The sequence below is a fragment of the Canis lupus genome, chromosome 25, assembly GCF_003254725.2.
Source record: "Canis lupus dingo isolate Sandy chromosome 25, ASM325472v2, whole genome shotgun sequence".
In the NCBI taxonomy this organism is placed as follows: Eukaryota; Metazoa; Chordata; class Mammalia; order Carnivora; family Canidae; genus Canis; species Canis lupus.
This window is the reverse complement of record NC_064267.1, coordinates 9224480-9368495: the sequence shown is the minus strand read 5'-3', so window position 1 is coordinate 9368495 and position 144016 is coordinate 9224480. Positions and strand designations below refer to the sequence as shown.

The following is a 144016-nucleotide window of genomic DNA, read 5'->3' as shown; positions in this document are numbered from 1 at the left end:
AACTTTCTTCTGCGAATATTCTGGGGGAGAGGATCCTTAGTTTCCCATTCAGATTTCCACAGGGCTCTGTGGACCCCTAAAGTAGTCTCTTAGGAAGTTTACCTTAAGTAAATGAACTTTAACTTAAAATGAAATGAAACTTAAAAAAAAAAATGAAGGTTGAGTCTAGGACTATATTTTAGATGAACTCCAAGGTGAAGAATCAGCCACAAGTAAGGTAAGCTAAAAGTATGGGCAATTGATAATTTCTCTAATTTCAAGACTTCTTTAAGACCCCTCCAAATTCGCAGTATCAAGCAACACCACTATCCCCATTTCCTGGGGGTACCCAGGCTCTAAATGTAGGCATCACCCTTCCTACTTCCTTCCTGTTTCAGTCCCTAAAACTTACCCAATCTTCCATGGAATTATGTCCTTCTTTTCTAGGAGGATGATATTTCCTTTGAAATATAACTGCCTCTTATCTGTTCTCTGATCTCTTATTTCTCCTATTCTGTTGCCAGACCAACCATCTAAAATAAATTTCTTTATGTCCTAAAACAGAAACCTTGAACGATTACTCCCTTGCTATATAGGGTAAAGTCTATCCTCATCCCTTGGTCTTCAGGGCCCTTCCACAAGCTAAGAACATTTTCAGTGCACTCTATTTAAGTACATTTGTTCTATATTCTGGTTATGCTCATCTACCCACCCCCATTTTGCCTCCAAATTTTGCCAGCTTTAAATAGCCCTCCCCTGCCTTCTGGCCTATCCAGATCTTTCCAGGTTCTTTCAGATCCTCCGTGAAGAGACAATCCAGCCTATGTTGACTTCTTCCTTTACTACCTGGAAACATTGTGTGGCCCTTGTACTGACACTTCATCATATGCATCTTTATCTGACTGTCCATCTGTTAATCACAGACTCCGAGAAGACAGAGAATGTTTCTGTCCTGAGCATGTGCTATGTTACAGGCCTGTGCTATATGAGCAAACAATGTAATTAAGACGTAGTCACTACACTCCAGGGGTTTGTAAGCTAGTAAGTGTAGGTGACAAGTAACTCCCTGGTTTCAGGGTCTTGTAATGGATACATAGAGAAGGGGCACCTACATCAGAGGCAGCGTCAGGGGAGGCTTCCCTGAGAAGCTAACTCCTCAGCAGATGTTACCAGGTAAGTACAGAGGAGGTGGGCAAAGGTAAAGACATCTGGGGGTACAAGGCAGCATGGGCCATTAAAGCTCCTGGTAAATGTATATAACTTACTAGAAGGTTTCAAGCAGGAACATGGTAGGGGAAAGGCCTTGTGTGCTAAGCTTAAGAAAAATTGAACTGCATCTTAAGGAAATAGTTTGGAACCTAAAGTGGTCATTAATAACAGAAAATGGTCTCTTCCCTCAAGGAGCTTACAACCTAGTATAAATACGCTCAGCTTAAAGTGGAGGGTTGTGCTTCCTAAGTCCCCATAATTTAAGTACTAGAGATATTATGCCTTCTTCATCTTGAAATGTTAGACTAGATTTGAGCAGTTTATAAATGATCTTGTGACCTAATTTTCTCTCTTTTCATGTTTCCACTGTAAGCTATCCTTAAGTAGGAGTGGAAAGTTTAGAATTTTCAGCATCAGAGAGGCCCCTACCTAAGATATTTTCCTGGGCTACCCTTTACTCTGTCTAAAATTCTACAACTGCAAAAATTAAAATAAAATAATAAATAAAATAAAATAAAATAAAATAAAATAAAATAAAATAAAATAAATAAAATAAAAAAATAAAATTCTACAACTGCAACACTGTGTCTCTCTCTCCTTTTTTTTTTTTTTTTTTTTTTTTTTTTTTAGGGCTCCTAACTAGGCAACAGAGGACATTTTATTATCAACAATTATTTGATGAATATTTACCAGCCAGCATTTGCCAAGGCATTCCCTAAAGGACAGCAGAGTGAGGCAGTTTCACTATTCCCTCCTCCAGGTCTCTAAATTCTACCCATGAAAAGTACATCCCAGAGACAAAGCACGCACCCCCTAACCTCAATCTTGGCAGAAAGGAATTCTATCATCACGCTATCGTGTTATATCACGTGATTCTCTATCTTTATAGAAAGTCTCATGTGAACCATCTGCTTGAAAAATATCTGTGTCTTCTGTGAGACTAGAGTTGAAACTACATTCAAAAACCCCTTTAACAGGAACCCATACAAACAATTTCTAACCGAGTTTAATTTCAGGGAAAATTCTGTCAGCGAGGCTAAAGCAAACATGAACACCTTCGTCTGGGTTCAAGTCCATTGTCCAGGAGCCGTAACAGGGCTTCATTCAGCGGACAGCTGCCCAGGCTGATTTTGCCTCCACATGCTTTTAGGTGACTCCCCTTCCATATTCTCATGGAACAGCTCCTCCGCTCCTTTGGGTAGTAGGTAAGGCAACATCGAGGGACACTGGCTTTCTGACGGCGTCAGATTCTCCGGGAAGAAACCAGGGGCACTTAGTCACTCACTTGTCAAGGGGCAGTTTCTTCCCCTTCCATTACAATTAGCGCTGTTGAAGCAGGAGCTTTGGGCAGGCCTGTCTCCCCACGGTGCGCGCACTCCGGGGCACACGGTGGAGCCGAGGTCCCAGGGACAGGGACAGGGACCCCCCCCCCCCCCCCCCCCCCGGGCCGGCCCGGAAGCGGAGTCGCTCTTCGCCCCACTCCCGCTGAGCAACAACTACCGAGAGGACGCGGTCGCCTCCGTCCCAGAAGGACAGCGGCGTTGCACTCCCATGGAAAATCTCACGGTTGCTGTTCTAAAACGAATCCGTCTCAGGAAAATGAGGCCGCCGTCCCTGGGTGGGCTCGAACCACCAACCTTTCGGTTAACAGCCGAACGCGCTAACCGATTGCGCCACAGAGACCCGGCTGCTCGCCCTGCCGCGCGGTGTATACAGATTTCCGCGGCCGCCCAGGGCGCCGCGCGCCGGCTCTGCGGAGGAGCGCGCGGGGGCGCGCGCGGGGGCGGCGGCGGCAGCCGCGGCGGCGGGAGGGGCCCAGCGCCTTGACGTGGCCCGCGGGGGTCAGGCCGAGTCCGCGGCCGCGCGGGGCGCCGGGGCCGTGTCGCGGGGACGCTGGGGCGCGAGCCGGTCGCCTTCCCGCGCCGGGCCTTGGGGCGCCGAGGGGGCGCACCGTGCGCGCGTGCGCGGGCCGCGTGGGGGCACCGCCGCGCGTCGGACCCCGGCGGGCAGCCCGGCGCCCCGGAGGCGGTCGGGTCAGGCCTGGGAGCACGAGCCGAGGGCCGGGCGGCTTGGGGGTGGGGCTCGGAGCGCGCGTCGGGGCCCAAACGGTGGGCTTGTTTCTCCACGTTCGTGTGGGCCCCCCGCCCTCAACCCCTCACTGCCAGATTTTAATTCCACAGACCTACCGTGTCTCGGAATTTGCCGAACGTGCACTTGTGCCTGGCCCTGAAAGAAAAAGGTGAGATTCTGCCCCCTCCGAAGAAACCAGCTTCCGCCCGCCCTGAGGGAACGTGGCCTCGGTTGGTAACGCGGGGTTTAGGGGGCCTCAGAAGGGGCTTCGTGCCTTTGAGTTCGATCTGGCCCCCGAAGGCGGCCCCCCGCCCCGACTTGTGAATTGAGCCCCTGGAGTCCGGGGTGCGGTGGCCGCAGTACTCCAGCAGGAGGCGGCAGGGGCCGCGGCGGCTGCCACACCCCCCGGGCCACCCCGGGTCACCCCACCGGGGCGACGGGGCCGGGAAAGCACGTCCCGGCCTCACGTGTTCTCCTGGACAGCCCCGTCGCCGCGCTCCTCCTCCTCGCCCTGAGAATGGGACACTCGCTCTAGCTGTCCACGTGGGAGACCCCGGCCTTGTGCTCCGTGTGTCGTCGGATGTGACCCCGGACCCAGCCCTCCTCCTAGTTCTTCCTCTTACCCCCTATTTAAAAGCGCGCAGTTCCCTGTCATTAAGGACCTCTAAATTGCTGTGCAGCCATCTCCACCCTCCATCTGCAGAACCCGGTCGTCTTCCACAAGGAGGCTCTGTACCCACCAAACACTAAGCCCATGGTCCCCTCTTCCCCCAGACCCTTCTGCTTCCTGGCTCTGTGAATTGGACTGTTCCAGGTATCTCATGGGAGTGGAATCAGATGGCGGGCGTTTGGCGTTTGTCCTTTTGTGACTGGCTTATTTCACTCAGCATGATGTCTTTGGAGCTCATCCGTGTTGTAGCACGTGTCAGAATCTCATTCTTTTCTCAAAGATTGTATTTATTTATTGAGACGCAGAGAGTCAGAGACACAAGCAGAGGGAGAAGCAGGCTCCACACAGTGAGCCCGACGTGGGACTCGATCCTCGGTCTCCAGGGTCACGCCCTGGACCGAAGGTGGCGCTAAACCGCTGGGCCACCCGGGCTGCCCAGAATCGCATTCTTTTCTAAGGCTGAATCGTATTCCATTGTACGACTACCCCACATTTTCTTTACCCATTCATGTGTCAGTGGACACTTGGGTGGCTTCCACATTTCAGTTGTAAATAATGCCGCAGTGATCACGGATGTGCAAATATCTCTTTGAGACCTTACCCTCGGTTCTTTTGAGTGTATCCCCAGAAGTATAACTAAGATAATCCTGTTTTAAAATTTTCTGAGGAGCCACCATACCTTTTTCCACAACAACCGCCCCATTTTACACTCACACTAGCAAGGGTTTCTATTTCTCCACATCCTCACCAACCTTCCTTCCTTTTTTTGTTTTTTAATATTCTCATGGGGTGTGAAGTGGTATCTCCTTGTGGTTTTGATTTGCAGTTCCCGAATGATTGAACATCTTTTCTGAACCCTTCTTTCGAATCTGGGTTCCATGACCAATGTTTTACTTATTTCCTCCGAGCAAGAGCTAGCTCTGCTTCATGGAGGAGGACAGCTGAGTATCATCACCAAAAGGGGCAAATGGGAGCCCGCGGCTGAGCCTGAGCAAGGAGGTGAGGTGAGGGAGGAATCTTCTGAGGAGGACCATCTGGAGATGCTGTTGTCAGGAGATTCACCTGTGCTGGGCAACTTTCCGCGTCCATGACGTTTATCCTGACTCTGTAGGACTATTTATGTATGTGTTCCTTGTGCGTGGCCAATAGTGAGGAAGAAATTGATGACCTTCACCTTGTACATCTTGGAACGTTTTTTTTTTCTTTTTTCTTTTTTCTTTTTTTTTCCGGAACTGCATTTGTAAAAATTAAACTAAAATTATGGTCCTTTAGCAGAATTTTCCATTTGCATTTTCAGTTTAAGAACTGTGGGAATTCTTATTTAAGTGTTTAAATAATGATCTCTTCTGTGGGAATTCTTATTTAAGTGTTTAAATAATGATCTCTTCTTTTGTGATTCCTCTTAAAAACAGAGTGAGATCTTTAAGATGTATAAGAAATAGAACTTTCTATAATTCCAGTCAGTTCTTATTTTCATTCCTATTCTGCTGCTGCCAAAACCATAATCTCAGTTAATTCAGGATTCTCTCTGTCTTGTCTGTCTGCTTTCCTGGAGGTGTTTCCAAGGGCTAACACTTCAGAGGGTGGTCATTCATCTGGTCCTTGAGTCACCTGGGCACAGAGATTGCTGACGAGGCAATTTTGCTCCCATTGCAGGTCCCATAGCTCTCCTGTGCATCCGTTAAGGGATGAGGATCTCTGAACGGTGGTGGCACATCTATAAAGGCATTCCTGGCACAGTGCCCTCTACATATGGAACTTGTTCATGTTCCCTACAGATTCACAGTTTCAAATCTAATCTCCAGTGTGATGGTGTTTGGAGGGGAGGCCTTTGGGAGGCATTTGGATGAGCCCTTATGAATAATAAGATTAGTGCCCTTTTAAGAAGAGGCCAGAGAGCTGGCTCAGTCTTTTCCCACCATCTGAAGATATAAGAGGTCAGTGGTCTACAATTCAGAAGAAGGCTCTCACCCAAACCTGATCATATTAGCACCCTGATCTGAGACCTCCAGCCTCTGGAACTGTGAGAAATAAGTCATTACTGTGTATAAGCTACCCAGTCTGTGGTACTTTTGTTATGACAGCCTGAGCCATCTCAGGACCCCAGACTACTCTCTTCTCATCCCCCTCACTCACGCTCCTCTGCTTCTCTTGCCCCCAACTATGCAATGTACAAGTGAGGTACCTGTGCGAAAGGAAAAAAAAAAGAAAGAACCACCAGGTGTGCTGTTGATGCCCCAAGTCCCATTTGAAAGTCCATGGGTGCCATTTCAGTCATACTTGTTTGAAAATACTATCTAATTTTCTCTATCAGGCTAAGCGCCGGGGGGTCCTCTCTTCCTCTGTATTCATGTGGGTATAATGGTTTTCTGAAAGGAAGGCGACATTAATAGGCTAATTATGTCTAAGAAATAGGTACTTATAAAACTGTAAGACAGGCATTCCAGGAATTAGATGGTTCTGTTGACTGCAATTACACTCTCAACTAGAAGCCCCCACTAACATGTAAGCTCTCCAAGGACAGAGATTTTGGTCGACTTTGCTCCCTGCTGAAACCCTAGCACCGACAACAGTGCCTGGCACATAGCAGGCTCTCAGTAACCATGTGCTGAGTTAATGAGAAAATGAAAACCATAAGCCATAAAGTAAACTGGAAAAAAATAAAATGTGACAGAAAAATTAAATTCTTAATATATAAAGAGCACTTTAAAATTAATATGAAAAAACCCTCTATAATTCAGCCAAAAAAAAAAAAAAAAACACCCAAACATAACACCAGAAAATTGGGACATGAATAGAATATTCCCAAAAGAAGAAATACACGTGTCCAATAATAATCATTGAAGTTTGGCTACATTAGTAATGAGAATCAAGATTAAATTAAATAAAAATATTCTTTTTCCTGAATAGCAAAAAAAGGAAAAAAAGAGGTAACACTAAAACACTATCACAGACATAGAGGCCACACACACAGGACTGGCAGGAGTAAACTTGGAATGTCTTTTTTGGATAGCAGTTTGATAATGTAAACATTAAACAACGTTTATACCCTATCGTTCTAGAAATTCTATGTTAGAATTCCATCCGTAAGAAAGCAGAGATTGTGTGACTGAAGTTTTAAGAATATTGTCACAATATTATATAAATAATAGAGATAAATAGGAAATAACCTGGATGTCCCACAACAGGAGAAAATGGTAGATTGTAGTATATTTAGAAAAGAGTATTAGTTATAAAAGACATCAGAAATAATTTTTAAAAGAATATTAAAAACATACAAGCATGATAAAATGTTAAGTAAAAAGTAGGCTAGAGAAACATATAATTGTAAAAACAATATTTTCCAAGAAGCTTTCTACTCGTCTTGCTGGTGGAAGCACCGCATGACTATCACCTCACTTAAGCCCATGGGCACCCTGTGAGATGGATACTATGATTCTCACTTTACAGGTGAGAGAATGTGTGCAGGGAGCAATTTGTTCAGGTTACAGAGCCGAGCCAGTGAGTGGTGGGGCTGGGTTTCAGACCTGGACTCAGGCTCCTTGCGGCCACGCTGCTAACCTTGACCCACACAGCCGCCCACTGCAGGGTGGTGTGCCCGCGTCCGTGTGTGCGTAGTATCCGGCAAGTTCTCCACAACAGTGTTAGTGGTCATCCCTGGGTGGTGAGTTTTCTTTTCTTCTTTACCCCTTTTCACTCTTTTCTTAAGCATTTACAGCAAGCAGTACTTTTAAGGAGCCAGTGGATGAAAGGTGGCAAGTGGTAGTTTCCCTAAATTATAGATAGAGGGTGGTGGGCAAAGTTATTCTCAGCCCCACCTTCTGGGGCTAGGACCCGAGCAGTGTGAGCAGGTGACTCTGACAGTCCAGTCTGCATACTTAGGAGTCTCTGCCAAGCACCGTGTTACTGTTACGTTGGCCTCCCTTCTCCAAGTCTTCATCCTCTTGAGGAAAGGGTGTCTGAGGAACAGGTAAATCACTTCTGTAGGGAAGTTTTACAACGTGTGATTCTTCAGGGATGAATATGCTTTCACTTAAAAAGAACAGGAAGGAGACAGCCCGGGTGACTCAGCGGTTTAGCGCTGCCTTGAGCCCAAGGCCTGATCCTGGAGACCCAGGGTGGAGTCCCACGTGGAGCCTGCTTCTCCCTCTGCCTGTGTCTCTGCCTCTCTCTCTCTCTCTCTCTGTGTCTCTCATGAATAAATAAAATCTTTGTCTCTCATGAATAAGTAAAATCTTTAAAAAAAAAAAAGAACGGGAGGGACTGAGATTTTAGGTGGCTTATATTTCTTCTGAATGTCTAAAAACACCACTTTGCATTAATTTTATTTACTCCTTTATGATGAGTTGTTTTCATTTGGGAAATATAACCCAACCTACAGGAGGATATTAAGAGTTTTTTGTGACATTGATAAATATACTAGGAGATAGTTAATATATTGTGGGCTAAATGGCAGTCTGCAGATACGTTGGGAACTGGGCTAGATGCCTCAGGGACCACCCTTCTGCCCAAGACTCTCTGACACGTCATCCCTGCCCACAGATCACTTTCATCTACTTTGGGAACCAGGAGATCTATAAAAACATCTTGAGGCAGTAAGTGCTAACTGCATGGCTCAGATGGTAAGTGTTTCAGGTGGGAATAATCACTAAGCAGTCAGTAAAGAACCTATGGAGGATGTGAGTCTTGGGCTGTCCTTGGAAGGATCCTTTAGTTGAGGAGGACAAGGAACAGAGGCAGAGGGCAGATCATCAGCCCAGAGGAAGCAGAGGATTTACATAGGATATGATGGGACATAAGCTAATGGGTGACCAAGTACCTGGCTAGACAATTCACATTATGAACGGTACTGTCCACAATTTGGACAATTTTTAGTGACTTAAATGTTCATCAAAGGGACCATGTCTACATTTCTTTTTCTTTTTCTTTTCTTTTTTTTTTTTTTTTTAAAGATTTTATTCATCTATTCATGAGACACAGATTGAGAGGCAGAGACAGGCAGAGGGGGAAGCAGGCTCCCTGCAGGGAGCTTGATGCAGAACTCAATCCCAGGACGCTGGGGTCACGACCCAAGCCAAAGGCAGATGTTCAACCACTGAGCCACCCAGATGTCCCTATGTCTACATTTCTATGGCATATTTATATAATGTGCAGTGAAGATGCACTGAAAATTTTGAGAAGGGAGACTTGATAGCAGCCAAATTTGGGGGAAGCTTCCTCTAGCACAGGAGGATGGGAGAGCGGCTGGAAGAACAGTTAGGTGACCGTTTCAACTAAACCAGATGTGAAGACAAGAGGCCTCATTAGGATGGGGCCATGGGGAATGGAGAGGAGATGAAAGACAAAGGCTTAAGAAGAGAAGCAATAGGATGTCGTTGATAAACACGTGTGTTGGAGCTATTGACTTGGTGCTACCCATGGCAATAACTCTGGCATTGAGAATTTTATTGTGTCATCACATCTAATGATTGCTTACATTATTGGTTTTTGTTTTTGTTTGATGAACATTTAAGTCACTAAGAAAGAAGTTCCACAACTCTCCTTACAGGCCTGCCATCATTGAGGCTTAATAAAATTTTTGACTCCATGGGCTGTTCCTGGAGGAACAGGCTCCATGCTCTGTTCTATTGCTATAGCCCTTACTAACAAGATTGTCTTTCTAATTTCTAATCTAAATATTGCTATATATTAAAACTCCCTTTCTCAAGTGTATCTTTTGTGAAGAAGAATAATTAGTTATTTCTGCCGATTATACACTTTCATATGTGTAAAGCAAGGCATCCTTCAGCTTGGTTTCATTATGATAAATGGCAGCAACCCCGGTAACATTTGTCTTTAAGTCCGATTTTGCAATACAAATTTGCCTATATGAGCAAGGTGCTTGTACAAAATGAAAATTGGATTTGTGTAATGTCCTGGAGACCAATAACCTGGAAAGAATTTTATTTATTCATATATTTATTTATATATTAACTGAGGCATTACTTTGTGCCCCGAGGAAGACAGAACAATAACATAGTAAGAGGGAATTTTGTAAACACAAAATAAGTATAAATGTAAATGAAAGGGTTGATGTATTTGATTAAATTTAAAATGTAGTAAAACTTATATTGAATAAATAAGCAAAAAGTAAATTTAATAAGTGAATCATAGACTGACAGAAGAATTTTCTTTAAGATTTTGTTTTTGTTTATTCATGAGAGACACAGAGCGAGAGAGGCAGAGACCCTGATGCACTCGATCCCAGGACCCCAGGATCACGACCCAAGGCAAAGACAGATGCTCAACCACGGAGCCACCAAGGCATTGAGAGAAGAATTTTCGACACATGTATCCAACAAAGCCTTAGTATCCGATTTCATAAAAAATGCCTACCAATTAGTGGAAGACAAAAACCAGAAAAACAGGCCATCAATGAAGAGAAAATCCATATTGCCAATAAGCTCATGAGAAGGTGCTCAAGTTTTCTAATAATCTGGGAACCAGAATCATAATGAGATGTCATTTCACACCCATTAGATTGGCAAAATTTAAGAAACTTGACAAAGTCAGTTGGTGAGGATGTGGAGCCCTAGAACTTTCATCTATTATGGATAGAATTGGTGCAGCAGTTTCCTGGTGTTAAAGAGACTCATTTCTTCCAGTGCAGTTTCCTTCCCAGAGATAGGTATACAAGGACATATACAGGACTCTTTGATCCAATATTGTTCCTAACATTGAAACATTTTAAATGACTCAGATGCTCATCTTAAAGGAAGGTAGATAAATAAACTCAGTATATTTAGATACTGCAATACTATATAGCAGTTTCAATAATGGATTGGTCCTTTATTTACTGATGTGTATAAATCATAATGTTGTAAAAATGTGTAAAAATATAATGTTGCAGAAAGCATAGGTATGCTTAGTCCATGTGCATGGCAACAGATCAAATAATACAGAGCAGGTTACAGTGGAAAGTCATGGTCTTCTAGTTTCCTCCCCTCTTTGAATCCACAACTCAGGGGAAATGTTTTCTTTCCCTTTCTTTTCCTTCCTTCTTTCCTACAAAACAGTTTCTTTACTAAGTTTTTCTTGTGGCTATCTTCACAACTCTAGATATATGTTGTTACTTCTATTATTTAGCCTCTGCCTATTTAGAAGACGTTGACATTATATTTTTAACTCTTGAATATGAAGATTTTACTGTGCACTGTCCCAGTCTACCACCCTCTTCCCAGTATTAATATTTATATTTGTGGCAGGCAGAATTTTTGAATGTGTAAACACTCTTTTGTGGTTCTCTGAATGTTCCATTTTCATAGCAACCTGTTCTTGTTGCATGGCTACAACAGGTTAGGAGGCCTATGGTTCAGCCTGTAGGATTTTCACTTAATGCTCAGCTCTGGGTGTGGCATCATCTGCAAGAACATCATCTGCAATTGTGCCCGATCCTGCAGTGGAGCCCCTCATTTGCCTGGTAAGACAAACAGTTTGCACATATAAGGCAGAGAGACTGTGTAGCTGATGTGGGTTTCCAGAGCTGGTGTCTATTTTCAGGCAAAGATTTCTACTGCATAGCATTTGGATTCAGAGCTCTGGTAAGGTGGGCAAGAAGTCAGCTGTCAGGCTGCAGGGGCCTCCAAATAAAGGCCACAATAGGGCTTAAATATTTTGTTCAGTATCTTTAGGTTTTGTTTTGTTTCGCATGGGAGTAAATGCTGATGGCTGACTCTCTGGGCGGTGATGGGTAAGATAGGGTTAAGGGTAGTTCATATAATATGTTCATGTGTTCTCTCTTTTTAGCTCACTTCTTGCTTCCACCCTCTAACCCAGCTGCTGACTCTGAGCCCAGAAACATGTCAGGGTGTTCTATTAGGTAGATCAGTTTCCAGCATCTCTGCAACAACCACAGAAGATTCTAGATTGTGGTTTCTCTTTGAGTTTCATCAGTCAACTTGCTTCATTCTGTCTTGCAGCTTCCAAAAACCTATAGCTGTTTCTCTTTTGTTGGAGTGGCAGAAACTGCTAGCTGAGCACCTGATATTCATATTACCTTCCTTACTAACAAAACCTCTCTATTCTTGGGAGTGGTGGCTGAATAACATACCCCAGCTTTCCTTGCAGAGAGAAGTGGCCAATGAAAAGTAAGTGGAAATCATTAAGAGAGACTGCCCGCCCCCCAAAAAAGGAAAGAAAAGAACAACACAATTTTTTAAGGAGATACACTTGTGGTACCTGGCTGGCTTAGTCAGTAGAGCATGAGACTCTTGATCTTGGGGTTGTGAGTTTGAGCCCCATGCTGGGTGTGGAGATCGCTTAAAAATAAAAATCTTGGAAAAAAAAAAAAAAAAAAAAGGAGACAGACTCAGCCAGCAATTCATCCTGTTTATCTTTCCCCCCCTTTCCCCCTTTCTTTTCCTTCCTGTGTGGAATTAGGGTTGTGTTTCCTGGAGCTGCAGCTGCCATCTTGGCACAACATAGGAAAGGCCAAGAACTCGCAGAGACCGCAGGCCTGGCATTTTTGTATATTTTCAAATATTTGCTCTTCCAAAGGAGGATTATATATTCTGCTTGATGCCTTGGGACTGTGGCAGGGATATAGTTCCCTGCCTCATTGTCAGGTTTGGCCACTGGCCTTGCTTTGGCTAGTAAAATGTGAGTGGGAGAAGCCTGAAGCACATTGCATGTTTCCCCCAGCATTTTTACTCTCTCCCCTTTGCCTTTAGAAAGATACAACCAGGATAGAGGCTTCCTTTAGCCTGGATTCTGTTATGAGAAGACATCTAGAGGAGACTGGTAACATATATACTGAGTTAGAAACAAACCTTTATTGGGGTGCCCAGCTGGCTCAGTCAGCAGAGCATGTGACTCTTGATCTTGGGGTTGTGAGTTCAAGCCCTGTACTATATGTAGAGGTTACTTAGAAATAAAGTCTTTAAAAAATATAAATAAACTGCTGTTGTAAGCCACAGAGATTTTAAGTTTTGTTACTACACTGTTATCTAGTTTTAAGTTTTGTTACTACACTGTTATCTATTCATTTATACAATCTGTAATAGGATATTAGGTGTTGGTGTTCCAGAGCAGAGGGAAAAGGGTGAAAATTGCTCACACATTCTGGGAGAAATGCTAGCTCAACCTTCTGTCATTTACCACTATTTAGGAAACCAGTTCCGAAATTCTCAAATTGTGAGTTTGGTTCCTCTTGGGAGCAGACACAGAGCTGGAGTTATGAGTGCAAGGGGTTTATTGGGGACCAATAGCTGTAAAATATGATGGAGGAAACCGGGTTGGACAGAGAGAAACCGCAGACGATGGTGGAAATCTGAGACAGTGTTGGCCAATCCAGCGGGGACCTCTGGACCAGCAACCAACCACTAGAGGTGTACCACATGGGGCAAAATAGGCAGGCCCTAGTGTTCCACAGTGACCCCTCTGCTGGCAAGTCTGTGCATGTCTACCCCTCCAAGTGGGTGATCTTTCTCCAGGTGACCTTCCATCGCTTGGCTTGGTCCCTGTCCCCAGAACCAGGACAGTTCTAGCCTGTCTCCTTAGGTTTCTTGATGGCAGGCATCTTAACTTCACCATCTTAACAACTTTTAAATGTCCAGATCAGTAGAGTTAACTATACTCACATTGTTGTGCAATAGGAGACCTGTGCATCTTCTGTCCACAAATTTCAGGAATCCAGGCTGCTCCGACTATTGCCCTCATCCCATGTTCCTGGCACCAGGGTCTGTGCCTCCCAAACTCAAGAGACACAAATCAGGCTCTTGCAGCACCGGGCACAGGTCCTTCTGCGTGTGAGGAGGCTTCCCACTTTCTTCTAACTGCTTCCTTAAATCTCTTTTCACTTCTCACTTGATTTGGGGAGGAAAGCACCCAGTTCCTGTCTCAGGGAAGGAGAAGAAGGGAAAATGTGTTAGAACTTTAGGCTAACATTGCTCCTCAAAGAAATCTCCATTCCTGGATCCCTAGAAGTAGATGATTGCTGCAGCCTTGCAGGTACCCCAGATTCTCTCTACAAGAAAGAACTTGCGGCCAGAGGGGAGAGGTAGGAGAGAGGAGTGAAATAAATGAAGGGGATTAAGAGATACACACTCCACTTATCAAATCAATAAGTCACAGGGATGAAAAGAATTAGTTAATAATATTGTAATAACGTTGACAGATAGTAACTACATTCATGGTGGTGAGCATTACGTATTGTACGGAATTGTCAATTCACTACATTGAAAACCTGAAACTAATATAACATTGTATGTCAACTAAGCTCCAACTAAAAAAGAAAAGAAATGAATGAACTTGCCATCCCACCCAGAAGAGTTCAGTGGGCTTCTGGCCTCCAGCCGTGGCACCTCCAGCATCTGCTACAATATTTGAACCAAGGCCATGTGTTTGTGGGAAGTTCCCAATGGAGGGATCACAGTGGAACCTCCAAAACTGACTCAGATGAAAAGTAGGTGGCATTTGGATGATGCGTGCTGCTGTGACAGCAGGCACTGGACAGCAGAGAGAGTAGCAAACAGTACCAGCCAAGTAAGAAAACAACACAAGGATTTCCTTCCCATCCCCATCCCCCCCATCTCTCTTTCCCTCTGATCCTGGGAGCAAGCTGGGGAGGAAGCAGTGTGGGGGATGTCATCCACACACTCGCTGCTGGCCTTGGCCTGGGGGTCCCCCACGGACAGCCTCTGAGTCTCTGCTCTTGGGTTTCGCTGCACATGCTCCCTGCCAGGGAGGAGAGGATGGCTACCTGGTTCTCACACGGAGTGCTGGTGTTTGGTGATGCCTCCCAGGGAATGACTGGTTTCACCCTGGAGGGCTTGGTGAAGTTTCTGATAGGGGGAACATGAACAAAGTGTCAGGATTTACCTGATACTGGAGAAGCCACCTGGAGGGCAGACGGTTAAAGTCTAGCTCAGGGAGCAATCTCCTTCTACTTTGGAGCAAAGTGAGGATGGGCTCTTGGTAACGGAGTTGAGGACAGAGTGGCAGAAGGAAGTCTGCAGCCAGGGGAGATGCACAGAGAGAAGATGAGAGAGTTTAAGGGGAGACAGAGAGACAGAGAGACACAGAGAGAAAAGCAGCAAGGAAAGGAGAATGGAGAATGGAGAAGTGTTAGGATGCCCCGATGCCAGGTCTGACACTCACTTCCTCGATTAAAAGGCATGGGGCTCTTCATACTTCCTCTGAGATGTCAGCAGGGAGTGTTCAAGAGTCTTGAACCAAATGACAAGCCCCTCTCCAATGCCGTGTAAAGACACTCTTTTCCATAATCACTCCTGCATAGCATTTTTTCATTTTTATTGATTTGTCTTAATTTAATACACGTATAAGAATATCTTCCATTTTTTAAAATTTGCATTTCTTTAATTGCTTTGGAGGCAGTGCACTTTATTCACTGGTGATTTACTCTGCCAATAAACATGTAATTCTATGGTGAGCATGTTTTATTTGGGTAATAAACCAAAATAAAAAATAAACAAGACACATCGACTATGAATGGGACACATTAATAGAGAGTAGGGTTACAGAGGTGAACAAGGTGCAGTCCACGTTTCAGAGCAACTTGCAGTTTGGTTGGGGAGACTGGGCACGTACTTCAAAAGGCGTACTTAAAGTGATGAAAAGCAGAGTCTATTGGATGCTGGGCTTGTGCTACAGAACGTAAATGCTTAAGGAGTTTCATGTAGGGAAGGTCAAGACCATGATAAGTGATAAGAATGGATACATTTATGACATTCATTTAAAGACTCACCCCAGGGATCCCTGGGTGGTGCAGCGGTTTGGCGCCTGCCTTTGGCCCAGGGCGCGATCCTGGAGACTGGGATCGAATTCCACGTCAGGCTCCCAGTGCATGGAGCCTGCTTCTTCCTCTGCCTATGTCTCTGCCTCTCTCTCTCTCTCTCTCTCTGTGACTAAATAAATAAAAATTGAAATAAAATAAAGACTCACCCCTTGCATAGAGGGACGTGCCTTTTGGGGTGGGGATGGAAGTTCTGCCGGCCTTGCAATTCAGGATTCTCAGGGAGACAGAGAGGTGGTGAGGACACAAAAGTGGGATTGTGGGAGTGAATGGACGAATGACCACATGGAGGAGGGTTATGCCGGCTGCATGCCTGGGTCACCTTAGCAGCCTGCTCAGCTTTATAAGCCCTTCCAACAAGTGTGTTCCGTCAGGGTTCTTTCAGGAGCTCCTTCAGCAGAATGAAGGCAGGAGCAAGTTTCCAGCAGAAAGATCCAAAGGGGGATGTATCTTACCTGCATAAGGCTGCTATCCTATCTTTCTGTATGGAGTGTACCTAGAAAGCCCATCTCTCTGACAAGGTGCTAAAAGGGGGGAGTATCCTGTGCAGGATCATTCATTCTCCCATTTATCCACAGCGCTGATAGTGTACCAGTGTCAGACTCTGTCACTTGCTGCCGTCTGGAGGTTGCTTGCTTCTGTCTTGCAACAAGCATGCTTAACTCTCTCTTTCTTGAAGTCTAAACCATGATTATTATTATTTCCTTTTTAGAAGAAGGCAGTTTCCTCAATCTGGCTCTGCTGGCCTTTCAGAGATTCTAAATTCCCTTTTGTGAGTGAGACTGGGCTTGATGGCTCTTTCTTGCAGCCACTGAGAAATCTGAGGGCTCTCCTGCAAGTCCTGAGCACACAGTTTGAAATCCCTACTTCCTGTGTCTCTGTGTGTGTGGTGCGGGGTGGGGTGGGGTCCCCACTGAAAGCTGTGGGCAGAAGGAAAGAAGGAGGGGCACCTGGGTGGCTCAGTGGTTGAGCATCTGCCTTTGGGTCAGGTTGTGATCCTGGGTCCTGGGAATGAGTCCCGCACTGGGCTCCCTGCAGGGAGCCTATTTCTCCCTCTGCCTGTGTCTCTGCCTCTCTCTGTGTGTCTCTCATGAATAAATAAGTAAAATCTTAAAACAGAAACAAAAAAAAAAAAAAAAAAGGAAGGAAGGGGAACTGAGAAGAGCCGGCCCCAGAGTAACAGCAGCATGGACTGCTTCCCCCAGTAAAGCCCAGGCAGGGAAAAGAAAAACCACAGTTTTGAGAAAGAATGAATGAAGGGGATGCAGAAAAAGAGCCCAAGCAGGGTGGGGGGAGGAGAGGGAGAAAGAGCTCTTTTGTTACGGAGAGTGACGGGCAGATGGCCTTCCGGAAGTGGGAAGCAGCCCTATCTTACTGCAAGAGAAAGATATGCTCAAGGACAGCAGGAAGGAAACAACACAGCTGTCACGACTGGGCTGGCAAGGCCCAGCCTTCTCATTTTACAGATGAGGAAACTGAGGCCCAGAGAGGGGGAAGTGGTTTGCTCAAGAGCAGATTCTTGAAAGAATCATCTGCTTTCCTCCTTCCCCTCCACTTCTTCAGCTCCCCTGTTGTCCTGAGTCAGAACTGCAGGATGGGCAGGCTGGAATCCCTCCTCAGATGGGCCCCCGGGGGGTGGGTTAGCATGAAGCTGAGGTCCTCGGGTGCGTCTGATTCTTCATTCCAGGTCGAGGAGGGGAAGATCTTTAAGATCGTTTCTCCATGCCCTTCTGGTAATCTCCCTCAGAACCCTGCACCTCTGGACAGAATCCTGAGGAGCCGAGGGCTGGCTGTGTGAGCTGGAATGGAGTCGAGAGTGTGGTCGTGTGCAGAGCTCGGGCTCCTGCAGTCAAACAAGTGGGTGCTGAGACTGTCAGTCAACCCTTTCTCCCTCCTCCATGAAGACATCTCTATAGAGCATTCTCACAGGAGACTTCAGAGATAAGAAAGCCAGGCCCCTGCCCTTCTGCTCAGTTACTGCCTCCTCCAGGAAGCACTTTTAGGCCTTAGCCCACTCAGCCTGGATTTCAGTTCTATGGGCTTTTGTCTGCTTCCTTCTCTGGACTGGAAGTTGTCGGAAGCCAGGAGGACCCAGTCTTGTTCATATCTGTACCGTGTCTACCAATGTCCTTGCAGTAACGTGCTCCGTGCTTTGGAGTTTTGAACCAGCATTAATGGAGGCACATTACACATCTTCAGTGAGCTCCCCAAGAGGTCTGAAGGGTGGACAGAAGAGGGATTTGGGTACAGGAATGGAAGGTTATTCTACGAATGAGTGTGGAAGAAATGATAAATGTAGCTGGTACAGTGGAGGGTAAGTGCGAAGAAAGAAAGTGGAAGTCAGAAGGGAAGGGCAGAGAGGAAGAACAGAAGCATCACAAGAGGAGGAGGGGAGGGGAAGGAAGGGCAGACCTCGCCCATAGGGCCCTCCTCCCTGCACCCCCCTACCCCCATCCCAGGGTGTGCTTGCCTGCTGCTCACAGACAGACCTTCCTGGTCTTTTGTCTGCCATTCTAAATCTGGGTCATTTAAAAAGACCTTTTCTTTCCACCGATACTCTGACTTTGGACATTTGGGGAAAAAAATGAAAGCCCATGACTCCTTGCATGCCACTCTACTGAGATTAGAATAAATATATCAATTGAAATCATTTTTCCCTTAATAGTTATTTGTGGATTTAAAATTTTCCATGATCTTTGAGGCTCTAAACATCATTTTTGGCTTTTTCAGGATAGTTTGCATCTGATGCAAAATAACCATGAGGCATATGTGCCTGTAGGTGCAGGTAATGGGATTTTTTTTTTTTTTTTTTTATCATTACAGCTTCTGCCCTGTGCTTCTACATTTCCATCTTTTAACTCTGCTGCTGTTTGGCAACCATAGCATGGGTCTCAGGATTTTTTTTGTTGTTGATAGGAACAAATCATCGATGGGCTCCTGGCTCTGTGACAGGGTCTTGGGCTAGCTTATTGGGAAAATGTTGCTATAAGTCCTGGGCCAGAGGTGCCTGTGGCATAAACTACCCATTGGCTCTTTCCTCTGCTCGAATCCCATTTAGAAACCTGAATATTTCCTTTGACGTTTTATAGTCGTCAATCTTCTTTTGTCAAAATGTGTCCTGAGGAAGTTATTTTGAAAGTGAAAAAAAGTCCATAACCTCTTCTCAAGGACCTACATAAAGCATGTGGCCACCCACCACCAGCATGGGCCACCGCTCTCCTGAGCCATCAGATGTGCTGGTTGGTCCTTGCTTGTATAGTAAGAGTTGTCTTAAGGACAGGCCAGGTGCCTAGACATCAAGATATGCACAGTTTTCTGTGCCCCCTGGATGCTTCATGGAGACCTCAGAGCCTGCCACCTGCTCTGGCTGGCAATTCTGGTTTTCCAGCAACCGGTTTCAGAAGAGCTCCTCCTCCTTGTGGATGGTCAGTGGCTTCTGCCTCTCTGGAGAGCCCTGTCACAGAAGGATCCAGCTCATCACTGAGACACAATCTGGACCCTGCCTCCTAATAATAAGGGCATCACTTTCCTGTGCAAAGGCTTCCTGCCAGTCCACCAGTTACCAAGATATCCCAGCTCCTCCTCCAAGCCAGTGTCATGAAGATGTGCTGGGTAAGCTAATCTAGGAAGCTCAGTGGCAAGTTCTCTTCCCTAATTCCTTGCATTGGGCCTCCCAAATGACATTGGCTGAGGGTGGTGGGGGCTGGTGAGGAAGAGGCCCGAGTTCAGAATCTTTGATTTTACAATCCATTGTCACACTGGAGAGTGGTGTGAACGCTTACTCTTGGTTTGCTGTTGACTTTTTCAGGAACTGAAGTATTTGACTTTTTTCCATTAAGGTGATTTTGAGGAGAAGAACTGAAGGAAATGAATTCTCCAAAATAATTATCTGTAATCAGTTATTGGAAGAGAGCATGTTAAAGACGAACCTAGAGAAACATTGGCTTGAATGCCCCGTTCAAATCCAGCATAGCTTACTTTCGTGGGCATGGAGACCTTATTGAATTGTAGTGTAGCAGATTCTGTGAGCCGACATACAGAGGTAAATGAGCCACATTGCTAAACATTAGTTTTCTTGTTTACTCCATGACTGTGGCGGTCCACATGACTTGTTTACACATGACTGTGGTTGTTCATGTGTCTTGGTGAAGGAAAGCACGATGCTCTCATTACTTGCAAAGAGATGAGTGTTGGGCAGAAGGGTGGAGTATTCAGAAAGCTTTGGGGGTCCTTGTTTTCTTTATGATTTATTTATTTTAGAGAGAGAGAGAGACAGAGAGAGTGCAGGAGCGGGGAGGGGAGGTAGGGAGGAGGGTGAGAGGGGAAATGACTCCTGGCTGAGCACTGGCTCCATCTTATAACCTGAGACCACTACCTGAGCCACAACCAAGAGTCTGAGGCTTAATCGACTGTCACCCAGGCACCAAAAGGTGGGGGCTAATTTTTAGAGACTTCTCACACTAGTGAACATTGATCTTACCTTTTTATAGGAGACAGGACACAGTCACTGAGCCATTGGGACATCAAAAGAGTGACCATGAAAGGAAAGGTTGGCTACAGAGCCTGACACAAATAGATCATCTGTACAGACCCTCCTGCCTCTCCTCCCATCCTTCCACACTCCTTAGCCTCCTCTAAGTGTATCTCTCCTGGTTCTGTCTCCAAACTTACCTCTACATAGGAGTAGAGAAGACAGTGGAGAAATTTGGTTTGCATACACATTTCATTTTATGGTCATTTTGTCCCAATATTCTGTACAACGAAGGGCCTCTGTATGGTGTAGTAATTTAAAGTGTGGGCTCTAGAGGCAGATTGTCTAGGTTTCTATTCCGGCTCAACTACTTATTATCTGTGTGTCCTTGAGCAAGCTCCCTCACTGAGGCTTGTTATCCCATTTGTGAAATGATAATAGTAATATTTACCATATAAGGTTGTGGTGAGGATCCGTCAGATAATATATGTAAAGTGCTTAGAGCAGTGTCTGGCACATAATAAGTGCTCAGAAAATATTAACTCTTATTAATAACAAACTGACATATATTTCTTGAGCAGGGTGGTGGGTACATGGTGTTCATTTTATTAAGTTTTAAACTGTGCATTTGTCTTATAAATCCTTTTTATGTGTATGATATATTTTGCATGCATTAAAATAAATGCATTAAAAATAAATGAGCATTTATGAGGTTTCTTTTAGCAATCATATGTCCCTGGGTTCCAAGAAAACAATGAAATAAAATATTCCATCCATTATTAGATCCACATACCAAACAATGGGACTGCCCAGGTATTCTTATGCATGAATCAGAAAAATATGGTAACTATAGAAATAGTACTGATTTTCTAGGAATTAATATGTGAGCATGTTTTTAATTTTTTCCTTTCTTAGATGATCAGCAAGTTCCAGATTCATAGAGTCACAAATAACTGAATCATCAGTATGCCTGTGCTGTCCAGACTGGTCTCCCAGGTTCAGAGTGGGGAAGGACAGTGCTGGGCAGTCTGGGGTGAGAGCTGATCCATTTTCCAGAGAAGGAATGCTGCCAAGAATTCTCACCTGCTGAGCTTCAATTTTGCCATTGAGACTAGGAATCCTGTTCCCATTTCCTTTCTTGGCTCTCAATTCCCTGCATAGAAAGAGGGAAAAATTGGCAGGGAGGTTTTGTTCTGGGGACCAGGGGAAGGTGTCCAGATCTTTCTGGACAAAAAAGACATAGCTGTTTAGCTCTGATGTAGTTTGTGGTGGTTACTCTTGCTCTCAGCAGCTTCTAGAGCAAAAGAGGGGTGGCTCTGCCCCTCATTCTGCAGGCTGAGAAGCATGTCCTGAATTGCTGTTGGAATATGGGGCTGTTATGCTAGTCTGTTTTCTTTGCCAGCAGTTGTGTTATAGTCTTTTGTGTACCTCTTTTTCTCTTCCACTGGATTTCAAAGGTCTTAGAAGGAAAAACTTCATCTTGTTTATCTTCGAATATCCACAGTGACTTGCTCAGTGAGTGTTTTCTGAGTATGTGAATGGATAAGTAGGTAGGCAAATGAATAGGAACCATCATAAAAAGGTTGAGAATAAAGTGGAAAGATTGAGCCACAAAATTTTCTAGGTAAAATAGTTTTCAAATATTAGGAATATTCTGGAATATTCTGATTTTCTCAGTTGACAGAGTAGAGAATTTTAAATGTGGCTTCATTTATCTCATCATTTATGAGAATTTACAAATGTCTCACTAGGCTGAAATACTATGTCAGCAAGGACCACATTTATCCCCAGCACCTAGCACATAGCAAGTACATAGTATGATGATAAATAAAATATTCTCTTCTCTTTTAGGATTTAGCCCAACCAGTAACCCCGACAGGAAGGAAGACACATTCAGTTCAATAAACTTGCACACAGCATCTTCTCCTGTAAGCACTTTGCAACGTACTGAATGAGCATGAGAATAAGTCATGGGTTCTCTCTTTCAGGAGTCTTTGGAGGTGGATACATTTGTACCCAACTATAATACAAGGCAGAATGTGATAAGTACTATAATAGAAGTTGAAATGCTAAATGGACAGGAGAAGAGGAATTTATTACAGCTTATGGGATCTGGGAGGCTTCACAGCAGAGTGAGTTCTGGTGGGATAGGTAGGATTTTGTTAGGCAGAAGTGGGAAGAGAATCATTTGTGTGACTACAATGCAAGTGCACAGGATGAGAGGGTGAGGGTCAAGGTAGGAAATGGCCTCCAAGATGGCACCCAATAATCCCCTCCTTCTGGTACTCATGTTCTTTTGTAGTCCTCCCAGCTCTTTATCAGGTTTGGTCTGTGTGACCAATGGGATATGGTGGAAGTGATGGTGTGTGGCTTCTAAGACTGTGTCACAGAAGAAGTCACCACTTCCCTGCTGCATTCTGGATTACCTACTCTGCGGGAAGCCAGCTGCCTTGGCATGAGCACACACAGTGGCCTAGGTAGAGACTTGTGTGGGGAAGGAACGGAAGTCTCCTGCCAGGAGCCAGCACCAACCTGTGGGTCCGTGTGAATGAGCAGTCTTAGAAGTTGATTTCCTGGCACTGGGCCAGGGCTTCAGGTGACTGCAGTCCAGATGACACCATGACTGAAAGTGATGGGAGATCTTGAGCCAAAACTGCTCAGCTAGGACAGTCCTGAATTCTGACCCACAGTAACTTTGAGGTAACAAGTGTTTTATTGATGCTTTAAGCCTCTAGTTTTGAGGGCACTTTGTTAGGCATCAATAGACACACTATGCAGAAATGAAGACTTGGGGAGAAGTCTGGGAGAAGCCTTAATTTTTAAAGGGCTGTACTTCTGTGCAGCGGGGTTATCGTTTTTTTTTTTTTTTTTTAAACTGTAAAGGATGATAATTCTGGTGCTGTGCATGATCTAAGTTGGCAAAAGAAGTGCTGGAGCAGGAAGATAATTTAAGAGGCTGCTGCAGTAGTCCAGATCAGAGGTGATGAGGGAGCCTAAGTGGAGGTACCTTGGGGAGGGAGGAATAGAAAGAAGTGCATCAATGTGGGGAGTGAGAGCCAACAAGCAGGGAACGTGACTCCTTGGTTTTGAGCACAGAAAGACGGGGGAGTCAGGGGAGTCGTTATCTCATTTACCCAAAGAGGAAACACAGAAGTGAGCACCTGTTTGGGTGCCTGGATGGGTAGGAATAAGGAAGTGGGGGCGCCCATCTCCCAGCGAGCAGGGCTCCCTGAGTGCAGAGCTCCGAGGAGGGCTACCACCAGGCTCGTTCACAGATCAGGCTGGTTGAAAAATCTCTTCCTAAAGGACAAGGCTGTTCCATTTCACAGCACATCTTCCTCACTGCCGGGTGTTCCCTGGTGACAGCCTCTGCCACAGATATTTTTAGCATGTGGCCTTTCCGAGCCTGAAGAGCAGCATCTACTTCCTGGAACTCCTTCTCCAGCTGACAGCCAGTGACCCACGGAGGAGGGAGCTTCAGCTGGCCTGATGAGCCACAGCCCCGTTGCAGTGCCAATTTGCTGGCGGGGGGTAGGGGGAGGAAGTCAGACCCCAAGTTTTACAAAAAGCCTCCATCTCATTCCCTTCTGGTCTGCTGCCGAGGCTTACCAGCTCCAGTGCCAATCAGAAGCTGGGAAATAAGAAAGCCTGCTCATGAATCCCAAGTGGAGGGAAGCGTCTCATGCAATTTACTTATTTGACAGTTATATCAAGTCTGAAGGTAATACCTGGCCAGGTAATGGTAGAAAACCACCAGGACATAAATATTGCTTTTATAGATCCTAGAACAGGCCTGAGTGAAATCCCTTTGGGATTTATAACATGTTCCATCTCATCAAATGGAGCCAGATTTGGAGCAAAGCAAGAAAGCACTGGGGGTGCATGGGTGGGGGTGGGGTGGGGTGGCTCCTGGGTGGCTCAGTCAGTAACTCATCTGCCTTCAGCTCAGGTCATGATCTCAGGGCGCTGGCATGAGCCCTGTGTCAGGCTCCCTGTTCAGTGGGGAGTCTGCTTGTCCCTCTTCTTCTGCCTCTCTCCCCTGCTCATACACACACACTCTCTCTTTCTCTTGCTCAAAATAAATAAAGTCTTTAAAAAAAAAAAAAAGGAAAACACTGAGGGAAACTTGAAAAGGGTGAAGGTTTCTCAGATGGAATCTGTAGTCCATGGCCAAGGCTGAGGGTACGAGAACACACCTGACAACCCCAGAATTATGAGTTCTCTGCGAAAGTTCTAAAATTGTTTATTTCCTTTTCTGGTAATCTACACTGATTGGGATCCACATGTTCTGTGCTGTCTGACTGCCCTCTTTATGTAGCAGTACTACCTGGCCACCTCAGGACCCACAGCCACAAATGAGTTTATGATCATTTTGATGCCAAGTGGCATTTTTAAAGATGGTTGCAGAGTAATGGAAAAGATGAAAGATGGATTTAGTACAGAACAAAGCATTTGTGTCAAGTGGAGACCAAGTGACATCTCTGAGCCCTGTCCGAACAAAGGTGTAGCAGCAGCTCGAAGCAAAGCTGCCAGGGTCAGGTGGGGCCACCTTCTCAGTTTGAGGATTAGGGTTCAGCAGAAACAGTATCATTTGTCACTCTGAACTAATGTGGTCCCTGATATTTGGGTTTTTGAAGAAAAAGAGCCTCTCTTTGGGGGAATATAATCACTGCAGTAATCACTGACCTCATCACCACCATCACCATCGAAGTATTTCCCTGGTGTGTGCTCCAGGGGTGGCAGTATGGGTATATAGTATATTATAGGTATAGTATAGGTGTATAGTATAAGCATAGGTGTAGAGGTATGTAAGTATAGGCAGTAAGATGTTCTTGCTTTTCCATGAGAACTGCATGGATGGGGAGAATGTGTTGGGATCAGAAGACAATGGTCTATTGCTAATGATGTGAAAGCATCACAGAAGTCTAGCCCGGATGGTGTGGTGCAGATGGACGACTGTAGGATTTTCTTCCTGGAGGCTCAGGTGGGCTGACCTGGGCTGGAGGAGGGGGGAGATAGAAGAGGATTTGGGGTGATCACCTGCCCTGGAACCAGAGGACCACACTTTATATATTGGGTAGTAATAAACGGGCAAGGGAAGAGATCCTTCACAGGAGGGTCCCATACTACTGTGAACACTGCCCTGAGCTGAAACCAAACCCCAGCATAGGTGGATATGTTGGATGCAGGATAGGGGCAGAAGCACCAGGGGAACCTCAGAAGGAGTCAAAGCACCCTGGATAACCCCTCCTTCTCCCTTAACAAATCCAACTCTTATTTTAGTTTGAGCCTCTTGGAATTTCAAAGCTTTGGGTACATTTGATTACACACCAGTCTCCTGGCTGTGAATTTCTAAAGCTGATCCCAGGATACCTGGAATGTCAGGTAGCTTACCTTCTCTTGGGCCTCAGTCTCCCTGAAGGAAGACTGTGTCCTATTTCCATGCAACGTGACTTGTGCACAGAGCTCACCCACCTACACAAAAAAATCCTTTAAACCATGTGATTAATGGAATGAATGGTATGTACTTCTGAAGATTTAAGGACTTGTGGATGGAGGTGTTGCTGTATACCACACTGCCTGCTATTGATTCTTCATTTTCCCATTATTATCTTTATGTTTTTACTCTCATTTTTCCTTCCTGAATCTGGATAAATTGCATTTGGCCACATTAACAGAAACCTGACTGTAGGGGCTTAACCAAATAAGGTATGTATTTTTTTTATGAGGTGTTGTTTGGGAGTGTAAATCCACGCATTTTAAGTTTATGGATCAATGGGTTTTGACAAAGATAGTGTAGCTCATAATACCACCCCATCAATATACAAGACATTTTTATCACCCTAGAAAATGAGCTTGTGTCCCTTTCTTGTGAATCCTGACCCCTTTCCCCCATACAACCACTGTTCTGATTTCTCTTACCCTAGTTTAGTTTTGCCTGTTTCTAGAATTTCATATAAACAGAACAATACAGAATGTATTCTTTTGCTTTTTGTGTCTGACTTCTTTTGTTCAACATAATATTCATGGGATTCATCCATGTTGTTGAAAGTTTCAATAGTTCTTCCCTTTTTATTGCTGAGTAGTATTCCATTGAATAATATACCACAATTTGTGTATCCGTTCACAAATAAATATTCAGAATGTTTCCATTTTTTGCCCATTGTGAATAAAGCAGTTAAAAACATTCTTGTATAAGTCTTGTATAAGTTTTTATTTCCCTGGGGTAAGTAACCAGAAGTAAAATTGTTGGGTAATATATAGGTACATATTTAATATTTTAAGAAACTGCCCATCAGTCTTTCAAAATGCCTATGCTCATTGACACTCCCAAAATGGCAACGTATGAGAATCCTGTTGTTCCACATGCACAATGATAGTTAGTTTTTGCCAGTTTTAAATATTTTAGCCATTCTGGTGGTTGTGAAATGCTGCGTGGTTGTTATTATATTTCTCTGATAACTGATAATATTGAATATCTTTTCATGTGCTTATCGGCCATTTCTACAGCTTCCTCTGTGACATGCCCATTGAACTATTTTGTTCATTCTTTGAAAACATTGTGTTGTATTTCTCTTTGTTATCTTTTATTTTTAATGTATAGCTGTATAAGTATTCTGAATACAAGATATTTGTCAGATAAATGTATTGTGAATATTTCCTCTCAGTGTGCGGTTTGCCTGTTCATATTCTTAATGTCTTTGATGAGTGGAAACTTTAAATTTTGATGAAGACCAGTAGATCAGGTTTTAATTTTATGGCCAGCATGGATCTATTTCTGAGCTCTCCGTTTCCTTCTATTGATCTACTGATTTACTCTTGCTTATGCCAATTTCTACCTTCGTGATTCAGATAGGACTCTTATTTTGTTTCCAGAGGTAGGTGGGCTGGGGCTGGTGAAGCTGCTCCAGGGAGTTGTCTGCTCAGAGCCGGGTTCCTTGTAACTCTCTGCTCCACCATTTTCAGCAAGTGGTTTTGGTTTTCTAGGGTAGCAAGATGGCCGCTTCCTCATTGGCATCACATGCTAGCTTCTGATAAGAAGAAAACAAATGAGTTCACAGTTCTGCTGAGTCTGCCTCTTTTTATCAGAAGAAAAAGAAATCCCCAAGTCCCAAAAGCCAAACAATCAAGCTTCCTGAGGCCCCAACTAGAATTCTGTTTATAGCTTAGAGCTGGTCACATGGCCAACCCCTGGCAGCAGTGGAAACTGAGGAGAGGAATATTTGCATGCTGTGCCCTGACTGTATTAGTGTGTTGGCCACTGAGGCAAAAGGGGAGGGATTTGCACCTATTAGATTGGGCAGGTCAGAACCCACCCTTGGAGCTGGAGGTGGGTCAATCTCACAAACCATGAGGATGCTACAGAATGTCTTGGGGTGACAGTGAAAAGTGAGGACAAAGAGAAACATCCAGAATATATATATATATATATATATATATATATATATATATATATATATTTAAATTGAGTTTTGCTTCTTCAGTTAATTTTATATCAGGGCTTCTCAACCTAGTAAGGGTACACAAGAGGGCAGAAGACTCATGAACAGAGTTTTGCAAAAGTTGCAACCTTCCTTCCACAAGCCTACCCCTACTCACTGCAATACAAGCACCAATATCTTCTTCAGATCATTAATTAAATTAGCAAAATTTGAATCTTGAAAAGGTGACTGCCCAGGTAATATCTTAAATGATCCAATGTCTTACAAACTCAAAACCAGAGAAAGCATTATGGCAAATGTTTGGGTCCCAGAGGCATTTGTGAGCACAGCCACTTCTGTTCAGAACCTACTTTTCATTCACTGAGTAACAGAGTGAAGAGGGCCCTTACAGATTGACTGTCTTACCGTCCCCAGCAGGTACTGCTCAAGTTCCCTGTGTGGATATTGTACTATTTCCTGCCTATAGCTCCATTTACACTGCCTGCTATTGAGTCATTTGTTTAGCCTTTAATATTACCCCATCCTAGTTCCTGGAAGAAATTAATTGAGTGACAGTAACCAGGCAAGAGCCTTGCAAGCCTGAATCCAAACAGTTTTCCATTTGGTTGGGTGACTTGAGATACAAGCATCTTCTATCACGGTGATAGTTAGTGGTCTTTAAAAATCTATCTGAGCTGGCACAACCCAGGTTTCCTGCTGTATTTGTTCCCCAGAGCTGTTGTAACAAAGCACCAGAAACTGGGAGGGCTTACACAGCAGAAATTTATTCTCTGGCCATTCTGGAGGCTAGAAGTCCAAAATCTCTGAAGGCCCCAGGAGAGAATCTGTTCCATGCCTTTCTCTTAGCTTCTGGTGCTGCCAGCCATCCTTGGCTTGTAGATCCATTGCTCAGTTCTCTGTCTCTGTTGTCACATGGTGTTCTCCCCCAAGTGTCTGTCTCTGTATCTCTTGTACTCCTTCTTATAAAGGATAATAGCCCATCTCGCTTCAGTATGAGTTCACTTTAACTTAAATAATTACATCTGCAATGACCCGATTTGCAAATAAGATCACATTCTGGGGTCCCAGGCAACAGAGCTTGAGCATATGGTTTTGGAGGACACAGTTCAACTGGTAACAGCTGCTAAGACATACCACAGAGCTTGCGAGGTGAGCCAGAACCAAGATGCCAGGATTATCATTCTGCAAGGTCCAGGAACAAGTCATGTTAACAGGAAGAACATGTTTTCCTCATGTCAGGCCAGACTGGGTTGCTACTCTAGATTGTAACAGAGGTGGTCTGCCACAACTCTCACTGCTGGGGAGTCTGGACTGGAATGACACCCCCTCCACCTCCTTCGCTCTTGCATTAGAGCCTGGCTGCAGCCAGAGAGGAAGAAACTGGCCCGCAAAGATGCAGAGCTGAAGGTAGAGAGCATTCTGAGGACTTGGGGGTCCTGGTTCTGGAGGTGCCTACGGTTGACTCCTCTCCAGCCATGCCTGGGTATGTGAGCCTGCAAATCTTCCCTTTCTGCATTTCATTTTCTCCAATTCTAAATTGGCAAAAATTGAGCAGAGGAGATGCTCTATGTGCATTTGAGCAAAGCCTGAGGAGCTGGACTTCCCAAGGTATAAGACGGGACACCTGGGAATGGGGGGTTGGGGACTGAGGATCAAGGGGCTAAAAGCACTGGAGGGGGGATTACCATCCTAAAGAGGGGAAGGAGCAAGGACACTGGGCTGCAGGGGTGCAGAAAGAGACAGATTAAGTGGAGTGACACAGAGCTTAGGAAAGAGGAAGTGTCTACATGGGGCACTTGTCCTTCTGCAGACCTGAATCTATGAGCCTTCCTCCCTGACTGGTACAAGGAAATGAGTAAGTGAGATAACATTGCAACTTCTGGTCCTCTTCTTGGACTGTTCCTAACCCCACAGTGAGAAAGCTCTGCCTACCGCCATCCTTGTCTGGAGTGGGTTCAATCTGGGGAAGGCTAATGAGGAGAGAGGCACCCGGAAAAGGAACAGAAATCACTTCCCATCATGCGGGAGTATAGGAGTGGAGGTGTCACAGCTCTGGCAGAGATGGGACTGAAGGGGCATCCACTCTAGCTATGGGGTAACTTGCAGGTCCCAATTTCCCCACCCCCACCTCCACCGCTCTCTCCCCTTTCATCCCACAACCCTGTGAAAAGGGAGAGTTCTGACATACCTGGATGATCCTTCAAGAACTATGTAGTTAGTTTCACTGCAAATGGGGCATTGTAAAACTCTGGGAAGTCAGCAGAAGCAAAAATGTGAGCATTTAACAGCGACTCTGGTGGCATGCACAGGAAAATCTAATACCCTCTGAATTGGGGAAATCTTTTGACACCTTGGGGAGCCTTGGAAACATATAAGGCTTTGACTGTCTCTGAGGTGGTACGTGTGTGTGTGTGTGTGTGTGTGTGTGTGTGTGTGTGTGTTGGAGGCACCTTCTACATGCCTCCTAGAAAACCCTCTAAGCCCTAGGGCATGCAGTGGTTTTAAGAGCTGACATTCCCAGAAGTGTGAAGAGCAGCCGGAGTGGTCCTGAGATCTATGTCCAACTCCACCTGCTTCTGAACCAAGTTTCTTCTCAAGTCTTGTTCCATAAATCTGAATCATGAGGTCACATTCCTAGTCAACAGCTAAGGGATTCTTATCTGCCTTGCATTAAATAATTGTGCGTCCCTGAAAGGTGCCTTGTGGACATAACTCCCAGCCCTGGCTCTTTATAAATGGCTGCTGAATAAGCATTAAGGTAAATGATGCATGTAGTAACCTTAAAAGAAAAGACCTGAGCTGAGCATTCAGAGATTCGTCAAAAGCTCAGAACATCTCCCTCTTCCTCTGGAGGGAGATGCCGGGAATCCCTTTTCAGTCTCTCCTAAGAAAGACACCTTGGCAGAGAAGAGCTCTCCTCCCCTCCTCACAGAGAAGCCTTTGCTGGTGCAGGGGTGAGGGGGATGGGGCAAGGAGAAGGAGACATCCACGTGGTGGGAACCACTGGGGTGAGCGCTTCGTCATCGTGGGGTGTGAGTGCTCCATTTCTGGAGGCTGTGCTCATTCCGCCCCTTCTCCCTGCCTCCCCTGGCTCCTGCCCCAGAGGCAGTGGCAGGTGGGGGCTTGGCAGGCAGAGTCCTGCCAGGCTGCCAGCTGCCCGGGAGCCGAAGGAGTGCTCTGGGGACCCCACACACGGTGTACAGGCTGCTGACAGGCTCTGGTGAACGACCCAGAGAGGGGGGACCCTAGAGGTGGGAAGCATTGGCAGGTGGTGCCATTGGGGACTTTCTGTGGCCTCTTAAAAGACTGCTTGCCAGTGGGCCCCGGGCATTTGGCAGAGTGTCTCCACTTAGCTTACGGTCTCTGGCTCTTGTTAGGAAACTCAGGGCTTGCCAAAGCGTTCATTTTACGAAGTGAACAACGCCATTCCTGGCATCTGGCTCATTGCTCACTGCAGTATTGTGCTGTACCTTTGAGTGTGCATCAAGGTTGTGAGAGATTATCCCTTGGCTGGGGCGTGGGCATCTCTGAGGTCAGGTCATTTCTCAACTGGCTATAGCTTATTACAAGATGTAGGAGGACTGTCCTTTTCTTTGGAGTTTGCCACCTTCCTCCTTCTCTGGGTTGATAGGGGGTCGCGGACTGGTTGCCTAAGCCCCCTGGGCCTCCAAAAAATGGCTAAGTCTCACTGGCTTTGGAGAGTGACAAGTCTAGCTTTGAGTGCGCTCTTCTAACTTGCTGTGTGACCACATACACGTTACTGGGGCTCTCTGAGCTTCGCTTTCCTCATCTATAAAAAGGGCAATAATAATAGTAGAGTTTTGTCCATATTAAATGAGACGTTGGGTACAAAGCAATTGGCACAGTGCCTGATACCGTTACTGTAATTGATAAATGTTATCTTTTGTTATTAGGAAGGTTCTATGAGCATAGCTGTGACACACTGCACTGGCCAGGGTGAAGGGGACGAGTACTTTTTCAGGCGGTGGGTGCAGAGAACATCTCCATACCTGTCCTGGCCTGCTCCTAAGCCTGGATGCCCCTGTCAGGACCACGCAGGGGGAAAGCAGCAGTAATCCCCAAGGCCTATTAGTAATTATTTATTGTTATTATGATTCTCTACAGCCAAACCAACCTCAACTGGGATTTCAGTTTTACCACGTGCTCACTGTGTCATCCCTCAGTATCAGTATTCTCATCTGGAAATTGGGTTAACAGTATCTCTTCATATGGTTATTATAAGGACTCAGTAAAGTAACATGCCTAAGGTGGCTTGTATTTAGCTGCATTTGGTAAATGTTGCCATATCCTTATTCACTTGCTGTAGGTATAGATTTCAGACAACTAAGCTTGTTACAATCCTATATAAAATGACCAGTTTTTTTAGGGCATTTCAGAGAGTCAAATACTACTTAGCAAATATTCTCTGTTAAATCTATTTGGGTTGGTCAGGATTGACTTTGTTATGTAGTATTTCACTGCGGGTCCTACATACACGAGATTGATGGACAAGTTCCAGGTGAGTGGGGAGGGACAGTTTGAGCTGTTCTATGGATAAACTTGGCCGTGCCTGTGATTCAAACACAGCCTGAGAAGGCTCTGGTTCAAATGCTTTGTTTCCCTTCTGCCCAAGTGTCCTTTTCAAATGGGTGCTTGCATTTGGAAAATTTGATTGGTGTTTGTTTTGAATTTTATAATATTACACACTATCGGAGACTATGGAGTACTTAAACCTTAAACCCTCCGGCCAACTAAAAAAAAAAAATCTCTAAATGGTCCTCAGCAACCTTCATATACAACATAAATTGAAATATCTCTCAGGATATGTGAAAACATCTGTTTTTCTTCTAATGCAGTAAACATATAAGGGCCTCCCGGGATATATTTTAGGTAGACTTAATACAACATTCATGAGTGATAAGCAAAATATAATCACAGTCTTCAGGGAATGTGAACATTTCATATTAATAACACTGGAAACTTATGTTTAATGCAGTGTTAAAAGTTGACAATTAAGCATGTAAGAATCAGGAAATTCAATTAAAATTATCACAGTAATATGAATTTAGCCACATCCTGTATTGGTTATGAAATCCATTTAACACCACAAACAATAATGTTTTCAGCTGGTTTCTTCCAAAGGAAAACAGGAACAAGAAACACTCTAATGCTATATATATTCTGTTACTGTGGTCGCTAATTTTCCTGGGGGAAGAAGTTTAACTTCTGAATCTTTAAATGCCCAGTCATTTAATCCAAGTATTCTATTTCCTTGCTGTTGCATAATTTCTGTCAATAAAATAAGACAGAACAACCACCACAGCAGTTTTTCTCTTTTCTCTCTGCTCCTTGCTGGGAGACTGAGCTGTCTGCAGCCCGAGGGCTTCCTCCTGGGAGCACAACCACCTTTCTAATGTCTCCCCCTACTTCTCTGTGGGCCCTGTGATTGTGGGGATTGTGGTTCCCTGTGGATGCTGCACCCCAAATCTAGAGCTGGGAACCCCGTGGGGCCAGGTCGTTGGGGGAAATGAAGCTTGTAAGTTCCTTCTCTGTCAGTGCACAGGGGTTCTTGGACCTTTTGTGGGTATGCTCCATGTGCCTCCCTTCTGCTAGCTGCACACACCTCCCTCTAGTCCTTTCCTACCCAAGACCAAAAAAGATGGGCATTCATTTTTAATACACACACATCTGCGTGGAGTCTAATTTTGCCACATCACAGTAATCTGGCCAAGCGATTGTTCTTTGGGAGCTGGGGTGCTTAGCAAACATTCACTCAGTGAGTAGCCAAAGTCAACCAGGCCTGGGAACTTCAACTATGGGCCCTCAGGAGCCCTGGTAAAACATTGTAAGGATAACATTTGCAAGTGAAAGAGTCTCGAGGAACTTCTCAGACCACCAGAACTCAGAATACTAACTCTCATCTGGAAGGTCAGAAATCTGAGAATCATTCTTCTTTCTTTATTTTTTATTTTTTTTTTTTGAGATAGAGTAAGAGCAGGTGGGGGGAGGGGCAGAGGGAGCCAGAGAATCTCAAGGGGATGGGGAGGAGGCTCAGTCCCAGGACCCTAAGATCATGACCTGAGCTGAAATCAAGAGTTGGATGCTTAAGCACTGAGCTGCCCAGGTGACCCAAATCATTTTTGACTCCTCTTCCTTATCCCCCTTCCCTCACTAAACCTTGTAGTTACTATTCAATAAACATCCCTCAAATCCACCAACTTCTGCCCAACACCATTGCCAGCACACCAATCTAATTCATCTCTTTTTCTCCATAGACTTCTGGAACAGTGTCCTAACTGCTCTCCCTTTCTCCATGCTGGCCCCTCCAATCTGTTCTCCATCCTAGTCAGGTGATCTCGAATGCAAGTCTTGTTTTGAGACAACTCTTAAAGTCCTAGAGTGGCTTCTCTTTGTTTCTGGGATCATTTCAAAACAGTCCAGGCAAGGCCCTTTGTGATGCATTCCCCAAACCCCTCCCATACCATCTCCTCAATCTATCTTTCAGTAAATGCAAATTGTTTCAGTTCTGCTACTGCATTGTGATCTTCCTCTTGCTCGAGATCTTTGAACACATCCTTTGCTCTTTCTTCAAGTCTCTGCTAAACTAATTTCTATTCATCCTTCAGGTTTTATCTTATATACCACCTCTTCTGGGAAGATGTTCCTAATATCTTCTGTAAAGAGGGCTGAAATAGTTTCCTACTCCATATCCATTTCCCATTCACCCAAATCTCTATTCAGGGCAGTAATGCACCCAACTGAAAGACTGTAGGCATGCCTTATTTAATTACACTTTGCAGATACTACATTTTTTCACAAGTTGAAGCTTTGTGGCAACCCTGCATTGAGCAAGTCTATCGGTGCCATTTTTCCTTTTTTTTTTTTTTTTAAAGATTTTATTTATTTACATAAAGCAACAGAGGGAAAGACAGAGGGAGAGGGAGAAGCAGACTCCCTGCTCTGAGGACCCTGAGATCACGACCTGAGACTGAAGGCAGACACTTTACCAACGGAGCCACCCAGGTGCCCCTGGGTTGCCAGAAACCACAGCAATGTAAGATGGTGAAATTAATCAATAGATGTTGTGTGTGTTCTGACTGTACCCCCAACCAGCCATTCCCCTTTCTCTTTCCCTTTCCTCAGGTCTCCCTTTTGCCTGAGACACAGCAATATTGAAATTTGGCCAATGCATAACCCTACAGTGGCCTATGAGCAGTCGGCTGAAAGAAAGAGTTGCACATCTCTCACTTTAAATCAAAAACTAAGAACAATTACGCTTAGTGAGGAAGGTATGTTGGAAGCCCAGACAGGCCAAAAGCTGGGCCTCTTGTACCAAAGAGGTAGCCAAGTTGTGAATGGAAGAAAAAGTTATTGCAGGAAATTGAAAGTGTTACTCCAGTGAACATATAAATTAGAAAGTGAAACAGCTTTACTACTGATATGGAGAAAGTTTGAGTGGTCTGGATAGATCAAATCAGCCACAACCTTCCCTTAAGCCAAAACCTAATCCAGAGCAAGACCCTAACTCTCTGTCATTCTGTGAGGGCTGAGAGAGGTGAAAAAGCTGCAGAAGGAAAGTTTGAAGTTGGCAGAGGTTGGTTCAGGAGATATAAGGAAAGAAATCAGCTTCAGAATATAAAGTGCAAGGCAAAGCATCTAGTGCTGGTGTACAAGCTGCAGCAAATCACCCAGAATTATCTTGCTAAAACAATAATGAAGGTGGCTACACTCACCAATAGATTTTCACTGTAGACAAAACAGCCTTCTATTGGAAGAATATGGCATTGAAGACTTTCAGAGCTAGAGAGGAGACGTCAGTACCTGACTTCAAAGCTTCAAGGGACCAGCTGATTCTCGTGTTAAGGGGATAACACAACTTGTGACTTAAAGTTGAAGTCAATGCACATTGACCATTCCAAAAATCCTAGGGCCTTTAAGAACTATGTTAAGTCTACTCTGTCTGTGCTCTATAAGTGGAACTAGAAAGCCTAGATGATAGCACATCTGTTTGCAACATGGTTTACTGAATATTTGAAGCCTACTGTTAAGATCTTCTGGTCAGTCAAAAAGATTCCTTCCAAAAATTATGTTCATTGACAATTCACCTGGTCACCCAAGAACTCTGATGGATATTACAAGGAATTAATTTCTTAAAGATTAATGCTATTAATTTCTTAAAGATTCATGCTATTTTCACACGTGCTACCACAACATCCATTCTGCAGCTCATGGATAAAGTAGTAAATCTGATTTACAAATCTCAAGAAATACATTTTGTAAGCCTATAGCTGCCATCGGGAGTGATTCCTCTGATGGATCTGGGCAGAGTCCATTGAACACCTGGAAAGGATTCACCATTCTCGATGTCATTGAGAACATTCATGATTCGTAGGAAGAGGTAAAAATATCCACATTCACAGGAGTTTGGAAGAAGTTGGTTCCAACCCTCATGGATGACTTGGAGGGGTTTAAAGCTTCAGTGGAGGCAGTAACTATAGATGGGTTGGAGACAGCAAGAGAACTGGAATTAGAAGTGGAGCCTGAAGATGGGACCACATTGCTGCCATCTCATGATCGAACTTGAACGGCTGAGGAGTTCCTTCTAATGGGTGAGCAAAGAAAGTGGTTTCTTGAAATGAAATCTATTCCTGGTGAAGATGCCATGAAGACTGTTGCAATGACAACAAAGGATTTAGAACAGTACATGAACTTAGTAGATAAAGTGGCAGTGGGGTTTGAGAGAATTGACTCCAATTTTGAAAGAAGTTCTACTGTGGGTGAAATGATACCAGACAGCATCACACACTACAGAGAAATAAGTTGTGAAAGGAAGAGTCAGTCAATGAGGCAAGCGTCAGTGTTATTTTATTTTAAGAAACTGCCACAGCCACTCCAGCATTCATCAACCACCACCCTGATCAGTCAGCAGCCATTGACACTGGGGCAACACTCTCCACTAGCAAAAAGATTATGATTCATTGGAAGCTTAGATGATGGTTGGTGTTTTATTATTTTTTTTTTAGCAATAAAGTCTTTTTTAATTAAGGTACATACATTGTTTTTTAAAGACATAATGCTATTTAATAGACTGCAACATAGCATAAACTTAAGTTTTATATGTACTAGGGAACCAAAAACTTCATTTGAGTCATTTTTTTTTTTAGATATTTACTTTATTGTGGTGATCTGGAATCAAACTCACAATATCTCTGAGGTATCTGAGAGAATGTGACTCAGAATCAGAATAAGAAACACCCAAAGATAAGGAGAGATATAAGAGGATTTATATCCCCTTTTGGAGGAAAGGGTAAGTGCATTTTCTATTTTATGAGAGAAAGTTTCATTATGTCACACGGAAGCATGATTTTATCACTGTCTTTCTTGAAAGCTACTGTCAGTTTGGTTACATGGATGCCAAATTGACAAGAGGTAGACTGTGGTAGATAGATTTGTATTGTGTCAGTTTAGGTAAGCTGGAGCCATGTTTTCCTTAGTTCATTTCATTACATAGTTCTGGGTTAGTGTGGACAACAGGAGACATCTTACAGGGGGTTGGAAGATGGGAGTGAAGTGGCAGACATCTTTTATGCTTAGCAGGGTAGGCAGGCTACATGACTCTTGGAGACACATTCTTGCTTATCTACTGACTCAACTGGTCGACTTAGGGCCCACTTGGCTGGGGCCTTCAGTTCTTCAGCTTCTGGGAACTCCTTCAGCTTCTCTGACTGGGCTGTGGTGAAGGAACCAGATTCTCCTGTGGAAAGCTTGGTCATTGAGGTTTGGACTTAAAGTCAATGTGTGACAGACATGGGTTCTAGCCTGTCGTCTCGGTTTCCTCATAGATTTTAGTGTCAGTTCAGTTCTTGCTTCCCCCATTTCTTTCTCTCTCTCTTTTTTAAAAGATTTTATTTATTTATCCATGAGAGACACACATACACACACAGAAGCAGAGACATAGGCAGAGGGAGAAGCAGGCTCCATGCAGGGAGCCCGATGTGGGACTTGATCCCGGAACTCCAGGATCATGCCCTGAGCCAAAGGCAGATGCTCAACCTCTGAGCCACCCAGGCATCTGGGCTTCCACCATTTCATGTCCCTCTTTACTTGACCCTCTTCGCCTGATGGCTTGCCCTTTGGGATTATTTATTTATTTTTTAAAATATTTTATTTATTTATTCATGACAGACACAGAGAGAGGCAGAGACACAGGCAGAGGGAGAAGCAGGCTCCATGCAGGGAGCCTGACGTGGGACTTGATCCGGAGTCTCCTGGATCAGGCCCTGGGCTGAAGGCTGCACTAAACCGCTGAGCCACCTGGGCTGCCTGTCCTTTGGGATTTTAGGCTTCAGCACCAGCAGTGGAGAACAGCAGTGGTACTGTTAAGGGTTGAACTGTGTCCTTCAAAGGCCTGTTGAAGTCCTAACCTCCTGCATCTCAGAATGTAACCTTATCTGAGAATGGGGTCATTGCAAATATAATTAGTTAAGAAAGGTCATACCAGAGCAGAGAGGGTTCTGGATCTAATATGATTGTTGTCCTTCTAAGAAGATGACCATGTGATGACAGAAACATAAGGGGTGAGCTCCAGGGGGTTACAGGTGCAGAGACTGCACTGTTGCAGCTGCAGGCTAAGGCATGCCAAGGACTTTGGGACCACCAGAAGCTGGTGCAAGCAGGGATCGATCTTTTCCTAATAGGTTGCAGAAGCAGCATGGCCCTGCCAACACCTTGATTTCAGACTTCTTCTACTCTCTAGAACTGTGTCACAGTAAGTTTTTATTGTTTTAAGTTTCTTTACAGCAACCCTAGAAAGCAAATACATTCACAGGGACTATTTCACGAGCTCCCACAATTGTGTAAGCCCAGAGCCCTATAATGCATCCATGTACATATATGGATTGTATACATAATTTCCTAGAGGTTCTGTTTCTCTGGTAAAACTGACTGCTACAAGACATGTGTTTTTATTTCTTTTGGAACACTTAAGAGTGTAGAATTGCTAGGTCATAGAGTAAATGTGTATTTAGCTTTTTAGGAAACTACCAAACTTTTTCCAAAGTGTTTTTATTTATATTTTGCCATTTTTATATTTTCCTCTTTACACTCTGACTAACAACGGATTAGAGTCCCATTTTACTCCACATCCTTGCTACCCATTCTCGGAGGTTTATGATGGGATCTTTTACTTTGCATGTCCCCAGTGACTAATGATGATGAGCATCTTTTTATGCACTTATTGGCCATTTGTAGACCTTTTCCTGTGAAATGTCTGTTTAAGTCATTTGCCCATTTTTAAAATGGAGATTATTCATCTTCTTGTCATTTACTGGGAATAAGTTCTTTATATATATTCTGCATATAAGTCTGTCATCAAGTGTATGCATTACAAATATTTTCTCCCTGTCTGTGGCTTGCCCTTTTATTTTCTTAATAGTGCCTTTTGAGCACAGATGATTTAAATTTTAATTAAATCTAATTTACTGATCTTCTTTTTCCTTTACACAGCTCACACTTTCGTGTCTTTAAAAAAAAAAAACTTTTACAGCATAGGGAATCTAGTCAATGACATTGTAATAGCATTATCTGGTGACAGATGGCAACTACACTTGTGGTGAACATAGAATAACATATAGAGAAGTTGAATCACCATGTTGTACACCTGAAACTAATGTAATGTTGTATGTCAACTATACCCAAATAAAAAAATAAAAAAAACCCACCTCGCTCTCCATATGGTCACAAAGACTTCCTTTTTTTCTTCTAGAAGTTTTATAGATTTAGTTTTTATATTTAGGTTGAAGACTCATTTCTAGTTATATTTGTGTGATGTGGGGGTAGAGTCAAGGTTCATTTCTTCCTCATGTGAATATCCAGTTGTTCTAGCACCCTTTGTTTGAAAGACTTTGCTTTCCTTATTGAATTACTCTGTCAAAAATTAGTTGACCATATATGAGCTTCACAATGTTTTTTAAAGATTTTATTTGTTTATTTGACAGAGAGAGAGAGAGAGAGAGAGAAAGAGAGCACAAACAGGGGGAGCAGCAGGCAGAGGGAGAGGGAGCAGGGAGCCTGATGCAGGGCTCCATCCCAGAACCTTGGGAACATGACCTGAGCTGAAGGCAGATGCTTAACCGATTGAACCACCCAGGTGCTCCAAGCTTCACAATTTTTAATTCTGTTAGAACTGAATGCTATCATGTCCAGTCATGCCCACTACTGATCTCCTTTCCTTAGAGAGCCTGTAAGACAAATTAAGTTGACAGTTGGGGAAAGGAACCCACGTATAAGCTCTGTTTTTGATGGTTGCTGCACTTCTGATTACATGCTTAATTTTTCCACAAACTCATAACAATGCAGTGTGTTTTGCGTGTTTGTGATATGGGGAGGAAGATGCTTTCTGGATGCCACCTTAGGTCCCTGCAGTGTGTGAGGTTCTATGGGTCTGGGTCCATTTGCTTTCTTGCACTGATACTAGCAGCCTACAGCTCAAAAGTCTAGGGGATGGAGGTCATAACTGTAAATGTCATTTTGTTTTGTAAAGCACCTAGCTCAGTGTTCTGAGCATGTGTGGAATTTAGTCAATAGCAGTGAGGTTACAGCAAATTCACTGTCCCTCAGTTTCCTCATCTATGCAATGGCATCTCTATGTAATTCAGTTCAATCCAGGACCAAACTGGATATTCGTGTTAAGAAAGACCATCTGACCGTGACTGGGGAAGGAGATTTGACATTTTAACCAGGCTGATTTGGTTCTCCTGGAGACTGTGTCACAGTAAGTTTTTATCGTTTTAAGTTTCTTTACAGCAACCCTAGAAAACAAATAGATTCACATGGACTATTTCACGAGCTCCCACAATTGTGTAAACCCAGATGCCTATAACACATCCATGTACATATATGGATTGTATACATAATCTCCTAGAGGCTCTGTTTCTCTGGTAAAACTGACTGCTACAAGACAGATGTGTGATATCTAGAACAGACCATGGCCTGGTCTTTGTTCATATTGCTCTTCTTTCAGATCAATGTTGGTCTGAATAGTTTTTAGATCAGCTGAAATGAAAGGAACTGCTTTGTACCCGTGGACAGCTCGTACCTGTGGACCTGAGCTATGCCTCTACGTCCCAGCTAGTGTCAATGCCCCAGCTCAGGAGGATTCTGTGCCGGCTCCCTCACTCCCAGCCTTTATGTACCCGGAAAGCCTCGTCCTTATCAACACGGAGGGCGAACCTGCACAGAAAGCGACGGGAAGAGATGTCATGAAACGGCAACGTGCATCCGAGGTGAGATGAAGGATATGTGAATGTTGTTGCTTGACAGCCAGACGATGTGGCCCAACGTTGCCATGGCGACGGAGGCCTGTTGTCGCTAAGTGTTTGAGCAGCGCCCATGTTTTTTATAGCAGCCGGTCAGTGCCACTGCTTGCTTTGAATTGCTGTCCCCCTGAGTGGCTGCTTGGCCCCAGCTGTCCTGATCTCTGTTGACAAATGGTTGTCCTTCACAGTCAAACTACTAGCAGTACTCTAATTAATGAATGTGCTAATTATCCTTCTCTACTCCCAGCACATTTGTCTAGCTAACCCTGTCACACGCTGTAAGTGCAGCACAGGCCTAACCAGGGAGGTGCTGGGAGCAGGGGTCTGGGAGCAGGGAGGGTGAGCTCTCAGCTCAGAGCTGTGGGAGACTTCTTGGTAAATTACCTTTACTAATAGTGGGTATCTGCGGTATCTGTCATTTCCTGTGACAGGTATCTGTTTTCCTTTCCTTTCTTTTTAAAAATCTCTCTTTAGGGCCTGGGGGGATGGACATTGCTCATACTAGCTTCTGAGGAGATGGTCAAGCACTGAGAAGGAAGGAAGACACAAGGGAGTCTTGAGCTCTGAAAACTATTCCAGAAGCTCCAGGAGCAGCATTCAGAGTGGTTAAGGACCTAGACTTTGAAGTAGGACAAGCCTGGGTTGGAATCCTGGCTCTGCTCCTTACCACATGTGTGTCCTTGGAACCTGTTTTATCCTTTGGGCAACGGGAGGAGTAACCTGTCCCGAGGTGGCTGTGTGGAGAGGAGCAAAGGTGCAAGCTGCTCAGGGCCGGGCTCCTGTGCCGGGCCAGGTCGGGCGCATCCTGCGGGGCCTGTCTGCAGGCCCGAGACCACGCTGTTAGGAAGGCGGCGGAGAGCAGGGCCGCGCTCCCGCCCCCGCTCCCCGGGCGCCCCTGTCTTTTTGTTCTGTCTCAGCAGCTCTCTATTGAGATGAATGGCATTTCCAGAGGCTTCACCTCTGATAAGTGTTCCTCTGCGGCGGCAGCCAGAATCTTAATGTGCGCACTGTAATTTAATGGCCTTGGCGGCTGCCTATTAAAACGCTTTTCCAGGGTGAAGTGGACTCGCTCCATCGGCACGTGCTCCCCACCCTGGCGGGGTGAGTCCAGGGAGCTCCGACGTGGAGGGGGCGCAGCTACCGAGCCTCCTACCAGGGCCCTCAAGCCTTCTAAAGTGGAAATGCTCCCCCCACCCCCAACACATCATTTTACGGGGTCTCCGGAGGCTTGGGAAGCCAGAGGAGAGGCTGCCCCTTCTCAGGTTCCTGAGTTCCAGGAACCCAGGCTTGGATGATTTTCCAAAGCCTCATTGGATTCTGTCTATGTTGTTCTTTATGTGGCTGCAAACGGTGGCACACATTTAACATGCCATGAACACAAACACCCAAGCAACAAGGAGACTAGACTGAGCCTTAAAGCCGTCAGGCTGTGTGATAGAGAAACTTCTTTAACAGCTGGGTGTTTCAATCTGGAATCATAAGTGGTGGACAGTCGCAGCCTGATAGTGGATAAACCCGGCATCCCTCCATCCCTACCACCTCCCCACGCCCAATCTTTCTTTAGGGAAGGATCTCTCTAAACCAGGTGACAATTATGGAAACTACCAGGTACTTTAATTTCCCTGCCATCTGGTTGTCCTAAGAATGATATGTGACTAGTCAGGGCCGATGAGATGGTTTTCTAAGAATTTAGATGCAAGAAGTTAGTTCTTTACACTGTGGAGAAAAGTGGTCTACAGAGAGAATAAAGCAGACAAACCAAGAGAAAGTTGAGAGAGAAAGAGAGAGATTGAGGGACAGAGAACTAAGAGAGAGAGAGAGAGAGAGACAATGGCCGGCCTCCAAGGTCCAACCACAACTCTGTTCTTTTCAGCTTTTCATTGTTCAGTTCCTTGGATTTTTTTGAGCCAATTTCCCTTTTTGCCCAAGCTAGTTGGAGCTAAGTTTCTTTTCTCGATTTTATTTATTTATTTATTTATTTATTTATTTATTTATTTATTTATTTATTTGACAGAGAGAGAGAGCGAAAGAGCATAAGCAGGAGGAGAGGCAGAGGGAGAAACAAGGTCCCCTTTGAGCAGGGAGCCCCCTGTGGGGCTCCATCCCAGGGCCCTGAGATCATGATCTGAGCCGAAGGCAGATGCTCAACCAATTGAGCTGCCCAGGTGCCTCTGAGCTAGGTTTCTATTCTTTGCAACTGGAATACTCTTAAAGGGACTGGCCATCACTTCTGATGCATTGTCCTTAGTTATGTTGAGTGTTAGAAAGGCCACCTCTTTACGAGGGTCAGACTCCTTAACTCCTGGGACCTACACATCCTCTGAAACTTACCAGACCTCCCATATAAATAAGATCTCATTAAGATGAATATGCAAATCTTCCTGGTATTGACTGAGCCCCTAACCATTATGCTTGTGACATCATGCTTGGCAGAGTGCTCCAGGCACTCAGAGAGTACTCATGAGTACTGTCTGGACTGCCCTTGCCACAAGGCCACCATGTGTCCAAGCTCTGGACACTGCTTCCGTGGACCTCTGTCTCTCTCAGCTGAATGGAGGACACTCAAGCTGGCCTCTCCCACACGAAGGTGCAGTTCCCTGCTGCCACCAAGAATAGTGGCTGAGGTTCTCTTTCAGAGTGAGGTTTTGATAAAAAGCTCCTCTTACCCATTGCCAAATAATTGTTGAGTCTGGGCTGAAGTCTTGCATTTTCTGTGTAGCTTCTGAGAGATGGTCATTTACACAGCGATCGGTAAAATGCCAGGTGACTACCTGGCTTTCCCAGCAGGCTCACTCTCACACCTTCTCTCTACTGTTATTATTATGTTGAGAAGATTCCAGGAAGGTGTTTCAAGAACTACCTCTGAAGAGCCAGCTGCGGTGTTTAATGATACTCATGCCTGGCTGGACTGAAGTTTTCCTTATGGGTCATCTGTATCCTCATTTTTGCTCCTTAGCCAAGGTTTGGTTTTAATTCTTTTATTGATTTTTTTTTCCTGGAGAAACGGAGATGTCAGCAGCCCACTTCCTCATTCATTCATTCATTCATTCATCCATCTATTCACTCATCCAGGCCTTTTTATATGGCTGCCACTCTGGAACCTGCCATGTGTTAAGTATTTTTTTTCCCCCTGGGAATTCAAGAAAAGAAAGCACTCAAAACACAGATCTTTTTGGTGCTCTATAAATAAAACACAAGTTTCATTTTTTTCTTCCTTTCCTGCTCCTCTTCCAAGCTCTGCTTCTCCTGGCAGGTCACACTGAGCTAGGGCACTTTGGTGGCTAGTTAAAAAGAGAGAGAGAGAGAGAGAAAGAAAGAAGAAGTCACCGTGTAACTGTGTTGGGACCTTTGGAAATTCTAATGATGAAAGACAGAGTGTGGGCCCTCACTTCCCCTTTCTGCTCAGTGCAGGCCTGGGTGCCACCAAACTGGAGCAGTCCTTACTGGGGAGCTCGAAGCAAACATGGATCAAGAAGCCGTGGGGAATATTGTCCTGTTGGCCATCATCACCCTCATCAGCGTGGTCCAGAACGGTAAGGGAAGGTCCTCACTCACAGAGGGAGACAAGGGTAGATTTTGTTTGCCAGTTGTTAGAAAGTCAGGCTCACACGGTTCTTTGTCCCTGCGCGCTTTTTCCTTTTCTTTGAATGTATAGGGTGTGTGTATTCATGCTTGAACTTGGGGTTTTCTTTCTCCTGGTATTTCTTTCACTTAAATGGTGGTGACTAACCATGTTTGCAGAGCCAGGGCAGCAACCTAGAAGCTTTATCAAAACCTTTACTGAAGTGTCACAATCAGCTTTTTAACTATTAATTACTGTGGCCGGAGACCTAGAAAGGGAAAGTAAAATATGTGTTTACTCAGACACTGGGCTGCAGTAGTGCAGATGGGCTGATTTCAATGTAACTGAGATTTTCTGTCACCTGTAGGGAAAGAAAGAAAGAAAGAAAGAAAGAAAGAAAGAAAGAAAGAAAGAAAGAAAGAAAGAAAGAAAGAAAGAAAGAAAGAAAGAAAGAAAGAAAGAAAGAATTTGGGAGGTGGGATGGAGAAATCATCTTATCTTTTTTTATCTCTGTATTGCTCTTTTTTTTTCCTTTTGGAGAAAAATAGATGCTTTATAATACTTTCTCTTTTTTTTCTAGTAATGAATAAATTTGAAGTGTTTTAAAAAATGCATTACATATTTACATAAAGAGAGAGAGGAAGCATTTTTCTTGTGTGGGGTTTGCATTTCCATTAACCTTGCCAGCGCCTAAAAAACCATATGAGGTACGCAGACCTGAAAAAGACAAGACTGTGTTGAATTTTCCCTTTAGAGTTCTGAGTTAGGTCTGCTACAGACTTTTTTTATGAGTATTTCCAGGGGCTTTGTGTTTTGTAGTTTATTAAGATAGAGGAAAAAGGATGGTAATTGCTAAGGGCAGCTGCTATAACCGAATGGGTATTAACTGTGTGCCCACACACTGTCATACTTGGGAAGTTTGAGTATTTAACCAGTTTGGGAGACCTTGTCATTTCCCCCCAGCTTGAAGGTGGACAGAGGCTGAGGATTTGCCTTCTGAGCCCAGAGTAGGGCTTCCCAGAGACCTCCCCATACCAGAGAGGCCCAACTTTGCATCCTCCAAGTATGTTCCCTATATGGAACAGCAGTTGGCCATGTTTTGACCCAAAACATTTCATACTTTCATACTAAGTCCACACGATCAAGTTGCAGCACAGGGAGGGAACAAATGGATTGTTTAGGCTGCCATTCCTCAAGCCATTGCTATTTCATGCAGGTACCATGAATTCCCGTGGTCTTACACATCAGTGATGGATTCATTTATTCACCCTGCATACACCTACTGGGACCTGCTGTGACAGGCAGTGTCCTGGCTTTATGGGGATATAGTGGCTATGGTGTCGGGGCCCCCTGGTGAAAGGAAAAGATAGTGAGAAAAGATGGCCAGCCATGGTCAGAGGGAAGCCTTCAAAGGCCCTTCTCATGTCTGTGGAGGCAGTTTTGCATGGGTGGATGGGACGGGCATTGCTTTTTCAGCTCCATATGGGGTCTCCCCTCTGGTCCTTCCCCTTATAAGCATCAACGTAGCTGACAAATATCGTTGAACTGGGAAACCAGTGCCCTGTCACTTGCCTGTGTGGATGGGGCTAAGCTAGCTAGAAGGCTGGCACTCACCCTGAGCTGCTTCCTCTCAGTTCAGAGCTGACTTGGGGGAGGCTACATGGTCTCCTGTTGTGAGAACAGAGTCTCTTCATCTCTCCAAAGAGGCAGAACCTGGCCTTGGTCTGTCAAGTGGGTCCTGGGCTTCTTCCCTTGGTGGCAAAATAAACCCTAATCAGACTTGAGGGGGACAGTGAGGTTCCTAATTACTTTTGGCAAAATAAACCCTAATCAGACTTGAGGGGGACAGTGAGGTTCCTAATTACTTTGGCAGTGAGATTAAGTCTTTTTTTTTATTTTTTATTTATGATAGTCACTCAGAGAGAGAGAGAGAGAGAGGCAGAGACACAGGCAGAGGGAGAAGCAGGCTCCATGCACCGGGAGCCCGACGTGGGATTCGATCCCGGGTCTCCCGGATCGCACCCTGGGCCAAAGGCAGGCGCCAAACCGCTGCGCCACCCAGGGATCCCAAGTCTTTTTCTTTGGTACAGTATGGGAGGAGAGATTATAGCTGGCGCAATGCCTGAGTCTTAACCTCTATTCAAGGGTCTTGACTTTGGACAGGCCATTTCAGGTAGGTAGCGACAGAACACAGTGGCTTCACTGATAGAGTTCCAGCAACTGATGAGTGAAATGGAGGCTTCCTGGTGAGAAGATACATGTATGGACCGGAATGGAGCTACTGTTTCGGGCTGGAGACTTTTTCAGCCTGGGCAGACCCTATGTGGCCGCCACATCATGTGATCCATCCTCCCCAGCCCACTGTGAGCAGCCAGGGCAACTCGGGGGCAGAGTGATTTTGTATAGCACTATCGCACCCTTGCTGGGGAAGCGACAGCCTGCTGTTCGTTTGAAGCCACAGAAGCAGCCCAGCCATGCTCCTCTCTGAGGCAGAGGCCCAGACTGCCATGGGATGCTGAGACCGCCATGTGAAACCTTTTATTTGTAACTGTTAAATGTGCTCTTGTCAGAGAACAAGAGAGAGCCAAATGGCTTGGAAGAGAACATCTGTACTTGCTTGCACCATGAGTTTTTAGGTAAACACTGAGGTTCAAGTGCATGTCCCGAGCTTCTCTTTGCAATTCTAATGAACCTCAACACTGCAACCATAGATCTTCCATATAGAGTTCAGAAAATATGCAAAAACCATACCTTTCCCTTCCTGCCCCGTAAAATGCCATTTCAAGCCCATCCTGTTAGTTTTAAGAAGTATTTACATGTTGTTGCCAGACACTGCACGCTTTGTCCTAAGACAAAGAGGTCCAGTCTACAGGTGTCCACAATGGTATCCGGGGCCTGTGCTCTCTGTACACTGCGTGAAGCTTATTTCTTGGGAAGAGGTCAGAGCCTTGCCTGCCTGGAGGAACTTCCTCCTCTGATTCTTAAACATTCTTTAGTCATCAAGATCTTTGAACCTGTGGCCCTCTTCCAGCTTGATCCAGCAAAACATGGATTTGGAAGCACAGAACTAGTTTAAAATACATCATTCCAAGAAAGCTGGGCCAGAACCACCAAATCCTGGTTTCCCAGGGAGTATAGATATGAATAGCATCCAGAGATCCTCCAACTTCTCCTGCCAACATGCCAACAGCATTGATAAGCAGCAAACCTGAAAAACACAGATTTGGAGAAAATGATTTCCATAGGAAGCCAAACTAATTAGAGTGACAGGGGAGGGTGAGCTGAGGGGAAGGGCATTGAGCCTTGGGCATGGAAGCCTGAATGGTAACAGCAGAGAAAAGAGGTCCTCCAGCAGGAGAGCTGTTTTTGCAGCCCTTCTGGTTGTAGGGAAAAGTGGTGGGAATTGGCATCATCGTCTCTCCTCAGCTCTCTTCTTATCATGAAGCCAAAAAGGGGGAGACATGATGGCCCTGCAGACACAAGGGTCTGTGAGAATAGTGATAAGGAGAGATACAGAGCTGGTAGTGAGCACCTACCTTCCCATGCCATCCCTGGTACTCCCACCGCAACACACACACACACTCATAATGAATCTCATGGGTACCATATTGGAACACCTACCAGCCCAACCTGGAGTTGGATGGGCTTTAGATACAGGACTCATGAAGTGCCCCAAATCAGAAATTTTATTTACACCATTCTCAACAGTTCCTACCTGATCCCTCCCATGATAGAGAGCTCATGACATACTGAGCTTGCCCTTCCCATTGTTAGGTGTATTGAGTTTGTTTTGTCAAGCATAGCTCTTTGTGTTGGGAATAGTATCTCACTGAATCCTTGTGGCTTGTGAAATATATAATGTTGTTATTCCTATTTTACAGAGAGGCAATGTGGGGCTTGGAAAGGCTAGACCATTGGTTAAAAGTCCTAGAGCCAGTAGTGGTGAAACTGGGATTCAAATCCATTCCAAAAAGTAGACACTTATGTTATATATATTGTCTCAAATACATTTATCCAAACACCCACTCCTGAAGAAGTTCTGCTGCCCTATGACTTCTACTCACTGGTCCTATTTCTATTCTCTGGAAAAGCTTGGACTATGCTTGCTGCTTCTGGGTTTACAGAGTCAGCTGTACCATCTTGTCTTCCATGTCATTCCTCATGTGACTTGGTTTCCAGAGTCCCTTGTCACTGGGTTTCTGCCTCCCACCCATCTTGCCCTGGGCTCTCTAAGCTGCAGGTGATAGATGTTTTCTGCACAGGGAAACTGTTCCCGAGATCCAAACATCAATTCTATTCAAATAATCAGGGGTGTGTCATTCTTTGAACACTTGTATCACACTGTTGGCTCATAGTAACTTTGTGCTTAACTAAAATCTCAAGATCTTTTTATGTGATGAGAAAGTTATTGGGTCCTCTCTCAATTTCCTTAACCAAGAAGTGGAGCTATCATAACTTCTATGCCTGCTTGTTGGAGGTACTGTGTAGAATAACCGAGGGAAAGTAGCCAGGAGGGCCTGGCATATGGTAGGTGCTCAGGAATGGCCTGTAGCCTTTTCTCTCTGGATCTCTGGCTCTGGCTCTCTCTCTCTGGTTTGGCCTACTGTCAGCAGCTAGCCAAGATAAGTGTTTAATGGTCTCTGCTCGTGAAGTTTCTGTAACATAGTGGAGGATAACACAGGGTTGGGGTGGGAGTGGGCGGTGAGGTGTGGGCAAAGGAAGGCAGATTCTTTCAAGTTTAGCTAAACAGGAGGAGAGCCTAGTGGACTGAGGCAGTCTTGATTTTGTTTTGTTTGATGGGTAGGAAAGATCTGAGTATGTTTCTAGGGTCAAGAGAAGGAAAAAGAAAGAGAGAGATGGTCCAGGAAATAAGGAGAACACCGATGAAGCAAAAGGGTCAAAAAGGTGGCAGGAATGGGCGCAAGGTCACAGGTAGAAGGCAAGCCTTGGAAAAGGGGAAGGGGTTGGTTTCTCTGAGCCAGGAGTGGAAGAAAAACAGATGCAGAGAAGCGTAGCCCAAGCGGTGCTTGGCGGAAATAACCTCTGGCTTTCTTTCTTTTGTGTGTGTGTGTGTGTGTCTAAATTTATTTTTAATTTTTATTTTTTTAATAAATTAATTTTTTATTGGTGTTCAATTTACCAACATACAGAATAACACCCAGTGCTCATCCCGTCAAGCGTCCCCCCAGTGCCCGTCACCCACTCACCCCCACCCCCTGCCCTCCTCCCCTTCCACTACCCCTAGTTCGTTTCCCAGAGTTAGGGGTCTTTATGTTCTGTCTCCCTTTCTGATATTTCCCACACATTTCTTCTCCCTTCCCTTATATTCCCTTTCACTATTATTTATATTCCCCAAATGAATGAGAACATACACTGTTTGTCCTTCTCCGACTGACTTACTTCACTCAGCATAATACCCTCCAGTTCCATCCATGTTGAAGCAAATGGTGGGTATTTGTCGTTTCTAATGGCTGAGTAATATTCCATTGTATACATAAACCACATCTTCTTTATCCATTCATCTTTTGATGGACACCGAGGCTTCTTTCACAGTTTGGCTATTGTGGACATTGCTGCTAGAAACATCGGGGTGCAGGTGTCCAAAACCTCTGGCTTTCTTAATACCATCTGTGTTACACATTCAGAGGCAAGGGCCATCCCATTGGGTTCTGGAAAGTCTGGAAAGACACTGGTCTTCCAGCAAAATTTTCTGCTGTATTTTTGTGGCAAGAAGAGACATCCAGAACAGACAGAAGTATACTTAAATCCAGTGTAGTTGATGGAATCCCTGCGGTGAGCTTCAATGTGACAGTAACAGGAAAGAAGGATCCTTATTTGCCCCCCTGGATTTGAATCTCCAGTTGCACTTCTCAGTGGGGTGACTCTGAGAGAGCTCTCTGACCTCCCCAAGTCACTATATCCTTGTCTACGAAGTGGGGACAGCACTGTCCACTTGGCAGAGTTGGCATTAGGCCCGGTAAGGGACTAGATGTCAGGTGTCTGCTGGGGTTCCTGGAGCAGGGCCGATGCTCTTTTTCTACGAGTGGCTGTGTAGCTGTGCTCCAAACAGGCACGTTGTAACAGGAGGGGAGGGGAGAGAGAGCAGGAAGCTCTCCTATCCAATCTATAGACATGCCCTCAGGATTTTGGCTACACCCCATGGCCATCATCCTAGCCGGCGCCCTTCTATCTACCCCCTATTGTGGGCCTGACCCCTCTAGACACTCACCATGCAGAAGACAGAATGGCTTTCTGCTTACACCATCCCTCAGCTTACACCTGTCAGTAACTCCTTATTGCTTGTGAGATGGGAATAAATTCTGATTTTCTTAACATGGCTCTCATCAAGGTCACTGTCACACTTCTCAACTCTCCTCTTCTTCAGGCCTGGGCTCACTTACTGCTTTCTCACTCTGGCTGCCCTATGAGCACTTCACATTGCCCCTCACCCTGCTCTGCGTTCTCTTCTGTCCATGATTCGGCACGCTGTATAATTTAATTTAAGCGTTTTGTTCATTCTGTACACTCTATCTCCTCCTCTTCCACCCTCACCAAAACATAAGCTCCTCAGGCCAAGGTTCTTTGTGTGTTTTGTTCTCGGATGCAAGCTAAGTGTCTGGCATATGGCAAGTCACAAAGAAAAATGTCTTTGAAAGAACAATTCACCATCTACCTCATATATAATTCTATCTGTTTCCACTCCCTGCTCCCAATTTCCCTCATCATAAGCTGGATCTACCAAACCAAAGACAGTTCTTGCCTCTGCACCTTTCCATATTCTATTCCACTCCAGTGGGGTGATCTCCTCTGTTGCCCCCTGCCCTCTCCTTCTCTTTGGCTGATTTCTACCTGTTCAGAAAATCTTATCCTAGATGTCGCTTCCTCTAGATCCCTGTGACTCCAACACTGAATTAAGTTGCCTCTTGGATCCTCGATGGCTTCCTGTTCTCAGTCAGTTTCATCTTAGCATGAATCACTAGAGTGTAATTTCTGCTCTGATTGTCTATTTCCTTCGACTGTAAGATCTTTGAAAATGGGGCTGCATCTTGTTCACCATCACCTGCCATCACCAAATGCAGTGATTAGTAGAGATAGCTGCTGAATGAATTTTTGGTAAATGACATTGGATGGAAGACATTTAAGGTTGTTTGGAGGGCACACAGAGGGAACATTTAATATTCTAGTAAAATAATGGGATATCAGGCTCATGAACATGTCCGTTATAAACCAGATCCAAACCTTTCCCTCTGCCAGGGTTCTTTGCCCACAAGGTGGAGCATGAAAGCAAGACACAGAATGGGCGGAGCTTCCAGAGGACGGGAACACTTGCCTTTGAGCGGGTCTACACTGCCAAGTGAGTGATACTGCAAACTAACAGAGTGGGGCCCTGGGCATGGGGGCCTCCCTACAGGAGTGAAGACAACCACTCTCAAGGCTACATGTCTGTCTGAGCCAACCTTCAGAGTGCCAGGGAGGCAGAGCTCTGAGGGAAGGTTGAACCTCACTGGGGTGGGCTGGGGGTGGGTTTGTGGACATTCTTGTGGACTCATCTAAATGAGTGCTATTGTTTAAAGAAAGGAATTGGAGATATTGGAGGTGGGGATATGTGATCACCACAGATCCCCCTTGCTCCAGAAACCTCTGAGCCAGTTTGTGTGGTCACAGTGTTAACCAATTTCCTGGGCAATTAGTTCAGAGGTACTACCAGGAAAACCAGCCATTACTTGTGGGCTGGCTTTGGAAGAACAGGCGAGACACAATGGTGGCAGCCTTCTGCTCACTGCCCCTTGCGGCCTCCTTGGTGGACATCTGGAGACATGGCAGGACCTTTCGTAATGCCCAGTTTCTTCGAGAGGCTACAAGAACCATAAGAATGAGGGAACTGTGCCATTGCTTCCACCCCCCTCTCATTTTTTACTTTTGAATAAAAAAGCTGCTTGGAAACACCTGAACAGCTCAGTCAAGGAGATGGGAGCTATTTGGGATGCAAATCTCAATGGATGTTATTCAAACACTCATTTTTTCCTTCTGCAGAATGTACTTGAACAGAAGTTTCAGGCTATGGCCTGTTTCTCTGTGCTTGTCACTAGGGACCTGTCAGAAGGAAAGGTTCCAGATATGAGCTGGCTAAGGAGCCGGCCTTCACTCTCAACTCAAAGGTGACTCTGATGGGCCACTGAGATCTTTCCAAAGGGACAGTCATGGACACCCAAGGAAATCATTGCAGGTGGACATCCTCGTCCCTTCACCCTGTCTGGGCCTTTTGCCTTTTGGGTTTGGGGCTTCAGGCTGCTTCTGGGTGTCCACAGTACCTACAAGACCTCCCCTTCTCCTGGGCCCTGGCTACCTGCTTTGCTCCCCCTGCCTCGTATTAAGTGGTCCCAGGCATGGTCATTCTGGCAGGCTGATTTCAAGGAAAACTTTTGCTGACCTACCTACAGGGACATTTCTATTTTAACATTTAGACCTTCAATATATTCATTCTCAGAATCTATGGAAGAAGTTTGAAGATATGGCTTCAGCTATTTTAGACATTTGCATTGAAAGGAGGGTAGGGGATGTAGGTAGGGTGCGTCGGTGGCTTTGTGTCACTTGCAGGGGCAGATGTGGGAGCATCTCTCAGACACATCTGGGGGCAAAAGATACTCCCAGAGGGGCCATGCCGAAACGTCTCTGAAAACAACCCAAGGGAGATATTCATACTATTCTAGTTTGGAAAGAGAAGCTTCTTTCTCCCAGATCTCTGCATTATTATCAGTCACACTGTGTTCCTACAAACTCAACTGGTCCATTCTGGAGAAGTTAGACAAGGCAGCTGGCACGCAGTGTAATTTTACTGCACCTCGAGAGAAGTTCAGTTTCAAGTTTGCCAGCAATGAAGACGAAATGGGACAGGCTGGGTGGTTGGGTTCCTGCCGTTTGCCCTAGGAGTGAGCTAACTCCGCGCCTAAGAAGGGACCGTGCCCACACCTGCCCCCTCCTCGCTGGGGCCAGTCCCCAGATTGCAGAAGTGCTCTTTGGTGGCAGCTGTGCTGCGTCATTTGGAAGGGCGGTTTGGAAGTTCTGCAATGGTGTGGGTTCCTGACCTAAGGAGGAGCCAGAGGAGGGTGGTGGGATGTTCTTGCTGCCTGGGGTCCCCATGGCGCGGACGCTGCAGCCCAGCTCCCCAGGCCCAGAAAACAGGGCGAGGAGAATGAGGGGGAGGGATAGATGTGGAGAGTTTGGAACTCAGGAGGCGAAAAGGAGAATTTCCTTAAGATGAAGGCTGCCCAGACACTGCTGTGGTTCTGTTACAAAGACCACTTCCTCCCCGACCCAGCAGACAGCACTGCGTGTGCCGGTGGTAGTTTATAGACGGGCTGAAAGATCAGGGCTGCGGGCTACTGTGTGCTGGCAGAGCCAGAGGCACCCAGTCTGCTGGCCTCTGCCTGGAAGCCACAGGAGGGGTTATGTGTTCATCTAGCAGAAATTGTCCGGAAGTAGCTTGTCTAGAGGCCTCCAAAAGCACCAAAGCGGGTGCGGGTTGAGCCATGGATCTGCCAAAAGAAGAGAACATCTATCTAATCCCGCTATCTAAAAAATAAGAAATTAAGCTTTACTCATTTTTAATATACAGGTTGAGAGCGGCGTGTGTGTTATACCTGTCACAGGTTTGCATGATCACATCTTCTGGTTGATGGGGTGTGAGGTCATAAATGTTTCCAGACCATGGCTATAAAGAAAAACTAGCATAAAGGATAAATGATGCTGATGGATTGAAAAACCAGATGCATATTTTTCAGCATAAAATATGACGGTTGACTGATTCAGATGGTTCCAGATTTTGGGGCAGTCGATAAACAGACGTTGCAGCTAGGTGTGGCCCATTGGCTCCAACCTGGCCTCGGTTAGTGGTCTGTCTCATCACCCATCACCCATCAGGGCAGAGCTGAGTCAGAGTTTGAGAGAGAAAAAGAATCTCGACCTTGACTCTCTGTTCTTGGGTATAAAACATAATTTAAAGCCCTGTCCTCAGATGATGAGCACAGCTAGAACAGTTTGATTTCTGGAGGAGAAGCTCAGTTAACTGGTCTAAGATTCTTCCTCATGAGTGCAGGTGAGCACAGGTTGCAGAGAGGAGGAAGGCCTCCGGAGAAGTGTAATTTTTGGACACGTGTTCCACACATTATAAGTTAGTGGGCTGGTAACACATGTTACGGAGAAGAAAAAGTTCTGGACAGCAAGAATGTGGAGAATTTTTAATGTACTGAGGAACATTGTGATTCTTGGTTCTCCAAGAAAGGAAAGTTAAAAAAACTACAGATATACTTCCCCTGCCTTTTTTTTTTTTTTTTTTTTTTTCAGAGTGTATCACAGGGTTAGTGTTTCCCAAAATGCATTTTGGGAAATGCCACCTTAACATCCTTTCTCCCCTGCCCCTCTCAAAATCCACTTCAGACTCACTTCTAAGTGGGCAAATAATTTGAAGGCACTAGATCTACATTGATTCTATCGACTTGCAGTGGTACTATTGCTATTATTAGTGATATTTACTTATTTTAAGTTAATCCAAACTAACAAAACACTATGTAAGTACTTCTGTATCTGATTTCCAAAGGTGGAGAAAGACAAAAGGGAAAAAAATGAGTCCTTTTCTCCATAAAAACATTGATAGTGTAGTGTATCAAATTGAATGCCACACAGTGAATTGTCGACAAATCTGGCAAGCACCTCTGAGTTAGACCTCAAGTAATGAGAACCAAGATGGGTTTGTCAATTTTGTCTTGCAGAAAAAAATGGCACAAAACTCTCCACAAAAGAAAATTTGGAATAATGATAATTTGTCAGCAGGAAAGACATTTCCACTGGGGATTGTAAGAAGGAAGCTATTGGAGCAGTAATAGCCACCATTTATTGAAAGCTTTTTATGAGCCAGACACTGCTTTATCTCGTTTTATTTTCACAAGCCAGGCAGTAATTACTAATGTCTCCATTCACCTCTTATAGATGAGGAGAACTGAGGTTCAGTGAGGCTAGGGAATGCACTGACATTTGCACCATGGTCGACTAGGCATCAGACCCAGGCTGTGTGACCTTAAAGACCGTGTGAGCATTTGCTAGGCTCCACCTCAAGAGACAGCTGCTTCACTGGCCAAAGATACTTGAATTCAACCCAGTGGTGGCCCTTTGTCAAGGAGGGACATATTGCCTGGAGCTGTGGGTAGAAGACATATCGCAGATCCTGGATCACAGGACTGGCTTGAGCCAGAGCAAGGGACAGGATTCTGGGTATATTCTGAAAATCCAGAGGAGGAGCCCATTCTCTTAAAGTTGGGAGAGTTTCATTCAACTCCAGACAGACCATGTTTTATTGGGGACCAAGTTGCCTTGAGACAATAGGAGGAGTGATTGAATGACTGATTCAATGTCACCTTACTATACCATCCTCTCTAATGAGCAAATTCCTTAAATAATTAAGAATTTTTAAAAATTTTGCATCATCTAGATGAAACCAGTACTCAAGAACAAACAAAAACAGAAGCATGAGAATGAGGAGGAGGCCGGGATGATCTTGGTATTAACAGATTTTCAAACTGTTGGAACATCAGGTATTAGATCCCATCAGGCATAGAACATTATTCAAGTAAATAAAAAAGAATGTTCTCCCTTGTTTTCTTGAACTGGGAGGTGGATGACGTCCGGAAACCCAAGGCTATGGTTTTGTGCCTCTAGTATAGAAGAATAGATGTGATGCTCATGCTCCATAGCTACATACAGGACCTGTTTATTCACTAAGTGCTCCTCCCCAAATGATAAATTTGTTCAGGGATCCTGCCCTTCAGAGTTTCTACTGTGTCCGCTAGACCAGGGCACGCACCCTCTGGGCACAGGGCGAGGTCAGCGGGGCTGTGTTCTCTCCCCTGCACCTCTAGCCCAGGATGGGATACACTGCTTTCTTACCTTTAATTTCATTGACTTCTCCAGTAGAGGATCCTTTGATCATCGGAGGGACATAAAGTTTCCTCTCTGGGTTCTCCGCAGGGATGGACCGAGGGCTGGTCATCCCAGTGCTACCAGTGAGGCCTGAGATGTGATCGGCCTGAACAAGAGTTCATAGCTCATTTAGGAGGAAAATCATGAGAACCAGATCAGGAATGATCCAGATGGCGGAATCCAAGGAAGGAATTTGGATAAAAGGCTGAATACATTTTGCAAATTGCATCTTTGCTTTCACCGGTACAGTTTGAACATCACATTACATTAAACCAGTGGTTTTCAAACTTGAGCATGCTTCTGAGTCACCTGGAGGGGCTCCCCTCTCCCCCGGAGGCTTTTAATTCTCTAGGTCTGAGATGGGCATTAACATTTGCAGTTCTAACAAGTTCCCAGGTGATTCTGATGCTGCTGATCCAGGGGCCATATCTTGAGCAGCTCCTCATTAAAGCATCAATTCTTAGAGTTTACGTGGGTCTTAGAGTTACTATCAGTCTTAGTTTTTCAGGGAAGGAAACTAAGTCCAAAATGATTGCTTTACCATTGACAGACAACTGGTCAGTGTCAGGTCAGTGACCACATCCTAGTCACCTGCCCTTTCCACTCTATTCCCCTTCATGCCTCCACCTGTTGTGAGGTTGTTTTTCCATGGACGCACGTATTGATCGTCCTGATCTAGACTGTAAAATTCTCAAGAGGACACTCGCTATTTATTTAGTGTAGTTGAAGAGGTAATAGATCTGGTTCTAGAGTTGGACTGACCAGGATGCAAATCCTGGCTTTGCCATTCTGTCTCTCCGTGATGGTGAGGAGGTTACTCAGCTTCTCCAAACCCCGGCTTCTCATGTGAAAATGAAAGTAGTTGCAGTAGGCTGAATGAAAGGTCCCCAAACATATTCATATTCTGACCCTGGGAGCCCGTGAAGATGCTCTGTTACACCGCAAGAAGGAATTAAGGTTGCTGACCAGCTGACCTTGAAATCAAGAGCGTATTCTGGATTATCTGGAAGGAACCCAATGTAATCACAGGGTTCTTTAGATGTGGAAAAAGGAGATCCCTGGGTCGCTCAGCGGTTTGGCGCCTGCCTTTGGCCCAGGGCATGATCCTGGAGTCCCGGGATCGAGTCCCACGTCGGGCTCCCGGTGCTTGGAGCCTGCTTCTCTCTCTGCCTGTGTCTCTGCCTTTCTCTCTCTCTCTCTCTGTGTCTCTCATGAATAAATAAATAAAATCTAAAAAAAAAAAAAAAGATGTGGAAAAAGGAGGGAGAAAAATTGGTGTGTTTAGCAGGGTTTACAAGCCAAGGAATGCAGGTGATCTCTAGAAGCTGAGAAAGGCAAGAAAACAGATCTTTGCTAGAGTCTCCAGCAGGTTTGCAGCCATGCTGACACACCTAGATGGTAGTCCAGTGAGACCCTTTTTGGACTTCTGACCTCCGGACAGTGTGTCTTGTTTGAAGCCACTGAGTTTGTGGCTACCTGTTCAGCAGCTGTAGAAAATGTTTGCAGTTACTCCTGCACACTTACAGGACCGCAGTGAATTTACAGGAAACATAGGGTATAGATACCAGCACGGGGGTTGGTGTGGAGGGCCACAGGAACCAGGATTGAGCCCTACACACTGTAGGGAAGGCCACAGGAACCAGGATTGAGCCCTACACACTGTAATTGCATGCGCAGCAGGAGACCTTTCTGTGCATCAGCTTTTCTGAGTCGACCCTGGTTTCTCTAATGGTTGAAGCTTACCTTTCTTTCCCCAGCCCAGCCTGTGGGTCTGACAAAGTCTTCCTCAGTTGGGCTCCTGTCCCCTACACCCAACCCCCCAAATCCTGAAAGCTGCCACAGCCCTGCTGTCTGTGTTGCTCACTTTTCAATTCCAAGAAGCACTTTGGCACAGCCAGGAACAGGAACCGTGCCAAAATGAATCCATCAAGAAACCAAGTCTCTTATTGGCTTCACCGAGGAAGGGAGTAAATGGATTCTGAACATGTGGTTGCCTCGTACCACTGCCTGTTTCTGAGGTGGCAGCCGTGTCTTATTGGTAGATGTCGGTGGAATGATGAATGCAGTTGCTGCCTCATGTGGGATGCTGATGATCAATTTGGGGTTTCAGGTAATTTTCAGACTATGCTGCAGTAACCTGTTTTTCTGATATTTCTTCTCATATTTTTTATTCTACAGCCAAAACTGTGTAGATGCGTATCCCACTTTCCTTGTTGTGCTCTGGAGTGCGGGGCTCCTCTGCAGCCAAGGTAACTCGGGCTTCTCTTTGCGTGTTCTCTTTCTGAAATGTGCATCTTGAGGAGGTTCAAGTGCAGGTTTTTTTATTGAAAAGACTTTGCTTGACCTCCAGCTCTAAGCTGTGAAGCCCTGGAGAGGTGAGAACCCTCGGGAGGTCGTGTTTCAGGCATGCTCTGTGCCCAGGCGGAGCGGGTGCGATAATGCATTGCTAATGCTTGCTCCCCAGTGGCTGGTTGAGAGCTGCTGCGCTGACAAGGGTGGTTTAAGGCTAAATGTGACTCAGAATCCTTAAGCAGTGTTAGCTCAGATACAAGGGCATTATAAATGAGAGCGCCTGAGGGATCTATTCTGGGACCGCTGTCACTCGGCGCTTCTGCTAATAAGCTTCCAGTGTGGCGGTCCTCTGCTGGGCATGTGTCTGCAGAGCCACGGTCTGGACTTCAGGTCTGCAGCCTTCTCCCGGGTTATCAGCAGCCTACAGTCCTGACTTTAGCAGGTTGACTCCCAGAGTTGATTTAAAATGAAATGGAAGCCAGTGTGTTTTGGTTCCCTTTGGAGCTTGGCACTGTGCCTGTGGAAGCTTGGCGTGACCTGGCCAGCTTCCACACGGTGGCCCAGCAGGGTGTGTACATGAGAAAAGGTCACTGGTGTCCTCTGACGGACTGTGTAATCCTTAGCATTAACTCCTACTTTATAGGTAGAGTGGATATTATCTCCCTCTATTATCTCTGAGGACACTTTGGTTCAAGGGGAACAAGGTAACTTGTTCAAGGTTACACAGCAGGTGAAAGAAGAGCCAGGATGAGAGCCCAGGTCTTTTGGGTTCAATCCTGGATTTTTCACAAGTATCTTTCTGCATTATTCACGTATATACTGCCTGTACATTGAACACCTACTATGTGGCAAGCCCTGCTCTCGGATACACAGTGACAGATAAAAGAGATGGTGGTGGAGCACATAGCACTCAGTGAGATGAACCATAGGAAAAAAACTAATGGGTAAGTTACTGCTGAAAGTGAGAAATGCCAGGAAGGAAAAGAATCAGGTGCAGTGGCAGAGAGCAGAGGTGAGAGATGGCAGCAGAAACTCCTTCAGAGACACCATGTGGCCTCCTTCTGTGCTCCATAAGGCTGTCATTACTCACTATTTTTTTTTTTTACCACTATCCATCCTGAGTAAAATAAGAAACATGTCGGGGATAACTTGAAAAATCAAGTCAAACTAGGCTCATACCAGGAGTTACGACTCCTTTTCTGTCTTAGATGATACTTGATATAGATGAATCTAGAGTTGTTCTAGCTGGATAAATACAAAGGGAGTTTGAAGATGTTTTGAAGTCCTAGAACCACACTTCTGCCCAAATAAATGTCAGCATTGCTAGGGGACAAACGTGTCAGTAGACCCTCTTCGATCATCATTTATTTTTTTTTTAAGACTTTATTTATTCATAGAGACACACACACAGAGAGAGAGGCAGAGACACAGGCAGAGAGAGAAGCAGGCACCATGCAGAGAGCCTGACATGGGACTCGATCCAGGGTCTCCAGGATCACACCCTGGGCTGCAGGTGGTGCTAAACCACCTTGATCATCATTTCTTAGGACTATTGTCAACTACCAAATATTTTAGTCAAAAGGAACCTCAGAGATCATTCTAGCCCAGACCCTTCACTTTACAGGAGCAAGAGCCCCAGCCCGAGAGGATCAGGTGGTTGCTCAAACCTCAGAATTTTCAGGGACACCTGGGTAGCTCAGTGGTTGAGCGTCTTTGCCTTTGGCTCAGGTTGTAATCCCAGAGTCCTGAGATTGAGTCCCACATCGGGCTCCCTGTAGGGAACCTGCTTCTCCCTCTGCCTGTGTCTCTGCCTCTCATGAATAAATAAACAAATAAATCTTAAAAAAAAAAAACCCTCAGAATTTTTGAGTCCAGATTTGAATCCAGGATGCCCTTTCTGCTGTTCCAAGCAGCCTGGGTCCATGAGGCAGGCACCAGTCTCTGCAGGAGGGCAGCGAGCACAGCCAATTCCCACCCATGACTCCTGTGCACACTGGTGTTCTGTTTAGCTCCCATGGAGACACAGACTGGTGAGTTAGAGCAGAGCCGTCCAGATGGGACAAACCAGGGCAGACTTCGCCAGAGCAGACTGTGAATTGTGAGAGTTCTGTGACCTTCAGACCCTAGGATGGACCTCAGAAGCAGCTTCTCTCGTGCTTTGGTTTTCTTACCAGTCGGTAACACTAGTATTTTGGGAGGCAGGGTGCAGTTGTGGAAAGAACACGGATCCGGGGACTGACAGACTGCAGATAGTTCTGCTGCTGTGATCCTGGGCTGTTACTCAGCCTTCCTGAGCCTCAGTTTCCCCATCCATAAAGCAGAAATAATCGAGTTCCTAGGGTGATTAAGTGAGAGGATGTGCATAAAGCCTCTGTCACACTCCCTGGCATAGATTAGATTGAACCACATAAAACTGCCAATGTCTGACTGTTTCGGACCCGCAAAAATGGTAATTTCATCTAATCCAGCCCAACAATAGAAGCCCAGTAGACGTCACTCTGAATGGTGCTGCTGGTGGTAATACAGTTTTGAAATCATACAAACCTGGTTTCACATTCCACCTTGTTAAAAAATATGATTCAACCAAATCAGTTCCAAGATCTAATTGGCTTTTTCAAGGGATTCACAAATCCGGCAGCATCCCATCTAGCAAGCAGAGGGGAGCTCCCAGGGGCTGTACAGAATGGAAGGTTTTTAGAGGAAGGAGGGTAGAGCAAGAAGGTTGTTAGTGAAAGAAAAGGATTGTTCCAGGCAAGGTTTCTTTCCCTTGGGGAGAAGAGTAGGGGGTCTTATCCTACAGATTACCTCATCTTTCCTCAAAGGAAGGAGAGGGCCTTGTGGCTGATTACTTCATTGACTCCTGTTGGAACATTCCTGACTACAAGTTAAGACCGAATTTCTGGGGGAAGTTGAAACTGCAGTTAGATTAGGATTAAGCCCTGGTTTAGGGACTTGGCCTAGGTGACACCATATTGGGCCTTTGGTTTTCTTTTTAACAACCTTTTCCTTGGCTCACTTGACTTTTATGAATTCATTTAACAAATAATTTTTGAAAGCCAGTATATGCCAGGCACTATGCCAAGCACAGAGATGGTGGCTAGCAAAAGATGGCTGTCCTCATGGGTCTTTTGGTCTGGTAAGTGACTCTGGGTGAACTGACTTCCTGTAATGTGCTCTTCACCAAGTGGCTGGGAGGATTAGAGACCCAAGTACCCAAAGGGCCTGGGGCAGTGCCTGACATTAAAAAGTTCTCTGTCAAGGTAATTATTTGGCATTTGAATACTGCTGGGAGGTCTTCAGACTGCTTTTATATCCATGCACCTATTTCACCCCCATGACTATTCCTGATAGGTAAGAAAGCCACAATCAGCCCTTCGTTCAAACGTAGGATGAGTTAAGTATTAGCTCCTGACCATAGCAGTCCTGGTGGGGTTGGGTTTTCTAACTCTCAGCTCCAAGGTTCAGGACCTTGCTGCTCATGGCTGTTCCTCATAGGATTAGATGGTAAAGGGAATCTTCTTCCCAAAGATCTCTTTCCCCACCCCCCAAAGATTTATTTATTTATTTGAGAGAGAGAGAGTGACAAGAATGAGCATGAGCAGGGGGAGGGGCAGAGGGAGAGAATCTCAAGCAGACTCCTCTCTGAACTCAGAATGCAATGCGGGTCTTGATCTCATGACCCCGAGATCATAACGTGAACCAAAACCAAGAATCTGATGCTCAACCGACTGCAGCCATCCAGGCGCCCTCCTCCCTAGAGATCTTTTCTGAACTGGCAGTAACTGTTCAAAAAAGGTTGAGCAATACACTGCCTAGAGTCCCAGGGGGGAAGAGCATGCTTTTAAGAGAGCTAGCCTAGAGCTGGGCTTGGGGTTCATGTCTGACTCCTCCTACCCCTACCTTGGACCACACACACACACACATGCGCACAAGCATGCGCATGCACACATACATGCATACACATACACACACACACCCTGACAATCTTACACAAGCTCCTTGACCACTGGAGCCCAAGTTGTCACATCCGGAATAGAAAAGATGACACTGATCATGTGGAAGGGATTCAAATAAGTGATGGGCAGGAAAACACTCTGTAAACTGTACCATGCTGCTGATAGAAAGTAACATTACTATTATTGAAGTTCTAGGTTCCTATCAGCCCGAGGTCTTTGCTACAGTTCACATCAGCCCCAACTGCCAGAACCTGAGGTCTCTGCTAGATTTTGTGACCAACGCTAGTTGCACAATGACTGTATTAATATTACGTTAAACTTGGCTTGTTCTGGCATCTGTGAAACTCACACAGTCATTTCCCTTTCTCCACTCAGTTCCTGCCGCCTTTGCTGGACTGATGTACCTGTTTGTGAGGCAAAAGTACTTCGTCGGCTACCTGGGAGAGAGAACTCAGAGGTAGGCCACAGGGACTGTATAAGAACTGGGATATGAGTCATGCTTTGAGCAAGACTGATTACTCACAACCATGTTCTGCCTAAGATTTAAGGCTCTGGGTGATCACTTAAGGGTTGGGAGGGGAAGGCTAACTAGTAGCCCTCATCCTTTACTGAACTGAACTTTGCGAGCTCTGCAGAAACTGCTGGGGGACTCGACTCGTGTGTCCCGTAACAAATTCTTTCACATGGCGTCGGGCTCACAAAGGATGCTTTAACACCATGCGCTGCACATTCTTGCAACCCCGCACCCTCTACTCCCACCCTTCAGAGTCTGGGCCTTGAATGACTTTCTGTGTCTAGCTTCTCAAGGTCTCCAGTGAGTGAAACATTGCATTGTTTGCCTAAAGAAATGAGAACTATAGCTTGCACCTTTTGATAAGTCCTCTTGAGTCACAGATCTTCCAGGAACCAGCAGGAAGAATGTTGCAAAAAATAGGATGCCCTCACATGCAAAGGACGGAGTCTTTGAATAGAGTCCCCATTGCATTGCTTATAGATGCCGCCAGACGGAAAGCTCCAGAGCAGCAGTTATACTTTGACTACGCCCGGATTGGGGAATCAGGATTTTCATAAAATAAATGAGGATACTTACAGAAGAAGTGTTCGAGTTCTAGTCTGCCATCAGTTCCTTAGAATTTCTAAGGCACTGGGAGGGTTCCAAGAGGCAGGCATGCGTCCTGAGAGGCTGCCCACACCCCCCTACGTGGACTCCAGCCTTCCCCTCCATTTCTCTTCCCTGTCTCTTTTCACGTCCCTCTCGATCTCTCACAGTAGCGTGCTTCTCTCGTGGTTAACAGGCTCTCCGTTCAGATAGCATCCTTCGGCGTGACAATGGCACTGGCAGGTGAAAGCTCTACATCTGGGGACTTTGAGATCCTGTGAAGCTAAATGGCTGGGGACAGGCAGGCGGGCCAGGGTGTGTGTGGGGGTTGATGGTGAGCTGCAGCCCAGAGACGAAGGACTCTTCTTCCAGCAATTCTTTCCTGCCCTCGTCTCTTCATTCCTCTCTGGTGGCGTTCGTATTTATCCTCGAAAACCACAATTCCATTATGTCTCTTATGCATATCAACCTGTCATGAATGTTCTTTATTCTCTTCCACCCTGGAAAGCCTCTGTTCTGCCTTTCCCTGGGAGATCACCGGTTGTCAAGAGGCGGGGTGTCTATCAATAGAATGAGGCGCTTCTGCTCTCTTGGCCTACCTCCCTGTCTTCCTCCCCAAAGTCTTAGGGATTTGGCCCAGTCACTGTTCTCTTCATCTGTCACCACTTGCCTGAGATCTTAAAGTTGCTTTAATTCTAAGACAGTCTGTGGAGCATGACAAAATGTGTTCATTTACCACAGGCTCTTCTCATTTTCAAGGCAATCACTGTTACAGAGCGAACTGAGGTGGCAAAAATAATAAGATATAGACTTAAAATCTTAAAACTATTAGATTTCCTTGGATCTCATTGAAATGTAATTGGCCTAACCTCTTAAATCCTGGCCTGGTATCTCCTGGGAGAGGGCGGGAAGATCCCACCAGCCCCTTTACCCCAGCTCTGTTGCATTACAGCCTTCTTACCTCGCCTGCATCCACAGCCTTCCTTACTAGTCCATCATGGTGCTCTTTCCTGCTGAGACCAAACGTGATCTCAAAATACTTTTAAATACAGAGTTCTGAGCTATTGTCATCAATAGAAATTATATATACCAGATGAAATGTCTAATCCTAATCTAGATGAAAATATCGCTTAAGATGGATATATGCCTGAGGGCCTCTGTGGCTAGGTCCAAGAGAATTTTCAATTCTGCCTTCTAGAAACTATGTGCTAATACATTCCCACTGTAGGTTCCACTGTGGAGGCCCACCTCAGTCCCTGGGCTGCGTCACACTTGCACTCTGCAGATGCTTTCCTGGCCTCATGTCTTTGGGATCTGCTTATTTCTTGGGCTCATCAACAGAGGAAGATACAGCTCAGTGAGACCCTTCCAGGAATTTCTCCCTTGGGCTCACAATCATCTTTTGCTCCTCCGCAGAAGTTGCTTTGCCCTATCCACATCAGAAGTTCTAGGGTCACTTTTGGTCCAGTGGGTAGGTGCGACATTCCTTGATGTGTCTCCCCCACCAAAGCTTCTTCCTTCTGGGATTTTGTGGTCCCTTTGAAGTATATGGCCCTAATTCTCTGTCCTACATCCTACTCCCTGACTCCTTTCTCTCTGTCTTGAATAGGTAGTTTGTAGCATTTCTATGCACACTTAAGAATGAATTTTAATTTCTTCCCCTTTCATTCTAAACTTCTATGAGACCCAAACTCAGTGGGGGTTGGCATTTATAAGACTACTTGCCTTTTATTATTTATCTTCCCTGCCTGGTGCTACGCTGCCCTATCTTCATGTCCCTCAGAACCCTGTTCCCCTTGGAACTCCTACTAAATTCCTCTCCACAGTTTGAAGTTCTCAACCCAATGGTGGACAGGCGATGACTGGCAACTCTTGAGACCAATAAACTGAGGTTGGCCAACTTCACCTTCCCCTGATTGCTAACTCACTCCTCTTTCACTCCACATCCCTCCTTACTGACCACCTGCCTGCATTGAGGTCCTGAGTCAGTTGCTGAGATGATAATAAATATGGCACAGCCCTTGCCTCAAGGAGGCCTGGGCTCTGCTAGAGTCAGGGGCAGTACCAAAAATACTAGAGAAATAATTATGGGCACAATTATCAAAAGTCCTGATCCCTCATAGTCATTTTCCCCTTCAGTATCAATATTTTAGACTCTCTACCCACCCTGCCATATGGGGGACCTTGGGGTTACTTCACAGAGTTAGAAGATGAACTCGTTTTCTTGGAACCCCCGAGGTGAGTCTATGGGTGTTAAGGCTGGTGTTTCTAACGTGAAGCCCACCAAGCAATGACACTGGAATTGCCTGGAGTGCTTGTTAAAAATATAGATTCTGGGGGCACCTAGGTGGCTCAGAGGTTGAATGTCTGCCTTCGGCTCAGGTCGTGATCCTGGAGTCCCGGGATCGAGTGCCACATCGGGCTCCCTGCATGGAGCCTGCTTCTCCCTCTGCCTGTGTCTCTGCCTCTCTCTGTGTGTCTCTTATGAATAAATAAATAAAATCTTTAAGAAATATATATGTAGGTTCTGGGGCCCCACCCTGAACTTATGGAATCCGAATCTCTGGGGTGGGAGCCCGGTGTATGTATTTCAACAACTTCTACACACAGTTTGGGACTCACAGAAGGCTGTTCATGCCTCTTTTCTAAGAACAATTCATTTGACAAAAATGTATGGAGGGCCTGATTTATTGGAAGTATGCGGGTGGACAGAGGCACGATATCTTGCTCTCATGGGCCTCACAGTTTTTATTCCCTTTAGAAGATTCCAGGTTTAAAGTCATATTTCCTTATTGAAAAGAACAGAATTTTTTTAAATAATAAATTTATTTTTTATTGGTGTTCAATTTGCCAACATACAGAATAACACCCAGTGCTCATCCCATCAAGCGCCCCCCCAGTGCCCACCACCCACTCACCCCCACCCCCTGCCCTCCTCCCCTTCCACCACCCCTAGTTCATTTCCCAGAGTTAGGAGTCTTTATGTTCTGTCTCCCTTTCTGATATTTCCCACACATTTCTTCTCCCTTCCCTTATATTCCCTTTCACTATTATTTATATTCCCCAAATGAATGAGAACATATAATGTTTGTCCTTCTCCGATTGACTTACTTCACTCAGCATAATACCCTCCAGTTCCATCCACGTCAAAGCAAATGGTGGGTATCTGTCGTTTCTAATGGCTGAGGAATATTCCATTGTATACATAGACCACATCTTCTTTATCCAGTCATCTTTCGATGGAAAACGAGGCTTTTAAAGCCAGAGGGGACCATAAAGTTTTCTTTTCCTACCCACATTTTGTCTATGTTTTTGTGTAAGGTGGGGAGGTCAGTGACTTGCCCAAGGTGACATGGCAGTGAGCGGGGTGGGACTGGAGCTCAGGTGCCTTGATGCCTGGGCTCACCTGTCTCCTACCACAGCTCCTCTTCCTCAAAGTTTTAGACACATTTGAGATGCGAATTGCTTGTCACCAGGCCTCTTTTATGTTTTCAAGTAGATTTCATGGTGTGTGTGTGTGTGTGTGTGTGTGTGTGTGTGTATGTGTGTGTGTGTGTGTTGAAAAGGGGGATACATTTGTTTCAAAACTAACCACAAAATCCTAATCTCCAAAACCCGAAGGGGCCCTCAGGAAGGCAGAAGGAACAGGACTGTGGACTCAAACGGACAGGTTTGAATTCCCGCTCTGCCTCTTCTTGGCTGTGCGGCCTTAGGCCCATCGTTCAACCTGTCTGCTCTTGGTTTTCCCACCTGGAAAATAGGCTAACAATACCTCACAGAGTAGCCCTGAGAATTCAGTGAAGTCGCAGATATAAAACGCCTGGTCTCTCTGATGCTTAGTTTAATTCTGACCTTCCCCACCCCATTTGTATCAACTTTTAGAAACACTAAGAGAGAAACCTTGAATTTCAAAGGTGAGTTATGTAGATGGTCCATGGCTCGGCCGGAGCCTGGGGCAGGCCCTTCCTCTGCGCGCACCATGCCTACCTCCCAGGGTCCCAGCCCATCTCCGAGCTGGACAGACTGAAAGATAGAGCTAATGAGGTGGCCGAGCTGGGGACCTCCATTCACACTTAGCCCTGCAGGTGATGGGCACGTGCTGAGCTCCTGCCTCCCGCACCCTTCATTCGGTCTGGGAAGAGTTAAGGCACCACACCATCTCCTTGGGGGCGATCAGCCTTGAGGCCTTTGAAAAATGCTGCCCAAAGTCAAGAACACCACAATTTCAGCAGCAGGCACTGCCATTTCATCCTTCACCACAGATTTATCTCGAGCACGTTCTGAAACAGCTTTGCAAATCACTTTTTCTTGTTTCTGTAATGAGCATATGGTGGCCTCATTCATGTGATAAATCTGAGCCACTACAATATTTGACTTTTCACAATTTAATTTCTCTGAACCCTCTATTCTCTGACTAGAAAAAATATCCCTTACTTAGACTTTGTTACTTCCTTATCAGCATTAGCAGGTAACTGTCTGAATTTGTCTGCCAGGGCCACTAGAATCGAGTACCACAGATGGTGGGGGGAGCTCAGACAACAGAAATTGATTGTTCTATAGTTGCGGAGGTTAGAAATCTGAGTTCAAGGTGTTGGCTGCCCTGTTTTCTTTTGAGGCCTCTCTCCTCAGCTCACAGATGGCCGTCTTTTCCTGGTGTCCCCACATAGTCTTCTTTCTGTGTGTCTGTGTCCAAATCTTCTCTTCTTCTTCTTTTTAAAGATTTTATTTATTTATCCATGAAAGACAGAGGGGCAGAAACATAGGCAGAGAGAGAAGCAGGCAGAGAGAGAACTCGAACACAGGACTCTGGGATCACACCCTGAGCCGAAGGCAGATGCTCGGCCAGTGAGCCACCCAGGTGTCCCCAAATCTTGTCTTCTTATAAGGACACCAGTCCTATTGAGTCAGGGTCCACCTTAGTGATCACATTTTACCTTAATTACCTCTTTAAAGACTCTATCTCCAAATACAGTCATGTTCTGAGGTATTGGGGTTAGGACTTCAACATATGAATTGGGGAGGGGGAGACACAGTTCAGCCCATAATGCTTTTGGGAGCCAAATATATTTCCCCAATAAAGAGATGGAATGTCTCACTTCATGAGTGTGACTGTAAACAGGAAACCAAGGAGAGAAGAATACAGTGGCCAAGGAGCAGGGGCCGGGCAGCTAGCAGTGCTTCTCAAACTTTAATGCCCTGTGAGTCACGGCGGCACTTGGCAGAATGCAGATTCTGATTCAGCAGATCCAGGGAGGAACCTGAGATCCTGCGTTTCTAACAAGCCCCCAGTGGATGCCAGTGTGGTTGGTCCATGAACCACACTTTGAGTAGCAAGGAAATAGTCAACTGCTGAAGGGTTTTCAGACTCTAGACATAGGAAAGTTACAAGTTACAGTATGAACCTCTGGGGTCCATTTCAAAAAAGATACAATTTCTCAGGTTGAACCTATAGATGCCAAATTCTGTTCTCTCTTGATTATGTCAAAAACCAGGCTCAGCAGCACCGACTCACCTGTTTTAGCTGAGCTGGCTGTTCTTGTTGAGCAGGTCTTGATTGCCAAAGGTTCCCCTCGCCGGGGTCGTTACTAACAGCCTTAACGAGCCATTTGGCTGGACTCTCCTAACGCGCTAGTGCTGCACAGATGGATCCAGCCACAGCGGTCACAGAGGGTTGTGCAGAGGGAAGCCAGGGCAGCCGCTGTGTACAATTAGGCGGTCACATATCACTGGGGAAATGCCCTGACCCCAGCTGCTGATTTGCCTAAGCAGCTTAGGATTTAGAGCCTTCGAGAGAAGCATATAAATGTACTAAAACATCTTCCCCCCCTCTCTATTCACTTAAAATGTAAGAGCCTGTCTTCCGCTGTGAGGGGCCCAGCTCTCGTTAGTGCGAACATGGGCTGTTCCCAAGCAGCCTCCCGAGCGTAGATGGAGCTCTCAGATACTGAAGCACCTTTTAGATTCCAGCAGCCTTATTGGCTCATTGAAACCAGCACCCCTCTCACAGAGGTTCTTCCGTCCCGCATTAGGCCCAGCAGCCAGCACGGCTTCCCAAGCGCTCCTGGAGCAGAACCCGGGGGTCACACCAGGTTGATGGGGTTCCTTATCCCCGGTCAGAATGTCCGAGACCAACCGACTGACAGCACCCACCACCTTCACACCCTCAGGGAACTGGAGAGGCTGCACAGCAGAGCCCTAATGATGACGGGTTTGGGGGTCTAGGCTCTTTTAGCTTGGTTTTGAAATATGGTCTGTGATGGATAATAGTGGAGACCCTTCCATTCTTCATTTGAAGTCAATGGAGCATTCCTGAGTAAAAGGAACTCAAATTTAAACCCCATGTATCTCGAAGTGATAACATTTTTGGTTGAGTTAGTGTTATTTTATTGCTTCTACAGTTTTCTTTCTCTTTCAGCACGCCAGGCTACATATTTGGGAAGCGAATCATACTGTTTCTGTTCCTCATGTCTGTTGCTGGAATATTCAACTATTACCTCATCTTCTTTTTCGGAAGTGACTTCGAAAACTACATAAAGACAGTAAGCACCACCATCTCCCCTCTGCTTCTAATCCCCTGACTCTCCGCTGAGTACGGGGTCAGCGCTCTCCTCTGATCAATACCTAAAGTCATCATAACTCAACCCTTGCAAAGATGTGGCTCCTCTTCAGACAGCTGTAAATCTAATGACCATCTGAGCTCCGCAGCTTGAGTTAACCTTGCTTTCCCTGGAAGAAAATAACTTTGTGTCCGCTCCACCCCTTGAGAATGGCAGTGGCCCCATATCTCTTATTCAGACCCATTCTGTATGTTTCTTGACTTCTCCCGCTTTCTGAAGATGTTTTGTGACCACATTAATGTGTTCCTAAAATAAAATACAGAGGTATGTTTTAGGCTGGTGGTTGAGTCTTTTGTGGGTTGATTGCTGCATTTGATTTCTTTTTTATTTTTTATTTTTTTTTTTTGATTTTTTTTTTGATTTTTTTTTTTGATTTTTTTTTTGATTTCTTTTTTAAAGATCTTATTTATTTATTCATGAGAGACACAGAGAGAGAGGCAGAGACATAGGCAGAGGGAGAAGTAGGCTCCATGCAGGGAGCCCAATGTGGGACTCGATCCCGGGACTCCAAGATTATGCCCTGAGCCAAAGGCAGAGGCTCAACCGCTGAGTCACCCAGCCATCCCAATTGCTGCATTTGAACAACTAATCTTTTCCTCGACCTCTGTGATAATAATAGAAAGTACACTGTCCTTACACACACATGTGCCTGGAAAGGTACACACCAAAATGTCAACCATGATTATCTCCAGGTGAAGAGATTTGGGGTAAGTTTTATTCTGTGGTTTATATGTTCATGAATTATTTGAAGGCTTTTTTTTAAAAAAAAGATTATTTATTTATTCATGAGACACACATAGAAAGAGGCAGAGACATAGGCAGAGGGAGAAGCAGGCTCCATGCAGGGAGCCTGATGCGGAATTCAATCCCAAAACTCCAGGATCACGCCCTGAGCCGAAAGCAGACTCTGAATTGCTGAGCCACCCAGGCATCCTTATTTGAAGTTTCTTAATGATAAAATTAATACCACTCAAAAAAGCACCAGAAGAGACACAACTGAAGCATGGTCTTTTCTGGGAAGCTTTCCTAGCTCTAGGTTGGCCTAGTGCTGCCCTCTGACTTCCCACAGCACCCTCTGAACATCTTAACCACAGCAAATCCATATTACAATGTAAAGATATTTGTTAGCATGTGTCATCCTTCTCCACTAAATCATTAGCTCTCCAATATCCCTGATGTCCTATTTATTTTGCTTTTCCTGTGCCAAGCTTGGAGACTGTCACATAGCAGGCATCCTGCCTCAAGCTATTTTAGAACTCAAACAGGCATCCTGTAAAGTGCTATATTGTAGAGGACAGTTGGGGTGAGTATTATGAGATTAGATGTGTTTTCTTTCAATGTTTTAATGGGATAAATTGTGGAGAAATGCAAAAAAAAAAACACACAAAAAAACCCCCAAAACACCGCAAACATCAAAACCCCAAAAAAACCCATGCTTTCTTTCTTTCCTATAGACAAACAGATTTCCTTAAGATCTTTTTTTGACTTCCTGAAGAATCCTCCACACACCCCATGAGGATTAGGTTGGTATCTTTATGTGCTAGTATCATGCCTAGCACCCATCATATCATTTCAGCTTAAAGTGTGCTGTAACTCAGTGTCAGGATACAGCCTGTTGTGGGGGGAGGGGGCCAATTATTGAACAAAAACAAATGAGTGAATGAGTTTATAAATCACTGGCTGACAATATTTAATAGAGTTATGTGTGTTGAGCCATTTTTCATATTGGGGATAGATTCATGGTGGTCCAACCACTGTCGTACATAGTGTGCATTGGCACTGAGTACAATGGGTGAGATAGCTGGGTGGCACTGAGATAGCTGGGTGTGGTCAAGAGTCCAAGACACATGACAGAAAGAAGCCAGCTCTCACAAAGGGAGTCAATTCATGAGGACTTAGCTTTCAATTGAGATGACCAGCAATAATAGATGAGTCCTCTTGACCCCTAGATGATTCTTATTTATGATGGTCACAGTCTTAGGAAGGATGAGACAAAGCCAAGGACCAAAACTCCCCAGCTTTCTCTGAGTGGCCTGCTTGGGGAGTGGAGTGAATGGAAACATGGAGTCTGGCCTGTGTGTTGTCGGGATCGATGTACTTCATGTGTGATGGTCAAGGCAAGCATATTTCTCAGTTCAAGGACCCCCCCCCCCCACCATGTGGATAGGGTTTCCTAGGCCTATCTGGTTGTCCAGACTAAAGTCTCATCTGGGCTTTTATGGCCAAACTCCACCCAGTAGAAGCGTTTTGGTACCAATTGTTTCAGTAGAGGTGCTTCTGCTCCTAGCCCTCTATAGAGAGCAGACTCAAATATTCTAGTGGGCATTGGAAAGGAAAGATCATAGCAAACTACTGAGTGGAAGTGGCCTCAAGTCCTACCTCAGCCTGGGCTTGCTTTGGAGGGTGGTAAGGTAGTATAGCCCTCCCGGTTTGCTTGGGATTGAGGGATTTCCTGGGAGGAAGGGCTCCCAGTTTTAAAACTGGGACAGTACTAGGAAAACCAAGATGACTTGGTTGCCCTAAGGGGGAGCTAGGCCAGAATATGCTCAGGGGAGCCTGGGGACACCGTAGCTCGCAGAGGTCGCACTGTCCACGCCGACTGTGGGACGTCCAGAGTGCAAAGACAGGAAAGGATGTGATGGCCCAGCCGAGGCTCTGCTGACTCTGGCCCGGGTGGAGAAGGCATGACTGAGAGCATTAAGGGGTTGAGATGCAGGCAGAGCAGGCTTCATTATTTCGAAGAAGAGGGTCTCAGGTGCAGAACTCCTTCATGAGGGGCCCCTCGTCTGGTTGGGGGCAGCACTGCCTAGTGGTCAAACTCTGTCTTCTGAGTTCTAGGCCTGGGCTCAATCCCTGCTCTGTCACCTCCTCAGTTCTGTGACTTCTCCCTAAGCCTCAAGATTCGAACCTATTAAATCGGGATAATAATAGTGCCAAATGTATGGGGTTGCTGGAAAGAATAAGGATATAAAGCAATTGAAAATGTTTAGCATATTATAAGCACTGAATATTTTTATCTATTATTGCTATGTTTATTATCATTACCTTTTTGTATTAATTTTCTATTGCTGTGTAAGAAATTTCCACAAACTTAGTGCCTTAAAACCCCATACACTTGCCATGGCATAGTTTTGTTGGGTCAGAGTTCCTCGTGCTTGAGCTGGGTCTTCTGCTTGGGGTCTCAGAGGACCATAACCAACATGTCAGCCCTGGATACAATCTCAGGGTTCTCTTCTAGGCTCATTGGTTCTGGCAGAATTCAGTTCTTTGCAGTTCTAGGACAAAGGCCCTCAGCTCCTGGAAGCCCCTTCCTTGACACATGGACTTTTCCACAACATGGCAGTTTACCACTTGTAGGCCACCAGGAGAGCAACATTGGTGTCTTTTTCATCTCTGACCTCTAGACCCACATTTATGTGGTTGTCCTGATTAGGTCAGGCCCACCCAGGTCAAGCTCCCCTTTGATTAACTTAAAGTTAACTGATTTGTGACCACAGTGACATTGCAAAATCCCTTCACTTTTACCTTATGCTGTGATTTAGTGAAATTACAATTCAGTCCCTGCTCACACTCAAGGAGAGGGGATTATACAGAGGTGTGGGTCATTTTAAGATTCTGACTGCCCAGCTTATATGCCAGTCTCAGAAGAGCCAAAGGGAGCTGGATGATGGATGGTGAGATTATGGGTCTTCTGGGCAGAAGCAGGGTGGAGTGTGTGTGTGTGTGTGTGTGTGTGTGTGTGTGTGTGTGTGTGAATGTGCATGTGTGAACATCTGGGTGAGAATTCTATGAAGAAGGAGGCTGGGATCTCCTCTGACTCTTCAGGAGCAAGAAAGCTTCATAACCTTTTCCCCTGTGGGAAAAGGACAGTGAAAGGGCAGATGAAACTGAGACAAATAATAAATGAACTCCCCTCTCCCTTTCCATTTTGACGAAAATAGGCTATCTTTATGATAAGAATCTCCCCGATCAGAAAGAGATAATCTATGCAACTGGGTTGTTAAATTTGCCCTCCAGCCATGCTCATCCTCTCAGTAAATGTCCCACCCATCACTCAGTTGCTCAGGCCCCAAAAGAAGGTGCTGTTCCTCTACTCCCCCTTATCTCCCCACTCCCCCCCAGCCAATCCATTACCAAATCCACCAGCTCTACTCAACACACATCCCCACTGCTGTCCCTGCTGTCTGAGCCAACATTATGTCTCTCCTGGACAATTTGCATAGCCACCCCCATGTGGGGTAATGTCACATGCCCTTGCTTGAAACCCACCAGGACATTTGCATTGCTGTTAGGAAGAACCCCAAATGTCTTGATGTGGCCTTCCAGGGCCTGTACAGTTGGTGACTGTGCTCTTGGCACTGCTCCCCATGGCCCGCTCAGCTCCAGCCCTGCTGGCCTTCCTGCTCTGGCTCTAATGCAGGGCTCTTCCCCCAGGTGATATGTGGCTCTGTTCCTGCTCGCATTCCCAGTCGGCCAGTGGTCCCTCCCTCCGGGACCCTCCCTCCAGACCAGCACACCGTGTCTTTGTAGAAGCACAATCCTTTCTCTGCCCATCCACTATCTCCCATCCTTGCTTTTACTTTGTCTTCTCCATCACCTGAAATTAGATCACTATTTAGTCCTCTACATGTTTCCTGTCTGTCTCCTGCACTAGGGCTATAAGCTTCCAAAGGGCAAGGATTTGGCCTGTGTTTCTCATCATTCTAGCCTTATGATCTAGAACAGTGTTAGGCAGATAATCAGTGCTCCATACGTACCGAAGGAGTCAATAGAAGAGAATGGGTTGTGTGCTTGTGTCTACTGGCTTATGTTACTGTGGTAGGTTGTAGTGGTGTTGGCTAAGGGGTGATGATCAAATTTGGGTCACGGAGGCTCACTGATGATCTTAAATTTGAGTAAGCAAAGCTCCAGCTATGGAATCCATTAAAAAAATGCAAATCCCTTAGTGCCACCCCCAGAGATATGATTTGGTAGTTTAGGGATAGGGCATAGGAATTCATATTCTTATTAAGTTTCTCTGGATTTTCCTGATGCAGATGGTTGAAACCACTCCTTCTAAAGCTTTTTGTTTTATAGCTGCACCACCCGATGTGGTGGCTATTAGACCTTGAAAGGTGACTCCTCTAAATTGAGATGTAAATGTAAATGCACACTGATTTCAAAGATTTAATACAAAGAAAGTAAAATATCCCAATCATAATTCTTTTATATTGAATACACATTGAAATGATACTCTTGAGGATATAGGTGTTAAATTAAATGTATCACTAGAATTAATTCCACCTGTTTCCTTACACTTTTCTTTACTAGAAATTTTAAATTACATATACGGTTCACATTATATTTCTATAGATCTAGAAGTTCTGTGGGAGCCAGCAAGTCTTTACAGCTGAAATAAATGCTGGACCTCACCCTGAGCACTTATCTTTAAGTATGATTTCTTGCAGAAAATACTGGAAAAATGTGCCAGTGAAAGTTACCACAAGAAGCAAACTGGTCCTGTCTAAATCTGGAAATAGTTCTTTGAAGCTTGTTACCATATGATCATGAGAGTGTTTCATTAAGTATTTCTGATCACAGATGTGGCACATTATTAAAATATCATTTTTACGGTCACCCTAGGGGCGAGGGTTATCTGAATATGGAGAGAGAAACAGCTTGTGGAGCTGTTGTATAAATGAAATTACTAGAAAGCAGTGCACTCGATTGCATATTGGCTTGGGGGCTTATTCTTATTAAAATGTTTAGATAGCAGTTTCTGTTCATTTTCTGCAGAATTGCTCTCCAAATTAAAAATTTGGCTTGGCACACCACTATACCAGAGTCTGGGGAGAAGTTTATCCTCCTTTCTTCTTGTTATCCTCGCCTAAGTACTTAGATGCCGTGCTGATAGGTAGCACAGAATGTCTGTATGGAGTACATGCATTAGAGTTTCCTGCAGCCCTGTAAATGGGCACACTTCCACTTGCCTAAAAGAAGTCAGCACAGGCTTCAAGAATATCAGAAGGTCTATCTATAGGAAAGCAACCACTCTACTTCTCTCATGGTAATTTTTAGAAACAATTTTTAATGGAAATTGGCCTTAATAGTTGAAGACTGTTGCAAAAATGGACTTGCTATTAATAGACTGGAAGCCACTGGATAAACATAATGAAATATAAGCCTTCTCGGAATTCAAACTAATAAATAACTGCTCAGCCAATAAACAAGACCGCGAAAGACCGAACAAGTGGTGCAGGATGACTTCCTTCCCTGCATATGTTTGCACCCTGGACATCAGTATAATGGCAACCAGAACAAGGCCACAGCCACTGTCTGGAAATGTGTGTTCTTACCTGGGGCCCAAGAGCCACGCCCACCGGGCACCCAGCCTCCTTCTTTTGCCCCGATTATATTTAAACTTATCAGTGCATCAGCTGGCATGAAAAGAGTGCAGGCTGATGCGACTCACACCAGGAGACGGCTGGCTGATTCTTGTAAATTCCCTCAGCAAAAGGCCTGATGGAGGAGGGGGTGCTGGGGAAAGTCTGTGTGCGCACGCGTGTAGTTCGTGCCTACCGAGAAGGCAAAACCCACTATGACATTTTGTGATTCAGCTGACACATCCTTTCTCTCACACTTTCAATCACCTGGGTTAATGAGGACCATAGAAAACACAGCTAATGCCCAAACCTCATCTCCCCGTAACATGTTATTTCAAAGCCCTTCCTTTCCTGAGTTCCCTGACTTCATTCTTCTCCTGTGGTGAGGCAGTTATTGAGGAATTAAATGGGAGAGGCCAGGCGGATAAAGGGAATGGGTTGCCAGGAAGTAGAGTTGCTTGGGTACTCTTCCAGAATGTTCCACATTGTGAATTCTCAACTACTGTGTTACCATGAAACAAGTCAAACAAATTTCTGACCTTGATAAAATGCTAAAAAATTAAATAAAAAAATAGCCATTACTACTTCTTTTTTTTTTTAAAGATTTCATTTATTTATTCATGAGACACACACACACACACACACACACACACACACACACAGAGGCAGAGACACAGGCAGAGGGAGAAACAGGCTCCCTGTGGGGAGACCCATGCGAGACTTGATCCCAGGACCCTGGGATCACAACCAGGGCCAAAGGCAGGTGCTCAACCACTGAGCCACCCAGGCTCCCCTTTTATTACTCTTTTTTATTGTTCTCTTGGAAGCATTTTAAAGCATAGCATCAGAAAAGCTTCTACCACTAAGAGAAATATGGAAAATTCATATGCAAAATTGATATGACTGTTAATATAAAACACAAGACTTGAAAGTAACATCTCCTACTATGTACTTGAGTCAACCTCCTCTATAATTTAGAGAGACTGGTGAGACGATTTGAGAAATGCTGGACTGTGAACACAGGGATCAATAGGAGATAATGAGTAAACCATTTTGACCAGAGTGAAAGATTGCCTAAAAGGAAGGTCCACGGGTTAGGTCATAGACACTTCAGTTGCCACCTAGCCTATGGGATTTGGATGCTCTCAGTGAAAATTGTTGAAAATGTTTGTTTTTGAGAGAATGATGACTTGTACAAAGCAAGATTTTAATAGACTAATCTGGCAGTTTTGTCGAAAATAGTTGAAGAAAGGAAATAGATGGGGGAGGAGGAACAAGCTGGAGATAATTGGCAGGTGAAAATTTCAATGGTTTAAATGCAAGATGGGCCTGGACTAAGTAAGATGGTGGCTGAGCAGATGGAGAGTAGATGATATAACATCATGAATAAACAACCAAGAGGCAGCATGAGTGGTTGCATGGGAATAGGGGAAGGAGAAGGAGAGTAAAAGAGAACTGGTTCTGAGCCTGGGTGAGAACAGAATCACTATGCAACTAAATTCCTAGGGTGCCCCTACCACATCCCAGGCCAGAACTATTTCCACACCCATTAGTTTCAAATCTGGAAGCTTGAAAACCTTGAAGTTATCCTCAGGGTTGTGCATGTGCAGGTGTCCTTATCCTTCATGTTGTTTCTGGGGAACATGAGGGTGGGGAAGGGCTGTGGTAAGGTTCTATGACTTTCGTTGGATTTCTGAAGACTTTCAGCACCATGATCTAAAGCAGCACCGTCAGAATCCAGATGCCTTGCTTGACAGCTGCCTGTTAGAAGGCATCTTCCTAATGGAAGCAAGAAGCAGATGTTTCATTTCCTCTTCCCTGGACAGACATATTGAACTGGGTCTTTTAATCTAAAAACACAGCAACATTATCCTAATTTATGAAACACATGTCAAGTAAGAAAAATCACATTCATAAGAAATCAATTGATCTTGTGTATTTATAATTTATTTTTTCTGAATTTTCCAATATAAAACTGGGCCCAAAGAGAACTGGATGGCTCTATACTGTGAAAAATGAAAATATGGATTTTTAAAAATTGTTTCCTTGCTAGGGAAAAGGGACTTTAAGGAATTTTCCTGATAATGGCCGTATAAGTCCTCCATATTTCATAGGTAATTTCTAACTCTATGGTCCTTTGCTGTTTGAAAAAAATAATCTACTCCCTTATTTATTTGGACCAGAGCAAAATGATCATGTTTCCTTTGGCTCTGGTGTGGTGTTGACAGAACAGATAATTGAAATATCTTACTGTTGCTAAGGCAAACTGACTTGAGAAAGAAGAGGAGGGGAGATAGAGGACGTAGATATTATCTTGAAATAATTTGTTCTTCCATCTTCCTTCTGAGCTATCTTGAGTTGTAACGAAATAGTATTTCAGGAATTAGCACAAAAAGAGAATATATGGTTTCTCTTATTCCTTCTCTACTTGAGTCATACACATTTATCTTAAACATTATTTGAAATTTGTACAGAAAGAGGCATAGAAATTTCACAATAACTTGCAACATATTCTACTTACACATGCCCAGCAAGCCACTACTTAACTGCCCAGCCCATACTCCAGAAATTAGGCTAAAACAGGCAAATACCTGATTGTCCTTTGAGGATCATCTGCCCCTTACACAAAGAGTTCCTGTGAGCATCGAAGCTTTGCTCAGTATAATATGAGGATTTGGTTATATTATGCAGAAATTCATGAACTTTCCACTGTAATGTTTGGGTATGCAAAATTGAGAAGCATTTTGGGTTACTATATCAGACTGAGGGAGAAAATGGTGTGGAAATTGATTTTTCCAAAGCCTCAACATTTCAAATGCAAAAACTCTTTTATCTGGTTACTTCTGGGGGAAATAACAGCTAGGAGCTATGAATGGGAAGAGACATCAAGATATCTCAGCTCCATGTTGGCCCTAATTCTACTTCCACCACCAGCCTAGCAGATGCTTAATCATGAGGCTGAACATCTAGGAGAAGTCTCCTCCGACTGGCAGCAGGTGGCCAGTGTGCTTTGCGGCCACTTTCTCAGAGGTGGTTATGGTCAGATGCTGATTTATTCACATCTTGCCTGATCCCTAACTTCTGTGCCCCCCCCCCCCCCCGCCCCAATCTCCCACACATATGTGAACTACGGCAAAAGGGAAGCATTTCAGGCTGGAGCTCAGGAAGAGAGCCTTATAATATGAACAGATACTACACTTGATCTTAGCCAAAAGGCCGAGAAACAATTGAGAGCCTTATAATATGAATGGTTTCCTCCTTCAAATACCCAGGGCATTCCCACTTTACACTATAATGGTTTACCTTGATTTCTTCTCAAAATATTTCATTTATATTTATCCCTATCTCCTCAACTGTACTGTAAATTCCATGAGACAAAAGCCTTTGTCTTACATTTCTCTTGTATATTTTTAACCACTAGGAGAGTGCTATGAGTTTAGTAGATACCCAACAAATACCGAGGGATTAATTCCTTCTTTCAATGTGACAGAAGCTTTTGTGGATGTGTTGTATTTTCCCTAGTAGGAGAAAGCTTCAGGAGAACAGAAACTATGTATTGATCATTTTTGTATCTTATACAACTTCCAGGTTAATTTATCAGTCAGGATACATGCTCAGTAATTATCCTGGAGAGACTGCACAGCTAAGGCAGCGATGGGTGGACCAAGTTTCGTGCCGGCCTCACTAGAACAATTTAGAGTGTTAGAAGTGGGGATGAGTGGTATTTAGCCTTTTCTTCCTTACATGGGAGCACTTACCTAGCATGGTTTGACCACTCTCTTTGCCTGGAACATTTTCTTCATTTGGCTTCCAACAAGATTCCGCATGCCTGCTATCTTCCTAACTCATTCTCTGTTGCCAGTTCCTCCCTGGCTTCCCCCTGGTGGAGAGCTCAGGCTTGGTGTGAGGATCTCTTGGATGTGTTCTTACATTTAAACCGAATCCCTGAATATTCTTTACATTTGCCAATTTCTAAGATTTTGTCTCTAATTTTTTTTACCTTCATGCCTTTTTTTTTCCAATCTCCAGACTAAAATATTCAGTTGCCCTCATGTCTACTCAATATATCCAAACAGAACCCCTGATTACTCCATACTCCAAACCACTTTCTCCTCCAGGGGTCTTCATCTCAATACATGGCAACTCTGTACTAATTGAATGGACAAAGCGTTGGGGTAAAATCTGACTCTTTTCTCTGCACATCCAGTTCTGAGCAAACTCTGTCGGTTTTGCCTTCAACAGACATTTAAAAATCCAGCCATCCTCACCATCCTACCCTCTCTCTCCACCCTGTTCTGAACTTCCACCATCGCTGCAACATGAGCTCTGTGAGGGCACAGACCTTGTCTGTTTTGTTTATTTTGGTATCTTCCGTTCCCGGTACATTGCTTGGTGCATGATAGGTGCTTAGTACCCATTTAATGAGTAAATCTCTTGCCTAGATTATTGTAGTAATCTCCTAACTTGGGATTTCTCAACCTCAGCACTAATGACATTCTAGGCTGGGTAATTCTCCAGCAGGAGCTTTGTATGCCCCATAGAATGGTCAGCAGCATTACTGGCTTCCACTCACTGGATGCCACTTGCACCCTCTCCTTCCACCTCAAGTTGTGACAACCAAAAATATCTCCAGACGTTGTCCATTAGGGGGCAGAGCCATCGCCATCATTGGTATTCCAGTTTCTACTGGTGCCCCCATGGTCTCTGAGGAGCCAAATCGACTCTTTACACTCGTTAAGTCAAACCATGGCTTCTCATAGACTGAGTGAAATCCAAATACCTTACCACAACTATAAGGCCTCTCTCTTCTCCTCTGACCTCATCCCTCCTCACTACTCTCTCTGTCTCAGACCCATTCCCTGTTTATCATCAGGATATACCAGGCCTATGCCCAAGCCTTAGGGCCTTTATGCTTACTGTACCCACTGCCCCCTCCCCCCATGAAGCCTATGAAGCAGCATTCTATCCTCGGCACTCTATATTCCTCTACCTTGCTTCCATGCCTCTATAGTTCTCACTGCCTCGTGATGGACAAACGTGCTTAGAATAGTTCCTGGCAGCAGGTAGGCGCTCAAAACATGGAGGGGAGTAACTGACAGATGAACGGATGGGTAGACACAGAAGACAGTGGTTTATTGAGGTCTTCACTGGCCTCCCTCCTTTTCTGTCTTTGGCTCTCATAATTCTTGCCGAGTCATGGTTGGTTTTCTTTCTTCCTAACATATGACCAGAACTCTACAAACGGTATAAAACAAACCAACATAGACAACCAAAAGCCTCACAGGGACTGTCTTCCAGAAACTTGCTTGGACTCGTTCCCATTTAAGTCCCAGGATTTGGGCTTTATTTGGGGTTAGCAACACAGATTGGTGAACAGTGCTTATAGCTTGGAGTTGGATCACCTGGGTATATCCAGGCAACTCCTTAGTTCTGGTGTGGTCGTGGGCAAGACTTACTTACTTACTTTCCCCACCTGTGCTCCAGACCTTTTGTCTGTTAAATAGGATAATATATAACAGAATTCCTAGAGCTACTGTGAGGATTAGGAGAATTAATTATACATGTAAAGTGCTTAGGCATGTGGTAAGCTCTGGATAAATATTTGCTAGTATTATTAGTCTGTGTATATGCTATCTTCATGAGGATTTCTCCATGATGCTGTCTTCATAAGGATTTGGTGCCTGGCAATATGATGATGCTTTGAAAGTTTCTGCAAGATACATTGACAGCCTGCCTACTGCATGCTACATGCCATACTAGGTACTGGGGACTTGGGTTGAATAGGACAAATAGGGTCTCTGTATTCCTGGAATTTACATTCTATTTTGAGGATACAGATAATAAGCAGATAAATGAAAAATTATGAGCTAGTGCTAAGTGTGATGATAAAAATAAAATAGGGTTGAGGAGATGGGGAAGCATAGGGGAGGGAATTGCTGTAGGTCTCCTGATCTAGAAAAGCTGCTTTCCAAGGTAATTTTAAGCTGTTACCTAAATGACAAAAAGCAGCAGCCAGCCAAACACCCAGGGCAAGAATTTTTCAAGCACAGTTACCAGTTCATGCAGAGCCCTAAGCAGGGATCAGGCTTGGTGTGTTTGAGGAGCAGAAGGCAGCCAGTGTTGTAGCATGGGGTGAATGTCGTTGGGGAGAGTAGAAGAGAGTGAGGTCAGAGGGGTCAAGTCATGTGCATTGTAGACCACACTAAGGGGTTTGGAGATATATATATATTTTTAGAAGGCTGGGGAATCATTGGAAGGTTTAAAATGAGAGAATGACATTTTACAAAGATCTCTCTGACTGCTGCTGTGTTGAGAATGGCCTGCAGAGAGGCAAGCCTTAAAATAGGGACACCAGTGGGGGACAGTGACAAGTAAAACACATGGCCAATGGGGGTGATTATGATAGAGTTTCTGCCACAATGTGATGCTTAGATGCAGCTCTGAATCTTGTCACTAACGTGAGGCATCATCACACCGGCCAGGACGTGGTACCAGATATCTCTGACCAATCCTCCCGGCCCAGGATGGTGATTGGCTCACCCTCTCAGCCCTCTTGCCTTTTTTCTCTCCAAGGAGGTTTTAACTGTAACCCTGTAATGTGATCAGTGTGTGGGGATGGGGGAAAGCTGAGGCTATATTCCCTTTACTTCTAGAACTTTCTTCCATGGCTCTTAGGAATATTAAGATAAGCTAAATTGTGTGGAATCTAAAGGGGGAGAACAATAGTGTCTCAACAAAGACCAATGGAGAATTCTGTGCTGACAATGGACTATTTATTAAATATCAGCTTTTTGACAGTGACAGTAGTAACTACATGTGAATGATGTTTGTTTTAAGAATCTTGAAGAAACACCGAGACTTCTTCTAAAGGTTAAAAACAGAAAGGCCCCTTGTGCTTCCATTCCATAAATTCTGTTATGAATGAGGCTGTATGTTTCACATTTAATAAACAGTCTTTGGCTTGGAAGATTTCTTTTCTGGAACTTGTGGACTGAAGGCCAAAGTTTTTTTTTTTTTTTTTCTGTTCTAATTTACACCACTATTTATAGACTTATCATTTTCTATACTTAGAATACTTTCCAGAATGCAGAAAGAGGCCAAATGAAGTTGCTACAGGTCTTCTACTTCCTGGTTATTCACAAGAGGCAAAAAACCCTGACAATAAGACTAAGTCCCTGAAGTAATAATGGTCTTTGATCAGGCCACATCAGCTTGTCTCCTCCATTTGTCCATACAAGATCACTTCTTGGGTAGCCTACTTTAGGGTTGCCAGATCGAATTACAGGACACACAGTTAAATTTGAATTTAAGATTTTAGAAAAATGGATAATTTTTTAGTATCAGTATATCCCAAGCTTCATATGGGCAGATATTAGTTGTTTGAAATCCAAATTTAACTGGGCATCTTGTGTTTTTATCTGCTAAAGTGGCAATCCTAACTCTTGTTGGGGATGGGTGTGCAGCATCACCCACAGTAGGGGCCACTAACACATCTGCTGTCTCCTTGGGCCTGTCCATCTCCGGTCACCCACCTCCCTCAACCCAGCTAGACTGCAAATGGGTATTGTTTTTGTTTTTGTTTTAAAGATTTATTTATTTATTTATGATAGACATAGAGAGAAAGAGAGGCAGAGATTCAGGAGGAGGGAGAAGCAGGCTCCATGCCTGGAGCCTGACGCGGGACTCGATCCTGGGACTCCAGGATCACGCCCTGGGCCAAAGGCAGGCGCCAAACCGCTGAGCCACCCAGGGATCCCCGCAAATGGGTATTGTTGCTGGAGTGAACAGCTGTCTCTCTTTACCTACCTTTCTGTATCTCAAATAGACTCCATGGCTATGTAAGGACATTCTTTCTTTCCCCTATAGTAGAAGCTATTTTCCATCCATCCATCCATCCGTCCCATAGGTACTTACAGAACATCTTTTAAGTACCAGACATCAGGAAGCAAATCCATTATCTCCCTGGGAACATGTCATGTGGACGACTCATGTTCTGTCTTGAAGCCAGCTTCTTGGAAGTCCTCCAGAACATAGGAAATAGCTGTTACAATGAATAAAACAGCTCTGATCCCAGCATTTCTGAGCTTGTCCAGCTGAGCCTATATATCTTGGGTGCCACTGGTTGCCGTGGAACTAGTCCTGACCCGTGACATTTGGTACAGGGAAGCTGAAAGCCAGACAGGACTGTGCTGTAAGGGAAGGCTACTTGTAACAAACAGAACTCACCATGTATAGTCACTAGAAGTTTTTTTTGTTGTTGTTCAAGTAATACTTCCAGGTAGGTATAAAGATTTGTGGGGCAACCCACCTTGCATTTTCATTTGGGGACTTGGACTGTCAGAGGCTTTGCCATCTTCATCAGATCACTGGTCACTTCTAAGTTTGCCCAGGGCTCATCGTCAGTCCAGCCAGGCATAAGAGGACCTGGAGGCCTGGAGGTGTGCATGGGAGATTTGACCAAGCCCATATCACCTTCTCTCAGTTCCCTTGGATAGCTGCATGGCCACTCCTCTGCAAGGGAGGCCGGGCTGCATTTGCCTGGGGAAGAAGAAATGAACATGGATTCATTTAACTTCTTTGAGCCTCAGTTGCCTCATCTACAAAAGGTATCCACCCTGCACAGATTGCCTTCCAAGGACAATTGATAACAACTCTGCTGGGACCCACCTCTGGCAGGTCTGACATTCCCTGGCTCCCTTTTCCCACCATCAGACTTTCCACCCACTCTGGGGATAAAGGAGATCTGATCCATCTTCCATTTTCCAATCTGCCTGCTTCTTGGTTCTCACCCTTCTCAAACCAGCTGCAAAGAGCAAAGCTACTTTATCTCACAGGTTGTGTTCCAACGAATCACTTACTGCTGGTCTCTTTGCAACTTCGAGTGCATTTCTCCATAAAAGCGTCTGTACATGGATCACTGCTAAAACCCGGGCCCCGTCTTCTGGCTCAAGGCAACTCTAAGGGGAGGGTAGCTGGAGGGAGGCTCTGGCACCTGGGCAGTTCTCCTGGTAGCATCTAAGAGGGCTCTGCAGCAGGGAGTGTGGGTGGAGTTCTGGGGGGGGAGGGCAGGTGGGCAGAGGTTTTGTGAGTGGCTAGTTCCCATGGCAACCAAGAAGTGGCCTCCACAGCAGTGGGACTGAGTAGTCTTGGTTAGAAGCTGACGGTAAGCTTAGTGTTTATATAAACCTGGAATTTCGGGTGGCTGTAACCTGGAGCAGAGTGCCTTTCAAGCTGGGATGCTTCATTACCAGTGTGCCCTGTGCAGCTCGGTGTCCATTTCATTGAAACAAACATTTATTGATCATCTGGCAAACACTGTGGTGGATACTGGGAACCCTGGGAATAAGACACAGTCACTGATTCTTGTGTGCCAGCCTGGAGAGTGAGATGAACACGGATGTACAACAAAAAGGGACAGTGCCATGTGACCCAGGCAGGGACAAGGTAGTCTGGAAGGCTATGGAAAGAAAGATTGGGTCTTAGCTATGGCCATTGCGTGTATAGAAATGTGGCATGAAACAGCAAAATGTGTCATGTCATGAGGTCATGTGGTGTCTGTGTGTGTGTGTGTGTTGTGTGTGTGGGGGGGTCGATGGTATGGGAGCTTTTGGTAGGCATCGGATCAGGAGCACCTAAGGACCTTGGGTCACGTCCTGGAGGCATGTGGACCTGGAAGTCTTCTCAGAGATGACATTTGAGGTGGGTGAGTCCAATGGATCCATGAATATTTTCAAAACTTGTATCTAGTTTTAGCTTCCCTGAATTCACATAAACGGAAGAAAAATTGGGGGATATTTCTCTAATGTTTGGCATATTAACCCATCTCCACCCTCCAAATGATCACAATTGTGTTCTGGTTTGGAGACTAAAGCTATAATCCTCTAAAGTTGGAAGACTTGTTATTGCAGCATCAGCCCTGCAGGGGCGTCTTTGCACATAGTGGGCATTCTTCTCCTTGGCTCTGTTTCCCCTGGCATCTGCCCTCTACACCTGAGGCCCACCTTATGGTCTGGGTGTCCACACTCCCTATAGATGGCCATCTGGCCTAGCTTTAACACTAAAAGTCCCACATCCCGTGAAACTTCTCAGTCCCAGCATTCACCTCCAGGACAGAGAGGAAAGTCTGAGCCCAGACCTCAGGTTTATAGGATGTTGACTGGCAGGGAGGCTACAGAAAGAAGGTTGGCTTTGGAGCGAGGCCTGACTGATTGAAGCTTGATTTCTCTGCTCAATCTTTCTCTGTGTGATCTTGGAGAAGTTACTTCATTGTTTTGAATGTTAGTTTCCTCATCTATAGTATGTAGAATACTTATCTTAAGGAAATGGAAATAATTATTTTTAACACTGTCATGGAGGAGGTGCTCAGTAAGTGATGTCATTTTCTAGAGTGAAGGAATATCAAACTGTCACCATATAATGTGAAAAAGTGTATTGAGCTTTTATGTTGAAGGCTGCGGACCCAAAGGAAGAGCATATAACCCCTCTGGGGGTCAGGGAGGTCCTATAGTTACTACCAATTGCTGACAAGACTGGAGGTGGGGGCCCTCTAGCCTCTCACACATCCACTGTGGACTGTGATTAAAAATTAGAGAAAAAGGAAATGCAGTATAGTGAGAACATACTGAGTAGAAAAAAAAATTGGAGTGGTGAGGTAGTAGACATGTAGTACAAGCAGTCTCTGAACTCTAGTCCATGTAGGGGAAAGAACCTGTGGGTGGGAGATTCTAAAGTCTGCAAGGGTTCCAGAGCAGAGAGCTGGGTAGGCTTGGTAGGAGAGTCCAGGCATTCCAGAATTCTCAGGAAATTCTGGAACATTCTAGTATATTCTGGAATGGACTTCCTGTGGTTGAAGCCAGAGGGCAGGGAGAAGTGCACAGGATTCTGTTTGTGAGGAAGAGCTGGGTTTGTTGACTTGTCTGATTGTGGGGTGCCCCAAAGAGGACCATAACAGCCTTGTAGTCACATCTGGAGAGTTCTGCCCCTTTAAAGAGACCAGGACTCCAGAGAGTGAAGCAAACGTCCTCCAAGAGTGTAGGCAAGTCTAAATTGTACCAGTGATTTCTTTTACAGAAAGCCTGAACAATTTTAAATGTGGAAAACCAGTAGCTTCCTCTTATCCCCCCCCCCCCCCATGGTTGGATGTCTCCTCTGCAAGGTCATCTTCTGTGCTGAAGCATGGAGAAGGCACTTTTCTTTCTTGTTCAGGAATCGTAGCTCCTTGACACTTGAGAATGTCATTGACAACGACACGAAGCAAGATTAGTGATGTGTAGGTCTCCAACCTCTCAAGAATGCTTCATCTCTCAGGACCAGTGGCTCCAATAATGGTGATAGGAAAGATAACACTGGAAGGAACAGCTGGATCTGGTGCTTTGCCTCCTCACATACTATCCAGAATGGTGGAGAATTAATTATCAGCCAAATTTCCTTCCCCAGAGCTGTGTGAGGAGGCAGCTTATTAACAAGCGCAAGTCTGGATCTGCTATCCTGTGCGGACCAGGGCAAAGATTTTGCCCTTACTTCTCTGTTAAGCCACCTTTTTTCCCCTCTCCGAGTTCACATCAGACGGGTAATGTGCTGAGGTCATAACAAGGTTTGAGGGAGGCACATGTCACATGATGGTGTGAACACCCGATCATCTTGTTTATGAACTACAAAAGGATCTGTTAAGCCATCTTTCTACCCTTCAGCTCTCTGAGGGACTAACATCATTACCAGGACCATGTGCGCCCCTTTAACTGTTGAGCCTCCACCTGGGGGAGGGCACTGAGAGATGACAGTGATCCACGGGCATTGAAAATGCCCACTCCTTAAGGTATAGATGTCCTTGACAGCAGCATCTCACCAGGGCTTTCTCTTACCAAAGTGGCCCTGGCAGCAGGTGGGAGGGGGCTTCTGCATGCTTGGCATATCTCTATGTGGATTTGGGTTACTAAACAAATATAGTAAATTCCTAAGTAGGTCCCCCAGAATTCAGTCCCATAAAATGTGGCCTTGTGTTATAATGGGGTAGGTTGAATGACCGGGGGCAGGGGCCAGTCCCCTTCACTGTATATTCATCCAATCTTATGTTATTGTGAGTGCATTATCGTGGGGCTTCATTATGTATCAAATAGTAACATCATTTCCACCAAGTGCAAAGAGAGCAAACTTTACCTGCATTTTCAGATGTCGTTAGTGTGATAATGAGAGATTTGGAGGCAGGTAGGTCATGGCTTGAGCTGGGGAGTAGATCTGGGAATAGCTCTGTCCCAATGCTCTGACCCCACGGCCCCTTCCTGTCACCCCAGCAAGGGGTCAATGTGTGGGACAGGGTTGGCTCTGGTGCACACCTGCTGAGCCCCCCAAGCTGGGCAAGGAGCCCTTCAGAACAGCTCCTGGGTGCCCCCTCCCGTGAGGACCCGCCAGTGAGCACGGTAGGGCTTCTGGATCTCATTAGGCCACAGCTGTCCCAGCCTGGACACCATGAGCAAAGTGTGGGCCTGGTTTCCATCACTCGAGTGTTGATTTGGCCTGTAATCATCATCAGAGGGCAAATTCCAGGTTCGTGGTTTAAGAAAAAGCATACTTTTGTCTGCAGTCATGGAGCTATTTCGTCCCAAGCCGTTAATGCTTCTCCTGGCTCAGCACCACTCCCTCTGCTCTCTGAATCCGACCATACAGCTTTGATTTCAGAGGCAGGCCAGCATGATGCTTGGAAAGGCACACAGGCCCCTTCTCTGGATATTCCTAAGTGCTTAAAACTGCAAATGTGGCCAGATACATGTGTGCTGTGTTACTGTGCTAGGGATTCCTCGGGGAGGCTTTGGGCTCTGCATCTTTACTGGAGACACCCAATAAACCACTGGCCTCAAGGCTCTGTTGTTTTAGAGTGGGGTTTAAATGCATTCTCCTCCAGGCTGCCAATGCACCTCCAAACCAGTGCTGCTTGAAGTCTCATACCTAATGTGGCTTCCTGAAGCCCCAGCCTGCTCCGACAGACCCAGCTGGTATGCTCTCGCATGCAGGGGTCAGTTCTCAATGCATTAACTCACTATTTTTCTCCCTGCATCAGGATGACACCTGGAGCCACCTATCATCAGGGGCGGGGGAGGTGAGGGAGCTCTGCTCAGCCAGGCACCCATTCATGCATGTGACACTTTCAAAGCCAGCTGGCTAAGGCTCAGGGTGTATCCCGAAGACAAAGGGATAGAGTTTATCTCTGAGTGCAGTGAATCTACTTTCAACATTTCTTTCTTTCTTTTAAAAGAGACACACAGAAAGAAGAGACACAGGCAGAGGGAGAAGCAGGTTCCCTGCGAGGAGCTCGATTTGGGACTCAATCCCAGAACCCCGGGATCATGACCTGAGCCAAAGGTAGAAGCTCAACCACTGAGCCATCCAGGCACCCCTCTTTCTTTCTTTCTTTCTTTCTTTCTTTCTTTCTTTCTTTCTTTCTTTCTTTCTTTCTTTCTTTCTTCTTTCTTCTTTCTTTCTCTTTCTTTCTTTTCTTCTTTCTTTCTTTTTTTCTTCCTTCCTTCCTTTTCTTTGTAGGCCCCACACCCAATGTGGGGCCTGAACTCATGACCTTGAGATGGAGAGTTGGATGCTCTACCAGGCAGAGCCAGCCAGGCACCCCAAACATTTCTTTAAGTTATAACTAGCCCAGGCAATAACTGCTAGCTATCTGATAATCAAGGACTGATGGGATTTCTATTGGCCAAATAACCAGAAAATTAAGGCTTCTGTTCTAACTAGCTTCACATAAGAAACAAAATACATATTTTAGCTACAGGCAGATTCTATTGTTTGCTGAGTTTCCTTGGGGAGCTTGGCTGTGGGCTTGGCTGACTCACAGTTAGAGGAGTAGCCTTCCAGGCTGAGCTCAGTGGCATACAGCAGATGACACAGGCACAGAAAGCCAGTGCTGGCTGTGGGGGCCAGTGACAAGCAAATCAGGGCTAGCTCCTGATGCTCAGGCATCTGGGGTCAATTAGGGATCAATCAGTGGTGCCAGAGGATTTAAAACAATTGTAACCAGCAGGGCAGGGTGGTAGTATCAATAGTGGAATATAGCAGGTACAGATAAAATTGTACCATCCCTAAATAAAGTCAACATTTTATCCCGGTGAGGCCTTTTTCTCAACAAGTGAGATCGTCCTCAGCTAAGGTTCAATCACCTGTGAGAACAATGACCAATGACTTGATTGGTCATTGAGCTTTTGCCGCTCATGTCAGATTCATAGTCATTAGGAGAAGAGTCTGACCACTTCTGATGAACAGTCAAATCCAACCTAATCTGATTTCACTGCTGCCTTACATTTTGAAGCTGTAGGTTCTCACGAATCTTTGACAAGAATGTTAGGTCTTTATACGTCTCTGTCATTGCTGCCTGAAATAATGTTAACTTGATGGAAACGTTGAACTTTTAACTATAGAGATCAGGAATTTCAGAAGACCCATTGTGGAGGAGATGTGTGGAGAGAGAGCCCAGACCAACTCCAAGAGGCGGACAGATAAGTGAGGTCTCTTGGCTGGCAGGAATCAGAGGCACATAATCAGAAGCCAGACAAGATGACCTGGAAAGATAAGAGAACGTTCCCAGGCCAAACTTCACCACAAGCTGCTGTGAGATCCTAAAGTTTGTGCTTAGCCCGGGATGGTTCCTTACTATTGTTCTTGCTATGCAAGCCCTTCTGTGATGACACTACCTTTTGCCTGACTCCAGCCACATGGACCACAAGGGGACTGTCATCCCTTTCTGTGACTTTGCCTCCCTGGCCTCAGTCCCCTTGATGGGAGGACATTGGAGACAGTCCATCCCTGAGATTTATCAGAATGACAGCTGGTGGCAGAGAGGTGTTCCTTATTGGGAAGGGGGAGAAGAGCCTGGAAGCTGCTGGTGGTCGTCCCCACCTCCTGGAGAAAAAAGAATCCACTATCTGTTGATGAGAAAGTAGCTAACATGTCAGAGAGGAGCTTGTAGCAAAAGTGGCTGGAAGGTTCTGTTTGAACTTGAGTCTCCGCTCCAGTAGTTCTCCAGGCTAGTGTGTCTCCACCATCATTTGCTTATCTGAATCAGTGTCTCTTCACTTCGCCCTAGTTGTGTTTGCTATTATACTTGCTAATAGTTTCTTAGCATTCTACCCTCGTGTTGTTGTTATTATTTCTGGTGCACAATATTTGGCATGTTTTGGCAGCCAAGCTACCCATTCCATTCACCAACTCCCAGCATGCAGGGATGGTGCGGGCAGCAGTCCTACTGTGTGAAGGCTTAGAAGCCAGAGAAGACTTTGCTTCTTACCATCAGAATCTGGCACTGAAATCACATTTTTGGCTCCTGTTTTATAACTGAGTCAATACTCAGTTGCACTCAGTTATAAATAGTCAATACTCAGATATAAAATAGGAGCTAAAAAGCGTCATTTCAATCTGCACTTAGCAAAACATTTAATATATACCAGGAAAGGTCAAAGACAATGAGCAAATTTCAATCTGGGATGACTTTTTAACCTTCTGCAAATATTAGGGCTCATGGTCGTTGTGGAGGTAGGCAACCATTAGCTTCCGCCTCCAACGAGGAATAAGCAAGTAGGATTTATTTATTTATTTATTTATTTATTTATTTATTTATTTATTTATTCATGAGAGACACAGAGAGAAGCAGAGACCTAGGCAGAGGGAGAAGCACAGGGAGCCCAACGCACGATTGCGACCTGAGCCAAAGGCAAATGCTCAACCACTGAACCACCCACGCACCCTGAGCAAGTAGGATTTAGATGAGAAGCCAGATTTCGCCATTCTTCCCAAGCGATCCTACAAATCTCAATTCAGTTCAACAAATAGCAATAGACCATGTACCACAGTGGAGTCATCGAGGTAAGTCCCAGCCTCATAGATCTATTAGTAGTTCTAAGATACTGATTTCATTCTATTACTCAAAGACCCTTGGGATGCCTGGGTGGCTCAGTGATTGAGTGTCTGCCTTTGGCTCAGGGCATGATCCTGCAGTTCCACGATCGAGTCCCACATCGGGTTCCCTGCATGGAGCCTGCTTCTCCCTCTACCTGTGTCTCTGCCTCTCTGCCTCTGTCTCTCTCTGTCTGTGTCTCTCATGAATAAATAAATAAAATCTTTTTTTTTTTTTTTTTTAAAAAAAGACCCTTTAGCAGGCTCCCCAGATACCCTCCTAGTTGACTGGGACTAGCTCACAAGGCCCTGCATGACTTTCTTTGCCTAGCCTGCTATCCTCACCTTCTGGGTTTCTGTGGCTGCTCTCCACACTCACCCATTGGCCTGCCTCTCCTGCCTCCAAATAAATAGCAATAAAATAATAATTCTGTGATAATGACAACTAACAAAACATCCATGCACCTGGCACTGTTCTGGACCTTCTTCACCTGTTACCTAGCAGCACAGCCCACGAAGTAAGGACGACCACTCTCTCCACTGTAACGATGTGTGTATTAATTTCCCTATGTGTCAGTAATAAATGACCACAAATCTAAAAGTCTAAAATCGAGGTGTCACTGGGGCTGCATTCCTTCTGGATGTTCTGGGAGAGAATCCTTACTTTGTCAGCTTCTGGAGGCTGCCCAAATTCTTTGGCTCCTGGCCACATGGCCCCAACCATTTGCTTCACTTGTCTCACCTACGATAGACTCTGGCCGTTCTCTTTCTCCCTTATAAGGACCCTGGTGATGACGCTGACTCCACCCAGATAAGCAGGATTATCTCCCCATCTCTGGACCATTTCCCCCAATCACATCTGCAAAGTCCCTTTTACCTTGTGAAGTCACATATTCACAGGTTCCAGGGTTTAGAGCCTGGGCATCTTCCCCAGCCATCATTCGGCCTACCTAGTGAAGACACTGAGAAAGATAGAAGCAATTCTGTGAAATGTGCTGAGGACCATAAAGCACTTTGTATGGAAAAGATCTTAATAATTTCTCCCCCATAGCATCAAGCACTTGGGAGGTGCTCAATGAACACTTTTGAGTTGTTGAAGTGATTCTTACAAAAGTGAAATGAATTGTCCTGGTATCTACTAAACTGCTTGCTTGGAAATTTAAAAATACAATTTTCCAGTGTTGTTTATTGTCTTTGAATTCCTAAGGTCCTCTTATTCTCATTTTTCTATGATCTTGTGAGCATTCGATCATTGTTTAGTTACTGGTTATTCCTTAGGAGCCCTCCATGAGGCAGTGAAGCCTTGTTTGCTGTCAGGCTGACGATCTCTGAATGAGAATGTACTGCACTCAGGTTGCAATGAAAACAATGACCAGATAGATGCTCCTGTCCTAGAATATGTATCGGAGACACAAAGTTTCTATTCCCAGGCCCCTCTCCATTCATTCAGTCTACCAGTTAGTATTTGCAGCATGCCTTCCATGTGCCAAGCCATGCACAACATCCCAGGGCAGGCCACAAATGGGAATGGGAGATCCAGCCTCTGAACAGCTCACTGTTCACACAAGGGCAAAATGTATGAACGTACAATTATGATGCCGCACAGAAAGAGTAGGGCCCAGGTGAGAACGAGCAGGTGGTGCCAGTCTTCTGGTGGAGTCTGGGGAGGTGTTAAGAAGGAGCTGCTGGATGTAAATGTAGGGAACGATCCAGGGAACAGAGGGTGGAAGGGCCTGCTGTGGTTGGTGGACCTGGAGTTCTGTGTGAGAAGCAGAGGGAGAGTGCAAATGGGAGGGGGTCGAAGTTGAAGGTGGAGTGGGCTCCCTCTAATAATGTGGATTCCTGGGCTCTGTTCACTGCAGGTGGCATACCATCTTAATCCTGCATCTGTTTGCTTTGTCTCTGATGTCTTTCCATTCCCTTGAGTCTTAAAAGATAAGAAACAGCTGATTGACCCAGTGGGCATCCATGAAGCATCAGGAAGTGGGTTAGCATCGACCTCAGTGAAGCAGATACCCAGTCTCTGAGAGTCTGAGAGCATGCTACTCCTGGCAAGGTTTCAGGGTTCAATAGAGTGTCACTGGTCCCCTTTCTCCATAATCACACTTCCCATCCCTGCCTCCATCCCCTCATTCTGACACCGAGTAGCTGTAAAACTCTGAGGAGATAATTTAACCTCTCTGAGCCTCTGCTTCTTGGTGACAATAATAGTCCCTTTGGTGGCTGTTGTAAGGTTTAAAAGGTTCAATATATGTAAAGTTTCTAGCCTCGTGCCTGGAGCTTAATGGGCACACAAGAAATGTGCCAATTCCTTTCACTGAGAAACACTGTCCAAGGAGAGCTTTAATTTCAGTTGCTTTCTATTTCTCCCAATTCAAGAATTTGTTTCCAAGACCATGAATAGGCCACAGAATTCTGCTATCTATCAGCTGCTGGTAGCCCCATAGCAGCATCACTCAAAGCTGGGACACTTAGGCAGGTGTCGATTTGTTGCTTCATGGCTCTTGATGTGTCCAGATCCACGACAGTTCTACAAGACAGGTGCTTAAATATTTACCACTCTCAGAGTCACTCCGGCATGGTGGGGCTCAGAAGAAAGTCCCAGAAGCAAGATAGCTTTGGCATCACCCATCCCTAGCTTGGTGGAGCATACGTCTTGATGGGAGGTCTCATCGTCATCAGGTTGGGCAAGCTGTTGCTTTCAGAAACTAACAATGATGATCTTCACTCAAACTCAGGAATATCAAGCATGACAGAGCACTTGTCAATCTTAGGCAGTCAGAATGGTTTCCTGGTCCCAGTTCTCTGAGCGTCCAGGTCCACACCTAAGTCCCTGGTGTGGCCACGTAGTAAGAATGCTAGGGACAGGCAGGAAGTCGGGGTCAGGGGATAGATATGGTTAAGCACAGGCTAAGCACCTGGTATGAGCTTTCATGTCACTGATGTTGCAGGAACTTTAGGACTATAATTTTTTTTCTGTTTTACAGATAAGACCTTCTGTGGCTCAGAGACAGTGATGTACTCAAGGTCACACAGCCATCAAAGGCATGGCCAGGGTCTAGCTCTTGGCTCCTTGCCTCTTAAAGGCATGACACAGAGGCAAACCTGCACAAAAGATGTTTCCCAGCATCTTTGAAAGGCTCCCCGAGGAAGTGGGCTCCAGTGGCCCACATGCCCTGGCTTCTTGTGATAGTCAGAGGTGGGGAATTCCTTTCGCTAAAGGCAGCCCTGATCCCTGTGCCTGTCTATAAATTTCTTCCACCGAGTATGGCTCATGCAGTGTCTCTCTAGGAATGTGAAAAGGATAGGGCCAGACCCGCATGCCAGACAGGCAGCCAGGGGGACGAAAGCCATCTCCAGGGTAACTGAAATCCACGCTCTCAAGCGAGAGACTAATTCTCTCTTGGATTCTACCCAGGAGCACTGAGGTGAAAACGCCGATGCACGCAAGAAGGTGTCAGAGTCCGGGAGGCTGGTGGGTACAGTCTGCCGGCCGCTCCGTGGGGAAACGGTGCCTTGGGGTCCCCTGTTGCCTCCAGGCAGTGTCCCCTCCCATGGGAGCCCAGCAGCTCCCGCACCTGGAGGGAGAGTCTTCTGGGACCATCAGGAGAGGCCAGGAGGGCTGCAAATCTCAGGGGCCTGGAGGGAGCCCTGGTCCTCCCTGCCATCCCCTCCCCCTCCGGAGAAATTCTGAGTCTGTAGGGGGGCAGTGCTGGTGGCAGGGGTGGTGGGGGAGAGTCTGCATTTTTAACAAGCTTTGTGGGTGATTTTGATGCCAGAGGTCTGCGGGCCATATTTTGAAAACGGCTGCTTTCCCTGCCAACACTGCTTCCTTTGGATTCTCCGCTGGCCACAGGGACACTCCTTATAGCCATTTGGAGTCTTGGGGCATTCTCTAGAAAACAAATCTACACTGAGGCCAATAGGAGTCTTCCCTGGACTCCATTGTGGAGTTGTGGAGGGCCCTTCTAAGGCCCCGGGAACAGGGCGGGGCAGGGAGCTGTGCCCTGACCAGGAACACTGTCCCCTCTCCTTTCCCCAGAGCCCAGACTAGGTGACCTGGGCTTGCCCGGAGGTAGACAAGCAGGGGTGGGAGGCTGGGGGCGGGGGTCACTGCAGGGTTAAGGCCCTGAAAGTGTTAATAGGCTCCCCTGAAGCCTGGATTCCAAGGAGTCATTTGAGCACTGGACCTCCTGGCACACCAGCCAGCCCCTCAGCCCTGGCGCTGGCCTCTGGGGGCTGAGATCCTGCCCCCCCCCTACACTGGGTGCTTCCTCACTGGACACAGTTATCCTGACCCTTCTGGACAAAGAAGCTTTCCTTTGAAAAACACACACATGGAGGAAGAATGGGTCTGTGTCTACACACTTCCCAATGTTCTGAAAAGGAAAACAAAATAAACAAATGTGTGAGGTAGCGATTGAGATATTCAAAATATTTCCCTTCACTGCTGGAGAAATCTGACAGCGAAAAAAGAGGACCGATTTTGTTGTGCCTTCACCCCACAGCCACTTCAATTTAGGCTCCTTATTGCTTTCTGGATCTTTCAGGGTTGTAACTGCTATCTCAGTGAGTAATAGACAACTGCATTAGGCCCTTTCTTTATGAAGGGGATTAATGACTTTGAAAATTTAGTGCTCTGTAAACATAGTAGGGAAAGCATTTCCCCAGGCTCGTTGATTCCTTGGCAGGGAGGGAAGCTGGTTAGGAAAGTAAATGTTTCCAGCTTGCCGAGAGGCCCCCTTACCAAACACTGTCTGCTTCTTGTAAAGCCTGGCCCCACAACACTGGTGTGTTTCAAAGTCCTAAAAAAAGGAGTCAAAGCAAAAGCAAAAGAAACAGGAGCCAGAGAGAATGAGACACATCCGTGGGGTTGAAAAAAAATACCACTGGTGAAATTTCCTAATAGAAAATGCATTTTTCCATGAAAATGTGTGTTCTTGCTAAGTCCGGCCTTTGACCTGAATTAGAGAAATCAGTTGTTTACACAGCCCAAACCCGCAGACTAATTACCCTCTTTGTTCTTTTAAACTTTTAGGCCTGGCCAATGACATAAAATCCTCAGAAACGAAAAACCTAAATAAATAAATAAGTAAAAGTTTAAAATAAAAAAAAACACCTCTCAGGACAAACATTTAGAAATAAGCTTGGAAAGAAGGGGCTGTGGGATCAGGGTGTTGGGGTTTCATTGCTGGCATTCATGTGGCAAGTTGCTAATACTTGAGGGAGGCAAGGCGGGGGTGCAGAGAAGGAAAGGAGTCATTTTATTAAAAAAAAAAGAAAAAATGACATTCCAGGCATTTCCCCAAAGCTTTCCTTGTCCACAAGTCTTTCTCCTTCAGAGCTGCCTTTTCCAGGGATCAGCCTTTTCCAGCCCGGTCCCTTCTTCCTTGAGAAAACCACAGCAACAGCAGTTCCGCAAATCCTCACATCTTTGAAAGTTGGTCAATCCCACTTGAGGACCCAAGTAATGGAACCACCAAGGCCCGACCTAGGCAATTCACCCATTCTTCCCTAGCGGCTTGGTTGGGTTGTGTTAACTTCTTTATTCATTTAACAAATAGTGTTGAGCACATAACAGTGTTCTGATTTGGCGTGAAATCTTTGAGATTCCTAAATTGAGGCCTTCAAATAGTGTATCACTACTTGTAATAGCAACGGCACCAAAAGAGTATATTGCTTTGGGGATATCTGAGTTTTCGAGTCAACCCGCCATGACTTCTTCTTTGTTTCTTCGTATGTTTCAAAGGTGCCAGCAAGTTTGGTGAAACGATATCGCTGGTTTGCAGTACTTAAGTCTTCTGAGAGAAAAAAGGTTTAAATTTGTAAACCGATTTAAAATTTTAAAAAAATTTAAAAAATATCTGTGGCTTACGTGAGAAGTTAGAATACCCTTTATGAAATTAGAAAATCCGAAAAAGAAGGCTTTGTGTATCACATACAAAAGAGAAGAGTCTAGAAGACACAGCTTGGAGGTGTCCAAATCACAGATTAAGCAAAATTAAGGGTGACAGGGAGTAGATAGTATTGGCAAATGTCACCACTCAGGCAGTCTGGCACAGAACTTTAAAATCCTCCTTTTCTGCATAGGGTCACAGGTACCGAATATCCATGAGCCCTTTGGCCTAATGCTGTGCCACAGAAAGAATGTATCTGATGTCTGTTTTATTTGCAGTTTGCTTAAATCCATGAAGGATTTAAGGTGGTTGACAAAGAAGAAACAAAATATAAGCTTAATACACACTGAAAACCAGAGCAAGAGAGAAAGCAGCGGGAAGAGTGGAGACCTAACAAGGAACCAGGAGTGGGGTGAGGAAATACACAAAGTTGAGGGTGCAAGTTGGTATGCTTCCTTTCAAAGAGTTACAAGCTGGGACCAGGAGGAAGGGAAAAGGGGAAACATATGAGTGTTGAAATTAAAGCAGATCCACTGCTTAGGAAATCACTATTTCTGGAACCAAGGAGAGATGGGCATTTTTCCTGAGGGCCTTTCGGAGGTAGCTCTCTGTATCACGTACAGCACCCTGGGTCTGGCCATCCCCTCCAGCAGTTCAGAATTCACAACAGTGGATCGTGCTTAAGATTTCAGGTCCCCTTTTCTTGGTGTGTCACCGGCTTCTGAACACCCCACACCCGGAACATACTTATTCAATGTGGACCTACTTTGGTCCAGACAATGGCACCTTCCAGAATCTGCCCGACACGTAAGGTAGACAGGATCGAAAATACCACCAGTGGCCTTGTTTCTTCAACTCCCACATTGTAACCAGCGTCTGGATTAATATGAGTGTCCATGTGGGGCCAGTGAGAAAAATTAGTATGAAGCCAGATTACCCGCGGTGTCTGGAGTCCATGGGCACCACACCTGGGCAAGCCCCAGCCTTCAGCCTGTCTGGAGAGGGGACAGCACCCCGCGGCATACAGGCACACTTGAGGCCTTCCCCAGGACCAGTCTACACACACCACAGAGGCCCCGGTGGGTGGTCTGATGTTTTTAAATGCTGACAACTCTACATTCTATCCTTCAGATGTTTTCCCACTCGGATCACATTAGGCGTGTTTAAGTGATGCCTTGTGGAAGCGTCTTCACGTTAGAGGATAAGCAAGCCGTTCCCTTTAATAGCAGCCTGGAGCTCGCCCCTGCAGGAGGGCACCTGGGGCGCAGCCTTCCCAGCAGGGGGCAAGGGGAAGGGGAGCGGGCCTCCGGCGCCCTCTCTGGCGCCCGCTCCGGGGGTAGGGAAGGGCGGACGCGCCCTCTAGTGGCCGCTTCCAGAACGTTCCCCGCTCCCCGCCCCCGCCGGGCGCGCTCTGGCGCTGCGGGCGCTCGGGGAGGAGAAGGCGGAGGTTACGGAGGTTACGGGCGCTCCTCCGCCCGGCCGCGCCTTTCCCGGAGGGCGATGGAAGGTGGGCCTGGGCTGAGGGCCCGCGGGACGCCCGCGGAGGAAAGGGGCGGCCCAGCCTCCCTGCTCGGACCGGCGCCCTTCGCCGCAGGGCCCCCTCCGCACCTGGGGTCCCCGTGGGCCACGACTCTCCGTGCGCCGCCGCCGCCGCCGCCGCTCCCCCTCGCCCTCGCCCTCCCCTCGCCCTCGCCCTCGCCCTCGCCCTCGCCCTCGCCCTCGCCCTCGCCCTCGCCCTCGCCCTCGCCGCCGCGGTCCCGGGACGCCCCTGCCCTCCGGGCTTCCCCCGACTGCGTCTGCCCCCGATGCTGGCAGCTGTCCCTTGTCCTCCGCGGAGGCACCGCTGCTCAGAGCAGCTCGGGATGGGGGTCTAACGGTCTCCGACCTCAGGATGACCCTTCAGCATCGCTGTGAATTTGATAGGTTTTTGCAAATAAACCCGGAAACCATTCCTAATAGGATTTCCACGAGAAAACGTACTCCCATTTTTAAACAACCATCAAGCATACAATCCATTCCCTCTACAGCTTGCTTCTCCTGCCCGGCATCTCCCTAGCTCTCCTCCTCAGGTCAAGTTCAGGGCCCAGGTCTCTGGGGCTCCTGTGTATAGGTCAAGGATGAGGGGCCCCTGGCCTGGCTTAGGTGGGGCCGCTTGTAGGATTTGGATCTGCCTGGGTAGGTCTGATTGGACTGCAAGGTGGACCAGCCAGGGACTGTGTGCAGTGGCTGCCCAGGGCACCTAGTGGGTGCAGGGATGCACCACCCAGACCCCCTTCCACAAATAGCTCAAGCCCCACTTACAAGTGAGCGTGGCCTGCAGCCAGCCTCCAGCTGTCAGCTCCTTCAGAGTGTGCCTCAGCTGTCAGACCAGGCCCTAAACTTCTGAAGGCTGCCCAGGCCAATATGAGAGCATCGCTGTGGTCCAGGGCTCCAGCGCTTCTGCCCAGCACAGGACTCCTCTACTCCAGAATCCCAGTGGGCAGCTTCTGGTTAGGTTCTCTCCTGCCTGCCCGCCCCCCATATTCTGCTTCCCCCACCCCCACCCCACCCCGCCCCCATCTCTCCCGCTGGAGTTTCTCAGCTACTGCCTGCATGCCCAACTCCAGCTTAGGGCCTTTCTTGGAGAGCCCAACCCAATAGATTGACTTGTCCTATGGAAGCTAGGGTCCCTGACATTTGGGGGATCGTAAACCCCTTTGGAGAACATGCTAATAACCGTGGAAGTCTTCCCAGGAAATGCCCGCGCACACATTCAGTTTCAGACTGCAGACCTCCCAGGCATCCCAGAGGCCTTTTAAATCTCCTTGAGAACCCCTGACTTGAGGGAGATGGGGGTGGTGTGGGGACTGGAGGGCTGGGGGAGGGGGGAGGCGGGAGGGGGAGGGATAATGACAGCTTCAAGCTTTTGGAGAGGACTTAATATTAATTTCTGGTCAGATCTGACCCTCAGCCCAGCCTCCCATGAGCTCATGGATTCTGTGAGAAAAAAATAGGAAGCCAATTCCCTTAAGTGCTCGGCAAGGCCCTGAAGGCAGGCTGCCCGGCTTGGCCCCATATGGCTCTGGCACAATGAGGGCTCAGAGAGCAGAACTGGCTCGCCCAGGAGTGCCGGGGCCCAGTTGCCCATCTGGCAGGGGTGGGGGAGGGCCCCACATTATCTCAGGAGACCATGGGGCCCACTAGCTCTGGGGGCAGGGCTTTAGGCACCTTCGAAGTAGTTGGCTTTGGAAGTGAGTGTCACCGAACAGTGTCCCGATGGCAAGAAACAGAAGGTATCTATGAAGTGGCATCTTCTAGGGCCTCTTCCAAAAGGTCCTCCTCCTTCCCAAAATAACTGACTTGGGTTTGCAGGGGATTAGATGTCTGCCGTTAGCAGGTGGAGAAAGGAGCCAGCAATACAGGTTTATGCAGGAATAGGAAGTGGCATTGTAGGACTTGGAACAGACACACCGCACTTATTATATACCAGGCCACCATGAAACACTCGCGGTTAGTAACTGATTCAATCCACACGCAATCCCATGTGATAGGTCCTATTATTACTCTCAATTTAAACTTAAAGCACCCGATGCACAGAGGTTTAGCAACCTGCTAAAATCACACAGCCAAAGAGCAGCAGAGGTGGGATTTGAGCCCAGGTAGTGTGGATCTGTGCTTTTTTTTTTTTTTTTTCTAATCCCTATCTGTCCTGGCTCTGGATCCGCCAGTGGTCAAGAAGCTAGACACTGGTGTCAAATGGCTTTGGGTACATTCCCAGCTCCTCTTCTGACTCGTGGTGTGATCTCAGTAGGTTTCCTACCTCTTTGTGACTTAGTTTCCTCAACAGAGTAGAAAACCCTATTAATCCTACCTCACAGAGATATTTGAGGTTTAAGTGAGTCAATCATGGAAAGGGTTTTTGCTGGCACACAGAAAAGTGCTCAGATGAGGGGGCATATCTATATCTATGAAGTCATCAGACTTCGGCCATTCACAGAACCCACAGTGACCAGCCCAGCCGCATTAGGCCTTGAGGTAGGAGGCCTGAGGCCAGCCAAGGAGTTAAAGAAACCAGATGAGTTTTTTTTTTTTGTTTTTTTTGGGGGGGGTTTTCTTGCTGGGCTAAGAGCCTTTCAGCTCCCCCGGCTGCCTCAGTGCTCTATCTTCAAAGCGCTCCTGTGCTAGGAGCCTGCCCCAGCCCCTGCACATTCCTACCAGTGCCTGAATTAATAATGCTGTTGTTTTCCTCAGAGACGAGGGACGTGTGGGAGAAGGCTGAGGGTACACTGTCAGCCCGCCAGGCTGTCTGGAAAGCTGGAGGGAGCTGGAGGAGGAAGGGGAGGCCCCGCTGCTGTGAGGTGCCGCCCGCTTTCCATTAGCCGGGTCTCTGAGCTTACAGTGGAAGGTTCTGGGGTGTGTCCCTTGTTCTGCGAAGGGATTCCTGTCTAGCGAGTTTGAAAGCGTCACATGAATACAAATGTAATCAATATGAAACTTTTCCCTTACACATTTTTTTGTGTAACACCATTCGTACTCACAATTGGAAACACTGACCAGTTCCACACAAATATTTCTACAGGCAGATGAAAAGCCAGAGTCTCAGTTCTAAAGCCAGTTCTAAAGGCAGATTAGATGAAAGGTAGTGGCTGAGGGTAGGTAGGGGCTGTGTAGACAGCAGTGTGTGGGGGTGGAGGATTGGGGAGAAAGGAGGATTTTTTTTTTTTTTTTGGAATGAGTTTTCACAGATTTATAAAAATTATGTTTTCAGGGGCACCTGGATGGCTCAGTCAGTTGAGTGTGTGCCTTCAGCTCAGGTCATGATCACGGGGTCCTGGGATTGAGCCCTGCGTCGGGCTCGCTGCTCAACCAGGAGCCTGCTTCTTCCTCTCCCTCTCCCTCTGCCCCTCTTCTCCTTGTACTCTCACTTGCTCTCTCTCAAATAAATAAATAAATAATTAAATAATTAAATAATTATGTTTTAAAATTATATTTTATATATTTGTTTTAAAACACATTATGAAAAAAAAATAAAAAAAAATAAAACACATTATGGAATCCTGAGAAGCACAATGTGATTTCACCTTAGAATCTGAGTTCCATCAAATAGGACCCCAAATACTCAAAGGCCTTCAATGGAGGCTTTTCTTAAACGAACTAAATTTCTTTTATTTCTTATTTCAGAATTCATTATTCTTGACTCCTTAGAGGCTTTTTTCCCCCTCTGGTGTGGCGTGGCATTAAGAGCAGGAGAGTCCTGGATTCTCATCTCAGTGAAGCCCTCCCCTTCCCCATTCTCACGTTAGCTGGAGCCCAGGCTACATCTTTTTTGTGTTTTTTTTTTTTTAAAGATTTTATTTATTTATTCATGAGAGACACAGAGAGAGGCAGAGACACAGGCAGAGGAAGCAGCAGGCTCCCTGCCGGGAACCCAATGTGGGACTCCATCCCAGGACCCCAGGATCATGACCTGAGCCGAAGGCAGTGGCTCAACCACTGAGCCATGCAGGTGCCCCAAGCCCAAGCTACTTCTAAGGACTAAAAATAGTCATTTCATCCCAGACTTTTCTTTCTCTTTTTGCAGAATCAGAACTCAGCTCATTTAGGATCTTTCACAGATGCAGGTATCTTTGCACTGTAAGAGGTTTTGTTCCCCCCACCCCATTCCCGGCAAATATATTTGTACACATATATTTTTCCTAACAAGTGAGGTTTAATTAAACCATTAATTTCATTATAAATGCACCAGAAAAGTTTAATTTTAAAAACTGCTGTGAAGTTAATGCTTTTCATTTTCCTTCTTTTTTTGTTTGCTTTTACTTGACAAGTGGTTGGTACTTATTATACGCTAGTCACTTTATGGGGAAATAGCACTGAACACACAGATAAGGGTTCTGCTTTCCTGAAGCTTTGATTTTAGGACAAGCAAATTTTTTGAAATGAGTGAACTAATTGCAGAGTGTTTTGGTGGAGACTGTCTGGTTAGAGGTGGGGGCTACCAGGGATGGCCTGTTGGGACGATCTTTCGGAGAGGATGGGGAGCCTGAGTTGAGATGTGAATGCCAGAGTGGAGCAGGGCCACGTGTAGACGTAGAACAGTAGGCTGTGCTAGGGAGCAGAATGGCAGGAGTGAAGGCCCGGAGGTAGGATATGCTCTGGTGAGTCCAGAGAGCATAAGGACCATGGTGGCTGGAGCAGAGTGAGGAAATGTCACCGGAGTGGTTAGCAGGGCTTTCGGTGCCACAGTGGGTGCAGGCTGTCCCTGTGGATACCTTGGGAAGCCGTGGGAGGTTTTGAAACGTGGAGGTGACTTGATCTGATTTGTTTATAAAGACCCTCTGCTGTAAAGTAGTGTGAGGAGAGGGGAGAAGGGTTGGGGTATAGTTACAACAAGACTGGCCAGGAGTTGATAAGTACTAAAGCCAGGTGACTAGCTGGGGCTGGGGGATATTATGTGCTCTTTTGTTTTGTGTGTGCTTGAAAATGGCTATTAAAAAATTTACAAAAGAATGCTTTAAACTGCAAAAGAAACAACATGGAGAAAGAACATTTTAAACCGCAAACAGACCAAACAAAACAATAGCAAAATGCCCTCTCTGGCTGCCCTGTGGACAACAGATTATGGAGGGGCTGAGTGGGAGGAGGAGTGAGAGGACTGTTGCAATAGTAGTTCAGGCAGGGCACGGTGGGGCCTGGCTCAGAAGTAGGTCAGGGCTGTTTTGGAGCTAGAACCAGTTGGACTGGGTGGTAGACTGGATGTGGGTTGAAGGAGAGGGAGGGGTCCATGCAAATGATCAATTGATTGATCATAAGGCAAGTTATTATCTCCAGATGTGCTTTTGCCACTAGACGGGACTGTCATCCACTGAACTGCATCAACTAGCTTATGAGTTGGAGAAAGTACATTAATCACAACTTTTATTTTCTGATGCTTTGATCTGAGGGGCCTTGCTGCCCCTAGAGGGTGAGCCAATTCCTAGAGATAGCCAACAGCTTGCCCTTGCGCATGCTTTTCAAATACACACCAAACCGATCCAGAGCCCACATCCCAACCATTTCCTTTATCTATCGGGCTCTCACACCTGGGCCACTTCTCCCCTCATCCTAATTAATCACCCCAGGGCTGGGTACCAGACAACTAGGGACAGCCTGTGCCCCAGAGCCCCCTGAAACTATTCAAAGGGGCCAGTGTTAAGCCTGCTTACCCAGTCTTGCCCATCCGTCCCTGTGGGAAAATCACAATAAAGGCTCTTGCCCCCAGGCCCCTGTCTCTGCCACCTGACCGACCTGATGCCCTCCTCTTGGGAACTGAGAGTCATAGATTGTCCTTACAATACCATGGTCTGTCCTTTATGACCAAGAGTAGATCTAGGAGGACTGCTCTCTTCCTGGCACCCAATTATGAGCCAAGTTGAGAAAGGAGAGAGAGAGAGAGAGAGAGAGGGAGAGAAAGAGATAATTTACCAAAGGGAGCTCTCTTGGGGCTGATAGGCCTGGGCAGTAGGATACATTCAAATAGGAAGTAGAGCCTAGGATAGGATACTGAGTGAGGGATGCTGGGCAGCCAGCAGGGCCCCATCAGGGCACTATCACTTGCCAGGGCCTTAGAGAGAAGAGCCAGGAAGAGTGAAGCTGGAGACAAGGGAAACTGGAGGCACCTGAAACACCCTACTAGTGCTTGTAAGCTGGGCCACCACACGGTACAGCCCCAGGGGAACACGCAATATGTGGGCCACGCCCTGGACTTTGTAGTGCACTTGTTTCTTCCAAGAGGGCCTCAGAGGCGGGTGATATGAAGGTGTTGGGGGTATATTTTCCTATGGTCTGTGGCCTGCTGCTGTGGCAGGAACCCTCAGGCTCCCCTTGTGAGAGCTGTTGCTGGGGGAGGCTGCCAACCACAGCTTCCATCTCCCAGACCCCATGCTAGACCCTGTGTCACTATGGGGCTGTGTGACTTGGTGAATGCATATAAGCTGCATGTGTCACTACTGACAAAGGCAGGGGGGGCTGTCCAGGTGTCTTCCCTGGTCTTCTGCCCCTCAAGCATTGACGATGAAGTGTCACACAGCAGAAGGATCCTTGAGTCACTCCTTGGAGGAGGACCGTGAGACCCAGGACATTCATATTGGGCTCCACGTTGATTGAAGCATCTGAGATTTGGGGGCTATTTGTACAGCCTTTTCTGACCAATACAATTGCCTGATCTGAGTGGACAGAAATCTCATGGATAATTGAAATAACATATAATCGCCAAACGATAGTTTAGTACATCATTAGATCTCTGGTTGCACCAAGTCTTGTGTGGGATCAGTTAAAAAAAGCAAATGACTCCTTGTTGGTTTGTAAGCTGCTCGGGAGCTTCCCAGGTGAAATCCAAAACTGGCCTCTGGACACAGAGGGAGAGATGGGCTCCAGGTCAGAAGGGACAGTTTTAATAAGCAAAGGGAGCTTACATATGAGGCTTGTCGTGGGCAGCAGCCAGATGAGTGGATCCTAGCACCCCCAAACCTTAAAACTTTATCGGGAGGCCTTAACTGGGTTCAGACACATGTGCTGTGCAGATGTGCTCATCACCACACCAGTATCTCAAGGCTGTGTCCCTGGGGCAGCTCCTGGGAGTGGGAAAGACAGGCAGAGCCTACACTCCAGGGACAAGGAATGGGATGAGAAGCTTGCCAGGCCCAGGGGGCTCACAGGTCAATTGACAGTTATGTCTTTTTGAGGACCTTCCCTACCACTCCTTCTGCCCATCTATGGTAAAAGCTGTTCATGAGTGTCAACGTGACTAAAAGACCAAACACAAGAGGACAGGGGAGGGGAAATGAAAGGGTTTGGAAAACGCACAGAATGACCCGCCAAACCTTGAGAATATCACTCGGCCAATCTATAGAGGGAACTGAGAACAAGAAGGAAAACTGAATGTAGTGACCACTGGAGCTGTCATCCATTTATTCAGGAAACATTTAGTAAGCACCTACTCTGTCCAGAAACTGTGCTAGGTCTGGGTATACTGTGGAAAATACGTCAGACATGGTATTTGTCTGGAAGGGAATTAGTCTAGTTGTGACAGATAGAAACAAAAATAAGTAAGTAGAACAATAAATGAGAACTATTCAGTTGTACTGGGGGCTCTGACAGAGTAAAAAAAAAAAAAGGTGGGACACCTGGGTAGCTCAGTGGTTGAGTGTCTGCCTTTGGCTCAGGTCGTGATCCCGGGGTCCTGGGATTGAGTTCCCCATTGGGCTCCCTGTGAGGAGCCTGCTTCTCTCTCTGCCTATGTCTCTGCCCCTCTCTGTGTGTCTCTCATGAATAAATAAATAAAATCTTAAAAAAAAAAAAAGGCTAAGACTCCCCACTGAGGGAGAGGGCAAGGAGCAGGCAGGGAGAGCTCTCCCCTAGGGCCTAATGGAAGAGAAGAGGTGGACTATAAGCAGAGGCAGGATGGAGGTCAGGACCAGGAGAGAGTAGACCATGCAGAAGGAGAGCATGATGTGTTCCAGGCAGAGGGAGCAGCATGTGCAAAGGCCCTGAGGCCGTGAGGCTGTATATGCTTGAACCACTGAACAAGCTGGTATGAGACAGGGTAGGAGTGAGGGAAAGTGGCATGACATGAGGTAGGAGGAAACAGAGGCTGGATGAACTAGAGCCTGGGCCATGGTGAGAGTTTTGACTTTTATTCTCATTTCAGTCTCTCACTGCTTCCTGGCTTTTTTGTTTAAAAGGGCCCACCCCCATGGTCATCCAGCCACTATGGGTATTTTCTGGATAGCCTCTTTCCAGTTGTGCCCTGAAAGGTGTTTGTCTGCTTAAGGCTGAGCAAAGCTCCACAGGGCTTCATGTCCTCCTCCTCCTCCACTTCCCAGCTGAGGGAAGCTGGCGTCAGACACAGACTATGGCTTCTGACACACCAAAGGTAGGAGTCAGGCTTGTCGGGTAACCGGACCTGGTCGTGGCTGCTGGAGCTTTGCATCCTCCCTCCCCAAGGAGCCAAGCCAGCCAGTAGCTGCCAGGGACCTTCGCACCCGTGCTTTTGGGATCAAAGGAAGCACGCGGCACACAGCAGGCCGCCCTCAGCGCGCAGGCCTGAAGCCGGCACCAGCGGGGGGTGACCCGCTGAGGGAACCGGGCAGGTGGTTCCTTGGGCCCCGTGCGCGGTGCCAGGTGAACGGGCCCTGCCAGGGGGTGGCAGAGGCCGTGCCGGGGCCCACGCGAGGTCTGCCCGACGTTCCCTCCGGCAGCAGCTGGCAGCGGCCCAGCTCGGCCCCAGGAGCACTCACGCAGCGCTGCAGGCCCGGAGCTGCCCCAGAGCCGCGTGGCTTCCTCCGGGCGGGCGGGCACCGTAGGGAGGGCGAGCACCGCAGGGCGGGGGCACCGCAGGGCGGGCGGGGAGGGCGGGGGGGTCACCGCAGGGCAGGCAGGGCGGGGAGGGCAGGGGGGTCACCGCAGGGCAGGCAGGGCGGGCAGGGCAGGGCGGGGAGGGCGGGGAGGGCAGGGGGGGCACCGCAGGGTGGGCAGGGCAGGGCGGGGAGGGCAGGGGGGTCACCGCAGGGCAGGCAGGGCGGGCAGGGCAGGGGGTCACCGCAGGGCGGGCAGGGCAGGGCGGGGAGGGCGGGGAGGGCAGGGGGTCACCGCAGGGCGGGGGGGGGGCACCGCAGGGCGGGCGGGGAGGGCAGGGGGGGCACCGCAGGGTGGGCAGGGCAGGGCGGGGAGGGCAGGGGGGTCACCGCAGGGCAGGCAGGGCGGGGAGGGCAGGGGGTCACCGCAGGGCAGGCAGGGCGGGGAGGGCAGGGGGTCACCGCAGGACGGGCAGGGCAGGGCGGGGAGGGCGGGGAGGGCAGGGGGCACCGCAGGGCGGGCAGGGCAGGGCGAGCGCCGGGCCGCGGGCTGGTGCGGAGGCCTCCAGGCCTCGGCGCCTTCCTTAGGCGCATTTTTCTTCCCCGCCCAGTTAACTTCCCAGGGACGGGCCCTGAAGGACCGGACTTGTCGCAGAGCGAGCGACAAGACCGCAGGTGGGGAGCTGGCTGCCGCAGAGCGCGGCTGGGGGCGAGGCGGTGCCTCCTAGCGGGTCCCGGGCACGGTTTGCCTGACTTCAGCAGAAACGCGCGGCAGATAACCCGGAGCCGCGCGAGCACCTGCAATGGAAGAATCCGGAATCATAAGTAATGGGCCTAAATTGGCAGGCTTTCATGAAAGTCCCACCAATCTCCAAGTATACAGCTGCCATGGGTCACGTAAAATGTACGGAGCTTTAATATACAGTTTCATTTGCTTGAATATCAGCCTGGGTGTAGATAATCAAAGAATGGCTTGGGGTAGAGAATTTAATATGAGGATCCAGCCGGGGCTGCCAAGCCATATATGTGCTAATGTTGCAATTTCCACGCCGTACTTAAGGTCAAGATTAATTCAGTGAAAAATATTATTTCACAATGTAATAGACACCTCCCGAGTGGCAGAGCAGGAGGCTTCCAGGAGGAGAGATGAGGCATGGGGTGTGTTTTGCCAAATGGCAAAAGTGGGGAGTCCTTTGAGAAGAGATTTGACCGACAGTGATATTTTCCTTTGCCTCTAGGGCTCACCTCGGCTGTTGGGGCGCAAAGGCAGCCGCGGATGGCGGCGTCAACGGTACTGCTGTGATCTGATAGAACTCGACCTGCCGACGCTGGCCTTGGAGTTCCACATCATTTTCACATCTTATGAAACATTCTCCTTTTAGCTTTTCTCTAACATGTAAAAATGTAAAGGCCATTCTCGGCTCATCGGCAGAGCAAAAACAGTTGGTTTTCAGACCCCTGAAATGATATGAGGATTCTCTGCAGCCATCATGTACCCATTTTCAGCAAAAACCAACTCCCGGTCAATCTTGTTTTTTGTCTCCTCCTGTTCCTTTTTCCTCCCGGCAGCAGTGTTGGAAGCCAAGCTCTAATGAACAAATGATTTCATCCATATCTGCATTTCAGTATTTGCCTCTAAAAGAGTTCTCTGGTTTTAAACATAAACCCACAATGTCATTATCACATCTGAAAATATTGACAATAACTCCTTAATATCATAAAATTTCCAATTAGTATTCGTTTTTTTTTCCAACTGTCTCATAAATGTGTACGATTATAGATTTTGTGTTTTCTTCCCTATAGCTTGTTTGGCCAGGATCTAGATGACACCCTTAAATGGCAATTGCTTGATCTGTCCCCTAAGCCTCCTCATCTACGAGTTCTTTCTATCTCTGTCTTGTTTTTCTTTACAAGTGATTTGTTGAAGAAATTGTGTTCTGTTCTGCAGGGTTTCCTATAGTCTGTATTTCTGATTACACCCTTGTGTCGTTGTTGGATATATTCCTTTGTTCTCCGAATTTCCTATAATACAGTGCTATTTTCTGCTATTTGGAAGTTAGAGGTAAGAGCTTGATGAGATTCAAGTTTTCTTTTGTTTTTGGTTCATTTTTTGGGGGTAAGATTACTCTATGGGTGGTACTGTGTTCTTCTGTCAGGGGGTACATAACGTGTGGTTGTTTCTCTTTTTGTGTGTTGGCAGCTATTGACGATTATTGCCTAGATCGATCCCATTTTTTTTTAAAAAGACTTTTTTAAAGTAGTTTTAGATTTACAGAATAATTGAGCAATTAGTACAGAGAGTTCCCGTATGCACCCTCCTCCTCAGTTTCCCTATCATGAACATCTTGCTTTAGTGTGGTATGTTTGTTACAATTGATGAACCAATACCAGTATTTTCTTGTTTTGTCCACAATTTACATTAAGACGCATTCTTTGTACAATGCTATGGTTTTGACAAATGGCATAATGACATGGACCCACCATTGCAGGATCATGCAGAACAGTTTCACTGCCTTAAAAATCCTCTGTGCTCCACCTCTCTATCCACCTCTGCACCTCTAAACCCCCGGTGACCAATGATCTTTATACTGTCTCCATAGTTTGGTCTTTTCCATAAGGTCACTTAGCTGGAATCATATAGCGTATAGACTTTTCAGATTGACTTCTTTCACTTAGCAACATGTTATGTTTTTCCCATGTCTCTCTGTGGTTTGATAGCTCCTTTTTATTGCTGAATAATATCCTGTTGTATGGATGTACCACAGTTTGTTTACTCATTTAACTTATACTGAAGGTTCCAGTTTGGGGCAAGTATGAATGAAATTGCTATCAATATTTGTGTGCAGGCTTTTGTGTGGACATAAGTTTTCAACTCAATTGGGCAAATACCAAGAAGCAGGATTTTCTGGATCATGTGGTATGAATCTGCTTCCCTTCTAAGAAACTGCCAAGCTGTCTTCCCAGTGGTCGTGCCATTTTTGCATTCCCACTGGCTATGAATGAGGATACCTGATGTCCCATTGGCTGGCTAGCTTTTGATCTTGTCAGTTTTTTGGATTTGGGCCATCCTAATAGATGTGTAATGAAATCTCACTGTTGTTTTAGTTTGTGATTCTCTAATGATGTGATGTGGAGCATCTTTTCATATCTTTTGTTATCTGTCTCTTCTTTGGTGAGGTGTCTGTTCAGATCTTTTGCCCATTTTTAAAGCAGGTTGTTTGTTTTCTTATTGTTGAGTTTTAAGAGTTCTTTATATATTTTGGACGCAAGTCCTTTATCAGATATATTTTGCAAATATTTCGTCCCAGTTTGTGGCTTGTGTTTTCATTCTCTTAATGTCTGTCGTAGAGCAGAAGTTTTTAATTTAATAAAGGCCTGCTTATTGACTTTTCTACCATAGATCATGCTTTGAGCATATCTAAAACCTCATTGTCAAACCCAAGGCTATTTTAATTTTCTCCTTTGTTGTCTTCTAGGAGTTTTATAATTCCACATTTTACATGTAGGCCTGGAATCCATTTTGAGCTTGTTTCTATGCAAGTTGTAAGTTCTGGGTTCATTCTTTTCTATAAAGATGTCCAGTTGCTTCAGTATAATTTGTGGAAAAGACCCCTTTCTTCACTGAATTGTTTTTGTACCTCTGTCAAAGATCAACTGACCGTATTTGTGTGGGTCTATTTCTGGACGCTGTATTCTGTTTTATTGATCTATTTGCCTACTTTCTCACTGGTACCGCACCATCTTGATAACCGTGGCTTTATAGTGCATCTTGGAATCAGGGTTTATTAGTCCTTTGTTCTACTGCACTCTGTTAGCTCTTCTGGGTCTTTCTCCTTTCTGCAAAAACTTCAGGATTAGTTTTCCAGTATCCTCAAAATAACCTCCTGTAATTTTTATTGGGATCACATTGAATCTATAGATCAGGCTGGGAAGAACTGACTTAATAATATTGATTCTTCTCACCTGTGAACATGAAATATCTCTCATTTATTTAGATTTTCCTTGATTTCTTTCATCGGAGTTTTGTAGCTTTCCTCATGTAGTTCTTGTGCATATTATGTTAGATTTGTTCCTATTACATTTTCTTGATGCTAATGCTACTGTATGTTCATTTCAAATTCCAATTGTTCATTCATCCATCTTTTTTTTTTTTAAGGAGTTGGAAAATGGTGAACTTTGTTAGCTGACACATTTGTCTGTAAGAAAATTGCTCTCATCAACTCTCTGGTTATTCAGGACTATGGGTCATTTAGGAAGGAAAGGGTAAATGCTTGATTCTTTCACTTGATTTATCAATTTTTTCTAAAGTTTTGGATTGGTTCCCTCACACCTCTAATGTTAACCAATGAGTTTTTCTTTAAGTATTATTATGAAAAAACATTTTGTGTGTTTCAATCAATTACATTTAGCATCCTTATTGGTGCCTAAACTGTCCTCTTACCAGCGGGGGCCTTTTCAGTTGACATCTGACATGATACCTTGGTCTTTGATAGTTTCTCTATTTCCTTATGTGGAAAGATGGTCCTGGCTTATCTCCTACATGTCCTTCCTCTGATGTGTTACCTTCCATTTCTCTAAGGAGCCCAGGCTCCTTTTAGTGGGAGACAGTGTTTAGAAGCCACCAAGATCGGCTTTCCTGCCTTTCCAGTGGTCAGAGTCAGGAATTATACATTTATTCATTTAAGATAAAATAGATCATGAATTTATACTGATACATTTAATTTAGAACTATGAGGACTTTACTTAATCCCACTGGTTTTGGAGATGTCTTTCCTTTCTTCCATGCTAAAATTGCTTTATTCCATAATATGCATGCTTAATCTCAGAACAATGTTTACTGAAATAAGTTTAAGGTTTTTTTGTTTTTTGTTTTTTGTTTTTTAGTTCTTGTGCTTAGGTTATATCCCATCAGAGATCTACAAGAAAATAATGGTGTTTGTTGAAAAAATAAGTTTGTTGGTACAGTTTCTGTTTGTGTGGCTATACCACCAAGAGGGTATGGAGTTAAGTTTTTATTTCAATGTGGTTTTGCTTTTTAAAAATTCAGGTATTGGGGATCCCTGAGTGGCTCAGCGGTTTAGTGCCTGCCTTCGGCCCAGGGCATGATCCTGGAGTCTCGGGATCGAGTCCCACATCGGGCTCCCTGCATGGAGCCTGCTCCTCCCTCTGCCTGTGTCTCTGCCTCTCATTCTCTCTCTGTATTTCTCATGAATAAATAAATACAATCTTTAAAAATAATTCAGGTATTCAAAAAGTAGTTACGTGTGTTTTTCTCTTCATATTTTTAAAAAATATTTTTGCCCGCTTATCTTTGGAATGAATTCCTAGAAGTGGGATTGTCACTTCAAAGGGCAAATACGTATGTGAATTCGCTTGATATTGTTGAACTCCTCTCTGGAGGGTTGTGCCATTTTACATTTTACTGACAAAAGAACCTGATTTCCCACCTTAAAGTTTCATCTGTTACATTTGTAAAGTGTGTTAGGGCATGTTACGTGTTTTTTTATAACATATTTTCTTTTATCCTTGGAGTTAGGTATTATCCTCATCCTGATTTTGTACATGGGGAAACTGAGGCTCAAGAGAGCTGAAAGGTCCTGCACACACCAAGAAATGAGCTGACTGTAGTCTTGACTGTGTGCATAGCCACAAAATACCCTTGAGCAAGACCCAGTGTCCTGGCTCTAGTGCCGGAGTGGCTGTCTGCTTGCCTGCCGCCTGGAAGCTGTGGGAATTTGCCAAGTATCTTATGGTGCAGTTTAGAAGTCTGGGATAGTTAATGTGCCCTGGGGCATGCCTCAGCCCATGTGAACAACAGCCCCACATCCTTCAGAAGCACAGTTGTGAAACCCATACATTATTTCCCAGGGGCCTCCAGTAGGATTGAGCCAGCTGTCACAGCAGTAACCTGCTCAGTAACTCACCTTTAGTGGCTTTGCCTTCCTTCCTGTCTCCCTCCCTGTCTCCCTCTTCCTGGGACCACCTTCTAAGTAAATGAACTGGACCCAAGTCTCTGATGTTTCTTACAAACAGTAAGAGCATCTATCTAGCTCTGAGTTGCGCTGAGCTGTGCTTCTGACACCTAGAGGTCTTGGCATGTAGACTGTAGCTTCAGCTTCCCTGGGATGCAGCCCTCCAGTCCTATGGGGCCATCTCATAGCCAATCTGTGGTCCTCTCCCCTGTAACTATGGTCACACCACACTTCTGGAACAGATGTGCCAGGAAGCATGGCTCTATCAAGGCCCACTCTGCTATGTTTGCTCCAGCCCTAACCTACCCCCAATTGCCCCACACCATTGCTTTGTATCAGCTAAAAAGCTATATCTGGAATTGGACCATTGGTTCTTTGTCATTGATGTAGAGAGGGTAAAGTACGGCTGTGGCTCTGGGCTGGCCTCAGTATTCCTTGGTTAAGAAGACATTTGCTCCTGATGCTACCTATGGTCTTTCTTTGGTGTCTGGAAGGGAGCCATTGGACACAGAGTCTTCTAGATACATAGTCTGGGAGAGGGGAAGGAGACCCCAGTATCTACTGGCAATGTCAATATAGTTGCCTGAGTGGCCTTCGTTGTCTAGATGCCCTCTGCAAAGGCTGCATGACCTGTGACGTATGCACTTGGAATTGTCCAGCTTAAGGGAGGTTGCTTAATTCAGGGAGGTGCTACTTCATAGACGGATAGTCACACTCTCATCTTACAAGGCCTGGCCTGCTTGGCTCCCTCTGGGGCCATATACGCAGGGCCCTTCGTAGTGGCAGGGTCCTTTGGCGATTTAATTTGTTCATTCATGTATTTACCCGATGGCACTATGCAAGAGGCATCTAACAGTGACAATGATGCTCACGTGGCCCTGTGAGGGCTGATCCAGACCTTTTGGTATAGAAGGGATACACTTAAGTGAGAACACATTCACAATGAAGTGAAAGTTAGGAGGAGGCAAGTGAAGGGTATCATGGAAACAATGTGGCAGGAGCTTCAAAGAATGAGGGGGTCCAAGAGAGGTTCCAGAAAATGACAGCTAAGCTGAAGCTGGACCAGTAAGATTGAGTTCCATCAAGAGGAAGGACAAGGAAGGGAAAAGAGGATCCTGGACAGAAATAGGTAACACATCTGGAGGTAAGAGAGGAATCACAGGGAATCGAGGAAATCAAAAGGATTTCTGAAGGACTGTAAATTGTCAATAGTTTGTGTCAATATAGATATTAGAATTGCAGATGACTTCCTGGGAAGTCTGGCAGCAATTCTGGGTGACCAGGTTCTAGAAATTCAAATCTGAGAAGTGATTGTAAAAATCTTACGTTCCGCCACTTTCTACATGGTGTTACCCGCTGGGACTCTCTGACTTAGGGAGCAGTATCTGTCGCTTCACATCTTTTCCTCTCCCAGCCTGGGGTGGGCCCCTTAGACCAAAATTTGGTAGTAACTGGTGCACTGGGAAATTCTGACTGCTGGTCTCCCAGTTAAAGGCAACATAAAAACAGGCCGATTACACAGGGGTTTGATTATAGAAAACTCTATTTGGGAAGACAACGGAAGGAAGAAATGCTTTTCAAGAGTGTTCAAGAACCTGAATTTGCATTTGTTTACTAGAACAAAAAGTTGGCTGGTGAGTTAATGGATTGATAATTATACTGTACCTCGATCAACATGTTCTTAGAGGGCTGATAAATAAAAAATAAAGATCTTTGCCCCAAGATCGTATGTATCCTGGACCTGCTTGATAGAGGTTAATAAAATTAGTGAGCAAGATAAATGAGCAGAGAGACGGGAGCACGCTTCTTTGATTTTGTATAAGAGAGCCATGAAAATAAAACTCTGGGGCTCATTCCATCTTAATCACGGCAGACACTGAGCTGGCTTCCCACTTGCTGCGTCAGCCTAATCTCTCAGAATGGATCAGGGCACAAGGAAGCATATTTGACTGAAACTTTGTGATAAATGACTTAAAAAAAATGGAATCCTGTGTTATTGGTGGTCTGCCATAACTAAGCCTTTTTTCTAAGGTTTCCCCAATGTAGAAATAGCAATGACCCTTTAGCCTAGCTGTTAAAATCATAGATGGGTTGCATAGAACAATGAATCAATGTGGGTATTAAAATTTAGAAGGTTGATTTGAAATTCCATGACTCGTATAATTTCTACATTACAGAATGGTTTCTCCAGAAAACCGAGGTTCCTTCTATTCTCTCTCTTGGCTGCCTCGTTCATGCCTGTGACGTCAATGACCAGCTCGGTGATGATGAATTCCAAGTGTCCTCTGGTCCACATCTCTCATCTGTGTGTCTCCAATGGCTGCTCAAACATCACCACTCAGATGCTTCACTGCCACCCCATCCCATAAGTCTGGTCTACTTCTGGCTGAGGACACCACATTCATCACATTATGCAAGTCACAAGTGTAAAAGTTCTTATTGACACCCCCCCTCGCCCTGCCCATCACTCCCAGACATCTGATTATTCCCAATGCCTGCTTCTTCTACTCCCTTTATTTTTTAAAAGATTTTATTTATTTATTCATGAGAAACACACACACACACACACACACACACACAGAGAGAGAGAGAGAGAGAGAGAGGCAGAGACACAGGCAGAGGGAGAAGGAAGCTCCTGTCCTGTCAGCCCCTGCTCAGGCCACACCTGTCTTCTTTGCCCATTATATCACAGGGCTGGGTCCATTCTCCACCTGCTCTTTGCACGTGCCAGTCCTATGGCTTTCCTGATCCTGCCCATCCATCATAACTGAGCTCAGACACAGCCCTGTCTTATTCATACGTCCCCTGACCCTCAGCCCAGGCCAGGTGTCTTGTCATCTCTCTCAGAGACCTGCTTATCTGTGCTAACATTCAGTACAACTTCTGGTCATACATTTATCTGTCATTACTTGATTTTCCAGAGTCTCCCTTGCTAGCCCAGGCCTTCATGAAACTAGGAACCGTGTCTGTTTTTAACCAGGGTACTCTCAGCCACTTGCAAGGTGCCCACGCACAATGTGCTTGCTCAATACATGCTTATCGAGTGAATAAAGCCACCAAGACACCTCCAGAAAGGGCCTTTGATGTCTGTGCCAACTCATCAGAATAATCCAACATTAGCAGCTCTGGAAAAAAGTATATATTTGATGCCACAAAGAATTCTAAAAGAAAAGAATGCTCTGAACCTTCTAAGGCATGTATATGAGGGAGACAGAGTCTAGCTTGTCACTTTAATGATTAGTTTGATGTTTCTTTTCCTGTAGGATTGTGACTAATGTAACATGACTATAGATATAATTAGATCTGGTGTTTGTGCCCTACCTTTTGCACTTATCAGTTTTTGTGGAAATACATCTTGAATCCTAATCTATCATTAAAGTAGATGCTAAAATTGCAATGACATCGTAGAAATAATGATGTGGAATATTTACAGGTGAGTTTTTTTGGTGTATGCGCTCACGATGTCTCCTCTGTTCTGTGTTATTGTAACTCCATGATAATTATTGGGCTGGTTATTTGTTAAAACAATGTAGAGACAAATCCAGCCAAGAATTGGGTGCCATTGCATGATAACCTGCTCTAAGCAGAAAATAATGAATACAGTGAGATTTGCTCCCAGCGATTCAGAACTAATCCTGAACAAATAATAAACTAGGTCATACAGTTAGGTCTACAGAGAATAAGTACATCCTCTGAGCCATTAAGACCTCTGAAACCAGTACTGCTTTCAGAATGGGAGAAACTAGTTAACTTCCATGTGCGGGGATGACCTCAGGGAACCTCAGTCAGATTTTAGAAATGTCACAAATAAATTGAACGCTGGTATCTTGGATTAAGCAAGGGTCAAGAACACAGTGGAAAGAGAAGGATCTTGTGTGTGTGTGTGTGTGTGTGTGTGTGTGTCTGTGGCGCATATATGTGTATTGCCCAAGAAAAAATTTGGATGTAGATTTTAAGCTTTCAATTTGAGCACATAGCTCCCATTGATAGTAATAGGGATTGAACACCCAAAGAGAAAATGCAAACCAATTCCCAGGGCAGAGTATAAATTAGCTACATAAACGAATATAGAACCAGGGATTTGCTAGGTGATCCAAGAGGAGGAACACATCTTGAAACATTAATAAGCATCACCTATCAGAGAAGGGGGAGATGGAGACATGGAACACGGCACACGAGGTCCGAAATGATCCTCTCAACCCTCTTAAATGCTGATAGATGTGGCATTATTCTCCACACAGTATATGTGACCAAAAAGATATGCTATTCCTGATTTTTAAGGTTGGAACACCTTATACACCAATGGACATGTTTCTGAGATTGGAGACACAAACTGACACAGCTAAATATAGAAAGTCAGTATGTTCATCTAGTTTTGCTCCAATTGGCTCACATGTTTATCTTCCTAATATTTTAAATAAAAAGAAAATCTGTCATTTTCATTCATCAGGCTGTGCCTATGCCATACAAGCAAAATTTAATTCATTTTAGCCAAAATTTTACCATTTTTGACTCAGAGGTCAAAGAAGTAGAATGTGTTGAATTGTGTTCTTTCCTCTGTGACTTCTCCAGGCAGTCTATTACAGGGATTTGTAGGTATAAGTCCTATCTGTTTCCCTGGATATTATTAGATGCCTTCCCTTTCATCCTAAAAGAGAATGTCTTTGAAATAAATCTAAGAGAGTGGTTCCTAAATCAAGCTGATGAATAGAATCACCTGGGAAACTAAAAACATACCTGGATCCCATCCCAGAGTTACTGAAGCAGAGATTGTTGGCGGGGGGGGGGGGGGGGGGGGGGGTGGGGGGGGGGGTGGCGGGCATCAGGAGAGATGGTCCTTAGGTGGTGCCCAAGTAGTCAGCCTGGGCCAGCAATTGGAGGATGTTTCTAGCTTCTCCTCCAGCAGGGTGGCCTGAAGGAAATAACCGTAGGGTCACGTTCTGGCATTTTAGAGGAAGGAAGATGAGCCTCTGTGGCACAACTGACTATTATCTCCAGGTTCACTTCAAACTCTACAAACCCTTAGAGCATTTTCCAGCTCTTTAATTGGGAGCGATTTTCGTCCAGTGTATAACTGCATGTTCAAGGCTTCAGTTTCGTTGGGTGCTTACCAGGTAGCTAGCTCCTGATGAGAACATTCCCCTCCTCTAGCCACTCTGCTCTGCTTCCCAAATCCAGAGCATTCTTCAAGGCCTAGCCAAAGACCCACCTCTTCCATGAAAACAGCAATGACTGCATTAGCGTCTTCTCCCTCTGAGAATACCCTGGGCTAGTCAGAGGCATATAATTTAACACTTAATTGTTTTCTAATTGCTTCTGATCTGTTCTGTTCCCTCACCCTATTATAAGCAGCTCAAGGGTGGAGACCATGGTTCTTAGTGACTTTAACAAGGCTGGTTGCCTGCCTGGCTCACCACAGTGGCCTCAGAGTCCCAGACTGGCATGAAGCTGATTCTCCATGAATATTTGTTGAATTAATGAATTTGGTGTTGGAATGATTACTGGAACATTTAGTAAGAAAACTAAGGCCTGTAAGCAAATTACCCCATAACATGCTCTGTTCTTTTTCATTAAATCAACCTTTAATAGGTAAGTACCAAATGCCTCTGGTGCACCCGGCACTGTCCTAGGTGCTGGGGATACAGGCAATGAATGTGTTTTATCATGCAGTAGGTGCTACCTTTTAAAAGAGGGTAAATTAAAGGCTTTTTGAAAATGCTCTTCCAGGTCCTGGAAGCTATGAAAAACAGGGCTGAGATCAGTTCAATAAAAATTGTAACTCAGAGAAACATAGGATGACAATCTGGAGCCTGTAATTGGATTTTATAATATTTTAGCCCAAAGTAGCCCAAAGTACTAGACAGAGCTACAGTGAGACTCGTTTCTTTCCTTCCAGGGCCTTCCTCACTATGTTTTCAGAGTAATAGAGGCCTCTGCACACTAGCATTGTTCCTCACTTTTAATCTGCTATCTTTCATATTAAAAGTTTCGCTCTGTGGCAGCATGGGCTGGACAAGGCCAAGTCTTGTCCATTGGCCTTCGATGTGCCCTGGTGTCTTCTCCTTGTGTGACAGACTTCTAGAGCCAAGATGTCAAGACCTCACTCTAGGCAAGTTGATCTAAAACCATCTAAGATTAGGTGAAGTGGCCTAAACAAAAAACAGTATTAGTTGTACAGAAATGAATTCTCTTTTTCTAGAAATTGACTTTGGTTCTCGAACTGTGTGGACTCTGTGGGTCCTTCCTGCTCCACATTTCACCTCTCTGTTATCTGTCATGCACACATGAAGTCAGCAGCAGGCATTTCAGCCTGACCCAATGCCACACTTTTCCCAGCACATGGCTTCAGCTGCTCTGGCTTGTGGTAATTACGGGCCGAACTGATTGCAGGAGAAGCAGCCCACAGAGATTTCTACTTCCAAGTAATTAGGGCTAGAGACATTCCACAGACCATTAGTGTCATTTTGGGGAGCAGATTTTTACAAACATTGTGGCAGGCACTTAATCCAAAGTCCCATGTCTTCTTGAGTAGGAATGAGTATCAGGAAAAGAGAGAAAGAAGGTGAAACATGAATGACAAAACAAAGGGAGAAAAATTAGTCCAAGCAGAGATTGGGAGGAAAAGTGGAAAGGAGAAGAGAAAGCCTTGTGTTTGGGTAGTTTCCCATTTATCAAAGGAGACAACCAGTATGTGCATTCATTTAAAGAATTTCTTAGTTGTTTTGACCTTGAGGCTGTCCCTGAATAAAGGGGTGACTGTCACACTGGGAGGCAAATTTTACTCCGCAAATGGCTATCCAAATGACAGCCCTTTGTTTCACATTGGCTTCTGTTATATTGGGAGCTGGTCTTTCTAAAACTGTCCCCAGAGTCCTTGGCACTGGACTTCATATAACAGAGGCCTTGTGCCTCATCTGAGTCATCTTCTTTAGGAGTCTAAGTCATTCTTCCCAGCAGAGGGTGAAGTTTGGGTAATTACTTTGGGGCATAAGTAAAATGGACTCAGCTTCAACAAGTGGTCTATCCTCTAATGACCAGGTGAGACAGGGCTGGGAGAGGCAAGAACGACCTATTCTTCACTCCTGTACTTAAAGAATGTACAAATATATCGACTTTCTGATTTCCTTTAAGCAGAGATGCCAGCACATCCTACCAAGGCACAAGTCAGACCTGTCCCTGGGTAGAGCCAAGTGTGGATCTCTGTACACCTGAGATTTCCTGATTGGATGTCATGAAATATTTTTAGTACAAGCAATTATTATATGACAAAATAAAAAGACTACAGTTTAATATTTTTGTGAAACTTTTTTTTTTAAGATTCTATTTCTTTGCTCATGAGAGACACAGAGAGAGAGAGAGAGAGGCAGAGACACAGGCAGAGGGAGAAGCAGGCTCCATGCAGGGAGCCCGTTGCGGGACTCAATCCCAGCACCCTGGGATCACAACCTGAGTCAAAGGCATCTGCTTTTGAATAAAGGACTCAACCACTGAGCCACCCAGGTGCCCCTATTTTTATAAAACTTGATGATAAAACAAATCAGAATAATAAAAAAAAATGATGGCAGGTGGTGCTGAGACTTGTTTTAGAAACTGGGTCATTCCAAGAGACCCCAGAAATCTTGAGCTCTATACCCTCATTTTGGCTGGCTATCTATCATTTATCTATATCTACTCTAGCAATTATCTATCAATCAATCATCTATCATCTACCTTTTTATCTATTGAATCTATCTACCTACCTATCATCTATCAGTCTATTGATCACCTATTTATCTTGTCTATCACCTATCTTATTTATCTATCTATCTATCTATCTATCTATCTATCTATCTATCTATCATCTATCTTTATCTTCATGGCATTCATTTCTGCACGGCAAGCTCTCCTCCAGGTTCTGGGAGATTCTGCATAATGTCCTCATCTCACACCTCAGAGTCCAGCGTCGGTCTGTGATCCTAACATTATTCCTGCAGACTGTGGGCTTGTTCCTCAGTGTTTAGGCCTCCTGAAAATACAGAGAGCCGAGGCCCAGCTAATCAACACCTCTGTGGGGGTCATGCTAAAATTGACTCTGATTTGGTCAATGAAACCCGTCTTGGGAACAGCCTGCTAGTTCCCCAGCTTGAAAACAATTCTACTTGTGAAGTTCCTGTGGACAGGCTGTTTTCTAGCACAGCTACCAGTAGCCAGCCAATGACCTCCAGGGACCAGAGGCCTGCTCTGTCAGATGAGGCTGGGCCCTATGCTCACAGAGAAGTCACAGGTGGGGCCAGACTCTGTGACTGTGAATGGATTCCCACTCTGTGTTCACCTGGACAGCGCCCATCTGTCCCCAGAGCTGGGGTGCCCTCAGCCTTCTCCACAAAGCCCTCTCCAGCTGCCTGAAGCAGAAGGCCACTCTTCCCTGCTGCTCCCCTTGGAGCTCTGTCTTTGGGTCTCCAACTGTACTTGTGTGGTGACCATTTGTTTTCATGCCTGTCACCCCACCACACCCTGGATGTCCCCAGGACAGAGGTTCATCTTTGTTGGTTGATGGTTGGTTCATCTTTGTTTTTTAAAGACTAGAGCAACCCTCAGGTCTGGATTGCATAGCTTTTATTTCGTGTTTGTTGCACAGACCAATGAAGTATAAATGAGAAGACATGGGTGCTGGTGGCGTGGGACAGTTGTCACATCTCATTTTCTGTCTTCCTGTCTTTGACCAGTCTCCACTGAGCGCATACAGAGTCTGTCCCTAACTTTCAAATCTCTTGCATTCCTCCTTAGTCCCAGGGAAAATGTGACAGGTGCAGGTAAGAGGTCAAGCAACATACCCACATTAGGGAGCAGAGTCTAGCCTTGGTAACAGGTAACTCCCCTAATTTAGTGTTTGAAGCAGCAAAGCATTTGTCTTTTTAAAAAAATTCCTCCTTCTTTATGTCTATCACTGATCATCTGGACCTCCCTCTGGGACCTTCGTGATGGAGAAGCTTCCATCTGATCGATGAGACCGAGGTGAAAATACTGCAGGGAATCTCTCGTGGGCTCTTGAAATTTTCTCACAGAAATGTGAGAAGTGCTTACATTTTATTGTTCAAATAAAGTCACACATTCCCTCATAATTTCCGGGAGGCTAGGAAGCACAAATCTGTCAGGTGCCTAAGAGGAGAACCAAAAATATTTGGTAGAAGGTACTAACGAGTACCACAACTCAAACAAGGATATCTATGTGTGTGCACACGTGTTTATGTGTGTGTGCGTGTGCACATGTGTGTGTAGGGGAACGGGAGATGAGACTTGCTGCCCTGATTTTTGTTTTGCTGAGTGTCATCTTATTATGCTGGGGGCTACTTTGCTCCAGGTTTTCTGACTCCCTAATACCTCCTGCTACAAAAGGAACCCCAAAATGAAGGTGACAGCTGTGATTCTCCTTATACTCTGTTCAAATACTCAGAAGGACTTTGAGAAGTACCTTCAATGAGGGGGACTATCCCGGACCTTACTTTATCAGATTCCCCACCACCACCACCACCCACATCTTCTCTGGTGACAGCGGTGGGAAGGGAAGGGCTCATAGCCAAGTGGGAACCCAAGTAGGCAGGGCTGAGGCCCCCAGGCCAGGTGGAGCTTTAAGACTCAGGCAGTGTCTCCAAGTGGTTACTGCTCTATCCCATCCCACAAATTGAAACCCTACTCCTCTCCCATCTGTTCGTGTCTTCCTGTGATTTCAGCCACTTAATGTGGGTCTCCTGTGTTCCGACTCTTACCACTTGTTCTCTCTTGGTTTAACTCTCCCTTTCTGACACTGGGCTGATAGCCTGCCCATTCCAGGGACAGCTCTCAGAGGTGGCTTGGAATTTAGCTGCTCCCCTCCAGTCTTCATCAATTCTATCCTTTACCACCAAACTTCCCCCCGATAAAATACAATCTAAATAAGACTAGTGCAGGGACACCTGGGTGGCTCAGTGGTTGAGCACCTGCCCTTGGCTCAGGTCATGATCCCAGAGTCCTGGGATCAAGTCCCACATCGGGCTCCTTGCATGGAGCCTGCTTCTCCTTCTGCCTATGTCTCTGCCTCTCCCTGTGTGTCTCTCATGAATGGATAAATAAAATCCTTAAAAAAGAAAACAAATAGAACTTACACCCTGAGACCAACATCAGACCTGCTAGGTGAAAATCTGAGATCCACCAAGAATCTCCATTTTAGTAAATGCCCCTGGGGATTCTGTGGTCATTAAAGTTTACAGAAACACTGATAGAAAGCCAAGGGAGTCAGGGCCTGGAAGGGTGGGTGTTCTGGGTTTAAGGGGCTTGGGAAAATCAGAGTTGTTCTGACCACAGGAATCAAGGGAAAAAACCAGACATGTATCGGGCAGCCAAGTAGCACAAATGCGGTCCACTTTTTATTATTCATTTGGAGGATTTAGGGGTCCTTTTACTCCTGTATGTTCCCGTTCAACCTCAGTTATGATATCACAAGCTCCCAGTGGCTTTCTGGTTGGACATTGGCACCTCACGCAACATTTCCCTTAGTTCTTTCTGAGAGCCACCAGGGCTTCCTTGGTGGCCTTGGGGAGAGGTTTCAGAGCCCCTTTCCCATTTCCTTATCTCGCCACCTTGCTGCCACCTGTTGCTGAGGCCCCGTGTGGGACTCCTGTTCCGAGGCCCAGTCGTGATCTTACTCTGACCACACAGTGGGGGAGAGGACACTGTTCTCCTGGGTGTGGAGCAGGTCCTTCTCTCAATGCCTCTTTGTAGAGCAGAGACTAGGCTGAAATGATTATAGGGCTCCAACAAAGGTTCTGGGATAAACGGAAGGGAAGCACGACACAGAATATGGCACCTTGTCTTGCAGACCCAGACCCACCCTGGCATAGCTTACTGGGCAGGCCTCCTGCCTTCTTCCAGACTTGCCTCCCAAGGGCCATCACACATGTGCCCCAGATTTCTGTGCTTCTGAATGAGGGCCAACATGGACCTCTGGCTTGGGAATGAGGTGGAAATTTCCTTTAGATGTTCTGAGAAGCAGATCCCGGGTCGGGATGAGATGTGCAAGAGATGTATTGGGGGATGTGTGTGTGTAGCACAAGGGGAGAATGAGTGCAAGTGGGCAGAGCCTGCAGACAGGGAGGCAGGTCTGACACCGTGGAGGGATAGGGAAGGAAGATTGGCTGGGGAGGCTGTCTTAATGCTGTGAAGTTTTGAGAGGGCTTTTTTTTTTTTTTTAAGGTTTTACTTATTTGCGGGGGGGGGGGGAGAGAGAGAGAGAGAGAGAGAGAGAGAGAGAATGAGCGGAGTGGGGAGGGACAGAGCCAGAGGGAGAGGGAGAGGGAGAAGCAGACTCCCCACTGAGTAGGGAGCCTGACGTGGGACTTGATCCCAGGATCCTGAGATCATGACCTGAGCCAAAGGCAGATGCTTAGCCAAATGAGCCATGCAGGTGCCCTGAGAGGGTCTTTTGCAGGCTTCTGGGGAGACACCAGGCAAGAGGTGCCTGTTGGAAGAATTCTAGGATGATCAGCAGTGGCCTGGCCTTAGTATCCACTGTGCTTAGTCATTGGCTGGAAGCATCCAGAGGAAGTGAAGGCCCCAGAGGAGCCAAAGGTGTAGCCTCTAGAGACCATCAGCCTGCCATGATCCCTGAAGCAGGCTTTCTCGAAAGTGGAGCTGAACAGCACCCTCCAGGGCCACTACATTCCAGCCCTTGTGGGGGTGGAAGCCTGCTTCCAGGCTGGATTCCTTCCCCAAGCAGGTGTGGGGGGTATGGTTCTTGTGGGCCTTTCTACCCAAGGAGAACCTTAGGAGAAGGAGGTGAGTGGGAAGAACTACCTCTGCTACCATTGCAGTAGGTCCTGTAACGCTACTGCTGCCAATGTCTTTTTTTCTTTGCTCTGCTTTTTACGCTCCTCTGTCCCTAAGCTGTCACCCCAAAAGGTCTTGTGGCCCATACCCTCCCTCCTGAGGTTCTGAGTTTGGGTGGCCATATTCTCCTCAGGCCAGGATGGATGTTGCATGTATTCATTGACGGTTGTGATGGGGAAAGGGAGTACCAAGAGACACCCCAGGGGCTCCTTTGGGTTCCCCACATATTCCAGCCCACCTCTGCTGAAGGAAAGTGGTCCCATCTCCTCCTGCTGATCAGGATTAATTACCCCCGCCAACATGGCGACTCTTCTTGCTTACTGGCAGTGGACACAAGGTGTCCAAAGAGCCCTGGGTGCAGCTGTATCTTGTACATCAAGGGGACTCTCATGGTGTCCTCTGGCAAGAGTGCATTCCCTCTGGGGTCCAGGATCTCTAACCCTGCAGAGCCCAGAGTTGTAGGGACAGGAAGCACAAAGTCCCTTCTATGGCCTGACTGTGTCCCCTCAAAATTCTTGTGCTGAAATCTGCTACGGAAAAACATTCTTGTGCCTCCTCTACTCTCAGAACTCTACCACAGTGCCACTGCACCTCTGACACCTGACCTGGGGGATTCCTACACATTAAGCAATTCTGCAACACCACCAGGGTGTCCTGCAATTTAACTCGATTCTGACATCATCCACCTGGAGTTAGTGTCAGATCCCACAGGTTTCCAGGCATAGTCCCACAAGACTGCCCCCCAGCCTTCAGACACCCATCACAAGTCCGTGTCGCTGTCCATGTGCTTCTGACCAGTGAGCTGGAAGTCAGAGGTTTTCACGATCCCTCCTTGGGTTTGATGAATTTGCTAGAGCCGCTCACCGAACTCAAAAAAAAAGTTTATTTAGTAGATTACCAGTCTATTACAAAGGCTGTTAAGGAAATATATGCACTATGTAGGGGCCAAGGGCAAGCTGCCCCCAAATGTGCCCCTTTGGCATATCAACTAATTTTTTTTTAAGATTTTATTTATTTATTTGAGAAAGAGAAAGAGTGTGTGAGTGTGGGGGGATGGGGAGGGGCAAAGGGGGAAGGAGAGAATCCGAAGCAGGCTCTGTGCTTGGAGTCCCGTGTAGGCCTCGATCCCAGGACCCTGAGATCATGACCTGTGCCAAAACCAAGAGTTGGGTGCTGAGCTGACTGAGTCACCCAGGCGCCCTGGCATTTTGACTATTTTTAATAGAAGCTCCTTAAGAGACAGCCTATGCCAAATGGACACTCACTCTCCTCTATCCCCCTGGAAGCAGGAAGTACATCTCCCCCGTGACAGGTACCTTCCCTGTACCAGGAGGTAAGAGATAGACCCTTATCACCAGAGATGGGAAATTTAGAGCTGAAGAGGCTATATGGACAACTCCTGTTACTCTTACAAATTTACGACCCTCACCCAAATTCTGTCTAGCATCCCTTACTAATTGAAGCTCCCAAGGTAAGTTTTCTTTGTCCTGTCTATTCCTCACAGATTTATTGTCTCATTGTCTAACAAGTATAAAAACTGTCTGCTTTGGCCATTTCTTTGGGGCTCCATTTCATTACTGGGCTTCCTCATGCTCGTAATAAAACTTCAGTTTTTTCCTCCAGTTATTCTGTCTCATGTCAATTTACTTCTTAGTCTAGCTGGAAGACCATGAGGGCAGAGGAGGAATATTTCCCTTGCTTTTTTTTTTGGAAGATTTATTTATTTACTCATGAGAGAGATAGAGGCAGAGACATAGGCAGAGGGAGAAGCAGGCTCCCTGCGTGGAGCCCAATGCAGGACTCGATCTTGGGACCCAGGAACTACACTCTGAGCCAAAGGCAGGTGCTCAACTGCTGAACCACCTAGGTGTCCCAATATTTCCTTCCCTTTAACACCCAGGGGAAGAGATACCCAGGGCAAGAGCCAGAAAGGTCCGAAGCACAGGAGCTTCTGAGTTTGGGTTGCCACCCTCCTGACACGTGGATGTATTTTTCTTGTTCACCAGCCCAGAGGCTTTCTGAGTCCCATTCTTTTGGGTTTTTATGGAGGCTTAATTTCATGGGCATGATTGATTAAATGATTGGCCGTTGGTGATTTAACTCAATTTTTAATGCTCTCATCCCCTTGGACCAACTCCCTCCTTAGAGGCTTTCCAAAAGTCCCCTCATTCACATAAACTCAAGTGTGGCAGAAAAGGGCTTGTTATGAAGAGCAAAGACACTGATTTGAACTTTATCTCTTTGGAGTTATTTTAGGAGTTGGGAACAAAGATGCCCTTATAGCTCTTATCACTCAGGAAATTACAAAGGTGCCAGGAACTATGGAAGAAGACCACATACACATTTCTTATAATAAATAACAGTATCATTTAAAAAATAAATAAATAAATAAATAAATAAATAAATAATAAATAAATAAATAAATAACAGTATCATAAAATCCTAATGTTCAAGATAGGTGTTAGGAGGGGAGATCTTTGGGAGATGACTAGGTCTTGAGGCTGGAGCCTCATATATGAGATTAATGCCCTAATAAAAAAGGATCTAGGAAAATCCTTGCCCCTCTGGCTGTGTAAGAACACAACAAGAAGTCTGTGACCCAGCAGAGGGCCCTCACCTGACCATGCTGGCACCCTGATCTTGGACTTCTGGCCTCCAGAACCATGAGCAACAAATCTCTGTTGTTTATAGCCACCCAGTCTCCAGCTCCTGAACGGACTAGGGCAGTCCCCAAGCGGATCATTGAGAGTAATGATAAGTGGATTTTCTATTTGTCATAACTAATTACCACAAACCTCGTGGCTGAAAGCAACAGTTATTATCTCACAGTTGTGTCAACTAAAAACTGAATTTAGGTATCATTGGGCTGAGATCAAGATGCTGGCAGGGCCACACATCTTTCTGGAGGTTCTAGGGGAGAGCCTCTTGACTTTCTCACCTTCTAGAGGCCACTCATGTCGCTTGGCTTGTGGTCCCTTCCCCCATCTTTAAAGCAAGTGACACTGATCTCTGACAATTCTTCCATGGTCACATCTCCCTCTGACCATAACTGGGATCCACTGTTCTCTGTAAGGACCCATGTGATCATGTGAGTATCGGATAACCAAGGACAATCTCCCCATCTCATGCCCTTGACTTTTTAAAAAATATTTTATTTATTTATTCATGAGAGACACACAGAGAGAGCCAGAGACACAGGCAGAGGGAGAAGCAGGCTCCCTCCCAGGGCTCCAGGATCATGCCCTGAGCCAAAGGCAGGTGCTCAACCACTGAGCCATCCAGGCATCCCTCGAGGCCCTTGACCTAATCACATTTGCAAAGTCCCTTTTGCTATTCAAGATAACTTATTCATAGGTCCTGGAAATTGGGGCATGGACATCTTTGGGGCACCTCCTCTGCCTCCCACGGCAGGGTGGGTGTGAGGCTTGCACAGCATCCTGCCACTCAGGGGAAGTGCCGGCTCTTACTATGGAGGTGTTGAACCACCCCTGTAAATACTGAGCATTCAGGAGGTCTGCAGAGCTAAAGTCCTAGAGGACATCCCAAGTTTCAAGATCCCAGATTTTTCCAAGCATGGAATTAGCAAAACAAACCCACTTTGGCTGACAGGCTGACCTCACTCTCTGTCTTCCAGCCTGCCAGGGCTCCCATTGGCCACACCCAATCAAAGACCAGAGGGTTAAGGAGCCCCTCCTGTGGTAGACAGGTGAGCTTCTCAGGACAGAGAGCGGGTGCTGAGCAGCTGGGGGTGGGGACAACAGCTGGTACATCCCCTGCCTGTGTAAGTCAGGTGCAGCCCAAGGTCACACAAACAGCTGAATAAAGAAGATAAATAACAATTCATCTTTCATTGGTCGACTCAGCAAAATTTTTTTTTTTTTTTTTTTTGGAGTCAGCATAGTGCTAGATGCTGGAGATACAAAGAGAAGTAAGTAGTAACATCATTCCTTGTTGGGCGTTCTCAAGAGTTAAAGCCATGGAACGGAGTGAGGTTTGGGAGCTGCTGCAATGTTATCCTGGCCTCTGATTGCTGACAGATAATTGAGATAGAAGATACAGGTGCTATTTTGAGTAAGAATCTGCCTATGTCTAATGAAGGGATGCTGGGAAGTATCTACTGATCCACTGGAGACTGAATCCCATAATTTGAGTTCAGAAATGGATCTTAAAGGATTTTTTGCCTTTAAATATCTATTACGAAAATGCAAATCCAACCTCAGGAATAAGTAATTCCTTTAATCCTTGGCTCTTAACCCCGGCTGCACTTGACAATCACCAGGAGAACCTTTAAGAACACGGATACCTGGGGGGCATGTGGGTGGCTCAGCCTGTTGAGCATCTGACTCTTGATTCTGGCTCAGCTCCTGGTCTCTGGGTGGTGGGATTAAGCCCCGTGTTGGGCTCTGTGCTCAGCTGGGAATCTGCTTGAGATTCTCTCTTCCTCTGCCCTTCTGTGGGCTTGCTCTCTCTCTCTCTCTCTCTCTCTCTCTCTCTGTCTGAAATAAATAAATAAATCTTTAAAAAAAAGAAAAACAAAAAGAGCACAGAGACCTGGGCCACGCCCAGAGCTCCTGTTCAATTGGCCAGTAGGGCCTAGATTGCTGCATGTTTAGATTCTTCGGTGCAGTTGGAGCTGAAAGCCATGAGCACCACTGCATGAAACCTTCATAGGTGGAATCTGTTCATTGAGAGCCAGCTGTGTGCAAAACTGGTGCCAGGGGTAGAGGCAGACATTGGAATCGAGAAGGGACTCTAGAAAGCCAAAGAGCTTATGTTTCTGTCTGGTGCTGGCCACACTGGAGCGGAGGACGCTCGAGAACTTCTAACAGGTCTTGTGATCTAACAGGTGTGAGAGGCGGGGTGAAGGAATCTCTGTCTGTTGGGATGAAGATGTTTTGGGGGGTGTGTACATGAGGGTGCACATTGTCTCACCACCTCCTTCTGAGGCAGAGCCAGTAGAGGGTGAGGTGAAGGGGGAGTCATCCTCAGGTCGCACAAATGTAGGCTGGATCCTGTCTTTATTCACAATTTTGATATTTTGTTCCTTGTAGATATTTTGCATTAATTCTGATTTTTTTAAAAAATATTGCATTAAAGGGGCTCCTGGGTGGCTCATTCTGGGGGGGGGTCTGCTTCTCCGACTCCCTCTGCCCCTCCCCCCTGCTCATGCACTCTCCCTCTCACTCCAACAAATAAATACAATCTTTAAAAAAAGAAAAAATAATAAAATGTTGCATTAAAAATTTTATCTAACCTGATTACTACTTTTTTTTTTTTTTGGCGTTCTGTTCAATTTGGCGCCAGGTGCCAGTGCGACTCCGTCTTCATTCTGGGGAAGGGAAGGGGCGGTCACTGCAGGTCACCGCAGCGTTGGCGGGCGTGGCTTAGGGCTGCGGGACCGGCTCTCCCGCGGGGAGGACTTGCATCTGCGTCTCGGCTCGAGCTGTGTGACCGCGGACACGCCAGGAACCTCTCTGAGCCTGTTCCGCTCGCTGTAACCGGGCGCTAACGAATCCCCGTGGACAGGGTTTGCTGTGAGGGCGAAGTGATGTAATTGCAGGGGGCACTCGGGGCTTCGTCCAGCGCACAGGGCACAGGGCACAGGGCACAGGGAGAGTGTTTCCTGCCGCCGGGGCTGGGGGTGGGGGAGGGCGCCGGGCCCTGTTCCCCGCGTCTCTGCAGTTCTGCTTCTCCCCTTTTCAGGTGCGCAGGAGCTCGGCCGCCCCGGGCCCGCGGCAGGCCAGGGGGAGGGGAGGGCAGGGGAGGGCAGGGAGGGAGGGGAGGGGAGGGGAGGGGAGGGCTCCGCAGCCCGCCCCGCCGTGCTCCTCACGCGCCCTCGGCTCCCGGGCGCCTCCGCAGGCCCCGCACCCCGGGGTCGCTGTCAGGCAGCCTCGGCCCCGCCCCCGCCGCGCACAGAAGGCCCCTTTGTCTGGGCCACACCTGGCTGCGGCGGCGGCGGCGGCGGAGGTGGTGACGGCGCTCCTGGCGCGCGGCCAGGGCACTTTCAGCAATAACAACATTAGTCATGCCTCTTCCAGAAACCGCCTCGTAAACCGTTGCTGGGCCTGGGTGGCCCTGGGCAAGTGTTTTTCATTTCCTTTCCATGTTGATTTTTAAAGGCAGGCGGCTATTTGGTGCCAGAGATCTCCGGGTCAGTGTTGGGTCCGCTCCCTGACGCTCTGGCTCGGGTGGGGAGGGAGGGCACGCGGGCCCCCGCAGAGCTGAACTGCGCTGCCGCGGCCCCCTGGGGAAAGGTGGGCTCCAGACACGAATGCCAGTCTCCAGGGACCCCCCCCTTGGGTTCTTAGGAGAATCACCTTGAAGGCGGCTCCTTTGTTTGAGGAGCAGGATGCTGCCCCAGCGGCTGGCACTGGCATCTCTCCCCAGATGCAAGGCTGCCATCAGGAGGGAGAGGGCCTCGTGCTCATCTTCCGACAGAGCAGGCACAATGGGAGTAAAGCTACTTGCCCAGCGTGTCAGCGACGGCACCGAACTAGGTGGGGGCGGGGCGGCGGTGCTTCTGGCATTGGGGGCGGGGGCGGGGTGGCTGGCAGGAGCGTTTGAAGCCAGGTTGTCAGCGACTGGAAATTGGAGCATGCTGACTGAGGGGGTCTTTAGGGTTGTTCCCGGAGATTACATTTTCCTCTTCTCCCAGGCACGGAGTGGGATGGCATTTTCTTGTCTTGTTGAGCTTGGGTATTTGCATGGAAGTGAGTGTGTCGCTCCTGAGTGTAAGTTTTAAGAGCCTATGCTTTGCTTTGCAACGTTCTTTCCCTTTGCCATGGCAACTGGCAATGTCCTAGATAGTGGCCTCCCCCTCCTGCTTCTCCCCCTCCGACAGCCTAGGTCCTGGAGTGAGGACATGAGAGGCTGATGCTGGGGGCTGTTTGCTACCTCAGCATGACCCGGCCTGTGGGGACTGCTGCACCCACCCACCCCTCCCAGTAACCTGCAGGCCCCCGTGACAGGCAGCAGAAATAAAATTTCCTGTCCTCCTCTGTAAATCTGGAGAGTTTCCGAGTGTGCAGAAGGAAGGCTCTGCAGTGGGTCAGAGGGCATCCCGAATCTGTGGTGGCAGTCATGGCTTTCCACATGTCCCCGCCTTGCCCAAGTTTGAAAACTTAGATGAAATATTATTTACACCATGAAGTTTTCCATAAATATGGGAGACAGGTTTAGCACATAAAAACCCAAGACACACAGTTAACTTTGATTTTCAGATAAACAGTGCTAAACATTGTATCATTTTTTAGTATAAGTATATCCCAGGCAATATTTGTGCTAAAAAATGCTAAAAAAATGCTAAAAAAGTATTGTTTCTATGAAATGCAAATGTAACTGGGCATCTTGATTTTTATCTATAAACCTTTCTTTCCTCGGAACTCCATAACATTTCAGTTCCATTTATCACTTCCTACCTGTGGTAATCTGTCTACCCATTCTATCTGTCCCCTTGGACTTTGGGTTCTTGAGGGGACACCCATCTCTGAGGCATACACAGTACAGGGATTAACTCAATGAAAAAAGTTGGCTTTGATGTGGCAAAAGGCTCCTAGAGGTACTGAAACAAAAAAATCAAAAGTACAAAGTGGTAGACATTTGTGTCCTTTTGCATTTTCCTGCTTCCTTTCGAAGGTTAGCAGAATTTGGCATTTAACATCTTGCTGTGACCATGGTGCTGGCATCCGGAATGAAAAGCTTAACTTCTTTTTAGGTTACAATCATCATTTCCAAGCCAACTCTATGCAGGAAATGGACTCTTTCCTCCAGGGTCCCTGCCCTGCTCTGGGGCAGGTGCTCTGCAAACCCTGGGTCCCTGGGGGTGGGAAGCATGCTGAGCCTCTAGCTCCTAGATTGGCTCCCAAGGCACCTCTGCTGACACAGGTCCGGCAGGAGAACCTTGGGAATGAAGCCACAGATGACCATGATGGGTGGACTCGGCCTGAGCAGCAGAGCCTTTGGTGGGGCGCAGTGACTCCCCTTTCAACCTGGCAAACCCATGTGGGGGTCATTGAGGTTCTGTGGGTTGGACTTCTGCCAACGTCTGCCTTTTAGCCCTTAGAGAAGTGTCAACATCCTGAGAGCAGATGTTTCTCACTTCTCACTGCCAAGACACGGCTTAATGTTTATCTCATGCTTCCTTCTCAGTCTGGGCTCAGGGTGAGGAAGTACATACCTCTTCTGAGCTGGATCTGGTCATCCTCCATCACAGAAGCTTTAACGGGGCTGGAGCTTCTCTCGCCACCCCTTCCTTTGCTAGTCATATTCTCCCAAGTTCCTGGGGTTGCGTATACAAGAAGAAAACTAACCAGATTTGCAGAATTGTGTGCAACCTTAGAGCACTAACTAGTACAGCTAGTAGTAACTATCCTGTGTGATACCTCCAACCTGATTGAGAGGAGTAAACTTTCATAAAATTTATACAAGCAATGCATTTCTCTACATTGCAATGTTTCCCCACTTGAGTTCTCTCTTATCTCCATAACAACCTGTATCCCAGAATAAGCAGTCAGCCACAGTCAACATATCTGGAATGGGGGTGCTCTTGTATTTCTGTATGGGGGTTTCTTATCTTCTTCTTGTAGGCCCTTGACAGGATTTGATGCTTGCATTTGACCCCCAAAATAGGCCCCGATGGATCTAAGGGCTCTCAACATTCTTGGCACTTGTGTCCCTATGACAACATCCCAACAGCTAGGTTCCAACAGCCAATATCTGAGCATCATGCATGCATAGGGCCAACAAGAGGATATTATAGAACCCTACGAAGAGAGAACGGGGAAGCAGAGATCAGGATGTGAGTGTGAAGAAGAGCGCCAAGGGTGGCCGTGCCTCCACATCAAGACTTTGGATCTCCTCTGGTTCCAGATCCCAGTTTCTCCCGAATTTTCCTTGCAGACATCCCTTGACCTCTGCCCCTAGACAGCTCAAGCACAGGACAGACCCAACCCCCCTTGATTTCCCTGCAGCACCCATCCCTGCCCCCATTTGAATGATCAAATACACGGAACATTCTCCTGAAAATCGAAGCCAAGAAGGCCTATATGGCAAAGACACACATCAGGTAATTGAAACACAAATATTAGGCTTTCTGTACTTAAAAATTCTTTTGGCCATTTCCACCACTGTCTTCTCGAGCCTTCCGTGGTGTCGTCCCCCTGCTCAGGTGTTCTCTCCTCCAGTGTGACCTTGCCTCAGACTCATGGGACACTGTGACCAGGAGGGACTCATGAGGGGAGGGCTTTTGAGATCCTGCTCGTGTTCTGTCCTGACTTTAGTGATGTCTACATGGAGATTTGCTTGTTAATTATTTTTTAAACTGAATATATGTCACTTGCTCACTCTTCTATATGTATTAATACACCTTACATTAAAAAAAAAAAAGAAGGTACCTGGGTGGCTCAATAGTTGAGCAATCTGGCTTTGGCTCAGGTCATGATCCTGGGGTCTTGGGGTCAAGTCCTGCATCCTGCTCCCCATGGGGAGCCTGCTTCTCCTTCTGCCTATGTCTCTGCTTATCTCTCTGTGTCTCTCATGAATAAATAAATAAAATCTTAAAAAAAAGAAGGAAAAAATTCCTGTTCATTTCTTATGTAGTGTGGTTCAGCTATCTCTTATTTACCTCCTTCTAACTACATCTTAGAGCCTACTTTTCTATCCCAAAGCAGTTTACTAGGTATTTTGCTAAGTGTAGGCAGTTCTTCCCTGAGGAGGAATGTCTTAACATAAGATAAGAAAACTCTTCTTAGCAGGATGGGTGTCACACGGTTTTGACAATGCCAGGGTCCAATGTGGCCACAATGTTGGGTGTGGGGAGGCAAAAGGCAAGAGCCAGAGATGACAAGGTCAGCTGAGCTCAGTCTGAAGGACCCTGCAAGCCAGGCTGTACCATGTGCATCTTATCTTAGGGGCAGAGGAGCGGTGGATCTAAGCGGAGGTATGCCCAGTCAAACTAGATCAGAAGCCATCATGGGGTTAGTTTAGAGCCTGCAAGGCCAGTTAGGAGGAGGTGCAATGTGTTCAGGTGGGAGAGTGAGCATGAACTGGCAGGATGGGGTACAGGGAAGGGGATGGGCAGGATTCATGCTTTGGAGATAGAGTGTATAGGACAAAGTGACCTATTGAGTATGGCCTGGAGGGGAGAGGCAAGAACCTGAGATTTCTAGCTGGTCCTGTCACTCTCTGAGAAGGAGAAGGTAGAGGGGCACAGCCTGCAGGTGGGCACACATGTGCAGAAGGCAGAGGAAACGGGAATTGGAGATTCTCCTTCAGAGCCCCAAGGCGAACAGTGAGAAGAGACTTCTAGCTCTTTTGCCTTTCACTCGTCTTGAGATTAAAATCTACCATCCGGTTAGTGAAGATGGCAAGGCAATCCTGCCTCTTGGTCTCTCTCACCATCCGAGGTAGGGACAAAAGTGGAGAAAAGGCAAGAAAGACAAGAAGGAAGAAAGAAAGGAGCCTGAGGGAGTACAGGCACAGGAAGGAGTAGGAGGAGACAAGGAGGCGGGAGGGGAAGAGAGGGTGGATGTGGGTTCAGTGGAAGGGGATGCAAGCTGTCATGCCTGCCATAGGCAGCAGTTCTTTCCGCAGAGTGTTCATACCCTTGTTCGTTCATTCATTCACTCACTCATCCACTCATTTGGAAAATGTAAAGCGCCTACTATGTGCAGGCTCTGTGCACAGGCTCAGTGGAGGCTCCCTGATAAGCAAATCACATAAGGTTCCAACTCAGGTGGAGTTTATAACCTGGTAGGCAAGGCAAATGATGAGCAAATAAATACAAATTAAATACATCATGACAAATTTTGATAAAGCCTATCTATGAAGGAAGACTAAAGAAGGCTGTAACAGAGGGGAACTGAATTTAGGGAAGTGTGTGTGTATGTGTGTGATGTGATTCCTTAAGACAGAGTCAGGGAAGCCTTCTTAATGGAGCATGAAAATTTCCCAGCCAGACTGTGATAGTCAAAATAGGTAGTAAGAACCAACCCCAGATCTCTGTGGCATAACATTAAACTTTTGCTTTTCATTCACATTCAATTGGCTGAAGTTCTGGGTAACTCTTCAGGGCAGCTGCCCTCCACGTGTGGCTCAGTGGCTCTAGGAGGCTTTGATCTTATGGCACCTCCATGTTAACTTGTCTTCCAAGAGCTCTGCGGCAGGGAATAGCATGGAAATGCCTCCCATTCTGACTGCTTCTGAAGTGACATGTGTCCCCTGACATTTCACTGCCAAAGAAAGTCTCATGGTTCTGCCTAATTTCAAGGAAACATGAGCCCAGAAGGATAGGGAACAGAAATCTTGGTGAATGCCCGTAATGTCTACCACATAGGCCAGGAATGGGGAGAAGGGCATTCCAGGCGGGGAAGGAAAGATGGGGTAGATGGAGCGTAGTGAGCAAAGGTTAAGCAGTGCGAGTTAATTTGAAGATGTGGTCAGGCTCAGATCTTTTTTTTTTTTTTAAGATTTTGTTTATTTTTTCATGAGAGACACACAGAGAGAGGCAAAGACATAAGCAGAAGGAGAAGCAGGTTCCCTGTGGGGAACCCGATGCAGGACTCGATCCCAAGACCCTGGGATCATGACCTGAGCCAAAGGCAGACGCTCAACCATTGAGCTACCCAGGCGTCCCAGGCTCAGATCTTATACAGGAAGGTTTATGTGTTCTATTCTAAGTACAGATGAATGTTTTAAAGGAATGAATTCTGGGTGTATGATTCATTGGTTTAAAAAGTGGTTTGGGCTATTATATGGAGAAATGGAGGAAGAGACTATTGAAATAGTCCAGGCTGGAAATGATAGTGGCTCAGACTAGGGTGGCAGACAGGAAGAGAGATGGTACAGTGGAGAGATATCTTGGTGGTATGATTGGTGACATTGGGTGGTAGACTGGAATGGAGGAAGAAGAAGGGTCAAGGATGACAGCGAGTTTTCTTAAGCAACTTACTGAATGAGATGCCAGGAAGGCAGGAATAGACTGTGAGCATGTGTGTGTGTGTGTGTGTGTGTGTGTGTGTGCGCACGCACATGCACACACATATTTCGGGGGAGCTTTAGGGTTCAGTTTGGTACAGTGCAGGTAGAGCTACCTTTGGAATGCCAGCAGAGATGCCGGATGGGCAACTGGATATAGTATCTGGATCTCTGTGGTATCAATATAAGGTGAGCAGAACCTCCCTGTTGCACCTAGAGAGAAGCAGGAGACCTTAACACAACGCAACTTCTCTCCTTTCACTCAAAGGCCAAGTATGAATGTTACTGCCTGTCTTAAAATATAGTGTATTGATAGGCTACCTGAGGGCACAGTAAGGCCAACAGAGATGATTGCCATTGAAAGACAATTTACTAGACCCAGTTTGGAGGAAGAGGGGGCGTGCCATGTCATGGAGGGCCACACAGGGAAGCACCAGGGTCAGTCAGGAGACAGAGTGGGGAGGGGAGAACTATGGGCAAGGATCTTAAGATATTGTAGTTCCTGTGGGAAAGAACAGGTGAGGCAGGGTAAGCAGATTTACAGTTGGCTAGTTTGAGTAGTTTCAGCAGGCTCTGGGGTATATGGCTGACCCAGGTTGTCTGTACCCAGCTCTGGGGTGATCAGTGTAGGTGGACAGGACAGTGTAGGTGATCAGTGTAGGTGGACAGGTGTAGGTGGCATGGACCTTCCCAGGGCGGAAGAGCCTACCAGAGGAAGGTGAAAGGGTGGGCTTTCATTAGCTGGTTTGTGTTTGAGAAGCATGCTCTTGGGCCGGTTGTTTCCTGGCTCTGGGACTTGATTAACCCTGAGGGCGGTGGGGTCAGTCCCTCTAGGGCCAGCAAGGCCCCACATGTCAAAGCATCAGAATGCAGAAAAGTAAAAGACACAGTTAATGAATTGCCACCTTGTGTAACAGATTTCCACACTGGGCACCTCAAGGTGACCTAAAGTTCAACCATGCTTAGAGGAAAGATGCCTAATGACATTTTGAAAAGCATTTGTGAGCTATGTTGTTAATAGATATCCCAACATACCTACCACCCAGCACTTAACTTAGTCATCTGCTTTAAGAGCTACATGTAACGACAGAGTATACATAGCTACCCCCTCCACCCCCAGCAATCCACTCCCCCAGCAATGCCATAAAATGAGTATCTCTCTTGGCCCCAGGGACTCTGTAAATGAAATAAATCAGCATAGGCCAGGTACATGAATATGATGCAAAAACCTTGATTTTATGTTTAATTCTAATTTGCTCTTCTGAGAAGGGTTATGTTCTCGAGAGAGAGAGAGATGGGTTGCCTGGGAGATATGGTTCTCAGTCCAGAATCTCCATTGTCTACAAAGTATCACGGACATCATTTAAATTTACCATAGAATGGAATGATTGGAGAAGAGATCACTTGACTGGATGAAGGTACTGGGGAGGCAGATGCATGGGTGTGAGCATGCCTGCACATTCTTGCTGCCTGTGCCAGATGGCAGGGCTTTACCCCTCTCGGATGCCGACCGGCTCCTGAGCTACTCACACTAAGTAGGTCAAGGTGTGTACAGTGTGACTCCCATGCAAGTGTTCACTCCCCAGGAGGAGGGGGAATGGCTTGTCATCTGCTTGCTACAAGACTTTCTGCTCACTCAAAAGGTGCATCTGCCGCTGTGCACCATGTGGGTGCACATCACCCATCCAAGCCCATCATATTGTTCTGTGTCTGTTTCAAGACTAGCTGCGGCGAGACTCACTTATGAGCAAGTCAAAAACTAAAACTGTCAAGGGAAAGGGTTTGAACCACCCTTTCACATAGGGCCTGTCTTCCTGTCACCATCATCAAATGCCCACAGGAGGAGCCTTTTGAGGAGGTTGTGGCCAAGGACTGATGTTGAGGCTAAAGTTCAATACAGGTGCAAGGAAGAAGCACTTGAAAGAGACACAGGGAAATGAGGGGTCTTGCGTGTTCCACTCACTGTACTTACCAGGGCATCGTCCACACTTCCCCGTGATTGAGAGACCACGTCACTGTTAACTGACAGCCGCTTCAGATGAGAATCGTGCAGGTCAGTTCTGGGCTAGCCCACCACCCAGCCACAGCCAACACCCCCTCAACAACCTGCCCAGATTCTTGGGAGACTGCTGTGCCTCCTGAATTCAGTGGGAATTCACCCTAAAGACAGCCACCTGTCCAAAGCATCCTTGCTTCTCAGGAAAATCACCTCATGGATGATTCCTAAGCTTATGTTCTTCCTTTATGGCAAGACTTTTAGTTATAGGAGTTTTCATTTTTAAAACAAAGCATCGTTAATTTGCCAAGAACATTGTAATCACAAGAAACGCTTCAAAAAGAAAAGACTGACTACATTTTGATTCTTTCCTTCATATTAATGTCATCTTATGCCCAACAGTCCAAGATCCAAATTAAATAGAAGCTCATGTCCTTTGTTAAAAGAGCCATTAGTGTTCATTACTAGGTGTCCAGCTCCCAAATCACAAGTTCCCTTGTTAGGGGATTGATGACTGCTTTGTAACACACACTAGTTATACTTGAGAATAATAGCTGTGTTCTCATGTCAAGATCCATGGAGAGGCTGCGATTTTACCTCCTTGCGAGCAAGGCATTTGATGAATTGTCAGAAGACATGGGTCTCCTGGATCAGAGAAGAGAAACTTGTTATTCACAGCAGCCTCACCTCACAGAGGGTCAGCAGACTGGTGCAGACGCCAGTTCCCCCCACCCCCAAGTCTGCAGAGCAACAGGATGGGCTTGGATGGGTGATGTGCACCCACTGGGGGCACAGCAGCAGATGCACCTTTTGAGTGAGCAGAAAGTCTTGTAGCAAGCAGATGACAAGCCATTCCCCCTCCTCCTGGGGAGTGAACACTTGCATGGGAGTCACACTGTACACACCTTGACCTACTTAGTGTGAGTAGCTCAGGAGCCGGTCGGCATCCGAGAGGGGTAAAGCCCTGCCATCTGGCACAGGCAGCAAGAATGTGCAGGCATGCTCACACCCATGCATCTGCCTCCCCAGTACCTTCATCCAGTCAAGTGATCTCTTCTCCAATTATTCCATTCTTTGGTAGCTTTAAATTTTTCCCATGATACTTCATAGACAACAGAGAGTGAAGGTAGCCAGGTAGGTGTCTTAGTCTATCCAGGCTGTGATAACAAAGTGGCTTAGGAACAACAGTTCTGAGATGGGAAGTCCCAGATCAGGGTGTGTCATGGTTGGTGGGAGCCTTTGTCCAGATGCCAGGCTTCTGGCTATATCCTCACATGCTTACGAAGGCTATGCAGGTAGAGAGCTCTCCAGGGCTGCTTGCATGAGGGCGCCAATCCCACTCCTGAAGGCTCTACCTTCATGATTTAGGCACCTCCCCAAGGGCTTACCTTTAAATACCATCACCTTTCGGGGTTAGGCTTTCAACATATGAATTCAGAGGGAGACAGATATTTCTGCCACAGCAGTCGGAGACTGAATGTTTGCAGCCAGTCCTTCTATATATCTTTGCTGGGGAACAAATGAACAACCCAGAGCCCCCAGAGCCCCAAGAGCCTGCACTGTGGTCCTTGATTGCTAGGGAGACTAGAGCTGTGGGATCAAAAGAGGACAGGCATGGCCACTCCAGCGGGGCTTCTGAGACATGGTAAGAGCAGCATCCAACAGGAAAGGCCTTGTGTGGGCTGGAAATGCAGAGCGTGCTGCGCTGGGAGGTGCTGGCACTCAACGCGGTCTGTCTCAGCTTTGTCATGCTTGTCCTATCTTCCTGAGTGTCTGTGTCCCCACCCTGGGACTCCTGCCTGCCATCCTCCTTAGGACCTCCTTCTCTGCTTCTTTCTTAGTCACGTCTCCCATTTCTGTCTCTCATTTGTCTCTTTCTATTTCTTTTTATGGTCTGGTTTGAGTTCTTCGTGCACCCGTGTGTATGTGTGAATCATAAATTTAAATTTTTTTTTTCAAAAATTTCATGCGATGGGCAAAAAGCCCCAGAGTAGCTTGGAAACACACAAGCATACTCAGTTCATTGCTGAGTCGGTATCTTACCTAATCCTGGGAGAATCCTAGGAAGTATTAGCAGACTCACCTTACAGATGAGACACGGAGACTCACAGAGGTGAAGTAAGCTGCCCAGGGCCACACGGTGGTGTGTGTGGAGCTGTAGCTAGCAACCATGCTGGTGAGTGGTACCTGGTTAAGTGTGACAGGAAGGATGTGAGTGGTGAGCAGTGGAAAAGTGAGGACTTTGGAGCAGCACACTTATGGGTGTGTCTTGACCCCTTTGCATGTTGGCTCTGTGACTTAGCCTCCCTGGGGTTATCAACAGCAGATCTCAGAGTTGTCATTGCAAGATGCTGGTATGGATCGGCCAACGTCCCACACGATACGCACCCCACCCCCACATCACCTCCTCTATTCTCCATTTACCAAGCCCACCCACCTTCACCTCCTTGTGCCTCAACACACCAAGTGGGCTCTACCCAAGGGCCTTTGCTTGTCCTGTTTTTCTGTGTCCTGGACCGCTTTTCCCCAGGTGCACAGCTGGCCGACTCCTCACTTCCTCAAGGTCTTTAATTGAACTCTTGGTAAAGGGTTCCTTGACCTCTGTTGTTAAAATCTCAGACCTTATCCCGGCAACACTCTCAGTCTCCGTCCTCTTTGCTATTTGTTCCATAGGACACACAACTTTCCAACATCATATATACCACACTAGTTTTTTTTGTCAGTCTTTCCCAGGTAGGAAGTACATTCCACAGGGTCACACAATTTTGTCTTTTTGCTCACGGCTGTATCCTCAACTCCTAGAACACCACAGACAATAAATACTTGTCAAGTAAGTAAGTATTATTATTACCTCTTTCTTTTTGGATAGTACTGGATCAAGACCCCTCGAAACAATGGAACCAAAACCAAAACTACCTCTTCAGTGGCTGGCTGGTCCTCAGCCACCTCACCCACAAGGGGTTCAATGACTTCTCTGTGAGTAGAATTTCTGCAATTTCATTTTCACTTTTTAAAAACTCTGACATATTTCAGTGGTGTGTGTTGAGTCAGTTGTTTTGAATCCTAGAAGTGTTTTGAAGCAGAATGGAAATTCGGAGCACAGGCACAGCTGGATTGCCTGGCTGGGACACCTCAGTCTTGGTACTGAATGTGTTTGCATGTTGTCTCTGGTTTCACTCCTTCTTTGGGTCCATTGTCTAGACCCAGTCAAGTCTCTGATTGTGTAATCTGGATGCTCATGAGGAAGCCTAAATCTGCCTTGTTTCTCCAGATCCTGGTCCTAAGTTTGGACCAGAATGTTCTCAGGGCAGCTTTGGCCTCCTGAGACAT

General features: G+C 46.1%; 1 protein-coding gene, 1 long non-coding RNA gene, 2 other non-coding genes and 1 pseudogene across 5 annotated transcripts; 2 read left to right on the top strand and 3 right to left on the bottom strand.

The window, feature by feature from the left end:
* Positions 1-2797: 2797 nt before the first annotated feature.
* TRNAN-GUU (transfer RNA asparagine (anticodon GUU)) lies at positions 2798-2871 on the bottom strand. Its single transcript has one exon. It is a non-coding gene; the product is annotated as a tRNA-Asn (tRNA).
* Positions 2872-3180: 309 nt separating this feature from the next.
* LOC125753651 (uncharacterized) lies at positions 3181-12263 on the top strand. Its single transcript, XR_007405958.1, has 3 exons — positions 3181-3427; positions 8471-8550; positions 10132-12263. It is a non-coding gene; the product is annotated as an uncharacterized LOC125753651 (long non-coding RNA).
* A 31927-nt stretch (positions 12264-44190) lies between these two features.
* LOC112669456 (arachidonate 5-lipoxygenase activating protein) lies at positions 44191-95962 on the top strand. Of its 2 annotated transcripts, none has more exons than XM_049101296.1 (5): positions 44191-44481; positions 58662-58732; positions 63107-63188; positions 90059-90165; positions 95685-95962. In XM_049101296.1, exons 1-4 carry the CDS (start codon positions 44309-44311, stop codon positions 90156-90158), a joined length of 426 nt encoding a protein of 141 aa, XP_048957253.1. In that variant the 5' UTR covers positions 44191-44308; the 3' UTR covers positions 90159-90165; positions 95685-95962. The 2 variants fall into 2 exon arrangements, with proteins under 2 accessions (XP_048957253.1, XP_035575818.1); XM_035719925.2 differs by lacking the exons at positions 90059-90165; positions 95685-95962 and adding exons at positions 51765-51864; positions 70246-70721 and having other exon boundaries at positions 44287-44481.
* Positions 79945-80037, bottom strand: LOC112670218 (U2 spliceosomal RNA; annotated as a pseudogene).
* Positions 88369-88472, bottom strand: LOC112670215 (small nucleolar RNA U13). The gene has a single exon (XR_003142812.1). It is a non-coding gene; the product is annotated as a small nucleolar RNA U13 (small nucleolar RNA).
* Positions 95963-144016: the final 48054 nt, after the last annotated feature.

Excerpts from the sequence above, each read along its gene's own strand:
- LOC112669456 (XM_035719925.2), top strand. The coding sequence starts at position 44,412 with ATGGATCAAGAAGCCGTGGGGAATATTGTCCTGTTGGCCATCATCACC. Across the intron at positions 58,733-63,106 it reads GGGGCTCCTCTGCAGCCAAG|TTCCTGCCGCCTTTGCTGGA; the intron begins GTAACTCGGGCT and ends TTCTCCACTCAG. Across the intron at positions 63,189-70,245 it reads CTGGGAGAGAGAACTCAGAG|CACGCCAGGCTACATATTTG; the intron begins GTAGGCCACAGG and ends TTTCTCTTTCAG.